Source organism: Thunnus thynnus, chromosome 13 (genome assembly GCF_963924715.1).
Source record: "Thunnus thynnus chromosome 13, fThuThy2.1, whole genome shotgun sequence".
Classification (NCBI taxonomy): Eukaryota; Metazoa; Chordata; class Actinopteri; order Scombriformes; family Scombridae; genus Thunnus; species Thunnus thynnus.
This window is the reverse complement of record NC_089529.1, coordinates 1,157,587-1,301,765: the sequence shown is the minus strand read 5'-3', so window position 1 is coordinate 1,301,765 and position 144,179 is coordinate 1,157,587. Positions and strand designations below refer to the sequence as shown.

Sequence of the window (144,179 nt, the reverse complement as noted above, 5' to 3'; positions counted from 1 at the left end):
TCAGTGGAGAGAGAGAACAACTCAGTCAGATGAAGGTTCGTATTGACATGGACAGAGAAATACTTGAGAAGGAGAAGGATAAAATGGAAGGACACCAGTCTGAGCTGAAAACGAGAGAAGATGAGCTCATGAGTAACTTATTAACAATTGAAACTTTGAGGGCTAAACTCAAAGAGGTGAATGAAAAGACATGTAAAGACATGAAAAACAAAATAGAGAGATTAGAAGAAAACAATGAAAATTTGCAAAGGTTATGCCTCGCAATGAAGCAAAATCTTGCACAGCTCGATCAAGAGAGAGACCAGATGACAGTTTACAATGAATTGATACGGAGAGGAAAGGATGGTCTCAAAGGTTTATTGTCAGATATGGTTATACAGAGAGACAACATGGAAAACCAAAAGAGAGAAGTTTTGTTGGAAAAAGAAGATCTCTCCAAACTGAAGGCAGAGCAGAAACTAGAGAGAGAGGATCTGGATAGAGCGAATGACATGATGGAGAAAGAGAAACTGGACTTGGAGCTGATGAGATCTGACATCCGCAAACAAACTGACATATTACAACGAGATAAACAAGATATAAAAGAAGAGAAAGACAAGTTGGAAATCACAAACACTGACCTGCAAAAGAAGAAAGAACATGCAGACAGTCTGTTTGATGAGATAAACAGAGAGAAAACCAACATTAAAGATCTGACCCTTCAGGTTCAGACAAGTAGAGAACAGCTGGAGAAAGTCATGAACATTATTGCCTTAAAACAAAAAGAACAAGAAGTCAAAGATGATGACATAAAAAGACAAGAAGAAGAACTGCAAACCGGTAAGAACAATGTACTGGCAGAAAGGGAAGAAGTAGAAGTTTTGAGGAAGGATCTCAACAAGAAGAAGGAAGAAGTTGAAGCTGCCATGAACAGCATCAGTGGAGAAAGAGAACAACTCAATCAGATGAAGATGGGCATTGAGAGAGAGAAAGAAATACTTTCCAATGAGAAAGAAGGAATTGAAGGAGAAAAGTCTGAGCTGAAAATGAAAGAAGATGAACTCATTACTAAAATGAAATCAGTAGAAACTTTGAGAGCCAAACTCAAACATCTCAATGAAAGAATGGGTGAAGATATGAAAACAAAAGTTAACAGACTAGAAGAAAACAATGAAGATGTATTGAAACTGGTCAGTGCTTTAGAACAGAAGCATGCAGCTCTGGATAAACAGAAAGAAAACATGACATGTTACACTGAGATATTAGACAAAGTAAAGGAAGGTCTGACAAGTTTACTCTCAAACATGGTCATCCAGAGAGAAGACATGGAAAATCAGTTGAAGGAAACGTTTGAGATGGAAAAACAAGATCTTGAAAACCTGAAGGATGATTTGAAACTAGAGAGAGAGGATCTGGATACAGCGAAGGACATGATGAAGAAAGAGAAAATGGACTTGGAGTTGATGAGGTCTGACATCCTCAAACGAACTGACATGTTACAACGAGATAAACAAGATATAAAGGAAGAGAAAGACAAGTTGGAAATCACAAACACTGACCTGCAAAAGAAGAAAGAACATGCAGACAGTCTGTTTGATGAGATAAACAGAGAGAAAACCAACATTAAAGATCTGACCCTTCAGGTTGAGACAAGTAGAGAACAGCTGAAGAAAGTCATGAACATTATTGCCTTAAAACAAAAAGAACAAGAACTCAAAGATGATGACATAAAAAGACAAGAAGAAGAACTGCAAACCGGTAAGAACAATGTACTGGCAGAAAGGGAAGAAGTAGAAGTTTTGAGGAAGGATCTCAACAAGAAGAAGGAAGAAGTTGAAGCTGCCATGAACAGCATCAGTGGAGAGAGAGAACAACTCAATCAGATGAAGATGGGCATTGAGAGAGAGAAAGAAATACTTTTCAATGAGAGAGAAGGAATTGAAGGAGAAAAGTCTGAGCTGAAAATGAAAGAAGATGAACTCATTACTAAAATGAAATCAGCAGAAACTCTGAGAGCCAAACTCAAACATCTCAATGAAAGGATGGGTGAAGATATGAAAACAAAAGTCAACAGACTAGAACAAAACAATGAAGATGTATTGAAACTGGTCAGTGCTTTAGAACAGAAGCATGCAGCTCTGGATGAACAGAAAGAAAATATGACATGTTACACTGAGATATTAGACAAAGTAAAGGAAGGTCTGACAGGTTTACTCTCAAACATGATCATCCAGAGAGAAGACATGGAAAATCAGTTGAAGGAAACGTTTGAGATGGAAAAACAAGATCTTGAAAACCTGAAGGATGATTTGAAACTAGAGAGAGAGGATCTGGATACAACGAAGGACATGATGAAGAAAGAGAAAATGGACTTGGAGTTGATGAGGTCTGACATCCTCAAACAAACTGACATGTTACAACGAGATAAACAAGATATAAAAGAAGAGAAAGACAAGTTGGACATCACAAATACTGAGCTGCAAAAGAAGAAAGAACATGCAGACAGTCTGTTTGATGAGATAAACAGAGAGAAAACCAACATTAAAGATCTGACCCTTCAGGTTCAGACAAGTAGAGAACAGCTGGAGAAAGTCATGAACATTATTGCCTTAAAACAAAAAGAACAAGAACTCAAAGACATCAACATAAAAAGACAAGAAGAAGAACTGCAAACCAGGAAGAACAACGTACTAGCAGAAAGAGAAGAAGTGGAACTTTTGAGGAAGGATCTCAATGAGAAGAAGGAAGAAGTTGAAGCTGCCATGAACAGCATCAGTGGAGAGAGAGAACAACTCAGTCAGATGAAGGTTCGTATTGACATGGACAGAGAAATACTTGAGAAGGAGAAGGATAAAATGGAAGGACACCAGTCTGAGCTGAAAACGAGAGAAGATGAGCTCATGAGTAACTTATTAACAATTGAAACTTTGAGGGCTAAACTCAAAGAGGTGAATGAAAAGACATGTAAAGACATGAAAAACAAAATAGAGAGATTAGAAGAAAACAATGAAAATTTGCAAAGGTTATGCCTCGCAATGAAGCAAAATCTTGCACAGCTCGATCAAGAGAGAGACCAGATGACAGTTTACAATGAATTGATACGGAGAGGAAAGGATGGTCTCAAAGGTTTATTGTCAGATATGGTTATACAGAGAGACAACATGGAAAACCAAAAGAGAGAAGTTTTGTTGGAAAAAGAAGATCTCTCCAAACTGAAGGCAGAGCAGAAACTAGAGAGAGAGGATCTGGATAGAGCGAATGACATGATGGAGAAAGAGAAACTGGACTTGGAGCTGATGAGATCTGACATCCGCAAACAAACTGACATATTACAACGAGATAAACAAGATATAAAAGAAGAGAAAGACAAGTTGGAAATCACAAACACTGACCTGCAAAAGAAGAAAGAACATGCAGACAGTCTGTTTGATGAGATAAACAGAGAGAAAACCAACATTAAAGATCTGACCCTTCAGGTTCAGACAAGTAGAGAACAGCTGGAGAAAGTCATGAACATTATTGCCTTAAAACAAAAAGAACAAGAAGTCAAAGATGATGACATAAAAAGACAAGAAGAAGAACTGCAAACCGGTAAGAACAATGTACTGGCAGAAAGGGAAGAAGTAGAAGTTTTGAGGAAGGATCTCAACAAGAAGAAGGAAGAAGTTGAAGCTGCCATGAACAGCATCAGTGGAGAAAGAGAACAACTCAATCAGATGAAGATGGGCATTGAGAGAGAGAAAGAAATACTTTCCAATGAGAAAGAAGGAATTGAAGGAGAAAAGTCTGAGCTGAAAATGAAAGAAGATGAACTCATTACTAAAATGAAATCAGTAGAAACTTTGAGAGCCAAACTCAAACATCTCAATGAAAGAATGGGTGAAGATATGAAAACAAAAGTTAACAGACTAGAAGAAAACAATGAAGATGTATTGAAACTGGTCAGTGCTTTAGAACAGAAGCATGCAGCTCTGGATAAACAGAAAGAAAACATGACATGTTACACTGAGATATTAGACAAAGTAAAGGAAGGTCTGACAAGTTTACTCTCAAACATGATCATCCAGAGAGAAGACATGGAAAATCAGTTGAAGGAAACGTTTGAGATGGAAAAACAAGATCTTGAAAACCTGAAGGATGATTTGAAACTAGAGAGAGAGGATCTGGATACAGCGAAGGACATGATGAAGAAAGAGAAAATGGACTTGGAGTTGATGAGGTCTGACATCCTCAAACGAACTGACATGTTACAACGAGATAAACAAGATATAAAGGAAGAGAAAGACAAGTTGGAAATCACAAACACTGACCTGCAAAAGAAGAAAGAACATGCAGACAGTCTGTTTGATGAGATAAACAGAGAGAAAACCAACATTAAAGATCTGACCCTTCAGGTCGAGACAAGTAGAGAACAGCTGAAGAAAGTCATGAACATTATTGCCTTAAAACAAAAAGAACAAGAACTCAAAGATGATGACATAAAAAGACAAGAAGAAGAACTGCAAACCGGTAAGAACAATGTACTGGCAGAAAGGGAAGAAGTAGAAGTTTTGAGGAAGGATCTCAACAAGAAGAAGGAAGAAGTTGAAGCTGCCATGAACAGCATCAGTGGAGAGAGAGAACAACTCAATCAGATGAAGATGGGCATTGAGAGAGAGAAAGAAATACTTTTCAATGAGAGAGAAGGAATTGAAGGAGAAAAGTCTGAGCTGAAAATGAAAGAAGATGAACTCATTACTAAAATGAAATCAGCAGAAACTCTGAGAGCCAAACTCAAACATCTCAATGAAAGGATGGGTGAAGATATGAAAACAAAAGTCAACAGACTAGAACAAAACAATGAAGATGTATTGAAACTGGTCAGTGCTTTAGAACAGAAGCATGCAGCTCTGGATGAACAGAAAGAAAATATGACATGTTACACTGAGATATTAGACAAAGTAAAGGAAGGTCTGACAGGTTTACTCTCAAACATGATCATCCAGAGAGAAGACATGGAAAATCAGTTGAAGGAAACGTTTGAGATGGAAAAACAAGATCTTGAAAACCTGAAGGATGATTTGAAACTAGAGAGAGAGGATCTGGATACAACGAAGGACATGATGAAGAAAGAGAAAATGGACTTGGAGTTGATGAGGTCTGACATCCTCAAACAAACTGACATGTTACAACGAGATAAACAAGATATAAAAGAAGAGAAAGACAAGTTGGACATCACAAATACTGAGCTGCAAAAGAAGAAAGAACATGCAGACAGTCTGTTTGATGAGATAAACAGAGAGAAAACCAACATTAAAGATCTGACCCTTCAGGTTCAGACAAGTAGAGAACAGCTGGAGAAAGTCATGAACATTATTGCCTTAAAACAAAAAGAACAAGAACTCAAAGACATCAACATAAAAAGACAAGAAGAAGAACTGCAAACCAGGAAGAACAACGTACTAGCAGAAAGAGAAGAAGTGGAACTTTTGAGGAAGGATCTCAATGAGAAGAAGGAAGAAGTTGAAGCTGCCATGAACAGCATCAGTGGAGAGAGAGAACAACTCAGTCAGATGAAGGTTCGTATTGACATGGACAGAGAAATACTTGAGAAGGAGAAGGATAAAATGGAAGGACACCAGTCTGAGCTGAAAACGAGAGAAGATGAGCTCATGAGTAACTTATTAACAATTGAAACTTTGAGGGCTAAACTCAAAGAGGTGAATGAAAAGACATGTAAAGACATGAAAAACAAAATAGAGAGATTAGAAGAAAACAATGAAAATTTGCAAAGGTTATGCCTCGCAATGAAGCAAAATCTTGCACAGCTCGATCAAGAGAGAGACCAGATGACAGTTTACAATGAATTGATACGGAGAGGAAAGGATGGTCTCAAAGGTTTATTGTCAGATATGGTTATACAGAGAGACAACATGGAAAACCAAAAGAGAGAAGTTTTGTTGGAAAAAGAAGATCTCTCCAAACTGAAGGCAGAGCAGAAACTAGAGAGAGAGGATCTGGATAGAGCGAATGACATGATGGAGAAAGAGAAACTGGACTTGGAGCTGATGAGATCTGACATCCGCAAACAAACTGACATATTACAACGAGATAAACAAGATATAAAAGAAGAGAAAGACAAGTTGGAAATCACAAACACTGACCTGCAAAAGAAGAAAGAACATGCAGACAGTCTGTTTGATGAGATAAACAGAGAGAAAACCAACATTAAAGATCTGACCCTTCAGGTCGAGACAAGTAGAGAACAGCTGAAGAACGTCATGAACATTATTGCCTTAAAACAAAAAGAACAAGAAGTCAAAGATGATAACATAAAAAGACAAGAAGAAGAACTGCAAACCGGTAAGAACAATGTACTGGCAGAAAGGGAAGAAGTAGAAGTTTTGAGGAAGGATCTCAACAAGAAGAAGGAAGAAGTTGAAGCTGCCATGAACAGCATCAGTGGAGAGAGAGAACAACTCAATCAGATGAAGATGGGCATTGAGAGAGAGAAAGAAATACTTTCCAATGAGAAAGAAGGAATTGAAGGAGAAAAGTCTGAGCTGAAAATGAAAGAAGATGAACTCATTACTAAAATGAAATCAGTAGAAACTTTGAGAGCCAAACTCAAACATCTCAATGAAAGAATGGGTGAAGATATGAAAACAAAAGTTAACAGACTAGAAGAAAACAATGAAGCTGTATTGAAACTGGTCAGTGCTTTAGAACAGAAGCATGCAGCTCTGGATGAACAGAAAGAAAACATGACATGTTACACTGAGATATTAGACAAAGTAAAGGAAGGTCTGACAGGTTTACTCTCAAACATGATCATCCAGAGAGAAGACATGGAAAATCAGTTGAAGCAAACGTTTGAGATGGAAAAAGAAGATCTTGAAAACCTGAAGGATGATTTGAAACTAGAGAGAGAGGATCTGGATACAGCGAAGGACATGATGAAGAAAGAGAAACTGGACTTGGAGCTGATGAGATCTGACATCCTCAAACAAACTGACATGTTACAACGAGATAAACAAGATATAAAAGAAGAGAAAGACAAGTTGGACATCACAAATACTGAGCTGCAAAAGAAGAAAGAACATGCAGACAGTCTGTTTGATGAGATAAACAGAGAGAAAACCAAAATTAAAGATCTGACCCTTCAGGTTCAGACAAGTAGAGAACTGCTGGAGAAAGTCATGAACATTATTGCCTCAAAACAACAAGAACAAGAACTCAAAGACATCAACATAAAAAGACAAGAAGAGGAACTGCAAACCAGTCAGCACAATGTACTAGCAGAAAGAGAAGAACTAGAAGTTTTGAGGAAGGATCTCAACAAGAAGAAGGAAGAAGTTGAAGCTGCCATGAACAGCATCAGTGAAGAGAGAGAACAACTTAGTCAGATGAAAGTTCGTATTGACATGGACAGAGAAATACTTGAGAAGGAGAAGGATAAAATGGAAGGACTCAAGTCTGAGCTGAAAACAAGAGAAGATGAGCTCATGAGTAACTTATTATCAATTGCAACTTTGCGGGCTAAGCTCAAAGAGGTGAATGAAAAGACATGTAAAGACATGAAAAACAAAATAGAGAGATTAGAAGAAAACAATGAAAATTTGCAAAGGTTATGCCTCGCAATGAAGCAAAATCTTGCACAGCTCGATCAAGAGAGAGACAAGATGACAGTTTACAATGAATTGATACAGAGAGGAAAGGATGGTCTGAAAGGTTTATTGTCAGATATGGTTATACAGAGAGACAACATGGAAAACCAAAAGAGAGAAATTTTGTTGGAAAAAGAAGATCTCTCCAAACTGAAGGCAGAGCAGAAACTAGAGAGAGAGGATCTGGATAGAGCAAATGACATGATGGAGAAAGAGAAACTGGACTTGGAGCTGATGAGATCTGACATCCTCAAACAAACTGACATATTACAACAAGATAAACAAGATATAAAAGAAGAGAAAGACAAGTTTGAAATCACAAACACCGACCTGCAAAAGAAGAAAGAACATGCAGACAGTCTGTTTGATGAGATAAACAGAGAGAAAACCAACATTAAAGATCTGACCCTTCAGGTTCAGACAAGCAGAGAACAGCTGGAAAAAGTCATGAACATTATTGCCTTAAAACAAAAAGAACAAGAAGTCAAAGATGATGACATAAAAAGACAAGAAGAAGAACTGCAAACCGGTAAGAACAATGTACTGGCAGAAAGGGAAGAAGTAGAAGTTTTGAGGAAGGATCTCAACAAGAAGAAGGAAGAAGTTGAAGCTGCCATGAACAGCATCAGTGGAGAGAGAGAACAACTCAGTCAGATGAAGATGGGCATTGAGAGAGAGAAAGAAATACTTTTCAATGAGAGAGAAGGAATTGAAGGAGAAAAGTCTGAGCTGAAAATGAAAGAAGATCAACTCATGACTAAAATGACATCAGCAGAAACTTTGAGAGCCAAACTCAAACATCTCAATGAAAGGATGGGTGAAGATATGAAAACAAAAGTCAACAGACTAGAAGAAAACAATGAAGCTGTATTGAAACTGGTCAGTGCTTTAGAACAGAAGCATGCAGCTCTGGATGAACAGAAAGAAAATATGACATGTTACACTGAGATATTAGACAAAGTAAAGGAAGGTCTGACAAGTTTACTCTCAACCATGATCATCCAAAAAGAAGATATGGAAAATCAGTTGAAGGAAACGTTTGAGATGGAAAAACAAGATCTTGAAAACCTGAAGGATGATTTGAAACTAGAGAGAGAGGATCTGGATACAACGAAGGACATGATGAAGAAAGAGAAACTGGACTTGGAGCTGATGAGATCTGACATCCTCAAACAAACTGACATAGTACAACGAGATAAACAAGATATAAAAGAAGAGAAAAACAAGTTGGAAATCACAAATACTGAGCTGCAAAAGAAGAAAGAACATGCAGACAGTCTGTTTGATGAGATAAACAGAGAGAAAACCAACATTAAAGATCTGACCCTTCAGGTTCAGACAAGTAGAGAACAGCTGGAAAAAGTCATGAACATTATTGCCTTAAAACAAAAAGAACAAGAAGTCAAAGATGATGACATAAAAAGACAAGAAGAAGAACTGCAAACCGGTAAGAACAATGTACTGGCAGAAAGGGAAGAAGTAGAAGTTTTGAGGAAGGATCTCAACAAGAAGAAGGAAGAAGTTGAAGCTGCCATGAACAGCATCAGTGGAGAGAGAGAACAACTCAATCAGATGAAGATGGGCATTGAGAGAGAGAAAGAAATACTTTTCAATGAGAGAGAAGGAATTGAAGGAGAAAAGTCTGAGCTGAAAATGAAAGAAGATCAACTCATGACTAAAATGACATCAGCAGAAACTTTGAGAGCCAAACTCAAACATCTCAATGAAAGGATGGGTGAAGATATGAAAACAAAAGTCAACAGACTAGAAGAAAACAATGAAGCTGTATTGAAACTGGTCAGTGCTTTAGAACAGAAGCATGCAGCTCTGGATGAACAGAAAGAAAATATGACATGTTACACTGAGATATTAGACAAAGTAAAGGAAGGTCTGACAAGTTTACTCTCAACCATGATCATCCAAAAAGAAGATATGGAAAATCAGTTGAAGGAAACGTTTGAGATGGAAAAACAAGATCTTGAAAACCTGAAGGATGATTTGAAACTAGAGAGAGAGGATCTGGATACAACGAAGGACATGATGAAGAAAGAGAAACTGGACTTGGAGCTGATGAGATCTGACATCCTCAAACAAACTGACATAGTACAACGAGATAAACAAGATATAAAAGAAGAGAAAGACAAGTTGGAAATCACAAATACTGAGCTGCAAAAGAAGAAAGAACATGCAGACAGTTTGTTTGATGAGATAAACAGAGAGAAAACCAACATTAAAGATCTGACCCTTCAGGTTCAGACAAGTAGAGAACAGCTGGAGAAAGTCATGAACATTATTGTCTCAAAACAAAAAGAACAAGAACTCAAAGATGATGACATAAAAAGACAAGAAGAAGAACTGCAAACCAGTCAGCACAATGTACTAGCAGAAAGAGAAGAAGTGGAAGTTTTGAGGAAGGATCTCAACAAGAAGAAGGAAGAAGTTGAAGCTGCCATGAACAGCATCAGTGAAGAGAGAGAACAACTTAGTCAGATGAAAGTTCGTATTGACATGGACAGAGAAATACTTGAGAAGGAGAAGGATAAAATAGAAGGACTCCAGTCTGAGCTGAAAACAAGAGAAGATGAGCTCATGAGTAACTTATTATCAATTGCAACTTTGCGGGCTAAGCTCAAAGAGGTGAATGAAAAGACATGTAAAGACATGAAAAACAAAATAGAGAGATTAGAAGAAAACAATGAAAATTTGCAAAGGTTATGCCTCGCAATGAAGCAAAACCTTGCACAGCTCGATCAAGAGAGAGACAAGATGACAGTTTACAATGAATTGATACAGAGAGGAAAGGATGGTCTGAAAGGTTTATTGTCAGATATGGTTATACAGAGAGACAACATGGAAAACCAAAAGAGAGAAGTTTTGTTGGAAAAAGAAGATCTCTCCAAACTGAAGGCAGAGCAGAAACTAGAGAGAGAGGATCTGGATAGAGCGAATGACATGATGGAGAAAGAGAAACTGGACTTGGAGCTGATGAGATCTGACATCCTCAAACAAACTGACATATTACAACAAGATAAACAAGATATAAAAGAAGAGAAAGACAAGTTTGAAATCACAAACACCGACCTGCAAAAGAAGAAAGAACATGCAGACAGTCTGTTTGATGAGATAAACAGAGAGAAAACCAACATTAAAGATCTGACCCTTCAGGTTCAGACAAGCAGAGAACAGCTGGAAAAAGTCATGAACATTATTGCCTTAAAACAAAAAGAACAAGAAGTCAAAGATGATGACATAAAAAGACAAGAAGAAGAACTGCAAACCGGTAAGAACAATGTACTGGCAGAAAGGGAAGAAGTAGAAGTTTTGAGGAAGGATCTCAACAAGAAGAAGGAAGAAGTTGAAGCTGCCATGAACAGCATCAGTGGAGAGAGAGAACAACTCAATCAGATGAAGATGGGCATTGAGAGAGAGAAAGAAATACTTTTCAATGAGAGAGAAGGAATTGAAGGAGAAAAGTCTGAGCTGAAAATGAAAGAAGATCAACTCATGACTAAAATGACATCAGCAGAAACTTTGAGAGCCAAACTCAAACATCTCAATGAAAGGATGGGTGAAGATATGAAAACAAAAGTCAACAGACTAGAAGAAAACAATGAAGCTGTATTGAAACTGGTCAGTGCTTTAGAACAGAAGCATGCAGCTCTGGATGAACAGAAAGAAAATATGACATGTTACACTGAGATATTAGACAAAGTAAAGGAAGGTCTGACAAGTTTACTCTCAACCATGATCATCCAAAAAGAAGATATGGAAAATCAGTTGAAGGAAACGTTTGAGATGGAAAAACAAGATCTTGAAAACCTGAAGGATGATTTGAAACTAGAGAGAGAGGATCTGGATACAACGAAGGACATGATGAAGAAAGAGAAACTGGACTTGGAGCTGATGAGATCTGACATCCTCAAACAAACTGACATAGTACAACGAGATAAACAAGATATAAAAGAAGAGAAAAACAAGTTGGAAATCACAAATACTGAGCTGCAAAAGAAGAAAGAACATGCAGACAGTCTGTTTGATGAGATAAACAGAGAGAAAACCAACATTAAAGATCTGACCCTTCAGGTTCAGACAAGTAGAGAACAGCTGGAGAAAGTCATGAACATTATTGCCTCAAAACAAAAAGAACAAGAACTCAAAGATGATGACATAAAAAGACAAGAAGAAGAACTGCAAACCAGTAAGAAGAATGTACTGGCAGAAAGGGAAGAAGTGGAAGTTTTGAGGAAGGATCTCAACAAGAAGAAGGAAGAAGTTGAAGCTGCCATGAACAGCATCAGTGGAGAGAGAGAACAACTCAGTCAGTTGAAGACTGAAGTTGACATGCAGAGAGAAGAGCTTTCAACTGAAAGGGAAAAACAGGGAGAGGATCAACTCATGAATGAAATGAAATCTATAGAAGCTCTGAGAGTAAAACTTCAGCAGCTGAATGAAAGGATGGAGAACGACATGAAGAAGAAATTACAGCAACTGCAGCAACACAATGAACACGTTCTTAAAGTGTGCTCTTTATTGAAACAAAAGTGTGGAGACATAGATGACGTGAAAGACAGAATGTCTGCATATACTGAAATGTTCCATAGAGAAAAAGAAGGTCTGATTAGTCTGATATCAAACATATTGATACACATACAAGGAATGGAAGATCAATGGAGGACAAGGTACACTGTTGAAGAACAAGACTTTGACAAACTGAAGGCAGAGTTGAAACAAGAGAGAGAGGATCTGGATAGAGTGAATGAGATGATGAAGAAAGAGAAACTGGACTTGGAGCTGATGAGGTCTGACATCCCCATACAAACTGACATGTTACAACGAGATGAACATGAAGAAGTAGAACTCAAGGACACCAAGATCACTAGACTAACACAAGACGTGCAAACCAGTGAGAACACTGTACTGGCAGAAAGAGAAGAATTGGAAATTTTGAGGAAGGATCTCAACAAGAAGAAGGAAGAAGTTGAAGCTGCCATGAGCAGCATCAGTGGAGAGAGAGAACAACTCAGTCAGATGAAGATGGGCATTGAGAGAGAGAAAGAAATACTTTTCAATGAGAGAGAAGGAATTGAAGGAGAAAAATCTGAGCTGAAAATGAGAGAAGATCAACTCCTGACTAAAATGAAATCAGTAGAAACTCTGAGAGCCAAACTGAGACATCTCAATGAAAGGATGGGTGAAGATATGAAAACAAAAATCAACAGACTAGAACAAAACAATGAAGATGTATTGAAACTGGTCAGTGCTTTTGAGCAGAAGTATGCAGCTCTGGATGAACAGAAAGAAAATATGACATATTACACTGAGACATTAGACAAAGTAAAGGAAGGTCTGACAGGTTTATTCTCAAACATCCAAAGAGAAGACATGGAAAATCAATGGAAGCAAACATTTGAGATGGAAAAAGAAGATTTTGAAAACCTGAAGGATGATTTGAAACTACAGGGAGATGATCTGGATAGAGTGAATGAGATGATGAAGAAAGAGAAACTGGACTTGGATTTCACGAGGTCTGATGTACTCAAACAAACTGATATATTACAACAAGATAAACATGAAGAAGTAAAACTCAAGGACACCAAGATCACAAGACTAACACAAGAAGTTCAAATCAGTGAGAAATCTGTTCTGGCAGAAAGAGAAGAATTGGAAGTTTTGAGGAAGGATCTCAACAAGAAGAAGGAAGAAGTTGAAGCTGCCATGAACAGCATCAGTGGAGAAAGAGAACAACTCAGTCAGATGAAGATGAGCATTGAAAGAGAGAAAGAAATAATTTTCAATGAGAGAGAAGGAATTGAGGGAGAAAAGTCTGAGCTGAAAATGAAAGAAGATGAACTCATTACTAAAATGAAATCAGCAGAAACTCTGAGAGCCAAACTCAAACATCTCAATGAAAGGATGGGTGAAGATATGAAAACAAAAATCAACAGACTAGAAGAAAACAATGAAGACGTATTGAAACTGGTCAGTGCCTTAGAGCAGAAGCATGCAGCTCTGGATGAACAGAAAGAAAACATGACATGTTACACTGAGACATTAGACAAAGTAAAGGAAGGTCTGAGAAGATTACTCTCAAATATCCAAAGAGAAGACATGGAAAATCAATGGAAGCAAACATTTGAGATGGAAAAAGAAGATCTTGAAAGCCTAAAAGAAGAGCTGAAACAAGAGAGCGAGGATCTAGATAGAGTCAATGAGCTGATGAAGCAAAAGCTTGTACAGCTCGATCAAGAGAGAGACCAGATGACAGTTTACAATGAAGTGATACAGACAGGAAAGGATGGTCTGAAAGGTGTACTGTCAGATATGGTTATACAGAGAGACAACATGGAAAACCAAAAGGAAGAGCTTTTGTTGGAAAAAGAAGATCTCTCCAAACTGAAGGCAGAGCTGAAACTAGAGAGAGAGGATCTGGATAGAGCGAATGACATGATGGAGAAAGAGAAACTGGACTTGGAGCTGATGAGATCTGACATCCGCAAACAAACTGACATATTACAACGAGATAAACAAGATATAAAAGAAGAGAAAGACAAGTTGGAAATCACAAACACCGACCTGCAAAGGAAGAAACAACATGCAGACACTCTGTTTGATGAGATAAACAGAGAGAAAAACAACATTAAAGATCTGACCCTTCAGGTTCAGACAAGTAGAGAACAGCTGGAGAAAGTCATGAACATTATTGCCTTAAAACAAAAAGAACAAGAAGTCAAAGACAATGACATAAAAAGACAAGAAGAAGAACTGCAAACCAATAAGAACAATGTACTGGCAGAAAGGGAAGAAGTAGAAGTTTTGAGGAAGGATCTCAACAAGAAGAAGGAAGAAGTTGAAGCTGCCATGAACAGCATCAGTGGAGAGAGAGAACAACTCAGTCAGATGAAGATGGGCATTGAGAGAGAGAAAGAAATACTTTCCAATGAGAAAGAAGGAACTGAAGGAGAAAAGTCTGAGCTGAAAATGAGAGAAGATGAACTCATGACTAAAATGAAATCAGTAGAAACTCTGAGAGCCAAACTCAAACATCTCAATGAAAGGATGGGTGAAGATGTGAAAACAAAAATCAAAAGACTAGAACAAAACAATGAAGATGCATTGAAGTTGGTCAGTGCTTTAGAACAGAAGCATGCAGCTCTGGATGAACAGAAAGAGAATTTGACATTTTACACTGAGATATTAGACAAAGTAAAGGAAGGTCTGACAGGTTTACTCTCAAACATGGTCATCCAGAGAGAAGACATGGAAAATCAGTTGAAGCAAATGTTTGAGATGGAAAAACAAGATCTTGAGAAACTGAAGGATGATTTGAAATTAGAGAGAGAGGATCTAGATAGAGTGAATGACTTGTTGAAGAAAGAGAAACTGGACTTGGAGCTGATGAGATCTGACATCCTCAAACAAACTGACATATTACAACAAGATAAACAAGATATAAAAGTAGAGAAAGACAAGTTGGAAATCACAAATACCGAGCTGCAAAAGAAGAAAGAACATGCAGACAGTCTGTTTGATGAGATAAACAGAGAGAAAACCAACATTAAAGATCTGACCCTTCAGGTTCAGACAAGTAGAGAACAGCTGGCGGAGATCTTGAACTCAATTGCCTCAAAACAAAAAGAACAAGAACTCAAAGATGATGACATAAAAAGACAAGAAGAAGAACTGCAAACCGGTAAGAACAATGTACTGGCAGAAAGGGAAGAAGTAGAAGTTTTGAGGAAGGATCTCAACAAGAAGAAGGAAGAAGTTGAAGCTGCCATGAACAGCATCAGTGGAGAGAGAGAACAACTCAATCAGATGAAGATGGGCATTGAGAGAGAGAAAGAAATACTTTCCAATGAGAAAGAAGGAATTGAAGGAGAAAAGTCTGAGCTGAAAATGAAAGAAGATCAACTCATTACTAAAATGAAATCAGTAGAAACTTTAAGAGCCAAACTGAGACATCTCAATGAAAGGATGGGTGAAGATATGAAAACAAAAATCAACAGACTAGAAGAAAACAATGAAGATGTATTGAAACTGGTCAGTGTTTTAGAACAGAAACATGCAGCTTTGGATGAACAGAAAGAAAATATGACATGTTACACTGAGACATTAGACAAAGTAAAGGAAGGTCTGACACGTTCACTCTCAAACATCCAAAGAGAAGACATGGAAAATAAATGGAAGCAAATGTTTGAGATGGAAAAAGAAGATTTCGAAAAATTGACAGCAGAGCTGAAACAAGAGAGAGAGGATCTGGATAGAGCGAATGACATGATGGAGAAAGAGAAACTGGACTTGGAGCTCATGAGGTCTGATATCCTCAAACAAACTGACATATTACAACAAGATAAACAAAATATAAAAGAAGAGAAAGTCAAGTTGGAAATCACAAATACTGAGCTGCAAAAGAAGAAAGAACATGCAGACAGTCTGTTTGATGAGATAAACAGAGAGAAAAACAACATTAAAGATCTGACCCTTCAGGTTCAGACAAGTAGAGAACAGCTGGAGAAAGTCATGAACATTATTGCCTTAAAACAAAAAGAACAAGAAGTCAAAGACAATGACATAAAAAGACAAGAAGAAGAACTGCAAACCAATAAGAACAATGTACTGGCAGAAAGGGAAGAAGTGGAACTTTTGAGGAAGGATCTCAATGAGAAGAAGGAAGAAGTTGAAGCTGCCATGAACAGCATCAGTGGAGAGAGAGAACAACTCAGTCAGATGAAAGTTCGTATTGACATGGACAGAGAAATACTTGAGAAGGAGAAGGATAAAATGGAAGGACACCAGTCTGAGCTGAAAACGAGAGAAGATGAGCTCATGAGTAACTTATTATCATTTGAAACTCTGAGGGCTAAACTCAAAGAGGTGAATGAAAAGACACATAAACACATGAAAAACAAAATAGAGAGATTAGAAGAAAACAATGAAAATTTGCAGAGGTTATGCCTTGCAATGAAGCAAAACCTTGCACAGCTCGATCAAGAGAGAGACAAGATGTCAGTTTACAATCAATTGATACAGACAGGAAAGGAAGGTCTGAAAGGTTTACTGTCAAATATGGTAATACAGAAAGACAACATGGAAAACAAAAAGAAAGAGCTTTTGTTGGAAAAAGAAGATCTCTCCAAACTGAAGGCAGAGCAGAAACTAGAGAGAGAGGATCTGGATAGAGTGAATGAGATGATGAAGAAAGAGAAACTGGACTTGGAGCTGATGAGATCTGACATCCTCAAACAAACTGACATATTACGAGATAAACAAGATATAAAGGAAGAGAAAGAGAAGCTGGAAATCACAAAGACTGACTTGCAGAAGAAGAAAGAACATGCAGACAGTCTGTTTGATGAGATAAACAGAGAGAAAACCAACATTAAAGATCTGACCCTTCAGGTTCAGACAAGTAGAGAACAGCTGGAGAAAGTCATGAACATTATTGCCTTAAAACAAAAAGAACAAGAAGTCAAAGATGATGACATAAAAAGACAAGAAGAAGAACTGCAAACCGGTAAGAACAATGTACTGGCAGAAAGGGAAGAAGTAGAAGTTTTGAGGAAGGATCTCAACAAGAAGAAGGAAGAAGTTGAAGCTGCCATGAACAGCATCAGTGGAGAGAGAGAACAACTCAGTCAGATGAAGATGGGCATTGAGAGAGAGAAAGAAATACTTTTCAATGAGAGAGAAGGAATTGAAGGAGAAAAGTCTGAGCTGAAAATGAAAGAAGATCAACTCATGACTAAAATGACATCAGCAGAAACTTTGAGAGCCAAACTCAAACATCTCAATGAAAGGATGGGTGAAGATATGAAAACAAAAGTCAACAGACTAGAAGAAAACAATGAAGCTGTATTGAAACTGGTCAGTGCTTTAGAACAGAAGCATGCAGCTCTGGATGAACAGAAAGAAAATATGACATGTTACACTGAGATATTAGACAAAGTAAAGGAAGGTCTGACAAGTTTACTCTCAACCATGATCATCCAAAAAGAAGATATGGAAAATCAGTTGAAGGAAACGTTTGAGATGGAAAAACAAGATCTTGAAAACCTGAAGGATGATTTGAAACTAGAGAGAGAGGATCTGGATACAACGAAGGACATGATGAAGAAAGAGAAACTGGACTTGGAGCTGATGAGATCTGACATCCTCAAACAAACTGACATAGTACAACGAGATAAACAAGATATAAAAGAAGAGAAAGACAAGTTGGAAATCACAAATACTGAGCTGCAAAAGAAGAAAGAACATGCAGACAGTCTGTTTGATGAGATAAACAGAGAGAAAACCAACATTAAAGATCTGACCCTTCAGGTTCAGACAAGTAGAGCACAGCTGGAGAAAGTCATGAACATTATTGCCTCAAAACAAAAAGAACAAGAACTCAAAGATGATGACATAAAAAGACAAGAAGAAGAACTGCAAACCAGTAAGAAGAATGTACTGGCAGAAAGGGAAGAAGTGGAAGTTTTGAGGAAGGATCTCAACAAGAAGAAGGAAGAAGTTGAAGCTGTCATGAACAGCATCAGTGGAGAGAGAGAACAACTCAGTCAGTTGAAGACTGAAGTTGACATGCAGAGAGAAGAGCTTTCAACTGAAAGGGAAAAACAGGGAGAGGATCAACTCATGAATGAAATGAAATCTATAGAAGCTCTGAGAGTAAAACTTCAGCAGCTGAATGAAAGGATGGAGAACGACATGAAGAAGAAATTACAGCAACTGCAGCAACACAATGAACACGTTCTTAAAGTGTGCTCTTTATTGAAACAAAAGTGTGGAGACATAGATGAAATGAAAGACAGAATGTCTGCATATACTGAAATGTTCCATAGAGAAAAAGAAGGTCTGATTAGTCTGATATCAAACATATTGGTACACATACAAGGAATGGAAGATCAATGGAGGACAAGGTACACTGTTGAAGAACAAGACTTTGACAAACTGAAGGCAGAGTTGAAACAAGAGAGAGAGGATCTGGATAGAGTGAATGAGATGATGAAGAAAGAGAAACTGGACTTGGAGCTGATGAGGTCTGACATCCCCATACAAACTGACATGTTACAACGAGATGAACATGAAGAAGTAGAACTCAAGGACACCAAGATCACTAGACTAACACAAGACGTGCAAACCAGTGAGAACACTGTACTGGCAGAAAGAGAAGAATTGGAAGTTTTGAGGAAGGATCTCAACAAGAAGAAGGAAGAAGTTGAAGCTGCCATGAACAGCATCAGTGGAGAGAGAGAACAACTCAGTCAGATGAAGATGGGCATTGAGAGAGAGAAAGAAATACTTTTCAATGAGAGAGAAGGAATTGAAGGAGAAAAGTCTGAGCTGAAAATGAAAGAAGATCAACTCATGACTAAAATGACATCAGCAGAAACTTTGAGAGCCAAACTCAAACATCTCAATGAAAGGATGGGTGAAGATATGAAAACAAAAATCAACAGACTAGAAGAAAACAATGAAGCTGTATTGAAACTGGTCAGTGCTTTAGAACAGAAGCATGCAGCTCTGGATGAACAGAAAGATAATATGACATGTTACACTGAGACATTAGACAAAGTAAAGGAAGGTCTGACAAGTTTACTCTCAAACATGATCATCCAGAGAGAAGACATGGAAAATCAGTTGAAGGAAACGTTTGAGATAGAAAAAGAAGATCTTGAAAAACTGACAGCAGAGCTGAAACAAGAGAGAGATGATCTGGATAGAGTTAATGATATGGTGAAGAAAGAGAAACTGGACTTGGAGCTGATGAGATCTGACATCCTCAAACAAACTGACATATTAGAACAAGATAAACAAGATATAAAAGAAGAGAAAGTCAAGCTGGAAATCACAAACACTGACCTGCAAAAGAAGAAAGAACATGCAGACAGCCTGTTTGATGAGATAAACAGAGAGAAAACCAGCATTAAAGATCTGACCCTTCAGGTTCAGACAAGTAGAGAACAGCTGGAGGAAGTCATGAACATCATTGCCTTTAAACAGAAAGAACAAGAAGTCAAAGATGATGACATAAAAAGACAAGAAGAAGAACTGCAAATCAGGAAGAACAACATACTGGCAGAAAGAGAAGAAATTGAACTTTTGAAAAAGGATCTCAATAAGAAGATGAAAGAAGGTGAAGCTGCCATGAAAAGCATCAGTGAAGAGAGAGAACAACTCAGTCAGTTGAAGACTGAAGTTGACATGGAGGGAGAAGAGCTTTCAACTGAAATGGAAAAACAGGAAGAGGATCAACTCATGACTAAAATGAAATCTATAGAAGCTCTGAGAGTAAAACTTCGGCAGCTGAATGAAAGTATGGAGAACGACATGAAGAAGAAATTACAGCAACTGGAACAACTCAATGAACAAGTTCTTAAAGTGTGCTCTTTATTGAAGCAAAGGTGTGGAGACATAGATGAAAAGAAAGACAGAATGTCTGCATATACTGAAATGTTCCATAGAGAGAAAGAAGGTCTGATTAGTCTGATATCAAACATGTTGATACACATACAAGGAATGGAAGATCAATGGAGGACAAAGAACACTGTTGAAGAACAAGACTTTGACAAACTGAAGGCAGAGTTGAAACAAGAGAGAGAGGATCTGGATAGAGTGAATGAGATGGTGAAGAAAGAGAAACTGGACTTGGAGCTGATGAGATCTGATGTCCTCAAACAAACTGACATATTACAGCAAGACAAACACGAAGAAGTAGAACTCAAGGAAACCAAGATCACAAGACTAACACAAGACATGCAAACCAGTGAGAACACTGTACTGACAGAAAGAGAAGAATTGGAAGTTTTGAGGAAGGATCTCAACAAGAAGAAGGAAGAAGTTGAAGCTGCCATGAACAGCATCAGTGGAGAGAGAGAACAACTCAGTCAGATGAAGATGGGCATTGAGAGAGAGAAAGAAATACTTTTCATTGAGAAAGAAGGAATTGAAGAAGAAAAGTCTGAGCTGAAAATGAAAGAAGATCAACTCATGACTAAAATGACATCAGTAGAAACTCTGAGAGCCAAACTCAAACATCTCAATGAAAGGATGGGTGAAGATATGAAAACAAAAATCAACAGACTAGAACAAAACAATGAAGACATACTGAAAGTGGTCAGTGCCTTAGAGCAGAAGCATGCAGCTCTGGATGAACAGAAAGAAAACATGACATGTTACACTGAGACATTAGACAAAGTAAAGGAAGGTCTGACAGGTTTACTCTCAAACATGGTCATCCAAAGAGAAGACATGGAAAATCAATGGAAGCAAACATTTGAGATGGAAAAACAAGATCTTGAAAATCTGAAGGATGATTTGAAACTACAGAGAGAGGATCTGGATAGAGTAAATGAGATGATGAAGAAAGAGAAACTGGACTTGGAACTGATGAGGTCTGACATCCTCAAACAAACTGACATATTACAAGGAGATAAACATGAAGAAGTAGAACTCAAGGACACCAAGATCACAAGACTAACACAAGAAGTTCAAACCAGTGAGAAAACTGTACTGGCAGAAATAGAAGAATTGGAAGTTTTGAGGAAGGATCTCAACAAGAAGAAGGAAGAAGTTGAAGCTGCCATGAACAACATCAGTGGAGAGAGAGAACAACTCAGTCAGATGAAGATGGGCATTGAGAGAGAGAAAGAAATACTTTCCAATGAGAAAGAAGGAATTGAAGGAGAAAAGTCTGAGCTGAAAATGAAAGAAGATGAACTCATGACTAAAATGAAATCAGTAGAGACTTTGACAGCCAAACTCAAACATCTCAATGAAAGGATGGGTGAAGATATGAGAACAAAAATCAACAGACTAGAACAAAAGAATGAAGATGTATTGAAGCTGGTCAGTGCTTTAGAGCAGAAGCATGCAGCTCTGGATGAACAGAAAGAAAATGTGACATCTTACTCTGAGATATTGGAGAAAGTAAAGGAAGGTCTGACAAGTTTATTACAACGAGATAAACAAGATATACAAGAAGAGAAAGACAAGTTGCTAAAAAAGAAGAAAGAAAGCACTGATCTTCTCCTTTATGAGATAAATCAAGAAAAGGAGAAACTACATAAACTGCAGACACATGTCGAAGAGAAAGAAAGGTTTTTAGTTGAACACAAGAAAATGGAAGAACTGCCTGAGCTGAAAATCAGAGAGGACCAGCTCACTAATCTAATGAACTCCATAGGAACTCTGAGAGACAAACTAAAACAGCTTAATCAAAGGACATATGAAGAGTTTAGAAAGAATATGGACAGATTAGAGCAGAAATATGGAGACATACTGCATTTCAACAAAATACTGGAACACAAGTGTTATGAACTTAATGAACAGAAAAATAAGATTATTGGATATTATGACCTGATACAAAAAGAGGAGAAACCTGTGCTGATAATGAAACATGATAAGGCTGTTCAAACTGTGTTTGTAGAAAAAGAAAAGCTGCAAGAGCATGATGTCAAAAAACAGGGACTGAAGAAAATTAAAGAGTTTGAAAGTGAGAAGGAGAAGCTAAAGGAAGATACATGTGATCTTGAGAGAAAAGATGAACACATGAAAACTGAAAGGGAAGATCTGTCAATGGCAGAGCGAGATGATCTTACAGATGAGAAAATGTCTAAAAGAGATTTTTTGCGAAAGATCTGGAAGGATACGAAAACAGAACGGAAGGAGATAGATCAGATGAAGCACAGGGGTCATGAGATGAGAAACAACCTGGAGAAAAGACTAAAGGTGATCAATCAGTTTGTTAAGAGAACTTGGATAAAGAGAGAAACGGAATCATTGGAGAAGACAAAGCTGGAACAGGGACTAACTAGAACAAGTCAAAGTGACTGGGAGAGAGACTGCAAGACACTCGATGAAAAACACACAGAGCTCCAACAGCTTAAGGTTCAGATGCTCAGTGAGATTGGGAAACTCCAGGTCAAAGACAAAGTGTCAAGGACACTGAAAACCAGTGACAAAGCTAATCAAACATTCCAGATGGAGGTAGAAGAAACTGAAACAGCTCCACACACATCCAGTGGATTCCTCCGTCAGCTCCGGCAATGCTGCTATCGCTGCTGCTGCCCTCCCTGTGCCTGCTGTGGGCAGCCGTGCCCAGAAGAGAGATGAGACAAAGGCCTATAAGTGTTAATGTCTTTTCTTAAAGAAGTATTTGACTCAATCCCTTGTATTACTCAAACCAAGATAAGATGAGCATTTTGAAATAGTTAATGTAGGTATGTATCACACTGACAGGAAGGTTCTGTTTGGATAGCCCATATTACAGGAAAACTAAACATTACCAGCCTCATGTCAAGTTTCCTGATTTATAGAAATGGCTTAACTGAAATCAAACTATTCTTTTGACACTTTTTAACTCATTCTGAGTATCTAACAATCAGTAGCACAATAACAAGTCGCAATGTCAAGTTATGTCTTCATTTCAGAGTGCAAAATGTGTGACATTTGTATATTTACCTTTGGAATTAGTATAGAAGCATAAGCAATAAGATTTAACAGTGTACTTTAAGTGTGAGTGCTTAATTTTCAGTTTGCAATTCTGATTAATACCTGTTGAATATTGCAATATTAAACACAATTTATTAAACTTATGAATTAATGGTAGACGGATGTCCCCTTTTACTTAATTACTAAGAATCTTAAATATGTAAGAAGTGACCATGTTTAATTACTTCATATGTGTTTGTTGCTTGTTTTTTTTTCTTTTTCTTTTTTTTTGTACAATTTTTACAATTGTCTAAGAAAACTACAAACAATATTCACAAATAAAACTAATATATGAGGATGTGCAGAGAGCCCACTATTTGTATTTGTATTCATATTTGTTGAGGTAGCAAAATTCTTTATATTTGTATACTTTATACAAATCCAGTTTTTATTATGCTTTTAATTTTAGGATATTAAAGTGTTAAAATAAGTGTTTATGAACAGTGTGTAATGTGTAGAGAAAAGGTGATTCTTGCTTTGCTCTTTTCATTTGTCTATTTTTTACAACCTAACTTTGTGGAAAGGAAAAGGGAACAACAGGTTATGGACAGTCTCCTGGGAGCATTTTGCATGTGTCAGTAGCTTCAGCTTTATTATTTTAAATTAATTGAATAGACAATTGCAGTGTTAATTTATTTCTTGAATAAAGCTTTCTATGTCAAATAAAATCCACATGACCACAGCATCTTTATGTAATTTCTTTTGTATCACAGCTAACTGTTAATATAACTTTTGACTGACTGTCCAGTTCCTATTGTTGTTTCATTATTAAATCATTAATTTGTTTACAGATCAAACAATGAAAAGAACTTTTCAAGCATATAGGAACATAAGACCTTAGCATGGACCCCAAATGAGGAACACATAAATCTTGATTTTATCTTCATATAAGTAATAACTGCTGTAGAATGACACTTTTAGTCAAACTTTCACAAGGTTTTTTTTCCCAGCTAGAGCATTGTTTCCTATGTAGAAAACAGCCTTTTATATATGTTTGTAATTATATTTTCCTTCCTTTCAAAGTCTGCTTGGAGATGCAGTTGAAACACTGGAGTTCACTGATCATAGCTTATATATGTACTGTTCTGCAGCCAACAATCAAGTCATGAATGTGTTGATACTATACCATAGTTTCTCCAGTAGCCCACTACCACAAAAAAGTCTCTACTTGTAAACATCTTTTATTTTGGGCTTGTTGGACTCACTATGTTCATTGAGTAACTGTTTCACTTACCTGAACCAGCTGGATGTCAGCAATAGTAAAGTGAAATGCTTCCAAATTTAGCAGCGCACCCTGAAATTATGCAGGTAAACTTTAAAGGTCAAAGATTGCAGAAACTCACATAAAAATACATTATCAACAAATACAACTCATGGCAAAAGGTTTTGTTTGTATCACCTGGTAAGTCTGTCCTCAGGTCTCCTCCAGTGATGGATTCCTTTCAGCTAACTGACTGCAAGTTGACCACCTGCCCAGGATTCTTCCAAAAGTGGTATAGATGCATACAGGAAAGCATTAAATGTTAGGAACAAGCTTTCAGGGAAAGTTGACATATTATTGGATTTACTTACATGGAGCACAATGGATCAGGTAAGCGGGCAGTACATCTCTTTCGCAAGATGTGAAGGGAAATATTGTGATCAGACACCAAGAAGCACTGGTCTACTGTATGTCCTTCCACCATACAATTTTCATACTTTGATAGCTCATCAAAGCCAGGCCCTAGATTAATTAGTACAGGCAACAGATCACAGGGAAGGTGAATAAATATTTAATACCCTTCGTATAACTGGATCAATTCATTGAATGCTGAGAATTGGGTCATAGATTTTCCTCATCTAAGAAAGTCTAATGATGCAAATTGACATTGGCCTTTTTGGAGACAAAAAAAGTGCAAATATTATTTACATGTTTTTAAGGTTTGCCAAAACAAACAGAATGACAATATCAAATTCAGTTGCAAAAGTGCATATCTGTTCTCACAACACCAGTTTTGTACTTGAGAGACCAAGCAATGTGATTTTCTGTAAAAAATATGAACAATGAGAATTTCGTTGGTTAAATATTCACATTAAGTGTACCTAATTTCTCACTTCAACCTCATTTACATTTTTAGTTGTGTAAATAATATATAGACTTTTCTTTCCATGCCGTGTGGATGTTTCGACTTCACAGTGAAAAAATTTATGAAAAATAAATGCACTATTATCTCTCCATATGACTACAGACTTTTTGGCCCCCTCCAATGAAAAACAAGGCAAAAAAAACTGTAAATAACATAGGCAACACACTCTTTTCTCTGGACTTGGACATCCAGTTCTGGAGACAAGACTCTGGAGAGAACACTTGGAGAGCTCAAAACTACGGGTGACCAGGCTTTTGCAGTAAGGTCTGGAGCTCTCTGCCTGGATATCTTTAAGGGATAAGTTTGGCATTATTCTATATTTTTGTTATTGTCAACAATTCTTATGAAAAGACCAAAATCAACAATGTGTTTGTCTCTCAATACTTTCTGACTTCACTACCCTGCCTGTATCTCTCAGCCCCAAGCCCACTGATTTCTACTGAAGATGTTAATCTTTAAAAATGGCTCACAAATATATAGTTTCATTTCCATAAAAGGCTCAGTAAAACAGCTGGTAACTGTAGTTTTTAGCAAATGTTACTTAAACAGACCCATCCTTCCAGTCTGTCTGTCTTGTAAATCACTCCTTATAACCTCCTTTTATAAATACTGGATAACAATGCCACCTGCTGGAGGAAGCTGGAACTGGCAGAAAGTGATCCATCATTAAATCTCTAGTAATGAGCTTGATTTTTATCTGTCCTGTGAGCTATAACAGTGTGCAATGACACATACCTAGTAAAACTACATGCAAATTAAGTTAGGCCTTCATGATCCACATGTTGCACAGACTGACCAGGACCCGAAGACCCAAACAGATCCTGATGAAGAGTGCGGTCTTCTCTTCCCTTCTCAGAAATCCCGTATTGACAGAGAAAGAAGAAGGCCATCTATTCCTGAAGACTGAGCATTGTAGTTCTGTTTCACCATATTCACGCTTACAAATGCAGTATTCAGTTTTGTTTTGGGAATATTGATTGATGGGTTTACGCACTCCTCCATACTGCTACTGCTGAGGAATAAAAAGCTGCAGTATAACAGGTTTGCTGAGGCTGATTAATACTTTACCAAACCTCTGTCTGTATTGTGATTTGCATGGAAGAGGAACACATATGCATTACTTGTACACATAAAATAATAATTTCATTTTTCAATATTAAAACATAAAATGCTAGGCCGTATGCTCCAGATTTTATCAATAACAGGCTGGATACAATGACAATGTATGCCTGAAATAAATACACCATGAGAGTATTCAGACAATGCTATGTGAATCCTTTAAGAGTTTGACAACAACGTTCATTGAATCAAAGTTTTTACAACAGAGGAACAAACTACAGTCTACAAATGCAGTTAAATAAAAGGCAGTCAATTCTTTCTATCAATTTTCCATCAGCTATCTTCCCATCAACAGCAAGAACTATCATTTTAAAATGTAGAAATGGCACATAGTGTTGTCTTTCTTGTCAAACATACTGTCATTTGTGAATTGTTTAACAACTTTATACTATCTATTATTTCTGTCAAACAGGTCAAACACACTGGTTTGTGTGAAATGCTGTTTCCCATCATTTATTACTGTGTATAGCATAAATTTGCCAATTTCAGTTTCAAAAACACAGAGACCTTATGTTTTGGGTTTTCAAAAGCCAAAATAAAGAAACACAACATTTTTAAAGGGCGTATTCTTACATGTGACCTCAAACATCCTCTTAAGAAAGCAGGTGGTTTCCTGTACTTTACAACATTCTGTAGCACTTGCTTTCAGGCATTTAATGGCAAAGGTTATCATTATCAGACAAAACACACAATCTCAATATATCTGTTCATGAGTCAGACTAGATTTATTTTTTAAGGTTGTATTTGAGAGCATGTGAAGACAGTCCATTTATTTTGCCATATACCGGATTATATTTGACAGTAATTAAGATCAGTGCCCCACATCTACAACCAATCTACAGTATACATAATTGATTAAATCTATAATGAAATCATGGTAAGCAAGTGCATGTTTACAAGCTATTGCATCACAGATCTGCACACACTCACTAACAAACACACTCACACATCTTCATGCACTCTTCAGACATTCAAACATGACTGAGGGAAAAAAAAATTAAAAAAGCAAATAATCCACAATAATGTACTGCCAAGCGAGATCATACACCTACTGGAATATGAGTATCAGTAGAAATTTCATTAAGTAATCCTTGGGGTAAAAGTAGACTTGTGCAATGTGAACATACACAGTCCTGACAGGCAAGATGTCCAAAACTAAGTGGTCATGACCAATTACAGATGAACAGTTTGACACATGCCTGTAGTAGATGATTATTGGATGCACCCACAATATTTATTTAGGTTTGACAGGAACCATGTTTGTTGGTAGAACAGGTTTTCCAACTCAGCCAAATCTCAAAAAGCAACATGTGGAGGTTCAATGGACAACTGTCTGTGTACGCAGACTGTGAACATTCACTATGTCTTTTGATCTGACTAATCATGTCAGTGGCAAATCATAAATTCCCAGTCAAAACAAGCATGAAGAACAATCACATTTTAGACTACCAATTTGTGAATTTAGAGTGCAATCAGCTGATCCCATCTAGTGTAGAAGAGCTGAGACTGCCAGAGGGTGTGTTATGTAATCTGTACCACTCCCTATCCATTAATCACAGTATTTTATTTAATTGCCTTTGGCTCACCTTTCAAGTTGAAAAACTCTTGTACAGAAAAAGCCATACCCCTCATTTTAGCCTCAAAATCTCATATAGTGCTCAAAAGGAAAACATATGTATGAAATTAGGTTATGCATCACACAGCAAGTTTATCTGAGCATACTGTAACTACAATTTGAATCATTGTTGATTTTAAAATAAGATTGTGATTATCAAATAATTCAAAAATGTAAAACATTTCAATTCATGCAGAAGTCAGTATTTGAAATGGTGCAGAGCAAAAATGAATTTAGAAAATGATGACTGTGACTGCAGCATTTAACATTAACCACAATTTACATAATAGTAATAGATACTTTATATATTGCAACATTTTTGACAGTAATTAAAAGGAAATAAATCATGGTCATGTTTTTAATTAGCAGTTATGTGGCCATATTGCTCACCTGGGTACTGTTGTTACTGTAAAACAAGGACAAATGCTTGCAAACACACATTGATGTTGCCTTGATTCAGTTATCTGTATGTTTAGTAACAGAATAGAAATTGCGGTCTGTATTCTGAGGACTGAACATGTGGTGCATTGCACTCTGGGCAGCTTTTTGTGTTTAAAGGGAAGAATCTAGAAGGTCGGTTTGGCTCAGAGTTTTCCTCATTAAAACTCTGTTGTGAAAACTGAGCCAAAGCAATCAGAAAATACTGTAATAAGCCACCCACTGAAAGCTTGTTGACCCCTGTGTGAAGTGATGTTTTTATCGGTCAAACTCTTAGAGGAAACAGATAAGAGCAAAAGCCAGTTATCAGCCTATGATGTTGGGAATCTGCACCACAGACCTGAGAGGTGGAAACAACATTATGTTCTGTCTGTCTGTAAACAGGTTTCAGTTGTCTCACTGCTTCTGCCACCTTTATCATTTGATGCATGTCACTAACTGGATATATTGGACATATTGGATGTCCATACACTGACTGTGTATGAGGCCACCTGAATGACAGGCTCATCCACAGAAGGCAACATATAGTTGAAAAATGGACACCTGGATTTAGGAAATCCCTGACTTAAAAGTAGGAAAATATATCAATCATATTGAACTGTGAATCATGTGTGTTAATCATTTCAACACCTTTCAACCACATGTGGACATGTTACCCTGTAAGTCATCACACATCCATGTCCTTTTCCCCAGGAAGCTAGAGGAGATAGTTATTGTGCGTAGAGCTCTCTGGCAACATGAGATCACCTAAGTCCTTATCCATGACTGCTTGTCTGTGTCCCTGCTCAGGGACAGACCTGGAAAAAGAAACAGAGAGAGAGGTGGACATGGAGTCCAGAGGACAGTCAGCATGCTCTGTCTCTTCTGTATCTGGCGAGGGGGCAAACAGTGGAGAGGGAGGTGATGTTCCATCATCTATGTTGTATAAAGACACCAGGTTCTGCAGCAGGTTGCTGTGTGTCTTACTGGTTCTCATGTCATTATCCTTCTCTTTGACTTCCTCACCTCTAGTCTTGCTCTGTTGGTGGATGCAGCTGAGCTCTTTCAGTTGATTTAAGTCTAGGTTTGGGTAGGAGCCCGACTCAGTCATTGCCTGGAGGAGTTTGTCGAGGCTGTCTGAATCTTTGTTGCACCTGTTCTGGCTGGCCTGGGCGGCCTGGCACAGGAGATGGGTGTGCTGACGGAGCTGGGCGATTTCTCTTTCAGTGGCTGCGTTCTGCTTCAACAGTTCCTTGGTGCGTAGCGTGATGGCCAGCAGGCCTGACTGGTTTAGGATCTCAGCTGTGTTGAGGAAACGGCGCTGGCGGGTAGACGAGCTGTCTGGGGCCAAGCGGTAGGGGCTGTGACTTGTGGAGGAGGGGGGAGAAGACGAGGGAGGAGAGGAGGATGAGGGGGAGTCAGAAGAAGAAGGTGGCGAGGGTGTCTGGGAGCTGGAGACGGACGGTGAGCCCACACTGTCAGAGCCTGAGCTTTGTTGGCAGTGGTGGGATTTGGGATGGGTGGTGGAGTTTGGCAATCGGCAGTGAGATGAGCTTGGAGAGGAGCTGTGGCCCCCCCTACCTTTACACTGGGAATGGGAATGGACCCTACCCTCTTTCTGGTGCTGCTGCTGGGGATTGAGGAGGTGGCTGGTGGTAGATACAGCCTCCCTCTTCTCTTCTTCAGTGCACACTCTCTTGCTCTGGCTCTGGCCTTCACTGCCACTCTCCTTAACCCCCTCCGCCCATTTGGCACCCTTGCCCTCATGGCTCTCCTTCCTGGGGTGGGGAGCGATGCGAGGGTAAGAATTCAGAATGGGCAGGTATGAATTCTTGCTGCTGTGGTTCTGGTTGCTGCGGCTGCCTCCTTTCTTAACTTGACCTTGTGGTCCTGATAGACTGGATGAAGAGGTTGGGGTAGAAGAGGAAGATGCAGGTATTGCTGGCTGTTGGATCAGTAAGAGCTGGGTGGGCGCTTTGGCAGTGGTAAGGCTGTGCCAACCCCCGCTCCATGCCAGGGGGCCATGCAGAAGCTGCTCTGGTCTAGACTGTACCACCAGGAGGTTGTGAGCGGGTTTTATGTGAACAGCAAATAGAGACCAGAGTAAAGGAAAGAGCAAAAGATGGGGAGGAGGTTAACGTCACAAAGAGATAAGCTGTAGGACACAAACATAACTGAGGCCTGAAGGAATATCATAACAAGCTGATGTATTTAAAGCAGCCAGTAAACAAAACTTGGATTAGTAATTATATAGAATATACAAACACAGTACTGTGCAAATGTTGTAGGCACTTTTGGGACCAATCAGACAACTCCTTGATAGTATTGTATTATGGAGAAGAACCTCAACATCTAATGTATTCTGCAGCATGACAATGAGCCCAAACATACAGCCAGAGTCATAAAGAACTATCTTCAGCAACAGGAAGAACAAGGAGTCCTGCAACAGATGGTTTGGCCCCCACAGAGCCCTGATCTCAACATCATGGAGTCAATCTGGGGTTACACAGAGAGACAGAGGCAGCTGAGATGCCTAAATCCACAGACGTGTGGCAACTTCTCCTAGATGCAGGAACAACTGACCTGCCAAGTTCCTTGAAAAAGAGTGTGCAGGTATACTGAGGAGATTTCATTTAGGTTTCTGCTGTTTACTCAACTTTGTATGAAGTTAACTGATAAATAAAAACTATTCATGACATTATTTTTGAAAGCATCCTTACCTAAAACCTTTGCACAATACTGTAGGCAGTGCTCCAACAACCTCTACCAAACTATTATCAAAGTTGAATCTTTCTGGGGTTATGGTTATGTGGTTGGAGTTTGGTTGTCTGTGTTGGTTTTTTCACAACCTGATGGGAGTCTCAACTCAGGGCAAAAAGGTCCTGTGACATTTGACAATCTTTCATTCATTCATTCTCCAGTACAGTCTCGAAAAATATTTAAAGCTGCTTTAGTAAAGAGCTTTTTTCTCAGTTGGTGGATATCAAACACAACTCCAAATGAATGCTTATGTTGCTCTGCATCTGCTGGATGTGCAGTTAAGACTAAAAGGTTGTAAAATCAATGATATTGTAGGCTTAACAATTTTCACAAAGCACATATTAGAGCTGAAACAAATAGCTGATTCATTGATTAGTCCAGAAATAGAAAATTAATCAGCAGCTATTTTGATAATCAATTAACTGTTTAAGTCATTTTTCAAGAAGTAGTAAGAATTTTCTGGTTGCACGTTCTTCAATGTGAGAATTTGCTGCTTTGCTCTGTTTCATATCAGATTATTTTGGGGGTTTTCGACTGTTGGTTGGACAAGACATCTGAAGACATAACATTGGATTCTCAGAAACTATGATGGACATTTTCTGCTTTTTTCAGATGTTTAATAGACAAAATAATGAATTCATGTCTTCAGATTAATCCACAAGGGAAATAATTGGTAGTTGCAGCCTTACAGTATATTCCAGTACTAATGTACTGAACTGCATTATATTGTACAGGTGTTTGTGCCCACCCCCAGTTGTCAGCTATATGTATGTATTAAGCATTCATTAACTATAAATACTACTAATACTAATGTTATTTGATCTGTTGTTAAACAGTAGTTGTATATAGTTAACATGGTGGCTTCAATATAATATTGCAAGGCCAATCAGTTAGTCAATTAGAAAATCAATTACTGTTGATTTGATGACAACTAATAAAGGAAACAATTAAGATACACTTAATAAATAAAAGATAATACGCTGACTGGTGACTGAATGTTCCTTTTTTCCTACCATTTCCTTACTTGAATCTGTTTATTATGTAACAAAGTGAAACGTCTGAAACAGCAAGTTGTTATCTGTAACTGGATAGCTCACCGGCTTGACCACCAGGTTTTTGATGACGTATATGGGGGTGAGCTCCTCATAAGGAGGCATGTTGCGGCCTGCAGCGTTCACACCGTTGTTGTTCGAACTTTCCCTGCTCTCCCTGTGAGGTTCGCTCACACTGCTGCGCTGGTCGTCTACATCAGTGTGGACAGAGTCGGAGCCAGCCTCTGAGGGAGAGGGAGAACCAGGACTTAGAGGAGGTGGAGCGGATATAAAACATATACAACATGTAGGAGAAACAAAGCATTAGCCAATCACCATCACTATCATCACTGAGGTGCCTCTGAGCAAGGCACTTTTCCAATGGAGCTGCTCAGTGACCATTGTGGTTGTACTGGGCAGCTTCCAGGTGTGACTGTGTGTAACTGTGTGAGTGTGAAGCAGGGTGTTGCACTATTCTCAGGGAAACTCCCCAGTTATGAAGATGAAAACAAATCAATAAATATATAAATAACTAGGTATCATAGAAGCCATTAAAATCAATATTAGTTGAACCGTAGTGCATGTTTATCAGCACTGACATCATGAAAGATAGAAAACCATTTCTAATTTTTCCATAAACATTTTTTAAGGGACTGAAATCTGTCAGGTATTCATGGAGTCTGCGTCCATAAATGGAAATGGACTTTTGCTCACCTGAGTACCCTGAGTCTTTTTCAGAGTCCTTCTCTGAGTCACAGCGCAGCATGCGGTTGCTCATGTCACCCATTCCAGATTGCTCTCTATGGGTGCCACCCTGGGACGCCCGCAGGGTGGCACTGTTACTCTTATCCTTAGCATTTTTTGAAGTGTTTCGGGCAGCCCGCTCCCCAAAATGCCCCAGTTCCTTTGGCATTCCAGACCTTTAAAATGAAAGCATACAAACAAATGTTAACTGTACTGGATATTACTACTGGTAATTGAGTTTACCAGGCTGTGGCAAAGCCTGAGAACCAATGTCTTATTGTACAAGTGTAAAATATCTGAATCCTGATTATAACACAACAATAATATCACACCTAATAACACAGGGAGCAATTATAATCTGTGTATAATATATATTGAGTGGGCCTGTGTCTTCAATTCTTTGAACCCTCAAGGTCTAGTGGTTTGGCTTTTACCTGAAAGCAAGTGGAGGTACTGGTATATATTTACACTGTATTCTGAATATTGGATATTAGGATCATATTGAGGCATATAGACCATGACGCTGAGTAAAAAGGACAATATCAATGTTTGAGAGCTTGTCCCACTGGTCACTTTATACATCATCTGACAACAGAATGGTGAAATTATCTGTGTGGCTCTAATGAGTAATTTGCAGGTGGCTAGCTTTACAGTATGAAGACAAAAATAGTCATTTTAGCTTTTACTGCCAGACAGTAGAAACAGACAAACCACATTGGCAGAGAAGGTGGATGACATGCAACAATCAACAATCATCCCTGGCCAGTATTGAACCAGGCACACTGCAATTATATACTAAGATACCCAGTGCAGCAATTCCTGCATTCTTATTATTTATTAATCCATTTATATAATTTCTGTTTTTGTGAGTAGCATTAAGGGACTACAAACTACATTTCGTTATACAATCTTGAATTAATTAGTATGTACTTCAAAAATTTCAATACTCACAGTCACACACTTTATATATAAATAATATTTATTTTATGTTCATTTTATGTTGATGATACCTTTTGTATGTCATCGGCTCTTCTGCAAACCAGGCCCTCTGTTACAGTCTTTTGACGACCTGCAGATCTCTTTTATTCATGTAATGATCTGTCTGCATTTCAGAGAAGCACAGAGCTTTGATGTTCCGACTTTGACCCCTGCTCTCAATTGATAGTGCATGCAGACAGTTGTCACACGCACCATTGTGAGTTCCATGAAAAGATCAACGGTCATCACTGACATCTAGAAGGCATCAGCAGTGTTGATAAAAACATGCTGTCTTAGTAGTTGAGATATTTAACATCATTAGCTGGATTCAAAGTAAAGAAACACGTAATTTCAAAAAAAAAATTTGCACACCATCATTACGTCTCAGTGATTAAAAACTCTTGACTTGAATATCACTTAAAATGAGTCCAAGTGATGGACAGTGTGTGGGATTCTTTTATTTTCTGAAGTGAAGAATCATACATCACTGAATGGTTAACTTTTCCCTCATACCAACTGTGATGACCCCTGCTGTTTCTAGTGCTTCTGTGACTCACCTGTCTTTCTGCTTTGTTCAACAGGTGGGTCATCAGTACAAACTGGAACACTTGGCACCAGTGTTCCCAGGTTATAAATCCTGGCTGCAGCTAACAGCTTCCTCTCTGCTGCTGCTCTCTCTGTTCCTCCCTACAGGCGCTCCTTTTAGTTTGAGTTATAGTGTATGTATATACTGTATGTACATGTTGCACCTTACAACAGTCCAAGTTACAGTTAATCAGAGAGGGTGAGCTTCCGGGGGGTTTAGTAGGGTCTAGAGGATTCTGCTTCTGTTGGGTCTGCACCTGGTGGTACTGATGTTGTGGCTAATTTACATTTGGTGCTGAAGTTTAATGAGCGAGACCCTGACACTTTTTTCACTCTCTTTGAACATGTTGCTGATGCAAAAAAAAAAGGCCAGGTTTGGACAGAGTACTGATGCTTCAGTATATCCTCACTGGGAGAGCCCAGCAGGCATACTCAGCTGTATGTGGAGAGCATGGCTTGGAATATGAGGCAGTGAAAGCGGATGTGTTAAAGGCATACCAGCTGGTCCCTGAAGCGTATCACCACAAGTTCAGAAATTGGATGAAGGGTGATAAACAAACAAATGTACTTTGTCTGTGATTTCAATTCCCATGTTTACCATCGGTGGTCTTTATGAGCTGATTGTGTTGGAACAGTTAAAAATGCTTTCCCTCAACGCATTGCTACGTATGTAAATGAGCATAAGCCCTACACCGTGCTTAAAGCAGCTGAATCAGCTGATTTTGTATTGATGCATAGGGGTGGTTTTTCAGAGACATGCTCTTGAGGTGACTGGAGAAGTGGAGAAGATAATTGTAACTCCTGTGGTGGTCCAAATTTTTCACATGGTTCCTCATGTAAGCCTGCATTTACCTGAGTGTGTAATTACTGGCATGGGGAGGGTCATTGGAAGGACAAGTGTCTGCTGTTGAAGCCAAAAGCATCATTCACTGTTGTCTTCATGTCATTCGCCTTCATCTTGTTCGCCATTGTATGCTCCAGCTATGCTATACTGGTTCTGGTTTTCAGCCGTTCATTGACAATGCTTTTGTGTCCTTGGTGAGTAGTGAGCATGTACCAATTAAGCTGTTGCATAACACAGGCGCTAAACATTAATTTATTGTGGAGTCAGTGCTGCCTTTTTCACCTGAGACAGAAAAGGAGGGTTTTGTACTGGTGAAGGGTATGATGGAGCTGGGTTTAATTCCTGTGACGCGCCATTATGCTGTGCTGGATTGTGAGCTGGTACAAGGAATTGTTCCTGTCGGGGTGCGCCACATGTTGCCACTTCATGATGTGGTTATAAGAGCCCGTTTGATATATTGCTCAGCCCATATTATCATATATAGATATATCAGTATTGGCATATATTTTGTCTGATATGCACATATATATGTTATACAGGCAGCATTTTATGTATATTTGAATCTTTTTATTAATTGAAGTTTAATATATACGTACATGTTTTTTTGATTTTTTAAATTTATAGTTATTTATAATTATTAAATTCTCAGTGAAGTTTACTCTTTCAGTGCACTGATTTCATTTTATACAATGAAGTTTATTGTCGAACTGTAAAATATCATGCCTCCATTACATATCTTTGTCACAAGTGTTTGATAACCACATTTGAGATATTATTGCAAAAATGTGCATTTATGTGTACATCCTATATAAATAAGATTATTGGCTGATATATCAATATCAGAATTTTTTACTCCCTAATATCAGCATCAGCCCAAAAAATCCACCCCTGCTCCCCCTACAGTTACCTGTTGGTTTGGGTTATGTTGCCTTAGTTTCTCTTTCTGCACATTACAACATGTACATACATCTTCCACCTGTACAAACCCTACACCACTGACTCTACTGACATCCACACCCCATGCTTTTTTAAAAATACGTGGTTAAGTTGTAAATTTGATTTAATATATTATCTTATTATCAACATAGTGTGTCTCCTATTTTTTGTGGCCAAATGACCAACTCTGAACTGGGACACACTGGTTTCCAGTAACATGCCCCTTATTACTGGAATGTAGCACAATACCCTAGAGTTAGTCGCATTCCTCTGAGACCTGACGGACTTTGAAGTTCAACTTAATGATAGCGTTAATTATACTTGTAACTGTTTTGATGAGCGTGTGTGTGATGACTGCTTCATGTGACTGACTCTTGTGATGTTTAGATGTAATTTGTTCTCAGGTTAAAATGAAATGTTGATCTGAATGAGATCTTCTGAATTAATTAAGATGAAATATCTAAACCAAACTAAATATCTCAATGGTGATATGGACAAATATGGTTGATGCTAACAGACTTGCTGTGCAATATAGTACTTTAAAAAATGTTTTCAGTAATATGCAAATAAAAAGCTAGATGCTCTAACATCTGATCCCTTATAATCAATTTGTGGATCCAGTAGTGTTAAAATGACATTTTCAGTCAAATGTGTTAGATTCAAATGCGCACAGAAAACAAGTTTAGTTTCTGAAAGCCCCAAAGTTTAAATGGCACACACATCATTCTTGCAGTCCCATATGACAGGTGAGCATAGGCCTACTTAACTGGCAGTGAGAGACTGCAGAGACTGTCTGTGTTCAGGGGAGAAACGTGTATTGTTTCCTGATTATAATAGTTGAAAAATGGGACTAGTTTATGATTTATAATCAGAATGGTGTTAGGGCCATTTCCAGAACAGCACTACTACTGAAAAATGACCCATTGTGTAAATGTAAAAAGAAATGTAACACGTGCAATGATCTAATCTAACAGAGCTGTGCTCTTTGATGCTTATGAAATATGACAAGTTTCTTGGTTTTTTTTTTTTTTTTTTGGAAGCGATCAAGAATCAGTTTATTTGTGGCCACACAAATAGTTAACAGGACACAAATCAAGTAAATATCTCAGGCTGAATGAAACTGAAAAACCGGACTTGTGAGTCAGCCAAGGAAGTATAATACACAATGGTTACATTGCTTTAAAAATACAATCAAACAAGCAGTCTATTTCATATCCTGTTGAAAGAAAATTATAAAAATCCTTGAACACAAAATAATAGGAACATAATCTATGTCATAGTAGTGATATTAGAGTGACATTCTGTAGATAAAACTTTCATTTAAGTCACTATAAACTCTAAGAAAGGAATATGAAGGTGTATTTTTGGTAAACAGTAAAGTGTTTTACATCACTTGAATAGGAAACATTTGATATAAGACACTACAACCCAGTTTATGATAAATTCGATATAAAGATAAGACAGCCAGCCCATTCATAACAGTGGTTGTGTGTGTCGTGTGTGTGGCCTCAGCCTCCTCAGTAAACATGACAGCATGCACATGCTGGTGAGGCTGCAGCAGGATGAACTTGATAAGATGGTCCCTGGCAGACTGTAGTACAGTCCCACCCCCAACACTGTTATGTAATACACTGCTGCCGCTGCTCCATGAAAAAAATAACAAACCTGCTGGAAATGCACATGGCAACTCCCCATTCACTGCCTGTGTGACATTCATGATACACATTATAAACGACACGTTTAAGCCTGCAGAACAGCTGACAGTGGCATGTTATTAAAGTGCAAGCAGAACAGGACATTAAGTCACTGGACAAAAGTTTAGACACTTTCAAACTCAAAGTAAAAGCAGTTCACTCACCTGTCAGTATTTTATCCACGGGATAGGAGGAAACAACTCACTTTTGACAGCAGGAAAACATCATATCCATCGAGGGAGGTAATATTTCCTCCAGTCCTGAGTTTAGACATTCATCCTGGGCAAAAAAAGAGAATATACATATATATATATAAAGATATATATATAGAACTATATATATTCTCTATCACTGACCGTGGAAGAGACTTTCTCACCAAGGAAATAAAACAAATACTAAGCCATGGTCACACTGATACAGGATGAAGCTGCAGTTGGTCGGGGTGTCCGGCTGTTGGAACCCCCGCTAGTCCGACCATGTACTGAAAGCATCCATGATGTTGATTTACGTAGCCCCGCCCTCGTCTGCTACATATTAATGAGCGCGTCAGTGCGCTGAGCAGATCGGTGGTGACGTAACCGCAGCGGTTTGGCCAATCCCGTGCCAAGACACGTGTTTAGGTGGTGACGTCTGACAGTCCACGTGAGTGGTGCATTCGCTGCTAGTATGGTGCATTTAGTTGTTATCGTAAATATTAAAACTAGACGTTGTGTTGCACATAGACTAAGATGAAGGAGTGTTTTATATTCAAGTACGACATGGTTATAAAGCTTGTCAGCTCAAATTTTCATTTACTCCATTTATCTATAAAGTACATTTAGTGACCTACACTACAGCTATGAAAAAAAATGTCACTGTATGTTTTAAAGTAATTTTAAAAAAGAAATCAGTGTCATTAAGATATTTGTTTCTCCGTTTTTCATTCCACATCTACGACATGAAAGGCTCTAAGCTCTTCTTTGTCCTACAAGACAAATCAGCAACGAGCAAATTGCTGGTTGTTCGGACCCCGTTTGGTTTACAGGAAGTTACGAGGAGCACATGAAGGCCACATTGATACCTGTGGGTGCGGGTTAATGTCAACTTACTACAGTTGCATGTGACTTGAGGTGAATGAGACAACAGTATTTTTAAATGGTGTTGCTGTGTTGAAGCCCAGTCTATTCCCTTCCCTTTAAAAACAAAATCACCACTCACATTCCCATTCGTGCAAAAGTTGAAGCAGTGGCTCCCAACTTTTTATTTGTGATGTTTTTCATGTGACGATTTGACATCCAGTTTCAGCCAATTCCAGTCAGAACTAACATTATTACTCGCGGACCGACTCTCGTTTAAAATAACTATTGATTTCAGTGCAGTGCTGTGGAAATGCAGATCAATATTTGGTGATTTATAGATGTCTGTAAATCAGGTATATGAGTTGTATGAAAGGTTTTTAGTGCTCTCTGGGAAAGACGGAAAAGGGTGATCAACTCCCACAAACCCACTACTGTAAACTAGCCTACATGATGGATGGGAAACCCTAGAACAAAAAATCAGAGATCACAAGTAGGCAAAACAGCCTATCACACAACAGCAGTTTACACTATTTTAGGACTATAATTAACGATTGTTTTTATTATTGATTATCTGCAGATTATTTCCTGGATTTATTGTTTTGTGTGTAAAATATTATAATTCCCCAGAGTCAAAGGTTACACCTTTAAATGTCTTGTTTTGTCCGACCAGCAGTTCCAAACTCAAAGATACACTCATGTAGACAAAGAGAAGCATACATCGTCAAATTTGAGCTAAAATACTAGATCATCAAAGTAATTACTGATTATTTTCTGTCAATCGACTAACTGATTACCGCTCTAACTTCCCTAAAGCACCGTAATAACAAGGAAATGGTCTAGTTGTTAATGAAGATGATTTGTCTTTCACTGTGAAACAGCTGATCAATGCGACGAAATGCGGCAGTATACGTCCCGAGACTCCCTTTGTTCTCTAGTGTTCCCGCAGGGCACACAGTGGGAGTCAGTGAATGTGTGCGGCAACATGTGAGGCAGGCCGGTGGAGGCGTGGTCGCTCCCCGGCAGCACATGTTCCCTGCTGGGGGAGTGTTGAAAAGCACCGTGAGGCTCCCGTGTGTCTGGGCCGGCGCACACAGCAGCTCCATCGTCTCTGAAAAACACAGAATAGACAGACAGACAGAGACAGTGCTACCTTCTTATGTAACACTGCAATTCTAGACTGAGGATATTTATTACTCAAGTGCCAGTGTGTGGTATTTACTGGATAGGAGATGTTGTGTTAAGTATGAATTTGAAAGCATATATGGCCTATGATTTACAAGAGGCTGGGCATAAAAAGTGATTTTCACTCTTATCTTGAATGTAGTCAGCATGTTTTAATTCATGAATCCAGCCCATATGAAGCAATATGAGGGCGGTACGCTTTTGTTATTTTTATTTCTGTTCATTTCCTGACATTGTGGTTTTGATATTTATTAGTACTCATTGTTTTTGATGTAATGTTAGAAACAAAAGCCCAATTCGGAAAAAAAAACACCCAGCAGGAAATGCTCTAAAAGGTTTTGTGTAACATTCTTAATACAATCAAAATCTACAGAGCCCAGGGGGCTGTCATGGAGAAATAGTGTGCACACAAGCAAATAATTCATGGTTTAATCATTTGTGTACACATTGAGAGCTTGATTTACTTCTGTACTTGTGTAAAATGTTCTGCAAACCATGTTTTCTATGTGGTAGTTGTATGGTAAGTAGAGAACAGAGTGAAAAGAAACAGAAACCATTCAAAGTTAAGTGAATGCATTTCAAGTTGTGATCGCTGCATTTGCAGTCTTTGAACATAGTTGGCATTAAATCAAGGGAGAGAAACTGTAAAGCGGCTTTTGGAAAACATCTGTGTTATTGTGTGTAGTCAGCCTGCTGTGCTTGTGGCTGTAGTTACACTAACAGTAGCGAAAAGCATCTGCAAGGCTAAAGGTTTGTAAGGCAACACCCAGCAGATCAACTTGTTTTTGTGATCTCCCTCACACTGTTCCAACACAGATGGGTGAAAAGTGTCACGGCAGAAACCTGCCCAACTGAGGGCGAGGAGGGCAGGACAAACAATACACTTACTGTCTCAAGGTTTGCCTACCACCACTTAAATATACTTACACTCTTAGATACATAAAGACCGAGTGTACAATCAGAGCTTCAGCACTCGATAGTGTAGAAGGATGAGAAGTATCAAGACACACAAACACTTGCATGTATTAAGACAGTTAAAAATGTGTATTGGATCATTGTCTTTCAGAATTACATTCATAGACAAATAGAAATGAATTGTTTGAATAGAATCATGTAACTGAAAAACACAAACATTTCTTTCAACCATTTCAATCCTTAATTTGAGACTCTCTGAAGGAGGTTCAGGGTACAGGAAGGATGAGGGAAATCAGCAAGACGAGAAGTAAAACCAGAGGAAAAACAAGACAAAAACAAAAATAACGGAAATTCTTTCAAAACAGCATGTGTGGTAGAAGGCTCTGTGAGCAACGGGAAGTTGAGCAGGTTGTCTGCACCGGCTCTTTATTACCAGTGACTCAACAGCGTAGCACCAATACAATGCTGGGTGCATTTTCATTTACAGTATATAACCCAGTATTGTAAATCTCACCGGTGCACCCCTCCTGGTTACCATTTAATGTTGTGCAGCCATTTATAACAGATGGGAACATTGAAAATAGTAAAAAGACATCCTTGCAAGTCACCATTGCACTCAAACACAAAATCTCACAATGGACCATGTTCATGATGTATGCAGCTCCCTGGATGTATTTTTCAGATATGTCCAATCAAATCTAATGGCACATTCAAGTGTGAGCAGCAGCAGTAGCAGTTTGGATGCACCGGTACATCAGAGGATTTACAAATAGATGACACATACAGAAAGGCCAAGGAGGAAATGAAAAGCTGTTAACTGTACAACTCTAAACAGGTTTCCATCAAGCAAAGTATATGATGATCTGTGGAAAGATTATTTTCCTAGTAAGGCTGAAGAGACACAATATAACAGATATCATTGAACTGAAAAATCTTATAAAAATGTGCATCAAATGCTATGAAAGGATGATGATCTTCTCTGAAAGTGCTATGTATTTTGGTGTAAGGGGGGAACTGGGTATCGTTAGAAATGTTTTAACACTATTATCAATACAATACCTGAGTTTCAGTCCTGATAGTAAAACAGTACTTTTTTAATACCCTACTTTGAGGGTTTCTCCTAATTTAACAAAAAAGTCAAAGTTCTTAAATGATAAATGTTGTCTAAACACACGCAGCGAAACAGCTGTGAACCAAATTGGGATTTAAATCAGGAACTGTCTCTTCAAAGAATAAGTGACGAGGACTATGACTCTGAGTAGACATTCCATGCCAACTTTCAGTATCTGACAGTTTTTGATACTCTGGGCTACTGACACCAATCCAGGAAGCTTTCAGTTACATCATGCACATAGTCCACCTGAGAAAAAATGAGGTCTGATTTAAATCACTAAGTGCTTATTGACCTTATTAAATCACATGGCCGGTGTGTATTTTGCTGATCAAGAAAGATCAAAATGTGTTAGAATTAAAAAAACCTTGTTTTAAAAAACAACATATACACCTCGTGCATTTAGGTATTCCCAATTCCCATTAATTGCTGTGTCACACTTGACAAATCTGTTAACAAAGATCACATTGTGAGATGAGCGCAAACTAATACACAAGTGATTTGTTTTCATTGCATACAGTTTAAAAAAAAAAAAGAAAAAAAAAAAAAGACACCTCCTGCTTCACTTTGTCAAAGCTTTTCACCACGGAGACACTTTGATCATGATGTGTTATCAATTCATCTGTTGTTCCTGATGCATAACCGGCAAGCGTTGTATAAAGACACAAAACCACATGCTCTCTCAGACTCATTCTGACTCAACTAATGACATTCAGTTTGGATTTGATGCCTCCATCTTCTCCCACCCCCTCCAAAAAAAAAAAAAAAATCTCTCACACTCACACACACAAACACACACACACACACACACAGACACGCAGACACACACACACACACATACACAGCCAGCCAACAAACTGCCACGCCTCTTCCTCCCTCATATATGAACCGGTCCATTACCAGTGGTAACAGCTGGTTCTGAAGAAGAGCACTTGGAAACATCATGAAGGAACTGTATGGCTTCTCACAAGACCGTATAAAGGAGAGCATTGGAAATAACCGGCGGTTTTACAGTCTGAAAAAGCAGCAACAGTTGTGTATAGGCCATCCGAAGGTGCTACAGACAGAGTCCTGATTGTGTTGTTGAGTTGTGCTGATGACTATGTGAGGTACTGAAGTCCAGTTTGATACAGTACAGCCAGTGTGGCCTGGCTTTGTCCGTAGTGTGGACGAGGGGGTTTCTATAGAACAACATGGCCGCCAGCCGAGGCACTTAGATCCTGCCGGGACATTCTGGTCGTTTTATAGCTGTTAAGGGATGTGGCCAAGGTGTTCATGCCTCGTGTGTTTTTCTGTATGTTTGTGTAAGTGTGTGTGTGTGGCGGAGATGCTATCACTCTCTTATGCTGGCAGAATAGGAGAACTGGGGGAAATGTGCTTGCTGTCCGGGGTCCTCACAGTCCAGACTGTTACCTGTAAGAGCAAAGAAGACAGGAGAAGAAGTCAGTCTGCACATTCCTGCCGAGAAATCAGAGCGTGATCATGGACAGCGGTGGATCCGGTCTGAAGGCTCCACCACAGTCAGAAAATACTTACACTTGTCTGGAGGAGTGAGCGTGATGGTCTGCGCTGTGAACTCCTCATCAAAGTACCGGGTGTCCGTCTCTGATGTGACTTGTGGTCTGAAGAGTGGGGTGAGCTGAGGTAGCAAGGAGAAAAGATTGGTATACTGGCCATTAAACTGGGAACATACTTAATTTGAACAACTCTTTGGTGTAGGTACGGGGCTGCATGCGCTTGCAGTGTTTACATACTGCCTGTGTGCTCTGTGTGTATCTGGAAGGTTAAAACTATATCCACAAGGGGACACATCAGGGCCGGATCATCCCTTGTCATCACTTTTTTTTTACGGTGTAAAAATTGCTACACTCAGGGTTAATTAAGTTCAACTGAATTTATATGAATATTTTTGTCTGCTACAGCTACACATCTGCTCTGTAAATCACTTGTCCTGTGTTATTCTTTGAGAAAAAAAAATTAAACCAAAAGAAAGAAATTGATATCTCATATCTTTTAGGTTTCATGATGGCGCCCCCTAGTTTTGCATTTATTTGATGGAATATCATTCCATTCTCTGTCTTTGTAGATAGAGATCTTGATACAGCCAATCAAATCTTTGGATAAAGCAGTAATGTCAGCGTTCTATCATCTGCAGATCAGACGGTCACACTGAGCCTGATAGCATCCTGCTACACAAACAAGAGCCACAGACTCTGAACAACAACCCACATTAGCTTTCCTGCTTGTCTCCTTATCTAACTTACAAACATGAACACACATCTTGTTCTGCAGTTTAGCTTGTTGAACAAGCCACCAAACAAACATTCAACAGGCTAACCACTAACATCAGTTAGCAGGCTAGATAGCTGATTAGCTGCAACACGTTTCAGCAAGTTTGTTTACTTTGTCTTCTGTTCCCTATGGTGTAACACTGACACTCTGGTAGTCTGCTAGCTGCTGTCAATCAAACAAGCTTTTATTTATTTTACTGCAAAAGAAGATGACTAAATGTGATGTCCGTTGGACTTTAATGTTGAGGTCTGTACAAGCTCTATTAAATTTGTCTTGAAAAATTCACCACTGCTGTTGTGTGTTCAGTCTGCTGGCTCCAAACAAGCTTCCTGAACATACGTAGTTAAAAGGAAGAAGTTTCCCTTGCTGCAGTAAGAAATCTGTTCAGAAGATTCTTTGTATAGGTTTTCATTAAATATGAAATAATGCCACAATCCGTTGACTCACAAAAAACCCCAATTACTACTTGCTTAATACTGATTGAGAATCAAGAAAACACCACAAACATGTCATATAATAGAGAGATGACTATGATCTGTTTTGTGCTTTTGTCTGAAATCACAGATGCAAAGGCCAACTAAGCAATAAGCCAGGACATCCTCTGTTTCTGTGACTAAAAAGCAAACCTCAGTTTCACTTCCTCTAACCTCCGAATGTCTCACCTTCTTCTGTACCACATCCTGCCAGTTGATGGTGATGAAAAATTTGTGACTCATTACTTCTTTGGCATCATTGGGACCGCCACCTAACCTGTCAGTCAGAACAGGACCGTGTAAGAATTAAGTTGATTTTGCATAAAACGAATGCACACATAGGATCCGTCGGTTCTAGTACCTTTGTTTGGGGTCCTTCTTGAGCAGGCCGGCCAGCAGGGACTTGGCCTCAGGCGACAGGTTCCTGGGAAAGCGGATCTCCTCCATGAGGATGAGCTCAAACAAACGCTCGTGGTCCTGGTTGTAGAAAGGCAGACGTCCGCACATCATCTCATACATGACTACGCCAAGACCCCACCAGTCCACCGCCCGACCATAGTCATTATCTTCTAGGACCTGAAGAAGAGCAGATGTTTGTCTCATGAACATTTTTCAACAATGGCAGAAAGAAGGGATTTCTATTTGGTACACTTCACTTAACTGCACACTTCTGACCTAAATTTATATTTCTTTCTTCAGTTTTGCATGATCCATGGTCTGCCTCAGGGCTGCTTGATTATGGCAAAAATCATAATCATGATTATTTTGGTCAATATTAAGGTCACGATTATTTAACACGATTACTCATTGACTCACGGAACAGAAATGCTTTCATTTTATTAAATCTATCAATCCACACACTACAAGACACGTGCAAGTGACGCGCATCTCACAGAGACCCCCTGTTATTAAAGCTCCCAGTCAATTTCTGTTGCATTTAGTGAAACGTAATTTGCACAGACAACTATTCAAAGCACACAAATATCCTGCTGTATATGTGTTTTGATCGGGCTCCCTGTCTTTCTGTGAGCTGCCTGTTTCACTACAGGCAGATTCCCCTCACTCGCTACGCTGGGCAGGGAAATAAAATGAATGGTAAATGGACAGTACTTGTATAGCGCCTTTCTAGTTTCTGACCATTCAAAGCGCTTTTACACTATGTGTCACATTCACCTACTCACACACACTCGTACACTGAATGCGTAAAGGGACTACCATGCAAGGTCCCAACCTACCCATCAGAGGGAACTAACCATTCACACACATTCAGCCATCAGGAGCAATTTGGGGTTCAGTATCTTGCCCAAGGACACTTTGACATGAAGACTGGAGGAGCCGGGAATCAAACCGCCAGTCTTCCGATTAGTGGACGACCCGCTCTACCTCCTGAGCAACAGCCGCCCCAATGAATCAATAAATGCAAACAGACGATTTTGTCCCCTGGAGAAAACTATTTTGGTTCAGTAAATTTCTGCTGTCAGTCAGCCTGATGAAGGCAGTTTGTCTGGCCGCTGTCCTCTCAGCTCCCGAGGAGCTGCAGCTGCCAGACAGCTGCTTCTGTGGACACAGACACTGAATGCAGGTTAGAGTTGGTGTGGATTAAACAGATTGTCTCGCTTACTATGTGCATTCTCATTGAGAGTGAGTTTGGGCTTTTAAAGAGGGGTGAAAGTGTATCGCTGTAAAGGAAAGGGGTGCGCTGGATTTATAACACAAGACAAAACAAGATCATCATTGCGAAACGGAATGCGGCACAATAATTGTTTTACCTTGATTATCTTGTTTTCATAATTGTTGGAAGCCAAAATTGTTATTGAAAATAAAAGTCAATTAATCACCCAGCCCTAGTCTGCCCCAATACCCACACTATGAAAATCACACGCTTCACAATGCTCACATTAGCCACATCTACATCAATCATTAACGTGCAATACAAGAGTGGGCTATGAAATAGTAATAGCTGGGCATTCCTAGTAAGTGCTAGGTAACCCTTACCTGAGTTCACCTCTTTACTGGACATTATCCTTCTAATTCTACATCGTGCATTCACACTCTACATATCATTTTTATCATTTCATGTAATATCCACCACTTTTTCTCCAGTGTTCATATTTATCAAGCATCTCAGAGAAAATTCTCAGTGTTGACACATATCTGGCCCTGCTTATAAGCCTAGTAATAAGTATTTTATCATATTATTGTAGAGAAGGCACACTCAGATTTTTTTGTAAATTGTAGTGCTAGATTTAAATAATCTGAGGTCATCTAAGATGAAATTTAATTTGTGTGTCATCTTTATTTCCAGCCTGTGCACAAATAGCTAGTGGCTCTCTTCTGATTTAATAGATGTATCTAGATCAGTCTTCTAAATGTGTTGACTATATTCTGGAAACAACTGATTTGGACTTGGAACTGCTACCCTACATCTGTCTGACCACTTCTTTATTCGATTCACGATCGCCTTACCAGGACATCCTCATGTTCTTCCATGAATGGTCTTCTGCCGCAACATCCGGTCCCTCACACTGACTCAACTTTCCAATGAGGTCTTGGCTAACACTCCTCCTCATAATGAATTTTCCTCACTCCCAGTCAATGAGGCTACAGACTCACTCTGTTCCTCACTAGCCACTTCTCTTAACAATCTCTGCCCTCTAACATCCAAACTTGCTCACATCACCTCCCCTACTCCATGGCTCATTGAAATCATCCGAGAGCAAAAGGTGGAACTCAGAGCCCACTGACTTCAGTGACTATCAGGGTCTCCTTGCATCATTCTCATTAAGACCACTTACTATCAGAACGAGATCTGTGGTGCCACAGACATGCAGAAAATGTTTTCTGCTTTTAACTCACTCCTCAATCCATCTCCTCCTCCGCCCTCCACTCTGCTCTCTGCAAACAAGTTCGCCTCATTTTTTACTGACAAGGTTTCTGCCATCGGTAACCAGTTCCCTGAGCCTGACCAAGTCAGTCTGCAGCTGCCAGCTAACAGGGCCACATTGTCCTCATTCTCCCCTGTGACTGAGGAAGTCTCCAAACTTCTGCTGGACCCTTGTCCCACTACCTGTCCACTGGACCCAATACCATCCAACCTTCTACAGACCATTTCCCCCGCACTTAACTGCACTAAGGTTCACATGGCCTCAATCGCTCGGTTGCCCTGTACTAGATCAGGAAGATCAGACCCTACCTGTCTGAGCATGCAGCACAACTCCTCGTACAGACTCTCGTAATATCACGCATTGACTACTGCAACTCCTCATTGGCAGGCGTCCTCGCATGTACGTTCAAACCTCTGCAGATGATCCAGAACGTGGAGGTGGAACAAAACAGCACATGTCACCTCGCTGTTGATATCCCTCCACTGGCTCCCAGTTGCTGCCCGCATCAAATTCAAAACCCTGACACTTGCTTACAAAACAGCAACTGAAACGGCTCCGGCCTACTTGAACTCCCTCATTCCCTCCCGCTCACTACGCTCTGCAAATGAAAGGCACCTGGTGAAACAAGTTACCAAACTCTGTTCAATCTGCAGAGTCCCTCTCAATCTTTAAGAAAGACTAAAGACTCAGCTCTTTCGCGAACACCTCTGCACTTGATGGACTGAAGGTAGAGAAAAAACAAAAATACAAAATACGCTCTCTATGTGTTGCCTTTGTGCGTAGCCTGTGGGCATCTACATACTACTGCATTCAAACTTAGCTTTAAGGCACTTACTGGTGTTGTTCTCTCCTGACTAGATCCCTGCTTGAGTTGTATCAGCTCTCAGATGTACATCGCTTTGGATAAAAGCGTCTGCTAAATGATATTGTAAATTCTAAACTGTAATCGTAAACGACAGAATCATATTTATCTCATTTTACTGTTGTGTAGTAAAACTGTGATGCTATTTACTTTCAAATGATAGTTTCTGCTTGCAGAAAGCAGAATTAGGAAGTTTCATACATAACCCTGAAGTCCTACTCTGAGGGAGTATCTTCAACTTAACTTGCAGTGTGATTCCTTGGAGTGATGCTGTTAACTATGCAATTAACCTTAGATGATGCATGTCAAATCTTACATATATAGTACATGTATGCATCAGTTCACATGTACCACTTTGTATCTCACACACACACAAAAATGTGAGAATACTAAGCTCAGCAATGACAACTGTCTAGAATGTGTTAGTAATGTATTCATATTTACAGCTTAACCGTGGCAGCAGCAGATGGTGGTAGTAAATATATGTAGTGGAGACATGAAGTGTGTGTGTGTGGAAATGTGTGACTGCTTGTGTACAGGTCATGTGCCAGGTTAGTGTCACTGCCTTACCTCAGGTGCCAGATATTCAGGAGTTCCACAGAAGGTTTTCATCGTAGCATCAGGAGTAATGCCCTCCTTACAAAGGCCAAAATCAGTGATTTTAATATGGCCATCTTTGTCCAGCATCAGATTCTCCAGCTGAAAAGGTCAAATAACATACACAACTGATCTGAGTTTGATGGATATAACGGCAGATGCTAAGATTAGCATTTAGTAGGTTTTCATCAAATGGTCATGATGGATCTGAAGACATTTGATTGGGTTGGTTTACTATTAAATCTATGGCTTACCATCCATTCTCTGTATTATATGTCAACATATCAGCCCAGAAAATACTGATTCAACTCACTTTTAGTCCGCCTGCCCCTTCACTGCTTACTTACAGTGGTCAAAGATGACTTTGTTCCCCTTACAAAACCTTTATGTGAATGGAAACAACTTCCGCTTGGTAATGTTTAAACACTGTACTTTCAACAGTTATTATAGGTTACTTCTTAAGAGTTATTATTCAACTATATATGAGGCAACAAAGGAGAATTATGCATTACGCTGCTGGCTATTGTGAAGGTTATATCAGGAAAAGGACCAAATCTGGCTATACAATGTGCAACTGACGTCCCCTTTCAGACTTAAAATTCAATGGAGCATTTCCCCTCAGCAGCACATGCTGATTCCAGCAGAAAGTAGAAATAAAAATGTTTCTGGAAGTTATTTCACGTATTTCCATTCTCCTTGCTTCTTTGTCCCCGGCTTAATTTTTATATGTTACTATCCTCATCCCCTGGATTAATACTGGGTACTTAACACTTAATTACATGTACAGTTCATGCCAAAGTTTGGGCACCCCTTGACAAATAATATATACTGTTGATTTTTTCTTAATTGAAAAGATGTCAACTCAGCCTCTCTAACAAGCTGATTAAGTTCTGAGACCTTTTCAAAATAATCTGAGACTCTTGAGGTGCCAAAACTTTTGCTTATGACACAATGATGTTTTTATTTATGTTCAATTAATGACATGAAAAGTAACTGTGCATTCATTTCCCCATATCCTAGAGAGGCTGTGTTTACATCTTTTCAAATAAAAAAATCGCCAAAATATGTTATTTGTCAAGGCAGGCCCAAACTTTTGCATACAACTGTAATTCACATGTGAAATAAGAATAGTTTTCATAAGGTTCACTAAGCTGTGCTATTTCATGCAACGAATATCATAATATTAAAAAAATATATAACCGGCCATTATCTGTGATGTTCATTGATTTTTAGGATTACTTTTCAACTACATTTCACTTAAATACAGGCCTCAAAAAAGGAAAATAAAATAAAATTTTCAGATAATTTCAAGAAATTTCACTTCAAAAAAGTGATAAAGAGCTGCTGCTATTAAATGCTTCTCAATGCTTAAATTCTCTTTAATTGAAAATGTCTTTAATAAACTGATAAAATCCAAATGCGCTCCTAATTACCCATGGAGTCATGATATAAAGCCTTTAAGGATATTGTATATTTCAAAACTGATAGATATTACAAGTATTCACCTTCAGATCACGGTACACAACGTCACGTGAATGGAGGTACTCGAGCGCTGACACAATCTCGGCGCCGTAGAAGCGCGCCCGGTCTTCTGTGAATACTCGTTCCCGTGACAGGTGGAAGAAGAGCTGAAAGAGGCAAGAGCAGATGGACTCAGACACTTACCCGTTGAAGAAGATCACAAGAGTGTTCACAGCAAGCTGTTGATACCAAGTGACATTAGTGTTTCTCCATGTGACTGTGACGCGTGTCTGTGAGGTCTCACCTCGCCTCCGTTGGCGTATTCCATTACAAAACACAGCCGATCGTGGGTTTGGAAGGCATATTTCAGTGTCTGCAGGAGGAGGATAGTCACATTAGAGAAGGAAAAAAAAATACGTTTCAGGGTGCGTGCAGGTGGTGAATCACTCCATGCATTACTGTAAATCCTTACCATCAGGTCAAATCATGTGTATCAGAAGAGGCACATGGTGAGGAGTGAGAGGTGTCCTTTTAAGGTCATCTAATCCAACTTATTCAACGGTTCTATTTCAATGGTCTGTCAATGTAATTTTAGTGCAACATAAAGAACTAACAGTGATTTCGACAGCTTTTCCAAACTGATGAATGATTTCCAGCTGTGAAACCTGCATTGTGTTACTTATTTCAGATATTTATTATCAGAACTGAATACTGGCAGCTTCCATTTAAGACTAACAACGAAAAGTTTAGTTTTAATTCCTTAATTCTTCCAAAATGTTCAATTGTGATTGTTTGTATTATTTCAGTTAACTGTTTCTGGATAAGGATGGGTCAAGTTCAGTAGGTCAGTTACTGAGGCACAGCAGATTTGAGCTAAAAGCTAACCTTAGCATGCTAACACACTCACAATGACAATACTAACATGCTGAAGTTTAGCAGGTGTGATCACCAACATTTGCTACTTAGCACTAAACAAAGTACAGTTGAGGCTGATGATCATTTTACACCTGATGATGGAGCTAAATGAAAAGTAAAGGATCATCAAAGCTATTACAATTCATCCTGAGGTGATCGTTAATGTATGTACAAAATTTCATGGCAATCCATCATTGAGTTGCTGAGATATGTCAGTCTGGACCAAAGTTGTGGAATGACAGACATTTTTATCCCTAGAGCCACAGTATCCTGATAGCCTGGCAAAGCAATACACTATTCATGCGGAGAAGTAGTGACAGTGGTTACACAAGTGAATGGTGAAATCATCCAATAGGAAATCAGCACTGACAGTTTTTAGACTGACCTGAGGACCACTTGACTCATGAAAAAGAAAAATCTCAAGAGAGCGCTGGCTGCTCTTCTCTGCCACAGCGCTGCTTTTACCAGCAGTGCTCCTGCAGAGCTCTACCATCAAGTGGGTCATTTGTAAATGTACTCACTGTGAGGAAGGGATGCTTTGTGTTTTGTAACACTCTGCTCTCTGTAACTGTGTGGGCCACCTCATCCTGCCGACAAACACATTATTGTCAGAAACACTGAAAACACAGTATGAAATGTAAAGCTTTACTGTATGGGGACAGATGCACAGCCAGAACAGTCAGAGCACAAGCATGTCGCTGATACATAGCTAAAACCAACTGTATACACACACAGACAGGGCACTTCTTACTTACCTTGGCTATGATGACCTCTTTACGCAGTATTTTCATGGCATAATGTACTCCAGTGGACTTCTCTTTGACTAGAATCACCTTCCCAAACGTCCCCTTGCCAAGCAGCTTGAGGTACTCAAAGTCACTCATTGTCTGTAAAGTACAAGGCCAAGGTGTGAGGATTCATCAGAGATAGGGATTTTAACTAATTTTGTAAAAACAACAAAAAATAAAAAGGATAAGTCTCAAAGAAGAAATCTTCAGACAGAGATGAGCTTTTCTTTCCAAGTCATGGTACCTTCACTGCCTTAAGAAAAATTCTGCTTGAGGTTCACTCAAGTTGTTAAAATATCTATTCAGCTTAATCGGTACAAACTGCTTTAAAAACTAATGCAAGATGTTAGCCCCTCTCAGACATGCACCCCTTACCCCTTTATCGTCACCTGTAATGGAATGTTTTCTTTAGTCCATCTGCACATGACTGTACATCCCATTTTAGTCATTAGCCACTTTGCATTACATTCCTTGGCATCAAATATCACGTCAAATATTTTTTGCAATGATCTGTCGAATATCAAACACTTGTGACAAAGATATGTAATGGCAGCAGGATATTTTACAGTTTAACAATAAACTTTATTGTCCAAAATGACATCACCGCACCGAAACAGTAAACTTCACTGGGAATTTAATAATTATAAGTAACTGTGAATTAAAAAAAAAAAAATACAAATGCAGTGCAACAGGTATTTCTATATTGCAATTTTAGGCCTTGGTTATGCTAATAATAATAAAGGTGCATCTACTCATTACAGGTGGTGTTCATCAAAAATGAGCAGTTTATGATAAGTTTCTGCAGTTAAGAGAATCTGACTTGGCACACTCAAGCAAAGCTCACAGACAGGTTTAGGAGAAGAAAAGAAATAGTTTTTGCATGAGGCTCATTGCCTGGCCGACGCTAGACTGGACAAGTGGACAATGAAGGGCCCATTAAAACCAAAACATTTCAATTCAGTTTTTTTTAATATAATGTAAAACCGTCTGCATGAGGACGGCATCTCTGGGTCTGCAGGCAGAGTGTACTCATGATCTACTCTAAAGGAACAAATGTAAACAGAATATATAATGGCAAGAATGTCACTGTGCCCTTGATAGTGCCCCTCAAAAATCAATACTGCCTCCTTGTTTGTGTTTTCAAACGCTCTCACAAGGGAAAAGAAAGATTCCTTTGGATCAGATCAGACTAGGGCCCTGTACCATCTATGTCCATAACAACCGATCCTCTTACCACTTTGCTGCCACTCTTGGACATTGCCACCTCCATCTCCTCAAGACTGCTCTCGCTGGGTGAGCCGAACACATCCATCGGTTCCTCCTCCTCCTGTTCCCGCATCTTAAGACTATTTGCCACAGATTGGATCGCCCGCATCCACTCCTCTCTGAGAGACAAAAAAAATCCCAGAAATTGTCAGGGGTCACATCATCTTTTAGGCCTCAAACAAATGCACTAAGTTTAAGAGACCCTGTTACACGCAAAAGCCACTGAATGTCATTTGGGCACCATAGTTTGACACAAGCCTTGTGAAAAAATATAAGGTTACTCGATATAATATTTTACAATATTCTAACCTCTCCTCATTGCTGTCTACGTGAAAGGTGCGTTCAATGACAGTGGTCCACTGTAGGCAACGAATGACAAATGTGTTGGGCCGGGGTCTTTCAGTCTTCATTAACTGGCATTCTGTGGAAAACACAAATGAGATTAATGTTTACAGGAAGCTGCTGAAGAATGAACCACTGTGTGACCTGTATGAAACTCAAAACATCCAACTGATGGTTTTGGAGAGTAGAAAGGAATGGTTTGGAGTTATTTCTCTCCATCTGGCGGACTGACCTGCCACTGAGAAGTTGTTGAGTGGTGGTGAAGTCTGGTCATTTAAATCAGGCTTCTCCTTGTAGCCGATGAAAGAACCGTCACTCTTCAGGATGAAATACCTGGGCCTCCATGTCTTGATATATTCACCTGGGTCAGACAAAGAGATTCCATTTGAGTACATGCTGTCAACAAGAACATCACTGACATTCTAAAAAATTGAGCCAAAATAAAACATGTTATGAAACCTTTAACACCTTACTGATCTTCCATACCTCTTTTGTGGAGCCAGCCCTCTCTGACTACGTTAACTTCATTCATTGTGAGTGATGTGTTTCAGAGAGGGTGAGGAACAGGAGCTCGGGGAAGGGAACAGTGGATTTCTCTCTTGACCCGATCAAGTCTCAGACACAGTTATCAAATCTGAACAGCACCTGCTGAATGAAACAAGAAGTACAAAGGACATAGGACTATATTCAAATAGTTTCAACAAAGAAACAGAAAGAAACAATCCTTTATTTCCACACCTATGATCAATAGTTGGAAAATTAAAGTTCAATTTAACAGTTAAGAATCCTTTAAATTGAAATACAGGACGAAATTTATAACTGATGTAAAAATATTGCAAAAACACAATATCAGGATGGCTGGTCTGATTTCAAAGAAGCACTATATCTGTAAGACCTCTAAAAACCAGCAGTACTCTGCACCTATTAAAGCCTTAAGTTTTACATTATGTAATTCAGTAGGCTACTTCTGAAGACTTTCATAATCTACACACAACCCTACGAAGTGAAGTCACAGGAGAAAGCTAATGATGTTAAAACAGTATAACAGTACGTAGGGCTACAACTAAGTATAGTTTTCATGATCATATCAATTACTAAATTAATTAATTTGTCTATTACATGTCCAAAAAATTGTGAAAAATGTCCATCACAAGTTCTGAAAGCCCAACGTGACGTCTTGAAAATGTTTTGCCCAAGCAACTGTGCACACCCCTAGATATGTAATAATTTAATTCATAATATAGAAAATAGAAGCAGTAAATCTTTACATTTGACGGGCTGGAACCAGAGAGTATTTACTTATTTCTTGTGTGATTAAACAACTGTAACGACTTATCGTGCCAGTTAATTTACTGTCAGACTTTTGATATGTATTAACTGTGTGATTCTGTTAATGTGCCTGTAGGTGACAAGCTGCTAACTTTCTCCAAGAAATAAGTATGCCATGTTTTAGCACTTCATGAGCCTAAATGTTACAGAGATCACACCTGGACTAGAAGTCTTACAGGTTCAATTACCAAATTCTTCATAGAGATGTAAAGATCTGAAATGATAAAAATGAACACGGCAGGAATACAAAACACCCAAATTAAATATTTATTAATTTACCCAATATTTTCAAAAACTGGTTTTAGTTGGTTATGGTGAAATATCTAATGGGGTGGCAATTAGTGTTAGAAGTCTGAAGTAGGTGTCTACAGACGAAACATTTCACCCTCCTCTACTCATGAAATATTCACAATTATAAAAATGAGATACTGGGCACATTTATTATTTATTTTGCCGCACATTTAGTTTCGGTATGTAGAAAACACATTGTAACGTCAAAGTAAGTTAGTTCAGAATTCAACATTTGGCATCGGCTAATAATCCTATCAAGTTCCATTTGGTATATTACCTGTATGTGGAACTGAGGAGAAAAAACTCTCCAAAAACTATAGAACATTACCACATTTGATATGATTCCGTTACTTTTACATAGTTTGAAGTTTGTGTGGCCGGCTACAGGGGCAGAGGTGCTACAATTAAAACTAACGTTAATAAGTGTGTGCTTCTCAAGTAAGTTAGCGTTAAAGAAAGAAAAAGACTGATTTTCAGATATTAGCAGTATTAGTTGGACATTCAGACTTACCAGTCAAATCACAGTGTAACAGCTATTCTTATCTCGTTGTTGTTGTTGGCTGTTAGCTCGGCTGCCATTTAACGTTAGCTCACCTAAACGCTGACAGAGGCTAGCTATATGCTAGCTAAATGCTAACAGAGACACATTTGCTTTCAACAAAACCATTTGCTAAAAAAATTCAAGAATCTTGTATCTGGTTAATAACCAAGCCAACATTTGACAATGAACATATATTTACTGTGCACCTGAACCTCAAATACACACACTAATTTCAGATACATGTCATCCCAGTTACAAGTAACAGCTCTACTGGTTAAAGCTTGCTGACAGTAAACTAGTTAGTTGGATGAAGATCTATCATCACAATATCGTGTATTAAGGTTTTAGAGCCAAAAACATACTTAAACTTTCCCTACGCTATTTTTATTAGTTAAATGCTGCACTATAATGTCACCAGCTGATGCTTGAGCTCCCCTAAACTGGAAATGTTAGTTTATTGTTAGTAAACAGTTACATTAGCGATCATATGCCTTGTAGTGAGCCTTGCTAATAGCGAGGTAATCAAACAACTCTTAATTCATCTAGCTATGAGTTACAGATTCCTTAACGAATCTCGTAATCCGATATATTTTACATTATATGATATAACAACAAAATTTAACGCACATTACTACTTTCTCCCACGTTGCTCTCGTTTCAGTGCAGTTATGACAGGCTGGATCCAGAGCAGGCCATCCACCCAGGAAAACACCATGGACTCTCTTCTTCTTGGAATTAGATAGAAGGTCGCTGCTCTCTGGATACACAGCGCCAACCGCAGGCGGGACGGCGCCACCTCATCTCAAATGAGTGTGATGGCTGTGCAGCAGCGAGGCACATTGCTGTTCATCCTGGGGTGCTTTTCATTACACTAACGTGTCACCTCGCCTCCCTTACTCGCGTCTCTTCCTCGTGTCTCAGCTCCTCCAAGCGAGGATGTGAAGAGAGATGCGGGGATGGAGGAATTTAATCCACCAAACAGGACGTCCTCGCTAACTCCAGCGTCATTTTGAGGAGACGGCAACTACTCATGACGCACAGCACCTCAACTGTCAAATATGTAGAAGTCAGCTTTCAGTATGTAGGCTAGAACTTACTAAGTAACAGTTTAAACTCTAAAGTTTAAACTTGAAATTCATTCATACAATTAATTAACACTTTACACTCTTACTTAATTTCTACACAGTTATAGCTGGAAGGAAAACACCTGATAACTGCTCAAATTTTTATCATTTGATTATAGATCTGGCTGTGACAGAGTAAGACGCAAATAGACAATTTAAAGCCATTAATTACTGAAAGAACAGAGCCGACATAAAGGAGCAATATAAACAGCTGTAGCCTGTAGAATATGTCCAAATAAAATGTTGCTTATTTAATTTGTGAAAGTCTGACAACTTTGTCATGCTCAGGATGATTTTATAAGAGAGCGTCATATTTTCCTGAAGGAGCTGAGACACACTGAGACGGAGAAGAAGAAAGTAGAAGACTTTTGGCTTATGAGGAAAACAATAAACTTACAAGAGTATTTTCGATTGATTCATGATTCAGTAATTTTCATTTTATTAATAAGTATGATAAGCTGCGGTTGGTGCTTTCATTCCTGTTCCACAGGTAGTTTAACTATCATCTGTATTACAACAACAGCCTGACTGTTTACTGTCCCGTCAGATCAGCTGACCAATCAGTAAACACATTGGATCAAAGGGGCGTGTTGCCGCCCGTTAAAAAAAACAAAACAAAACAAAACAAAAAAACTTCCGCGTAGGATTCACCTGTGGCTCCTCACCCTCAACTCCTCCAGGAGCCTCCTCTCTCCTCGCTCCGCGTCTCCTCTAGGTGCATTTCAGGGATTGGAGTATTTTCCATGATGGCAGAGGGAGATCGGTTTCCGAGGAGAGGGGACGCGAGGAGGCGTAATGTAAAGCACCGCTGGTGTAATGCACTGCAGCTGAACGTGTAAGCCTCTTTGATACAGCTTTGCTTTTCAACAAAATGTTGTACACAAAGAGCTGTATCGACCTGTAGTTCTCTAACTTTGATTTATTTGATTAGTTTATTTTCTACTTACCTGTATCCTGTTCCTACTTAACTCAGTGGACTCTGTTTATGGGTTTATGAGATACTATAACACTTACATTTCCTCCCTGGAGATCAGTAAAGTTTGACCATATCATGCTTAACAGCTCTTCCTTTCTCCACTACCATAATGTATTTGAAAGAGGCTACCAATATTTTTTACAAGAAGCAGGTGTATTTTGCAAAAGGCAGGGTGTTATTTGCAGATTTTCTTACTCCATTAGTGTTTTCACACCGTTTCAAAGGCAAACGCACTAGAATATTCCACTAAATTTCACTCCATAAAAAATTGTTCTATCTACTTCTCATAGCCTACGTCACCTGGCTGTTACAAATCTGAAATATTCTTTATTTTTTACATAAATGTTACAACCCAGCTTGTTAGGGGAAACATACAACATAAAAACAGGTGTTTTTGGCAAGATAGAGGTATTTATTAACAAGAAATTAGATAGTTTCAATAATACACAAACACAAGAGGCAAACTACCAAAGAAGGGCCTGTGGATGCTGTTCAAACCAAAAAACAAATATCCAAAAGAGGGCGCCTAAACTTGAGCTAAAACTAACTAACACAAGGAAACAAAATTGAAAATAAAACTTCATTGTCTAGACCTAATCTTTAGTGGACTGAAAAAACATATGCACAATAAGAATAGCAGCCCTGCTACTAATGAAACTAACAAAGGAAGACTGAATGTGTCTGTGCAATCAGTTGTCAGCAGAACTACACCCGCAGCCGCAGTTTCGGAAAGTGGGCTGAGTGAAAACTCTGAGTTTGTTCACCCTGAGATGAAGGAAACTTTGGGTTTCCAGTTCCAGAAAGAGAGCTGACTTAAACAGAACTCAGTTTAAATGTAAGAAAATTAGTATGAAGCTTTAGTGGGATCAATGAATAATTATCTCTATTAGTCATGACGTGATTGGTCGCACTGATGCAACATTGTTCCTATAATACTGTAGATTATATGTTAATATGCTGAGTGAGTGCAGCTGTAGAATGTAGTTTGAAAGTGAGATTTTAAAATAGGGAGCATAGTCTTAACGTGTTTTAACAGCATTTCAGTGACAATGTTTGAATTTACTACATTTGTTGAAGCAGCTGAAATAAAGTCACTGAATGCTGTTGAGCCAAGATACAAATAGATCTAAAAATCTAAAATATTCTGTATTTTAACCTTGACACCTTTTAAAGTGCAAATCACCAAACACATTATTACTGGACCAGACTGTGAGCTTACAGTCATGTCTCTATGTTTTTGAACTATATATGTTTTAAATCTTTAACTATATTTTTCATCTTCAGTTGCTGCTTCCTGTGTTTTGTCCGTCAGATTAAAGCTAAACAAATATATTTCAAATGTAATGTAGCTGCAGCCTGATACACAGTCAGATTCCACTTTATCATCATTAAGGAAATGTAAGTCCGGTAAATGATGGATTAATGGACAACACTGAATAAAACTTTATTGTGTAAACTTATTGACACTTTTCCCACTCTGACACAGGCTCTTTTTTTAATGATAAATGTGCACCATCCACACACACATACATTCATATCTCTACATCCACAAGATTAAAATGGAGGCTCTGCCTTTTAATGACCTGTTGCCATGGTGACTCGTAGTATCAGAGCTCCATTAATGATGGCTTTTTTCATTCATCCCGAACACGCTTAACTCATAGTGAATATACTAAGAGTTGATTGAACTGACTCTGATCAGCTGTTCTGGAACCAAAAACTCTGAGTTTCCCATCTCAGGGTTAATCAACTCAGGCTTAGACTCAGAGTTTTGAAACAGGCCCCTGGCCCGGTCCCCAGGTAGTAAATGAGTGCCTCATACTAACTTCACAGCAATAGATATGAACACACTTAACTGACAGCAATGAGAAGCACAGTCAATGATTGAATACTTCTTTCTAGTTTCTTCACAAAAGATATCTACACTCTTAACACAACAACGAGAGGCACCATTGCAAGCTGTTCACAATATCCCAGCTACCCCAGCTGACAGGCTGGCCAGACATTTATTGGTTCAGTAATAAACAACAAAATAGTTATTACATAGTTCTCTTATTACTTCAAATGCACCAGCTTGGCAAAAGACCTTTGGAATTTTGGACCAAATAAATGCTTAAAATAAAAGTGTATTATGTGGTTTGTGAAAATGATTCATCTGGACCAGCCCCAAGGCAATCTCAGACATACCAGTCTGAGGTACTAGTACTTTGAGTATTTCTATTTTATACTCATTTTACTTACATCTCACTACTGTTCAAAGGAGGATGTTACTCCACTACATTTTTCTGACAGCTGTGTTACTTTGTGAATTCAAATTTTACATATAAAACATATGATCAACAAATAAAATATGATGCATTGTTATAAATTAAACTACCCAGTTGAATACCTCAACTACACTAAGAATGCTGCTTACACATTAATGCATCAATAATCATATCCAATCATATAACACTCTGAAAGGTGCCATTATGCATTACTTTTATTTTGCTGACAATACTTCTGCACTATATTTAAGTGAAGTTTTTAATGCAAGACTTTTACTTTTAATGGCTTATTTTTAGGGGAAGGGGGAAAAGCCGGAGCTGTTGGTCTTTCTGGTGTGTAACCTCACCTGAACTATAACTGGTATGCCTGTTAGCCTCGCTTTCATAACATTTCAATAGTTGTAGACATTTATCTCGATAGTTTAATTTCAGCCTTTTTTCAAGAATATGTGTCTTGCGGTATGATCATGGAAATCTGAGAAACTATATTCATGTTTCACATACAAGTATTTTAATTTTTTTTTCCGTTTTTGTGTCAGAGTGTTAATTAATTTCTTACATTTTGAAGCCTTAGTTTGTGGTGATGTATTCGTCCACTGTGTTGCAGTTATTTTGAGTTAAATAGCGCATTAAAAGCTTCACATGTATTTATTGTGGGGTATTATATGTTATTGCAGTTTTTTGTGTTGTATATTTTTGTTATCATGTCTACCACCCTTGTAGGTGCCAAAAAGGAAAAAGGACAGTAGGGAGACAGTAGGATGTTGCACTCAACCTGAAGATGATTACAGTTTAAGGCATGCTTATGGAAATATTTGCATATTTTCTTTGTTCATGAAAAAAAAAAGAATGATGATATTGTTACCAGATTTGGGTAACTCAAGTATCAATATTGGTGCCTTCAAAATCAAGTACCGCAGGAATATTTAAAGAAGACACAATGATAAATACATACAAATGTATTAAGCTATATTTTGCATTTTGTTAAAATATCAAATAATTTCTGTTGGCTAAAAAATATGTAAATTGCCTGAGCATTGTATCATAAAACGTTCATATTCTCTCGATCCATTCTTCAGTCTTTCAGGATGTTTCACACTTGAGCTGAGCATTTTGTAGCTCCTGGACCAGTGCTGGTAGAGAAAAGCAGGATAATATACAGATATAACACAAAATAATTATTTCATATATTTCATATATGCACAATCTATTTTCATTACTTAATCTAATGACAACACATTGTGTACAAGTTGAATTTACCTGCAATTATCTCCTCCTTCACTTTGTGAAGCTCGTTTTTCACTTCTTCAAGAATTTCCTTCAAACACACACACACACAGTAAGTGAGAGAGAGAGAGAGAGAGAGAGAGAAAGGGAAACATGCAATGTAAGACTTTGGAATTAAAAAGTTCAAATCTTACATCATATTTAAAGCCGATTATTACTGTATTTCAGTGGTCATCCTTACAACTCTGCAGCTCTATATAACTTGGACAGAAGGTCAGACTTTGCAACTGCATTTTAACTCAGTGGTGCTTGCAGATGGTGGATTGAGAAAGACAAGCAGAACCTTACAACATAACATTGGTTTTATGATTTCTAAACAAAAGCTACATCATTTCCTGTGTGGCACAGGATATGATGTGGTTTCTGACGAATTATAACGTTTTGCTTTGAAAACATCACACCACAGAGCTTTACTTTACTTTAGATGAGTTGCAGAATATTGTTATATGTTCAACTAGAGATGGAGGAACCAACCTGTTTGATTCGTTCCATATCAACTACATCACTTCCTGCACCATCTGAGTTCTTTTTCACCACCTTCATCCTAAAATAGAAAGATCAATGTTTAACCTCAGCCAACACAGACTCCTTGAGATCAAGTGGGAAGGGAGAGGTGGCCAAGAAAAGCAGCATAGCTACCTAGTTTCAGCAGGTATTTGAGTGAGACAAAGAGGTAGACTACACAGCAGCACTGTCTCATGCTATAATTATAGCCTCAGAGAGAAACCACCAAATGTCAAGTGCTCCATTTGCTATAGTGAGTCGTTTACAAGCAGCATTCCAGTGCCGAAAACAGCAGTGATACCGGTGCAGTGCTCACCTCACTGGTCATACTGTAGGTAGCATAAAAAGCAGAGTGCACTGCAGTGCAGAAGTAGCATCCTGGGGAGAAAATACAACAGCAGCTGCAGAGCAGCAGGATGGATGGACGGGGACAGAGGTGGACTGGTACCTGGACACTGGGGTAGTGGCCGTGTTAGAGGAGGGAGAGGAGCAGGAGCTGAGACTTGAGCTGGAGTCCCTTTGACTGTTGGTTAGGGTTGGTTTGGGCCTATTGCAAAAACATGCAGATCCTTTAAGGCAAGATGCTGATTGGGTTTGTGAATTTGTATGGACGGCTCAGTGAGATTGTTAATTACACCAAATACATGTCTGTGGAACATAATTTAATGTTCATGGATAGAGAAAGCTTGATGGATCAGGCTCTTACCTTGGTATGGTGGCAGATTTTTCCCAGGGCTTTTCATTGATTTCTGGTGAAATATGATTCTATGTATTATTACAGTACGTGGCCATAAGATAAAATAAATGTGTTTGTAGTGTCTGTCTGTTTTAGCCTTCATACAGTACAATGCTATGTTGTGCTGAACAGAAAGAAGATATGGTGGTATATGAGGTATATATTGTTCTGAAATTAAGTCAACTTTGTGATTCTTGATGAATAAATGTACACTGTATACTATACACTACCCTCGCTGCCATAACAAAGTAGTACATTTTATTTTCCTGTGACAATGAAATGTATTTTTCACAGTATTATGTAGAGCGACAATGAGAAGGTACAGCGAAATCAGTTTATTTGACTCTATTATAGTCCTTTAGGAGGAGTGAAAACGACATTACTCACCACTTGGTCCTGAGGATTTTGTTACTGGGGAGTCAGAATCTTCCTGTAGTCAAGTACAGACATACCAGAGTTATCATCTGCCCATATCTTAAATTGTACTGCTCATTCTACAAACACTACAAATCCCAAAATCATTAAACAGGAGACTTACACTGCGAGGTTCTTCGTTTTTTGCAGCAGGCTTATCAGCAGCTTTCCTCCTATTTAAAATTGTTGTATTACAGTTGTTCAGAAGTCCCCAATATCAGATCATCACAGACATATCTGTCTTATATGTCTCTTAAGTAATAACTTACCTCCTTGCAAGGATGGCACTCATTTCTCCCATTAAACCGCCGCCTCCTCCACCTCCACCAGATGAGGATGCTGGTTTGGGGGCTGGGGCTGCTGCTCCTCCCTCATCCTGGATACACAAAAACACAGTTAGCTCCAGTCACTATGTTCAAGAGAATTTTGGTCTACTGATCAGCTTATTCAGTCTGTCACTGATGAGAACATGGACACCAAAATCAACTATCATTTGTGTCCCAAGCTACTGTTTATCTTTTTATACAGTCTTATACAGCAGAGCATATGTGCATCAGGGTAATAATGTTAGTCAAGTACACAAAGGAGAAAAAGCATATATCAATCTTACCTTAGGTGTTTTACGCAGTTTGGCTCCTGCTAGAGCTGCAGCCAGGTCATTTGCCCCTCCACCACCTCCTCCTCCCCCAGCAGAGGGCGGGGGTGGTGCAGGTGGGGCCATGCCCCCAGGAGGAGGTGGTGGAGGTGCCGGTGGGCATGATCCTGAGGAAGGGGGTGGACCGGGAGGTGGTGGGGGTGCTGGTGGAGCGGGTGGGGCTGGTGGAGCGGCTGGTGGGGCAGGAGGAGCAGGAGGGGCAGATGCAGCAGCTGAGGCCTGCCTCTCTCTCTCTAGACGCTCTCTCTCCTGCTGTTCCTGCCTCTGACGCTCCAGCCTGGACGGACATCAACAGATAATTTAGAATTTAGATGTATAGGGGTATGTGATGTGTGGAAGCTGCTGGTGGTGAAGACCTAGCAGCTTTTGAAAGCTGGTTTCTATTTATGTTTGAATTTTTCCACAGCTGAGTTAGATGTGTAACAGTATTATTATGTGCTGGAAGGATTAGTCAATTAATTGATGGTGATGAATTTATGACTCACTGTTGTTGGTGATGAATAAAGGCCAAGTACACACTGGTTTCAGCTTCTTAAATGTGAGCATTAGTTGCTATTGTCAGTATTATAACACTGTTGAATTAATATTTTTGAATTTTGGACTGTTGGACAGACAAAACAAGCGATTTGAAGACGTCAGTGTATTTGTGAAACTGTTTTTATTTTTCTCTATTCTCTAATATTTTATGGACTAAATAATTAATTGACAAATAGTTGGCAGATTAATCAATAATGAAAATAGTCATTAGTTGCAGCTTTAGTATCATTTATATAATTAACGGTACCTTTTCTGCTCTTCCAGTTCCTGTGCTGAGGGTCCATTCTGAGCCGAGCCTGAGCAAAAAAAAAAAAAAAAAAAAAAAAAATCAAATGATGTGTAATGTCATGTGTAATTGACAACTGTGTTCCTCTGCATCCAGCATATTTAAAGAATAAGAAAACAGTAGATGCAAGCAGGGTTGTAGTAGAGAGAAAACCCAACTTAACTTCTCACATTCATTTTAACAGCATACATTCATAGTATACTATGTAATAGATGTTTTCTAAATAAATAAGTACTTTTGATGCAAACAATTTTAGAATGATGATCTACAATGATTGTTGAAATATGTAACTTTGTCACCAACTGGAGATAGTAGTTAAAATGCTTTTTTATTGAGCACCACATCACTCTACATGCTACTGTATACTGAATTCATCTTTAAAACATATGTCATTGCCATCTATATTATAACAATCAAATTCATGAATGTAAAGGGACCATAGTTACAAGTAAAGCAACTGCAAAATCCTCTGATGACACTGTGACACTTTACAAAGATTATAGCATAAAAAGAACAGACATGCTTCACACGTTACTGGACTTGGATCTAATGTGTTCTCCTGCATTACTGTGTTTACCTGTGCCCGGCCCTGCATTGAGAGTCTCTAAAGCATGCATCATGGTGTTGGCAAAAAGTGCAGCGTCCTCCTTACTGCCAAAGTTCAGCCCCCACACCTGTCTGGGGTCCCGCCACTGGTGGAAGTTTGCTGTGGCTTGGTTATACTTCATCCCTTTGATAATGGGACAGTTGATCACCACCTGGCATTAACAGGAAGTGCATGATAATGATTGGATTGAGAATTTGAGACTCAAATAGCTTACAGTGTCGTAATACCATTCAATGCAAAAGTCAGACAGGCCAGAGGTGAGCTGTTTGATGCTGCTGTACATAAGGTGTATATAATATGTCTGTATGTGTTTGAAAAGAATACAGTGCAACAGAAATACACTAGATGGTGATGATCCTGTATTGTTCAAAAGGAGCACAGAGAATCATCTTTCCCCTCTTTGAAGAAGTATACTGTATGCATGTGATTATAAAAAGCAAATCACCATCAAAAGCACAAGTGAGATGAAGAAGCAAGAAGCCAAGATGGTCTCACTCAGCAATAATAAACAGGACATTTTCAAAGAGTTGGAACAAGCTGTGATTTTTCTCACTTATTTCTGTGGAATAGCTGCTACATTGTAAACTAATAGCTGGAAATGATCAGCTCATAGCAAAAGTTACGTGTGACAAAATTTCTTCAATTGTCCAACAGTTTAAGAGATTACTATGCTTAAAGTTTATAATCTTACAGAAGGTAATGCACCAAAAATGGGTCCCTCTTGGTCAGAACTCAACAAACTTGAAATCTGACTGATGAATTTGCAGAAACAATAGCTATACTGCCAAAGTGCATTGTTGAGTTCATCATTCAGATGTTTTAGGGAAGTGAATTACAGGTGAACTGAATATTTACAGAGGTTGGTGTTATGTGACCTTTAACCAGAGAGATTGCACTATATGTACACAACCAGGACACATGAGGGTGATTATCTATTGGGCTGTATTCGTGTGTGCGTGCATGTGTGTATGCATGTTGTTCTGTACCTGCTGGTCAGCCTGCAGTTTGCGGCCCACCACTCTGAAGCTGTTGGCCCCAGGGTTGTGATAGATCTGGACACGGCTGATGGAAGGACTGTCAGATCCCGCTGGCACCCAGCGCTTCGTGGCGTCATCATACAGCATGACTGTCGCCCTCACCTGGCAGATACTGGACTCACTGTTGGAGGGAGAGGGTATAGGGTCGGATAGAGAAAAGGATGGTGGAAGAAAAGATAAGATACGGGGTACGCAAAAAATGAGAGCAATAAAAGAAGTGTGTAACTTGATATGTCATGCTGCATACACCTGGCTCTAAAGTGGTTATCATGAGTATTCATGTTTTGTTCCTAGTTTTGGTGCAGTGTTTACTGCTGCTGTGTTTCTGCACTGTATTTCCCATAGAGTTCAGGTTTTTGTATGGAATAAAATAGGGTAATAAGTATTGTTGCTGTCTATCACCATATCTGAAACATTTTGTACGAATACATTCAAATGTGTGAATGTGTAAAAAATATCAGAACAAATAGAATTCATTTTTGAATGTGTAAGGAGATCTGTGGCAGATGAAAAGGATTTACACAAATAATTTCCAATGTGTGAGTGTGCATAAAGAAGATTTGCACAAAGGTTTGCAGTTACAAAAAAGGTTTGCCATTACATATCAGGTTTGCAGTTACACATCTATCTGTTTGTGAATGAAAAAAGTTCACGTAGAACTCAATTGTACGTGTGAATCCCAAGTTTATAGCTAAGAATCAAATCTGAGAGTACAAATAAAACCTACGAGTACAAATAATTTTGTCCCACATTTGATGCTTTCACCTGAATAGCCGCTGAAGGCGCTGAAAGCACGCCCCAAATGAACAGTCTCTGAACTTAACAACACTCATGTCCAACCCCCATATAAAAACACACAATTTAAAATGGACCTTGTCCTGTTTGTAGGTGTAGGACAAGCAACATGGATATTTTAAAAAACAGTAATGTTAGGAGCCACTGTTTAATTCTGCACATATTTGTAGGTAAATGTGGACTTATTTTAGTAAAAAGTAACTTAAATGACTAGTTATCAAGCAATCTATCACCAGTCATCGTTATGTTAAATTGTTGTTTTTTTTAGTCACAAACAAATAGAAGTGCAACTGCAAACCTGATGTATAATTGCAAACCTTTGTGCAAATCTTCTTAATGTGTTCACACATTGGAAATTAATTTGTTCACAAAATGTCATGCACAGCTCCAGATCTCCTTATGGATTCAAAAATTAAATCTGTTTGTTCAGATATTTTTTTAACACATTCAAACATTTGAATTCATTTGATCAAATGTTTTTACACGTCTGAACGTATTCATAAAAAATATTGTCACACATTCAGATATGGTGATATACAGTTACAATACATATGGCCCTAATTTTATTCCATAGTTTTTACAGCTGCAAAGTATGGTACTTCTTTATTGCATGGACGGTGCAACTTTACAGTATATATCAACAGAAATGAATCCGAAAAATTCTTCAATAGGCTTTTTTTTGTTTGCAATTTTTGCATTGAGTAATTTCAAGTGCACAAAATGAAACTAGAGTAACTCTAGTAATGCAATACAAAACTATACATATTCAATATATATACATGTGTGTTTACAATGCTATATATGTAAAGGATAGCTGCAAATATAGAAATGCAACAGTGCTAGTCAACCCTGTCTTCTGTATTTGGCCACAAGTTCTCATTGACATCACAACTGCAATACACCTGGGAAAGAATCTTATTGCAGATAAGTTCAGACATCCTCCATGAGGAGAAGAATTCTTCTGTGGGGTTATGGAATGGAGAGTGAAGTGGAAGGAAAAGTGACAGCATGCTTGAACGGGCTGTAAACCACTCTGTGACTGGAAGAGAATGTTGAAATCCAACATTTTCCCACACAATTACAAAATGTTCTGGATTCACCTCACCTGCCCTCTTTCCTCACCTGCACAAGTCTTTCATAGAGGTCATCAAGGAATGACATTAGACGCTCAGTGTTGTATGTCCCAGTTAGAAGTTTAGGCATCATTTTTTCTATGTCTTTTTAGATGTAAATATAGCAGAATGCAGTAAATTGCAGTCTAATTTACAGTGATTTAGTGTTATATTAGGTTTTTCACCTATAAAAGCTCACCTTTTCAGAACTGCTTTTAATTTGTGATTAATGATATGTGTTATATGATTTTAGTGTGTTTTCTACGATATATATTTTTAGTTTTTAGTCTATGATATATGATTTTAGTGTGTTGTTTCTCTTTGATTATTCTAACTTGTAAAGTGTCTTTGAGTACCCTGAAAAGCACTCAATAAATAAAATGTATATTATTATTATGTTATTATTATTAATAATAATAGAGATCCATAGTTTAGACAACATTGTCTTCTGCTGTGCTAACCGTGTGAAGAGAAAAAGAGAACTCAGTATTGAGAAACATGTGTTAGCAATTGTAAAAAACTGCAACTACCTGGTTCTTCTGTTTACATCAAAACCTACGCAATACCACGGTGGTACAAAAGTTAGGTTTCAAATGGCAGAAATATTGTCTATTGATAATTCTTGATTTTATAATATTTGTGTACTGCAATTAGAGGCTGCTTGTGTTTCAACAACAGTTAACATTTTCTAACATTGGCTTTTTTTGTTTGGCATTGAAAAAACTGCTGTGGGTACCAACACATATTGACACTCGAATTTCAATAGCGCTACTCAACACTGAGTGTTTGTTTTAAAAAAAATCTCAGTCTCATCTATCACAATCAGATAGATTAATGGGAGTCTTGATAGCACTGTACTTGTCGTGGTCTGGACATAGAATAGCTGTACAGGAAGAGGTTTTCAGATGCTTAACTTCAGTAATAACACAATGTAAAAATGCTCCATCACAAGCAAAATCTTGCATTTCAAATAGAAGTCAGGAAGTGTTATCAGTAAAATGTAAATCACTCATAGAGGGGTCCTGTCAGTGTTAAATTATTATATATCATATTATTTGATGATTAGCATTGATGCATTAATATATAAACAGGAGATTTCTAGCTCATTTTACTTAATATACCAAAGTAACATAATCTGTAACAATGCAGGATCTTTTTAAAAAATTGTCATATGTTTTTAATGTAAAATCTGAATATGCAAAGTAACTAAACTTGCAAAATAAATATAAGTACAATACACATTTCTCTCTAAAATGTAGTGAAGTAGAAGTATAAAGTAGCATGAAATTGAAGTACTCAAGTAAAATTCAAATGCCTCAAAATTGTACTCAAGTACAGAGCTTGAGTAAATGTATCTCTGAGGATGTAAATACATGGTTGGCAAAAGATATTTCATATGCAACCAGACTTAGTCTTCGTATCATATTAATCTGCATAATTTTATAAGAAAAGGTGAGAAAATAGGAAACAAAGGTACATTTGCAGCAGTACTGCATATACTTATTTCCATACTCTATGAGCCATTGTGACAGAGTTGTTTTCAGTCTACTTGTTGTTGCGAAGTCTTGTAGCCTGTGGGAAATCTTTACTTCCTGCCAAAAAGGTTCATGTTTTGACCACTTCCTGTGTTCAGTACAATGCTGCCTAATATGGACTACTTTATTCCACCTGTCAGTGAGATACAGTAACTCCTCTCATGAGCTCTAAAAAAGCTTTTTAAGGATTCAACATTACATTTTTTTTCACAGCAAACACAGACCACCAAGCAGTAATATTTCCATTTTATGTGTGAGAACTGTAAAAACTGAACACTTACAGTGAACTCCGGACGCTTGCAGACAGCAGGAAATGTATTCAGAACTAAAGAGCATGCTTGGCAAAGTCAAGTGTGGAGTTGACAGAAAGCAGTACTGTGCTACATAGTTTCATTTATTCATTCATGAGATGTTTAACATGCTTTGGAATATTAGAAAAAAAAACAAAACAGTTTTATATGGGTTAAAGTTGTTATCTATGTCATTAGAAAATTACTCACCCCATATTTTAGCAGTAGTTAGTATCCAAAGTTTGCTTTTGAACAATCTGCTTCTTCTGATAAACTTGAATCACTCCTTCCACCCTCTCACAGGTATATTTGTAGCCTATTGAATCAAGCCTGCTGTCATATTCTCCTGCACACCTCCATCGCTCTCTATCATGACATTGTTTGACGCGAACCACTTGCACTTCTGCCTTTGTATTTTCATTTCCTAGACAGTTTTTTTCATTCTTCCTGTTCTCACCTCCTTCACTCGCTCTTTTTTAATTCACATCTTCACACCCCCCCTTTTTCCGTTACCCTGTGGCACAGCTCTGATTTCTGCCTCAGCTTTCTTTTTTCCGTCATATAAGTCTGTTTATTTGGGGAGGGGGATAGTTTTTATTACGGTTGGTGCCAGGCTGAATGTGTGTGTGTGTGTGTGTGCCTAAGTGTGTGCATGTGTGTGTGTGTTGGGGGTTGAAGGACGACAAGATTCCCTCCACTTGCACACTAGCCACAATTCTTCATATAATTATTTAGACTACTTCAGATAAAGAGTTGGAAGTGTTGCTGCATCACATGCAGTGGTTCTGTGCAAGTTCTCTGCTGCATGCAAGACAATCAGCAGGTGTTATTGTATTTCATGGCTCAAAGCAAAGACTTACTGTTTTGTATTGACTAATGTGATAGCTGTATAATCCAACAACAGTGGTATTTAACTCTGAAAGTGTTAAAACTGGTTTAGTAACAGTGGTAGCAGTAGGACTGGGTGTAGTAGTAGTAATAGCAGTGGTAATAACAGGTGCAGCAGCACTGCAGTTAAAGTAGTAGTATGTGTCGTTGAAGGTTAGTGAAAGCCACATCAAATGTTCTGCGTCATCCTAAAAAGAGGGAACTGCAAAATTTGCCTCTGTGATACTGTTGAGGACACTGTTGAAAGTATCAAACATATTCAGTCATTGTTTTTTAGTTTATTCAAAGATGAATTTTGTGTATGTGCTACAAAATGTAGGGCTGGGCACAGTGTGCTCTCCTGTCACAGCAGTGCTAACTCCTAACTTCCTTGTAGAAAGAGCAGCGTTACCATGCTAACCATGAAAGAAGAACTGTGAACTTCATTATTTTTGATACAACAAGAGTGAATATATATTAGTTTAGAGGAACAAGGAACATATCTTGGTAAAATATGCAAATTACCATCTTGTCTCATGTGATCTCCATTGATTATGCATGACAGATTTTCAGCTGGCATAGATTTGCAAGAGGCCAGTGCATTTGAGAAGCTAAGTAAAGAACTTAACAATGACAATGTTATTTTACATTTCATGGCATATATCATAAGACAAGATATGCTGTGTGTTTTATTGTTCATTCAAATATATTAGAAACATAAAATGGCCTACATATGTTGCATAGAAAAGAAAAGTTCCATTTGCATTTTAAAACAATTTAAAACACCATTGAATTCTCATATGCAAAAATATCTTGTACAAACTGTCTGAGATGTCAGAAATATATCTATGCTTTGGGGTATGTATTTGTACACTATATTAAGCATGTGTACGTGTCAACGTGTAACCTTGAGTTACATCTTGTCAGTAAATAGCTATGTCCCTTTAATAGTCATCCAGCCACATCTAAGTGTTGTTCATTTCCTCTTACCTCTCACAATCACTCTGCAGTTCCCCATTCTACTAACGTCTTGATACCAGGCGGAACAAAGTCTGCAGCAGCACATAATATTGTGAGATCAGCTACATACATTATGCCATATGTGACCATGCAAATGAACACATTTGTCAGCATATCTTGCCAAAATCAATCCCTTTTTCACAAGGAGAATCTGTTAGCAGATTGTTAGCATGTGCATACTTCTGTGTCTGCAAGCATCTGTGTTCTCTTTTCACAATCCCTGCAGCTGATCAGTAATACTTACTTGTTAAATCCTGTGCACAGTTTCACCTCTATACACTGGAGACATCCAATATTATGAGGTTTTTCTCTAACATAAAGCATCTAGCATATTGTATGTAGTGTCTGGAGTATTTTGATGGCAACAGCAGGAATTTCAAGAATGCTAACATTGAGGTTTCTAACCCATACTACATGCTTTGGACACTCACTCACTCACTACCTGCAAGTCTGCAGTTATTAGTGCTATAAGTGACTATTTCTCTTTGGTTAGTTAGCTAGAGCTCACATGCCTGTCAATGTGGGGTATGTAGAAAAAAAGTGCATGCTGTAGCCTACTGTATGCACAGAGATGAAACTGATATGAGTCCTCCCATTCTTCCTGGTCCTGATGATGTAATCATCACTGGAATGGAACCTGACTCCACTCCAGAGGGCCATTTGGATAATATGACTGATGATGGAACCAATAATGTAAGACAGTGTCTGCTGCTCTGTCAGAAGGAGAGTGTCTTTAGCAGCTTGGTACACTGATTGCAGAAATCTCTGCCTAACCCAAGTGTATCATTGTATATGAAACCTAAGATAAAAACTACTGTTGGTGCTAAAGACAACAGAATCACAAACTACAATTGTAGCCATAATTTCACTGCACATATGTGACAAATAAATCTTTGAATCTTGAATCTCTGTGTGTTCAAAGAAGGAATAATTTTGTGAGGTGAGCTTAGCTTAGCACAATTACATTGTCTACAAATCTAGTAACACATTCACCTGGCAGCAGTACACTTATGATCAGTGAAACTGAGCCAAAACTCACAGCAATATGAAATTAGTGTATCTGATATGATTTGAAAAAAAAAACAAAAAAACATACCAAATGTAGGTTACAGAACTAGTGCTGTGGTGCACTCACACTTCCCTTCGCTAGTTACCTCTAGTAGCCTTTAATCAACCGAAAGAGTGATGAGTAAATATAACAGTGAATTGTTTTCCATAAAAGTATGACATTTAGTGGAATTGAAACTCCACTGTAGGTTGCTTTAAAACAGAATAAACACAATCCTGCAGCTCTTACCTCATGGCTAGGGAATCCAAAACTCTTTTCCTACAGGCAAGATATCTAGTGGCATGATCCACACTTAGCCAATCAAATCTGGCAACCTATCAGGCTGTGTGCAATTACTCAGAGGGGCACTGAGTGCACTGGCTCTGCTGTGTATGGGGAGTGGATCTGAACAATAAGGGTGTGGCTTCTACAGTAATTGCTCTCTTACTTTACATATTGAATACAAATTCTGTATCAAGGTTGCTTTGGCATCACAACATCACTAAACAAACCAAACCTCAGATCACTTTAAATGAGTCAAAACCAGGAATCAAGCTCAGTGCTCTTTGCCTCTGCAATGTGTTCTGTCTTTTAAGAAGACTCTGACACACCATGCTTTCACACTGGAAACAGATTGCTGCTTTTGGAGGTCTGGGATTGAATTGTTTCTGGGCAGATCAGGATGCATTACATGAGAAATAGCATCCTTATCCTGAAAGTGTTTCACACATAACAAACCCAAGGGATAGTCAGGAGGTATATTTGGGGCTTCAATTAATTCTTTTGTCATTTATTCAAACTCTCAATCTGTTGTATACCATTCTTTTCATTCACGGGTGACTGTGTTGAACAAAAAGGTTGTTTTTTGTTTTACTGTGTTGAGGCAGGAATTTTTGTGTTCCAGTATTTTCTATTTAGACTCCTATATGAGAGTTTGAGAGTAGAAGATACTAGGGGTGTGTCCGAATGCAAATACGTTATTCAGCAAAGCACAAATAGTGGGTTTTTTATGAATATTTGTTTCATATAAATATTTTAAAAATTATTTGCCTTTGGTAAGTGTTATTAAAATTATGATTACACTGTGTATCAGTGTTACTATTTAATCTAGATCATGATGAATTGTTCCTGTCTTGTACTGCAACGTCAGCAGAATCATCAGCTAAGGTTACAGGAAGTTCAGCATTATATTTGTAAAGAGGAAGATGTAGAAATTAAAATTCATCGGAAAAAGGGTGAGCCATGTCATCTGTCATCATAATCTATAAGTCTGTATTTGATAGATTAAGAAACTTAAGGTGTATAAAACCCTGTTGTAGGTGCTCCTCTGGGAGCCTTTTTCTTTGTAACCTCATCCTGTGTGTTGCATTGTGAAACGCTCCTTCTTGTACAAGAAAATAAATTCTGTTAAATTTTGATACTTCGCCCCCGGTCTCTATTGTTTAATGGTGTACCAGTGTGCAGGTTGATTACATCACCATCACTATCTCAGTCACTCTCCTCTGCTCCGCTTTTACCTCTAACAGCAGGTCTCAACGAGGGGAGTCACATCCACCTATTACATGATTTCCTAATTTGGACATCACTCCCGGAGTTAGGGGTGTTCCCCAGAGATAAAGCTGAGCTACTGAAACACGCAAAGTGCTCCCACAAGTTGTTCCCCTTCTCCTTTCCACAAAGTTAGGTTATAAAAAATAGGCAGTAAATGAAAAGTGCAAAGCAATAATCGCTTTTGAAGTTCTTCCCTACACATTACATGGTGTGCTGTCTCTGTGTTATGAATGTATAAATAGGTAGAGGTCTGTCTGCAATGAGGTGATGAGTAAAGTTTTAGCTCAGTAGTCAGTGCAGTCATCTATGATCTGGGATACTCCAGTTTGAGACCCGGTATGGGGACCTCCTTCATAAGGGAGTTTATTCATGAACACTTATTGTAACACTTTAATTTACTAAAATTAAAAGCGTAATAAAAAAAACAACAACAGGATTTTAAAGCCTCTTTCCACTTTTATTTGAATACAAATAATTTTGCTGCCTCAACAAATACAGATACAAATACAAATACTGGGTCTCAAAAGCCTCAAGGACCAAAGTTTTTGAAGTCCTGAGTGCCGGGTTGCTGCTGGAGCACCATTCTGATAGTTTACGGACCTCCTCTCTGTACGCAGTATCATCCCCATCTTTCATCAGCCCCACCACTGTAGTGTCATCCACAAACTTGATTATAGTGTTTGTGTTGTGGATTGGAACACTGTCGTGGGTGTAGAGAGCATAGAGCCTCCTCTACGTGATTGACTGTGAGACTCCTGCAACTGACGCTTTTCACATGCTCTCATGCCACATGTCCATTTCATAACTGATAACGTCACGGCATGAAAAAAGGACACTGACAGCACATGGACAGAGAAAACAGAGCAGCATAGCGCAACAGCAGCAAGTTATTCAGTGAGAAATATACACAAATCTATTATATTGTAATTTATTCCCACACACGCTGCTCAGAGTAATTTCAGTCAGCGGCTCTTTTCAAGCAGCAGCATAGTGTCTCTCCTTCTCCTCTTGTGCCATGTGTACACAGGCAGGAGTGAGAGTGAATTACTATGGTTATGATACTCTGTGTCTCTGTCACACTGAAACTTTCTTGTAATTCCCAATAATAGGTTTTTAGCGAGTGGAAAAAAGGAAGCCAACATGAAGTGCCGAAAAATGCAGTTCCTCAAATGGCCACTTGAGGCTGGCTCCAAATGTGAGTCAATCCCCATAGACTCCTATGTTAAAATGCCCAACTTTACAACAGAAATAAACACGTTTACAGCCAGATACAAAAAAACAGTATTGTTCTCTATAGCTAATTTCCCTGTTCATGACAACTGTACAAGGGGTGAATTTTTATATAACTCACCTGTTTAAATTTTATTAAGGCTTAAAGTTAGGCATAATCAAGGGCTTGGCTGCTGTGAGTGATAGGTGGGTCCTGTCACAAGCAAGTCGCTACCATGGTGACAACATTAGTTAGGTAATGTAACCATGGTGTAATCCCAGATTCACAAAGTATAGGTGTAGCCGTAGCAGTTGCGTTTTCAGTTCATGAAGGTTAATTTTAACATTTTGGTCACCTAAAAAAGTCTTGTTCAGTGTTTGGATGTACTAAAAGACCCTCTGAGGAGTAAGATGTTCATTTTTTTCCAGTTAGCACATTTTGTTTTCATGGTTTTAAGCCTGTTTTTTGCCAGCAGCACTTTTGGCTCCAAAAATCCAAGATGGCGATGGTCAAAATGCCAAACTCAAGGAGTCAAAACAGGAGTCCACAAACCTATGAGTGATGACATGGTGGCCACGTCCATTATTTTTTACAGCGTATGGTTTTTAGGTTAGTTGTTGCAATTGATAGACTTTGAAGATGGCTTGTGAATATTGAGAATAGCAACCCTCAGGTTCAAAATTGTTTAACCACGTTTAATTATGCAATTCATATTGTGATGTGTGGTAAGGCTATTTCATTTATATATATTGTTTGTCCTTGTTTGACCTTGAAGATGGGCTAGAGGCCTGCAATCTAGTACCATTTTAGGCTACATAATGTTTTTATAAATATAACTTCTAAAATAAAATCATTCTTCTAATAATCATTTTCTCCTGATCCACCCATGTATATACTGTTCTGTTGATGCATTCTTGGTTTTCACTAGACTAGTGCAGGTGGCTGTTTCTTAGCTTAATCCAAGAGGTGGTGTAAAAATGCAGGGAAGTTTTTTTCTGGGGGAGGACCCCCAGACTCCTCTACCAATTATGTATCTTTCCAAGTTTGCTCGCCCATTTTAAAATATTACCAGGCACCCATGGTGAAGAGCACAGATATTTCTTATCCTATGCTTTGAAGAAAAATATGTACAATATCTAAAGTGTATACCAAAAATGCTATCCAATGAACACAAAAAAACAAAAAAAGTCTTATGGAAAAGGTATTGGTTCATAAGGACAGAGAGAGGTCGAGTGGGACCACTCCCAGCCAGGAGCCTTGGTCTATAGTACATAGGAATAACAGGGAAAAGAAGTCACCCCCCCGTCCCTCTCCTCCCTGTGAACTTCGGCTAACTAACCGGTACACCATCCTGGATGAGCAGGACTTCCCCCCGCTGACAGGAGACTTTCATCCCAATTCGTCCTCACAGCCACTGGTGCACTGCATGCTCCTACATGTCTGATCATTGGGGATTCCATCATCATATAAAATCAAAATTGCAGGGACCCATTGCCTACGATGCTGTGGGATCAATACTTTGATACTCACAAGCTGTTCATTTGGTATCGATTCCTTTAAAAAAATATTGATAATACAATTATATAAATACAAAAAGTGGCTGGTTGCATCACTTCCAAATGTTTTCAGTACTTGTGTATAATGTTTGTGCCAATAAACAACCCTGACATTTATAGCTGGCTCATGTCACATGACTGTGGAAACCTTTGTAACATGACAACCGAGTGCAGACAAGTTTGCACACACTTCCGCCTCAAACTTGTGAGAGAATGTCAGAAAGGAAACAACATGGTGTGGTGCTACTTTTCATCTGTAGATAAAAATACAACAAGATGCACTATTTGTGACAAGAAAGTGCCACACAGCAGACACAACACAACAAGCAACAAGTAACCTCTTCAAACATTCAAGAAAAACACACCCTGAAAGTTAAATTAGGAGGCTGAACAAAAACAAGAAGATGCCCATACATCTAAGTCTCCTGCACCACCCTCTGTCTGACAAAAGACAGGTTTAAGTACATTAGGAAATCTTTATGAACAATCAAAATGGAATAGATAAAATGCCAAGATCTTTCTATTTAGATTTCTGAAGAAATGTCAGACAGCAAGAAAATTAATAAGGTGTTTTTTATTTGTTTTTTTTTTCTGAATATTGCTGTCAGGAAGCCTAAATAGCTGAATATGGAGAAAGTGGTTGCTCTGGAAAAATCATGGCCTGTTTAAGAAATCTTTAAGAAAGTACAAGTGTGCACATGGTTTATGTTGTTAGTATTTTCATTTATTTAATAATAAATGTATGTAGTATGTTATATTTATTTATTTATTTTATTATTATTTTATCATAGTATTTCTGAAGCATGTATTCATATTTGCTTTTGTAATAAATTTGTTATTAATGGCTAGTATGTGTCATGTGATTTGCCTTTATGTGTGATGATCTTTTTTTTCTAAAAATTACCATTATTTTGAAAAACCACATACCTAATTGTAACAATAAATTGTAACAAAAAGTATCAGTATCATATCAAATTAAAAGAGTTTGGTATAGCCCATCCCTACCTGGTGCTAAAATTGTGGATGTTATGCGGCAGATCATATCTCTGCTTAGCAAACACCCATAAATCCACAGTGTTATTATTCATGTCGGTACAAGCAACATCACCAAGCAGCAGTCTGAAGCTTTAAAACAGAAGTTTTAACCATCTTTTTAACAAACTCAAAAAGTCTGGAAAGTCCGTCTTTGTCTCAGGCCCTCTCCCCTCTATGGGCTGAGGTATTGCATGTTTTAGCTGGCTGCTCTTTCTGCACACGTGGCCACAATCAGTATGGCCATCACACAATTTTTTTTTCTTTTATTGACAATTTTAATTTTTTTGGGAACGTTCCTTTTTCAGCGAGATGGTATCCATCCCAGCTTCCATGGCACACATGCACTTTCAGCAAACATTTTCCATGCAGTTACTACAGCCTCATGTCACTGACTAACTGCTATCTGCCCCACAACAGCTCTGGGGTCTCATTTATAACTGTTGCGTACACACAAAAGGGACTCTGACCCATGCGTACAACCATTTTGGAGACAGGGGAAATTGGTAATGCAGATGGTGAGGTGGTGAATTGAAGCCAGATTGTATAATGATTTCTCTCGGACATTTAATCTCATACAATATCAAATGTTAATTATAGATTCACTTTATCATAAACATTCAAACCAGCAGTGTTATCCGTATTTGCACTTGTAGTGAGCCATAACTATTCCATGAGCACCTTTCAATTTGAAAAGATGTAAGCCGACTCAAATCTTAAATCAAAGTCCATTCAACATGTCATCAGCGTTGTCTCACAGAGGAGAGGGTCAGTTGTGGAGTGCGCAGCAGCTGCTGAAATGAATGATGTCAGGATATAGCAGGTGGCAGGATTCCGGAAAGTCTGGCTTGCCTTTCCTCCATATTAAGTGTGATTATACTGATTCCTTTTCACCTCAACCATGTTAACTAACCGATGAAATTATCATCATCGGTTGTAGAAATCCAAGATGACATCAAATAACTTAACTTAAATGTAGCTTAAAAATAATTGCAGAATAGAGTGCTAACAGATTTTTAATAATATTTTCTAATACTGTGCCTATATCACCAGGTATGATTTTAGTTTCCATATCATGTAAAATCACTGCAGGGAACACTGTGCTGTCAAGCGCACAGAGCGCACTTGAGACACCGCAGCATCTGCCGCACACACTCTGCCCTCTTCAGTCACCTCACTGGCACATCTTCACCACCTGCACTCATATATGGACTGTTGTAAGCTGCCCAAGCGCAAGTGATGAGTGAGAGGGTCGCATACGCTGATTCTCAACACTGATTGGTCAGCTGTCTCGAGAGGGAGACTGATTCACCCGGTGAAAGAAACGCAAATCAATATTCATGAATACTTTTGCATTGACCATTTATGGTTGAATGTGGGTGTGTAGAGGGCTGGATATGAGGCTGATCCATGCGCTCACATTTCCAGGTGGACTGTGATTTATAAAGGGAAAAACGTGTGCATTTGTGCGTACGCACGGTTTTTATAAATTTGACTAGTTTTTGGTGCACACCATTTTCAGCTTTTGTGCACATGTACACTTTTAGTATGGATCCTACGCGATGTTTTATGAATGAGACCCCTGGACTACAAATCAGTCACTGATTACTGTTTTTCACCCCCCAGTGACCTCTTTGCTTCCTGTTTGTACCACTAGCTCTCTTCTTTTTATTCCGACCCATTTTTATGACACTGCCCTTGGTTTTGATGGTCCAGTAGTAATTAGTGATAGTTGGCTTGACTATCACCGGACTAATCACAGGAGTGTTGATTTTAATAATTTGTCCATGATTTGGCCTGTTTGCTTGCAACAGAAGGGAGCAAATCAAAGGGTCTTGAACCTGGATTCAAAACGAAACCTATCACCATGTTCTCTGCTCATAAACAGCGCCACTTGTGGTTTTGGAAGTTATGACTCAAATTCACAGGAAACTCAAAATGTTGATTTTAGCATGTAAAACTTCTTGCATCACATGGGGATTCAAAATATTCATATGAACATATGTAGTATTATATCCAAAATGGACCATATTAAAAGTCTTGGCGCAACAATCTGACCCTGAAATTTTTGTGTTTTCTTAAACATGGTTGTCAAACAAAGTTAAAGATGCTGATATCTGTCTTGATAACTACAATGTTTTTCAATGCTAATGAAAAGTTGTTTATCTGTCTCTGTCGTTACCTCTGTATCTAAACTGAAATATGTTGAACTCTTTGCTCTAATGTTTGTCTGGGGAAAAATAATACTTTAAAGCACTAGTTATTGGGTTTTATTGTTCACCCTCTACACCTGCGGTTGCAATCATAGATCTTTTATTTGATTTGATATCCAGCTATGAAAATTCAGAACATTTTATCCTGGTTGATATGAACATTAACTGGTTAACTAACACTTCTGATAATCTAAAAATTCTCTGCAATGAATTCAATCTCACACAGCTAATTTCTTCCCCAACACAGCCACATCGAAAAAATGCAGAAAAGGCCACACTTCAAGATATTTTTAACCAATAGACCTCAACAAAACAAATCTAGTGGTGTTTTTCTCAACTACACTGACCACTGCCCAACAGCATGCATCCGTGACACAAAATTACGAAGATCCAAACCATGTATCACTTTCAAAAGGAATTTTAAACACTTTTCTGAACAAGTTTGTTTAATGTATACTATAATGATGTTGGGTTTGCCATGGCAATTCCTGATCCATACTTGGCCTTAGATTTAGTTATAAAGACATTTAATTCCATTGCAGACAAGTTCAGAGTCAAGATCAGGAACAACCCTCGGTTTTGTTCGGAAATTACTGTAATGTTACATGAAAGGGACATTGCCTGGCACAAAGCACAAATAACTAAATCATCCTCATATTGGCATTATTTTTGTCAACAATGTAATAGGTGTCTCACTGTTGTTTGAAATGCCAAATCATCATTTTATGTCTCTGCACTATCTGAAAGTTCAGGAAACCCAGCATTTTTTTGGAAAATGGTTAATTCATTATCACATAATCCTATGTCATTCTTATCCAATGAAATTGTTCAAGGTTCTAACACTATCTCAGTTGGAAAGAAAATATGTGATGTACTAAATGAACACTTTATTTCTTCAGGTTATTTATTTGAAAATGCAGGATTTCCTCCCGCTATCTCTGATCATAGTGCACCTTGCTTGGCAAACAAATTAGGCACTCAGACCTTTTCACTGAACTGAAACAATTTTATCACAACACTCCATTTTAAAATAGTGATCAGGATTTAGACCTGGGCATAGTATGTAGGGTTTGTGATGACAGCATCGAAAGTCTTGAATGATGTTACCAGTACATTACATAAGGACTGTGTCGCCATTTTTATTGATTTATCTCTTTTTGATACTGATGATCATCAAATTTTTCTGAAATGCCTGGAATCCATTGAATTTGATGAAAAATCATGTCATTGGTTTGCAAATTATCTCAGTGGTAGAACACAAGCTGTTGTGGCTGATGGCTATCAGTCCGGCTTTATGAGTGTTAACAAAGGTGTGCAACAGGGTTCTATTCTTCCACTTTTATTCACAACTTTTAAAAATTACTCAGGAGAAAATGTTACAAACAGTACAATTCATCTATACGCAGGCGATAGTATTCTCTATACAACATTATCCTCTGTTGCCCAGGTGGTTCAAAAAACTTGTGTTTTGATTTCTGTACTGAACAGCAAATTATAATTGATCTTTAATTACTTTAATCTCTGATAAAACAAAATGTATGTGTAAGCGTAAGTGTTGCTTCAATTTAGCTGTGGTGCAAGAGGCCAAGGCTGGAGCTCTGTTTGTGGAATAAAAACAAAAGGTTTTTCAGGTGAATTCAATAGCTGTCAGGAAGAACAACAATCATAACAATAACAACAACAGCAGCAACAGCAAAAGCAACAGCAACAGCCAGGGAAGGATGCCAACAGTACTGTGAAGGACTGTGAAGGCTCGGCCCGCAACCAAGGGTTTCCTGTGAGATGATAAAGCACAAAAAACTGCGGGGAAGAAGCAAAGTTAGTGACATGCATTGATGTTACATGAATGGATACAGATGGAGAGGAGGAGGAGGAGAGAGGAGCTCAGTGCATCATGGGAAGTCCCCCTGCAGTCTAGGCCTATAGCAGCATAACTAAGGGCTGATCCAAGGCGAGCCTGGTCGGCCCTAACTATAAGCTTTATCAAAAAGGAAAGTTTTAAGCCTTCTCTTAAACATAGAGAGGGTGTCTACACCCCGGACCGAATCTGGAAGATGGTTCCACAAGAGAGGAGCCTGATAGCTGAAGGCTCTGCCTCCCATTCTACTTTTAAAGACTGTAGGAACCACCAGTAAGCTGCATTCTGGGAGCGCAGTGTTCTGGTGGGATAATACGGTATTATGAGCTCTTCAAGATAAGATGGTGCCTGACAATTAAGGGCTTTGTAAGTTCGGAGAAGGATTTTAAATTCTATTCTAGATTTTACAAGAAGCCAATGTAGCGAAGTTAAAATGGGAGAAGTGTGATCTCTTTTTCTAGTTGTAGTCAGAACACGTGCAGCTGCATTCTGGACCAGCTGGAGAGTCTTTAGAGACTTGTTAGGGCAGCCTGATAATAAGGAATTGCTTGGAACTATGGGACTGCTGGTTCTTGCTGGACTGGTTTGGTGCTCTGCAGAAACAGAAAAAGACAACAGTTTTTTTAATTTTAAAAATAGTTTTTGCAGGGTTTTGGTTTTCTAAACTGCAGATTTGGCTGATGTGCTGTAGAGCTATCTCATCTTAGCCAAGGGTGATTTGGAAGACTCTCCAAGGTAGGCCGGTCCTGTGGGCGCTTGGCCAGACACCTCTGCAAAAAGTCCTTGCAGTCTGGACATAAGCATATGGATCAAGGTTTAAGTCATGAACTATGCATGCTTCTGTGTTTGCATGTATGTGTGCATGTCTTACCATCAGAAAGGTCAACTCGAATTGGGGGATTGCAACAGATAATCTCATGGGGAGAGGTGAAGGGGAGTCGTTTATGCAGTAAACCATATAGCACCACCCCCAGCTGCCACACTGTTGTGGGACCGGCCGTGTAGCGGTGATGCTCAAACCATTCCGGGGAACTGTACACTTCAGTCCCTAGTGTACACAGAGACACATAAAGGGAAAGTTCATTGGTGAAGGACTGAGGTGAAGGCCAGGGACAGAGACAGAAAAGGAGAGACAGAAAGACATTCCTCACAGTCTAAGGTAAAAAAAGAAAAAAAAGCCTACCTTGTTCCACAGTGTGCTCTTCTTCTATCTGCATTGTGCCATAGCCAAAGTCAATGAATCTGACCCTCGGGACATCAGAACCTGTTTCAATAAGAATGTTGTCCAGTTTTATGTCCCGATGGAAAACTCCTTTTGAATGCATCTCCAAGGCTGCATTCACCAGCTGTCTCTGTAGGGCCTGCGGGACATAAATTCTCCATGAAACTTAAACTGATGATAGACAACAGGCAGGTTGACCCATGATGGGTATGGACACACACACACACATACATACACACACACACACACACACACACACACACACACTCATACATCCAGCTAAAAGGCCCTTACTTGAGCCTCTTGCTCCTCCATGTAGGAATCCCTTTGTTCAAAGTAATCAATTAAGTCCATGCAGGGGACGGGTCTCTCCAGAACCATAATTAATTCCTCGTCCAAGTCGAACCAGTCCAGCAGGACTGGGGTTATAGTGCTGGCTGTTGAGTCTGGTCCAGCTCCTACTGCTATTAGCAATGCCACCTCCAGAGGAACGTTGCTCATCTTCTCTTTCAGACGCTTTAGATAAATGTGTGAAATTAGGTTAAAGATGGAAAATCAATTTCTGGGTTTTATAAGTAACTCTAAACACCATGCGGTGCTTCAAATAAAAACTGCCACAGGTTTTACAGGTAGTGTATGCATGTGCTCGCCTCATGTAAAAAGAGAAATATCAAAGAAATTAAACATTTAAATGAAGTGAAAGACTTGGTATTAGAACAGAGAACACATCACTTACCAATGGAATGCGCACAACATCCTCCTGTGGAATATGTTTTATAGCTACCTACAAGACACAAACAGATATTTGGTTTAGCTTTCACTACATTCAGCTTTCACTACATAAAGAATTAATGGATGAATTATGAATGTGTTTGTGTGTGTGTGTCTGTGTGTGCATGTGTTTGCAGTGTGTGTACATGTAAGAAGCCTTACAGGCAGATTGTTGTTTCTGTGAAATCCTGCAAAGACCAAAGCATAGCCTCCTTCACCTAGCAGTTCCTTTTCCTCATACTTGGCCTTAAAGTCAGCTACAGACACAGAATACAAATACATATATTGGGGATCAGTAACATTACAGGGGAAAGGTCTTTTTCATTGTTTTCTTAAAACAATGAAACAATTTGGTCCCCTCCAAAAGAGGGGAACAGGCAAAATAGTTAAATTGAGAGCACAAATGAATGTATTGAGGGCAAAAATTATTGAATTGAGAGAACAAATTTGCTATTTTTTCTCCATGGCCCCTCCTGGGCTCCGTACATTCTTAACCTAAAGCCAAACCCTAATGTGGAAGAGTGATTTCATTGTGTAAATAGACATGGCAGTATCATCACAGTCAGTATACACTCATTACACAGACAGTACACAGGATGGTTAATTATTAAAGAATAAAGGAAAGGTTAGTGCTCATGATATTTTGATTATTTGCTTGTGATGTTTGATTAAAGGTCAACAGGCCCTATTTTTATTTTTAAATTTAGGGAAGTTTGAGACACCATTGTTTCCAGACTGAAAGAGTTTGGGATGGAGACAAACATAGGCTCCACACTAAGAGGAGTTATGAAAAGTATATAAGGTGATGTTTTGTGGTTTTGCATCAGGTTTTTCATCCTGAGATTGAAGCCTAAGTTTGCTCTGTATTACACTTGCTGCACAGTAAACCTATTCACATTGAACTCTGCCTATTTGTGTTTTTCTTTGGGTTTTTTGAGTTTTAAATGTTGTGGGAGACCTGAAGATTTATTGGCCCATCTGAAGATTTTCCACCACACTAAACTAGCCACAGAAATGAGGTTTGACAAGATGTCATTTAGCTTAAGATTTACATCTGAAACAAAGAGAAAATGAATCTCTCTGCTGTGTATGTCTTACCTCTGTTGTCAGTGTGGCAAGTGCTTTTTGATGTGTGGCTGGGGCCCTCTTGCAGACTTGGAGTTTTTCTACTTCTCTTCTTTGGCTGCTCCTCAGCCTTTTCACAGGTCACTTTACACTTACTGCTCTTCTTTGACATGTCAGCAGCATCCAACACTGGGAGATCATTGGATTCAGTTATACTTGTATTTCCTACAGGTAAGACTAGACAAAGTGTGAAATGTAAAAAAACAATGACACCATTAGCATTTTTGAATTATTGCTTGGATTCAGAGTTGGGAGAAGCAGTGAGGGATTAAACCACTGCTGTACACATTGGGATTCAGACTTCAGATTTATCTGTGGATTTTCTGGTTTACAGAGTTAAAACAGACAGTTTTGCCCTTGAATTGGATATTCTCTTCTGTGACATGTGCTCAGAAAGGAAAATACATTTTAAATCTCAGATAGATGTTGTATTGTTTAAGGTTAATTCTGTTAATTCTGATTTGACAAGCAATTAAGCCATACTTGATTTCCAGTATATGCGTAGCAGCCACTATTTCACAGTGTGTTATAGTTCATGAAAGTTAATTGTAACATTTTGGTTGTCAAAAGTCTTGTTCTGGGTTTGGTTGTACTAAAAAACTCTCTAAAGAGTCGGCTATTCAGTTTTTCTGGTAAGTACATTTAGTTTTAATGGTTTTAAGCCTATTTTCCGCTAGCAGAAATTAGCATTAGCATTAGCATTATCACAGTTAGCTCCACCCTTTCGTCCAAATATGGTCACTTCTGACTCTAAAAGTCCAAGATGGTAACGTTCAAATCCAACAAGGCGATGGTCAAATCAACTCGAGGCTTCAAAACAGCAGTCCATAAACCAATGGGTGACCTCACAGTGACTATGTCCATATGTTTTTTTACAGTTTATGGTGGCAAGCAAGACACCATAACTTGACTTGTTCTTGAGGAGTTGGAGCATTTATTGACTGACAAATGGTCTAAACTGTACACACCCTGCACTACTACGTTCGCAGCTGCTAACTTCATACTCTATCACACACACACTCTCTTTTTACCGTCACGCCACCTAATATTGCTCCCAAATGGGGCAAACATGCACAGAAAGAATATATTCATTTCAATAAGAGAAAAATGATCAGATTGAGCATTTACATGGTTATGAGGTGCTAATATTTTCCTGCTGAATGGATTATCAAAGGTTTACACCACCCCTCTCACCCTGATTGAAAATTCCTTCTGTTCTGCCAGATCGGGCCAGTCTCTTCTGATTGAGGTGGTTACGTGGTTATTTTTATTCTGACTGAGCTATTGTTCTGATTATTAGTGGAATATTAGTTTCCATGTAAACGCAGCTACTTAGAGACAGAACACAATTGAGTCCTACATACCCTGGAGGGGAAAACAACAATGACTTTTTCACACACTTCTTCACACTTTTTATTGTGTGAAGGTGTACCCTTGTCACTTCTTTCTGCAAGCAAACAGAAAAATGCCTAAAAGCTGCTGTGTGGTGGGACTACCAACAGGGCAAAGAACCCAAAAAACCAAGCCTTTAAGAAGACAAAAGTGGATAACATTACAGGGCTGTGTGCCATGTGGTGGCCTGACCTGACCAGCTGTTTAATTGAAAGGTATGCAGTGTTCGGAATAGATGTGGTTTTCAGAGTATGACACGTTGCACTCTGTCTATCTATGTAGTCAGAGAAATGAGCTTTAACTGATTATTATTTTTTAGCTTAGCTAAAAATTTTTTAGCTTAGCTCAGAATACAGAAAAAATGAATTGTCTGCATGTCCAAGTTCATCTAACCTTTTCTAATGGTTGGGTCAGTGGTTGCTGCAGCAGAGGTGCTGGGTTTGTCACTGGTTGAGGAGAGGTGGGGGGACTGTCTGCGCTCCTGGGATGGACTTTGGCTTGTCCTGCTTCTCTTACTTGCTCTTTGCAGCCTCTCCTTAGACCCATGCTTCCTTTTTATGCTCTCTGTCCGCTCATCTAATGTGCTACCTTCCAGCCTGAAGATGCTGGAGTCAGTGTGGCGGCCTGCAAAAAAATACAGCTGAATGTGGTGAATACAGGGCCAGCCCTGACTATGTTGGTGCCCTCGACGAGATTTTAGATTGAAACACTTGTTTTCTAACATATTGTTTACGTTTTATAATCAGTCTGTTCAGGCACATAGACACATGATGCATGCTCTCACACACTAAATGCACTGCCAAATATAATACCTAACGCTATTGTAAAGTTAGCGATTGGTGGGCACTTCATTTTTACAGCTTGCAGAAGCTCTGTCCCATAATGTGTTTACGTCACTTGTTTCATTTTATCAGACTGTCAGGAGATAAAAGCTAAAAACTGTAAACTCTTACACATATTACTCGTGATAAGCGAAAAAAAACCCAAAAAACTACAGGACAGGCTGTCCAGTCCATCAGCATGCATTGGTTCCTATGCAGCTGTGATTTGGGTTTAGTAGCAAAAATGCCACACATGATGGACAGTAAGTTAATGCTGAAAACATTCAGGGCTTAAGCTCTACTAGCCCACCCCGGTGCCACCTTATACTGTTTAAAAAATAAAAACATCCCAGTCTCTTTTTTATCATAAATTCCTCAAGTATCAACACACAATAAGTCACCAGTGCCCAATCCTACATGGTGAATTATGCTGATTAACATGTAAGACAGACTGCATTTTACCTCACTACTTACCTAGATGTCTGCTCGAGTCTAGGAAGCATGGACTAGTAAATCTTGGCCAAGATTTAGACGCCATGCGGTTGATTTGATTTTGACGGGAATATTTTACTGTTAGTTCTAGTGAGTTGAAAAATAAACTGTGTTGGTCTAAGAAGTGTTCACAGAATGTGATGAGCTAATATGACATCTCATTGTTTTAAAAGATTCTTCAGCTCTAATTTATAACAGTTCTGGAATTAGAATTCTAAAAAAAACAAAAAACATTCACCTCATTTGTTTATTTTTTTATTTGTTAGGATCCCCATTAGCTGTGCTCTAAAGCACAGCTAGTCTTCCTGGGGTCCACATTTAAAAACATACATTACACATTACAGTCAACACAAATGACATACAAAAGACATGTATTAGAGAATAATGTTAATATATATGAGTAGAACTTACACAGTAAAAGCTACAAATCAGCATATGCATAGCTTCCATGTCATGTTTTCGTTGCTCTATATACTACTGCGTGTTTAAGGAAATTAGTGTTTGCCTTGAGAAGTGAAAACTGGCCTTCTGTTGCCTGTTTTCATGTTGAGAGAAGAAACTCGAGGATCAGCCTGTCTTCAACTTTAGCCAGTTGAGACGGGAGTGCATGCTATTGATATTAGTGTTGTACGGACACTGGAGAGCAAGACATGCCGCCTTGTTCTGTACTGGCTGAAGTTTGCTTTTATCTTTTTTTGTGGCATTCACCCATATTATCTGGCAGTAATCAAGCTGCGAAAGAATAAGAGTACTTAACACAAGTTTAGTTAAATCAGGTGTAAGATATTTTCTGCATCGCCTTACAAAAAGCCAATGCATTTCCATCATTGTAGGGTACTGGAGAAATACAATTTACTGAGCTTTGAGGATTTTAGATTATTCTCAAATTTGTGCGTAGTTTATAAAATTTTAAATGGTTTGGCCCCTCCTCCACTATGTGACTTTGTGTACACTCGCTTAGTAAGCTCTATTAGATCCTCCAGAATATCCTCTATAAAAGATTTTACCATACCATTTCGTTGCACTGCATTTGGGCAGTCAGCTTTCTCTGTGAAAGCCACAACTCAGTGGAATGCCCTACCTGATGATATGAAGAATTGTAGCTCTATCAATGCATTCAAGACCAGACTGAAACATGTACTAAAGACCAATCAGCTGTGTGACCATTGAATCACACAGCTGAGTTCATTTTACATTATTTCTAATTGACATTGTGGGTTAACTTGAACTTGAAGTTAACTTGAGGCCATAATACCTCAATTTCATTACACATGATATCTTCCCTAACTTTCACAGGAATATGATTTTGAACATAAAAAGCTGCACCACCCCCATGTTCCTGTTCTTTCTGTACAGATTATACCCTTGTATGCACACAGCTTCATCATTAAATGTTTCATCCAAATGTGTCTCAGATATTGCAAAGATGTTAACTGTGTTTGAAAACAACAGATCAGTAATTTCATACACTTTGTTCCTTAAATTACAAATATTCAAGGCAAAGGTGATTTAACACTGAATTTATTACTGTACATGTACTTCTATCTGCAATAGGATGGAAAAACACAACTGGCTTGCACTCACTGCATACACATTAGATGAAAAGCATGTACAGTACAGTGAATCTCAAATCACTCCTGAAGCATAATATACTTCTCCATGTCCATCTGTTTGCTCAGTATCTATGAGCTAAAAACACTGCCTCCATTTGACATCAGCATGATGAGCAAACTACTCAGTATGGAAAGTGGAGAAGAGGATTATGCTGCAGGGGGGGGGGGTTTGAGAAGTATCAGTGGATGATTTGAAACTTTTTCCTCTGCAGTGAAACTGTATCACTGTAACGATGCTGTAGTACTCTTCACATAGAAGCAAGTTACAAACTGTGTAAAGCCCGCTGTCAGGTCTATAGGGGATGGGTGTTTGCAGATGGATTCTAGGGTGGAGTATAACTGTAACAAGAGGCCTGATGTAAATACAACATGCAATAGTTGCAAAAAATTCTGCAAAGCATACTTTATGTCTTACCTAAGGAGAGATGTCACACAAATAGCACAACTTGTACATACTGACAGTGAAAACTGATATAAAGACTGGATCAGTATTAATCATTGTTGACTGCAGCTGTAATAAAACTCAGATTTAAAGTGTTAAAATCATACACACACACACACACAAACACACAAACACACACACACACACACACACACACACACACACACACACACACACACAGTTTACCTGTCTGACTGAAAGAAGATACAAGGGTGTGGCCAACCATGAGCACATCAACAGTTAAACATGGCCTCTTTTATGTGCATGTTCAGACTTGAAGCAAAAAAAAGGCAGGCACTTTATCACTTCATCATCACTGTCAGGTGGCTTGAGTCAATGGCCTGACTCAGGTCACTGAAGACACCTCGGGTAAACAAATTTCTAAATTAAGTTCAATCAGTATTTGCAGAGACTAACAATAGATACAGAGTGAAATGGGAGTCAAATTTCTGCATTTTTGGTTCTCCAGTGGTAAACGATCTTGAAGAGCTCAAAATCAGAATGTCAGTGTCACTTGAAGGGCCACATTTTTTGTGTCTTGTACAAAGTAAAGTGGAGCTGTGTTTTTACCATTTTATTTCCATGCTGCAGCACACAGGCTGGTGCTTTGCATACAGTTAGAGCGCAGCTCCGGAGGGAGCACACACAGTACAGTCAACAGTCTCCTGCAGGAACTTTAGGAAATACTAATACTGCAAATCTGATCATCACACAGTATTAATAATAAATCAAGAGATTTAATATTAAAAGGAGTATTTAATCACTCTGAAGACATTCTCTCTTAGACAAATTAATATCATAAATATTATAAATCCCATCTTCCCCCATTAAATGAACAAATACAGTATACTTTACACTTCTTGTACATGCTTATCCAAAATATGTGCTTATCCAAAATCAATTACATATGTATGCAGCACGGAATAGATACAAAAGAGCTCTTTCCGCCTTAATCTCTTCCTTTGGGATAACTTATACAAAGTAACATAACATTTAAAAAGAATAAATGCTAAAGGTTTGTGAACCATATGTGTGAAAAATGAAATTATGTCTGAAAAATCAAATGCAGTGAACTGCAAAGAGAGGCTCTCCAGTGAGCCATGAGCAGCACTTTAATTACAATTTGAATATTGTGGCAACACATTGTTTCCATTGTTACCATCCCATTGACAATCACTGACAGACAAACTGGAAGAGTTAAGTATTAACCTGTTTAATTGTAACTTGTATGAAAGGGTTTGAGAACCACTTACTGTACTTTCTTCTTCATACACCCCATCATGGCTAAATGCAGCAGTAAGGCAGCGCTGACGTATGTTTATACTACTGCACAGTTTGTACTACATGATCCTCCTGGTGTTCTTGAAGTGACCTCTACTGGTATTTGCATGATGTGGTTTAGTCTTGGGCTGCGTTTGTATTTGCCATGCAGAATCCAGTGAAATAAGATGCACGCAGTTCATTTTCCTCTTAAGCACACACTGGCTGTGCAGACTTAAACAAGGTCATTCTTTATTGGCAGAATTATTAAATAACACGTCTTTAAACATGCTGGAGACTTGGACATTTTGGACATCCTGCTTTTCCTGTTCAGGGTTGCAGAGACTGCTGCCTTTCCCAGCATGCACTGGGCAAGAGGCAGGGTACAGCACAACAGGACAGAGAGTGCCATCATGTATGTGCAATTATGTAAACCACACAGTCAACGGACAGCAAGTGCTTGACATCTTTTCAGAGATGTTCAATGGCCTTTGTATGCATTTTTAAAGGCTCTGTAATCCCAACAAACAATTGCAACAGAAAGAGGCTAAAAAAAGAGAAAGGGCTGATTTACCTAGCAGTTAAGGCTGTGGCTCCTCTGTGCTTGCTCCTGTTACTCAGACCGTGCCCTTTGTCTGGGGCCAGGGCTTTGTCCGGGGCCAAAATTTGCATGCCAAGGGCCACTTGAATGCGAAGCTCCCCGGATTCTCACTGCCTGACATGCAAAACCAGTGGGGGACCAGTTAAAATGGCGCACGCGCACAGTCAACACAGGTGTACTCCAGTCAAAACAATGAGCTGCCTACCCCCTCCCCAGAGCTCTAAACCTTCACCACTCTTCCCAGAGAGTGTTATGGAAATGAGTGAAGTGATTTTCCTGGGATACTGTACCTACAGGTTGTCAAAGGATGAGGGTTGGATGTTAAGGTAAGGTGATATGTAGGTCGGTCCATAACAGATCACAAACTAAAAGCAGTGTGACACTCGAGAGTGGGGACTGGAGGTTGAGGGTCATAAAAGAGGCAGATCATCAGAGGTAGAAACAGAAGAGGAATAAAATTGGTAGGATTCAAAGCATGCCGAGGTCTTTCCTTGTGAAAAAGAAACATGGGGCATGTAGAACATGGCAATGGAAAGAGTCAGAGCAGGTCGAGTGGAAAGAGGATAATACGGCAGGTAAGATTTGCATCTTTACATTTATGAGTTTTTGTGAGTTGTCAAAATTAAGCAGTGATATACAAGTTGGTCTGACCCAAAAACAGGCTGTTAAGCCATACTCCAGTATGTTTAATTTATTGTAATTAAAGTTAACCTTCTTAGTTTACTTATAAATTAATTAATTATTTCCTTTTGTCCCTGTCGATGAGCAAAGATGCTAAAGAGCTGGTGTCCTGCAGTGCTGACGCCCAACAGTCTGCTACTGTGCCTCAGCCAGTAACTACCTTAGGATGTGGGACAGCAGCAGAAATTAGAGTGCCTGTACCTTTGGCAGGATCAGGAGGACCAGGGGCTGACACCAGGCAGGACTGGTCCACACTGATGCTCCAGGGTTCCTTCTACCATCCCAGCACACTGGCACTGGTCAGCAGAGTGAAGGTGAGGTCAGACTTTTCATGTGAAGTTAAACTCCTATAATATGACCATGTTCAGACTACACTTTGTTCCCTATATGCCTAAGACAGAAGAGAAAACTCATGAGGATGATATTACAATATTTTCATTATTATTATCTCTCTCATTCTATCAGCCCTGTCAACGTACTTCCCTCGCCTCAGGTGACTTTGTGTGCTCAGTGTGCCAAAAGATATTCCCCCTGCAGCGCATGTTGACCCGCCATCTGAAGTGTCACAGCCTGGTGAAGAGACATCCTTGTCGATTCTGTGGCAAAGGATTCAACGATACCTTCGACCTCAAGAGGCATATGCGAACACACACAGGTCAGAAATATGTACATTTGCTCACACACACAAACAAACACACACACACACACACACACACACACACACACACACCGATTGGAAAACAACTGTCTACAGATTACTATATGATTACTATATTTTGGTGACTGACAGCATCACTCAGTACCAGAGATCAGTCACCAAAAAGTACAGAGAGAATGTTTAAGTTGAATATTTTGACTCTCAAATACTATAGATTTCTGGGAATATTTTGCTTGGTCTAAGGTCCAAGCAAAATATTCCTCTTTTCCAACGTTCTTTTCAGCAAAAGTAGCATCTCATATTTTATTCTTGAGACACATTGCAGTGTAAACGCTGTTGAGTAACATTAATTACAAAACTATGTGACCATTTACGAGGTGAGATAGGCTACATTAGAGTTATGGCTGAAACAGAGTCGGGCCAGCGGTAAATCACCAAAAACCTGCACCAGGGCTGGCAACTTTTGACTTCAACTTGAAGTGAGATTTGTTCCATGATCCTGGTGTTGTTTTCAGCCGATTTAATGAAGGTAAACGCAATGAACCAACGTGCATAATGGCACTGCGCTCTGGCGCAGCACCTCAGGGGCTTCAGATTTATCAACATATCAGTCATCATATCATATCAGTCCTGCTGCCTAAATGAAGGAGATTCTGAAGGTTTCATTTTCATTGCCCCTCTCATGGGTGGACAAAACATAGTGGAGCCTTTAGCAGCTAAAGAGAGCAGAAACAGAGCTAAAAGAGAGTGAATATTGGACTTACATTCATCAGGTGGACAGAAACATGACTCCAAATGAATGATAATGTTGCTCCATAACTACTGGGTGTGGAAATAATAACACTAAAAGGGTGATGATATGTCACTGTTATGTTCACAACCTGTGTCCGCTGCCCACAAATGGTGAAAACAATCAGGTAATGCAGGTTCAAGTAAAGGTGATAGTACAAGAGTGGTCATGATGATGATGAATATTGGATAATTATTACTGATGCATTAACATGTTAGCATTTCAATGTTGTAGCTGTTTGAGGTGGGGGTGATTTAAACTTATTTAATAATTATAATTTAATAATAATAATAATAATAATAATAATAATAATAATAATAATAATAATAATAATAATACATTTCATTTATAGAGCCCTTTTGAATATACTCCACAACACACTGGTACTTTAATTTACTGTATTTACACATTGTACTTTTTATTTTTAGTACAGATTTATAAAGTTGGAATCCTCAAATTAACTTAGTAACTAGCTTTAAAATAAATGTGGTGGAGTAAAAGTATTAAACTAAATACATTGTCCCCTGAAATGTAGTGGGATGAAAGTAGTAGCATAAAATTTAAATGATTATGTATACCTCAAAATTGTACTTGCGTATAGTACTTTAGTAAAGACACTTGGTTACTTTCAAACAGTGCATGTATATAGCGAATAAAGCCTAAAATCAAAAGTGCAAGTGCAAAAGACAACACTTAAAAAAACCCCTGTCCCTCCCCCTCCAAACATGTAGGAAAACCTATGATGGCTGCGCAACTTGCGAAAAATGCGAAAATTGCGGAAGGCCTTCTCTAGAGCCACACACACACACACACACATTGCATTGACTACCATTCATTGTGGACAGCCTAACCCAAACGTAAACCCTAACCTTAACCTAACCTCAATTCACACCTTCCCTATAACCTTAACCAGGACCTCAGAAATGAGGTTTTGCCTCATTGAGATTGGGCTTTGGTCTCCATGTGGACTACTGGTCCTGACAAAGTCTGTGTTTATACTGGAAACTGTCCCCAAGAGGTAATCTTCACATGAAACTTGAAGATATTGAGAACGCCATTAATCAAAATCAGTTCTGGGATATGTGGAACAACTTCAACACAAATCAACCACAAGTATCAGCCATCCAAAATGGTGACATCTGGAGAGCACATTTTGAAAATCTGTTCAAAGGAATATCAGTAAATCTAATTAATTCAGATCAATGTATTATAAAAGAAACACTCCAAACATTAGAAGAAACAATTAAAAACAACCCAAACCCCCTTGATTTCCCAATTACTTGGGAAGAATTCATCACACAGACAAAATCTCTGTGTGATCAATTCCAGACAGCCTTACAAAATCAAATGCTCAAAATGCAGCGCCTCAGAGATGCAGGGTGCAGTGTTGAAGTTGTTCAATGTTGTATGACAGTCAGGATGTTTTCCTGATATCTGGTACAAAGGGCTCATTTCCCCCATTCATAAGAGTACAAATCAGACCCTAGTAACTACCGTGGCATCTGTGTCAGCAGTTGTCTACGTAAATTATTTTGTAGTATTCTAAATAAAAGAATATTGGATTTCCTTGATGAACACTCCATCTTGGCTCAAAATCAAATTGGCTCCCTCCCAAAACACTGCACTACCGACCATGTAGATACGGTTCACACTTTAATCAACAAACATTACACCAAACAAAAATGGTAAGATATTCACTTGTTTTACTGATTTCAAGAAAGCTTTCATATTTGACATGAAGGCATGAAGGGCTCTTTTACAGACTTCTACATTATTAGTAATATTTTATTTTTATTTTCAGGCTACCTGTCAACAATTATACAGAACACAAAACATCAAATAAACCCCAATTCCTACACTTCCTGTATAAACCCAGTTAGGAAAAGTGTACAGACAGTGCTAGAGTAAAACACAAAGACACACTCCACCTTTTCTAAGACTATACATAATATTTTCAAGAGGAATACAGCTGTTCATTTTGGAAGACCATCTATGAATGAGGGGAGGGAAGTCAGATTTCCATGTCACTATTATGCATTTCCTGGCCACACATAAAGCAATTTTCAGAAATTTTATTTGGGAATTGGTTGAAGATTTACAGATACTTGTGAAATTCCCTAGTAGGTAAAGCTCAGGATCTAGTGGGAAGGTAACTCCTGTGATTTTGGTCAAGGTGTTACAGAGGTCGTACCAAAAGGGCCTCACCTTTGGATTTATGAAATTTCTGTGGGGTGAGGTACAGTTGATGGAGGAAATTATAGTGCACCAGGCATTAATGGCAGCTGACAAACTGCTTTGACATAAATCTGATTCTGATAAATCTGAGGTGTTCATCAATTGTTATTATGTCAGGTCTGACTCCCATCTTGCTTTAGATTTGTGTAAACCTGGCTTCAGGCCTTCATTCAGCAGCAAGGAATATATTTTAGAAATAAATTTGTTTACATTTCCCTCATGAAGCAGTTTCTCCACATCAGTAGATACAAGTAAAGTCATTCTGGGTCCCAAGTTCTTTCTAAGAAAAGATCTTAACTGAAGATAGAAGAAGAAGGTCTTGCTGGACAAGTCATATTTCCTCTTCAATTGTTCAAAGGACATGAGAAGTCCTTTTTTGTAACAATCTTCCAAATGTTGGATCCCTTTATGATGCCAAGTCTCCAGAATCAACATGGGTATGAGTTTATTTTGTCTCAGAGGTGTTTGCATGTATCGCATTTAAGCTGCCAAGTAATACTTTTTAAAACTGGGTAATCGAACGTCTCCTAATCAATAATCCCCTGTTAATTTTTCCATAGATACCCTGGACACTTTACAGTTCCATATAAATTGTCTAACATATTTGTTGAGGGTTTTAAAAAAGTTTCAGGTAGTGGAATTGGCAAGGACTGGAAGAGATATTGTAACCTCAGTAATATATTCATTTTGACACAGTTCATTTTGCCAATTAGAGTAATGATCAAACTCATCCACTTACGTAGATCATCTTCAATTCTACAGAACAATGGGGGGTAATTATGTTTGTACAAATTATTAAGATCATTATCTACAGCTATTCCAAGATATTTTATACCATTCGGAAGCCCCTTAAATGAGCTTGTTTGCTGGTACTCAGTGTAATCAAAACTCGTTATTGGAATGATTTCACTTTTTTCCCAGCTCACCTTTTATCCTGAAATAACACCATAAACATTTAATAGAATCTGTAATTTGGTGAGGGAGTTACCAGGGTCTATTAAGCACAAAATGACATCATCTGCCAGGAAATTAATTTTATGATTTGTCTGATCTACTTTGAAACCTTTTATATCAGGATCCTATCTAATTGCTTCAGCTAGGGGCTCAATAGCCATGACAAAGAGTCCTGGAGACAAAGGGCAGTCCTATCTCCCCTCGATCTATTCAAGGGAAATGCTGTTGAGATCTGTAATTTTGGCCCGAGGTTCATAATAAAGGGTTTTTATCCAATTAATAAACAACTGGCCAAACCCAAACTTGGCCAAGACTTTGAATAAATACGGCCACTCCAGCCTATCAAAGGCTTTTTCAGCATCTAAAGCTATAGCTACACTAGTCTCAGTCTTAGATTTTATTAGGTGGATAACATTAAAGAGCCTACATATATTGTTAGCTGACGAGTGTTTTGAAATAAAGCCACTCTGGTCTGGATTTATTTATTGTGGCAGGTATTGGCCAAGTCTGTTAGCCAGGGCCATAGAGATCAGTTTATAGTCTCAATTTAATAATGAAATAGGCTGAAATGAAGAGCACTTTAATTGGTCTCTATTTTTTTGTGAACCACAGTGATTATGGCAGCAGAGAATGATTTGGGGAGAGTTTGAGTTCTAGATGCTAAGTTAATGACATCCATGATAAGGGGGATGAGTAAATTCTCTGTAAAAGGGGAAAACCATGCTCCCCTGGTGATTAATTAGATTGTAATGAACCCAAGGACTTTTAAATTTCTTTTTCAGTGAAGGGAAGGTCAAGATTCTCTTGGTCTTCTTGGCCAAGTTTGGACAGTTCAATAGTGGACAGAAATTCATCAATCTTAGTCAGATCTTCTGGCAATTTTGATGAATATATATTTGTATAAAGCTGTTGTATTGTTAATTTCTATTGGATTATATGAGACTGAACCTGTTTCAGTTTCAATTGTGTTAACTGTCCTTGAACTTTCCTCTGTTCTCATGTGCCAGGAAAAGATTTTGTGTGCCTTCTCTCCCAATTCATTATATGATCTCTTTTGATGGTTTTTGTTAGTACACGTGCAGTTGCATTCTGGACCAGCTGGAGAGTCTTTAGAGACTTGTTAGGGCAGCCTGATAATAATGAATTGCAATAATCCAGCCTGAAGTAACAAAAGCATGGACTATTTTTTCTGCATCTTTTTGAGAGAGGATGTGCTTAATTTTTGCAATATCACGTAAGTGAAAAAAGGCTGTCCTTGAGATTTGTTTTATGTGGGATTTAAAGGACATATCTTGATTCAGTATAACTCCCAGATTCCTTACAGTGGTGCTGGAGGCCAGGGTAATGCCATCTAGAGTAGCTATATCATTAGATAATGTGTTTCTCAAGTGTTTGGGGCCGAGCACAATGACTTCAGTTTTGTCTGAGTTTAGTAGCAGAAAATAGCAGGTCATCCAGGTCTTTATGTCCTTAAGGCATGCTTGGGGTTTAGCTAACTGATTGGTATCATCTGGCTTCATAGATAAATATATTTGGGTATCATCTGCATAGCAATGAAAACTAATGAAGTGTTTCCGAATAATATTACCTAAAGGAAGCATATACATGGTGAATAGTATTGGTCCAAGTACAGAACCCTGTGGAACTCCGTGTCTAACTTTTGCCTTCATGGAGGATTCATTGTTAACATGTACAAACTGAAATTGATCTGATAAATAGGACTTAAACCAGCTTAATGCAATTCCTAGAATTTGATGATCAATTGTGTTGAATGAGGTGCTAAGATCTAACAAGACAAGCACAGAGAGAAGTCCCCTGTCCGATGCAGCTAGGAGGTCATTTGTAACTTTCACCAGTGCTGACTCTGTGCTATGATGCGCTCTAAATCCTGACTGAAAGTCATTAAATAAACTATGGTTATGTAGGAAGTCACATAACTGACTAGCAACTGCTTTCTCAAGGATCTTAGAAATAAATGGAAGGTTAGATATAGGTCTATAGTTGGCTAAGACGCCTGGATCAAGAGTAGGCTTCTTAAGAAGAGGTTTAGTTACAGCTACTTTAAAGGACTGTGGTACGTAGCCTGTTACTAAAGACAGATTGATCATATCTAGTAAAGAAGTTACTTCCTTAAGCAGCCTAGTTGGGATGAGGTCAAAGAGACAGGTTGATCGTTTGGATGAAGAAATCGTTGAAGTTAATTCAGAAAGGTCAATTGGAGAAAAGCAGTCTAAATATATATCAGGTTTCACAGCTGCTTCTAAGGTTCCTGTGTTTGAGGATAAATTGGTGCCTGTTGAGGGCAGAAGGTGATGAATGTTGTCTGTAATAGTTACACTTTTATCATTAAAGATGGTCATGAAGTCATTAATACTGAGAGCCACTGGGATAAACGGATCAATAGAGTTATGACCCTTTGTCAGCCTGGCCAAAGTGCTGAAAAGAAACCTAGGGCTGTTTTTATTCTCCTCTATTAATGATGAATAATAGGTGGCTCTGGAATGACAGAGGGCCTTCCTATGTGTTTTAAGACTATCCTGCCAGACTAAACCAGATTCTTCTAGTTTGGTAGAACGCCAGATCCTTTTCAGTTTTCGTGATATTTGCTTTAATTTGCAGGTTTGGGAGTTAAACCATGGAGCTAACCTCTTATGTTTTATTAATTTCCTTTTTAAAGGGACGATGGAGTCAAGTGTTGTTTGCAGTGAGCCTGCAGCACTATCAACAAGATTATCAATTTGGGAGGGACTCAAATTAACATAGGAGTCCTCTGTAGTATTGAGACATAGTACTGAGTTCAATACTGATGGAATTGCTTCCTTAAATTCAGCTACAGCACTATCAGATAGACATCTTTTGAAGACATTTTTGTCTAGTAGTGTGTAATCCAATAATAGAAATTCAAAAGTTGTCAAGTAGTGGTCTGATAAAATAGGATTTTGTGGAAAAACAAATGTTCAATTTCAATGCCGTAAGTCAGCACAAGTTATGACAGCAAGTGGGTTTATTTACACACTGAGAGAAGCCAATTGAGTCTAATAATGAGATAAACACAGTGCTAAGACTCATTATCGACGTCCACATGAATATTGAAATCACCTACTATAATTACTTTATCTGTACTAAGGACTAAGTTTGATAAAAACTCTGAGAATTCAGATAATTCAGAGTATGGACCAGGAGGATGGTACACTATTACAAATAGAATTGGCTGTAACGTTTTCCAGGTTGGGTGAAAGATATTAAGAACAAGGCTTTCAAATGACTTATAATTAAATTTAGGTCTAGGGTTGATAATTAGGCTTAAGTTGATGATGGCTGTGACACCACCTCCTCAGCCTGTGTCTCGAGGAATGTGAGTATTAATATGACTGGGAGGAGTGGATTCATTTAGGCTGACATATTCTTCATGACACAGCCAGGTTTCAGTACGGCAAAATAAATCAATATGAAGATCTGAGATTAGATCATTAACTAATACAGTTTTAGATGATAGTGATCTAATGTTTAAGAGTCCACATTTAATTCTCCTATTTTGTTGCACAATTGCAGATGTGATATTAATTAGTTTTAGATTTTTATGAATGACTCCTCTTTTATTTATTTTAGATTTAATTGATTTAAGTGGTCGGGGGACAGACACAGTCTCTATGTGGTTTTGGTTTTGGGTGGGTAACTGATCTAATGGAAGCGCAGAGAAGCTAGATCAAGATGTTTTGGCTTCACCTTTGGAGAGCTGTCATGACATCCATATTTATATACAGTCAATGAGACGAAGGAAAAGAAGCTGATGCACCGTGGCCATATGTTGATCCTATAGACGAAAACTGTTAGTGTCAGTCTCTTGACCATAATTTATAGTCTGAGATATCTGGATTTCTGACAACTATTTTGTCTCCTACTTGATGAGGAGCCATAAGAATCAAACAGATGGCCACACAGCCACAAAGTCATCATTGCTAATTTGAATAAATACATTATTAATGGGCTACAGGAAATATACCTAACTAAAATCACTGTCTTGTTTCTAGTTTGTCAACAAACCATGACAAATATGTAGCACCATAATAATGGAAAAGTTGAGGCTAATTTCCAATTATCTGGTAGGACAAGATTGCAACAAATAAGGCATGAAGTCAGAAGCATGGCCGATTTTTCCTTTTATTTGATTTTACTGACAAAACCTAAATGCAGCAGAACATGTTTGATATGTTGCCAATTACCAGTAATCACAAGTTGATACCAGTGGCAATGATATGATGGATATGGTGAAAGTTTATCCAGTGCAGTAGCAGATTAACTTAGTGTAGGTTGCTATATGAATAAAATCACCTACACATTCTTCAGGTTCTGTAAGACACAAACCCACAAGCATTATACTTTTACATTGAATGTAATGACACAGTATTGTAAATTCTATTAGAGCAATAGCTTGTAAACACTGCAGGGTAAAGCTTTGCTCTTTCAGCTGGGCGCACAGCAGTAGTGAGCATATGAACATTCAGTAGCTACCAAAAGATTAAGATGACAATCTTGTATTAGTGGTGAGGTTGCAGATTGCAACCAACTCAATACCCCCACCCCACTTCCAAGCATGTAGGAGAACTTACGGTGGCCACGAAACTCATGAACAATGCGAAAGGCCTTCTTAAGAGCCAGTGTTCGGTTTATCGATTCTGGGCTACTGTAGAAACATGGCGGTGCAACATGGCGGGCTCTGTTGAAGAAGACCCACCCCCTGTGTAGATATAAAGGGCTCATTCTAAGATAACGAAAACACAATTCTCATTTTCAGGTGATTATACACTAACTAAAACATAGTTATGAATATTATATTCCATTACTGCCAAGTCTGTTCTGCTAGATGCCACTAAATTCTACACACTGCACCTTTAAATGACAGCAGCAGCCTTAATTGCAAGATTTGTCACACAGCTGCAAGGCAACTGTAGCCAGTCTGAACGTGCAAGTATATCCACACAGACATGCACAGGAAAATAACCTCTTTTGTCTCCCCTTGCTGCAGGTATCCGTCCCTACAAGTGTGAGCTGTGTGAGAAAGCCTTCACACAGCGCTGCTCTCTGGAGTCCCATATGAGGAAGATTCACAGCGTTCACCAACAGTATGCCTACCGCCAGAGACGTTCCAAGATCTTTGTGTGTGAGGACTGTGGTTACACCTCAAGCCGCCCAGATGAGTACTTCCTCCATGTGAGACAGTGCCACCCTGGCAGTCCTGCACTCCGCAGGTACTACCGCCGCCAGGCCCATGAGAACAGCAGCTTTGCACCAGCGGAGCGTAAACTCAACCCCTATTTGCTGTACTCAACCCCTGCTTACTACATGTAGGAAGTCAAAACCTCCCAAGACATAACATACTGCAGCATATATAATCAGAAAAGTGTGTTCATTGTAGCTAAATCAATAGAACTTCTTTCCTTTGTTACTCACTGGCATTATCTAATTATGAAAACCCCAGTTATTAAACCATATGTTTCTGTATTGTTTAATATCAAGTTATTCACTTCACACACGACATATTCCTTACATTGGGAAGCATTATTAAATGACAGGTAGCATTATGGAAAACCAGGCAAAGCACTAAGTTCTGCATTTATGTAAACATAAATTGAACAATAAAAATACTTAAAGTAAATGCTAATACAATTGATATAAAACTGTGTAGACTAAAGTAAATGATGGACAAAAAAAATAACTCATTTGTCTTTCTTGTCTGATATAATTCCAGATTTGCCATTTAGTTTTATACATGACAACATTTATGTATGTTAAAAAGAACAATACGAAATCCTACAGTTTGCGGGTGTCGTTAATGCAGCAAGTCAAATCGGACATTGACAAGCTTCCGAAATTACCACTTGTCCTGAATGAAGCATAGTTGATGTACTGGATGTCGGCAGGGCTGGACATCCAACCCAGCATTCCTGCAGGCTGCAGCTGCTACTATTTGATTTATTGTGAAATATTAGGGTTAAATTTTGTGAAATCCTGGAAATAATTTAGTGTAGACTCGTTAATCTATGATAATTTCTAAGAGCGTCTTCAGTCACAATACTTTTGAGAAACACCTCTTAAGCTTATGAAGGTTCATAAAATGGATTTTATGATCATCTTAGCTTTAGATGCTTTTGGGAAACAATGCCCTAGTTTGTCATATTGTACTTGTAAAGTATATACAACATCATGTCTCAAAGGAGTTTCTGCATCATAACTCATTTGATTTCTGACTGTGATGGTTTTGTAATTTCCTATTAAAAACAGAAAAACTTTTGGTGTTTTCCTGTGAACAGTGGAGTCTTTCGCTGATTTGCATAGGGCTTCACTCTTATTAGAATATTTTAGGTTTATTTTTGTAAACAACAAAGGGACAGTCAGTTCTCCTCTGTCCTCCCTATACACGATGTGCTTAAAAGTGATTTAGCAACAGACTCTCGTTAAACTGACTTAAACATAATTTTCAGTGGGTATCAGCTAGCATTTGATTTAAAATGCATGTAATTGCACGAGTCTCACACTGTTTTTTGCTTTGAATGGGTACTCAGATGTTCACAAAATCACATCTTTTTTCTTTGCTTCTTCCTTTTGAGTCTTTGTGCAACCTCATTGTTGATATAATTTGGGAACAAATTTTACTTGCACATTCTCAATTGTTTCTGCAATAATTCTTTTATACATGTTCACAAACCTGAATCATTCGTGCAGTTTTTTACAAGCTCAAAATATGTTAGACCCTGTATTGATCACATAGATTTGTTCTGTGTACTACAAGTGTACTGTTAATAATACCAACAACAAAGTAACAACAAATATGTATTCATTCTTATGTTCTTTGTTGGTTTAAAATGTTAAGATCCTGTTTGTGTAAGTTGTGTGACAATATTCCAAATGCATGTCCTTGGTCCAGAAGTCTACTTATTCAATCTATTGGAAACAACCCAATCCTTAAATCTCGAAGCACAGACAAGGAGAGATAAATGTCTGATTTGGTGGCCTCAGTAGTGCGTGTCTCTGCTCTTAAGTGATATGATGCAATTCTGCTGGCTGATGAGGTTGAAAGCTGCCACGTGCACAGGGGAGCTTTGCAGAGTGTGAAACTGTTGGAGCAAGGGTCATTATATTCAAATCTGAGACTGCTCCCTCTCACTTTGGAGTGAGCTGGTGCCCCAAGTCTTTAACTACTGTATTTTCTCTAGTAGTGGCTGAGGCCTTTATTTACCTCAACTGCAGAGGGTACCAGGCCTTTATTGGAAGCCGGCTTATAGTAGAGAGAGGCCTTTATTCCTAATTCCCTCTGTTTGATAAGTATATTTGCTCATATTTTAGTACGAAGCCTCCCTGTTTTCTGATCTGCTTCCGTTGGCTCTGTTAAATTTTAGTTACTGCATTATGCTATTAATACAATTAAAAGCCCATGGACATAATGCCTTCATTTCCTGTCTTTTATTGTGAAACATTACACAAGCATTTCAATTTAACTTGTGTGAAGTATGACCTGTCATGTACCGGAGGGCAAATATGGCCAGTGTCAGTTAAAAACTAAACAAATCTGAGGTAACGTTACGCTGGATATAAACATTAATAGCCAGTTAAAAACACAGCCAAATATCAAATATTAATCAGCTGTCTCTTTAGCTCCAAGCTAACTTTCTTCCTACCACCTCCAGCTAGCCGTGCTTTCCTCGTCAGCTAACAGCAGCTCACGCTTCTGTTTTTTCCAGTATCTCATACTTTTCGAGTCAGTGTCAAAATGTTTTGCTTTCTCCCCTTAATTTTCCTCCACATATTGCAAAACTCTCTTTGAATTCGACATCAAACTTCCGTCTAGTGGGTGCCATGTTTGCTCTCTACAGTGTTGTGGCATTGGCTAGTCACTGACACTTGCACAGGTCCTATATGGTACTTCAAATATAGCTACCGCCATCTTGTGGCACTTGTACATTACTACAAACCACAGTTACGTTATAACAGGCACCAAGAGGAGGGGGCGGACATTTCTTTTCATTTGATAACGTTAAAAGTAAAGTTAGGCTTTGCTGTCGGTTTCCCAAGTCATTTTAAAAAAAGATGAGAGAAAGAGGGAGAGGGGGCTAGAGAGTGAATGAAGAGATGGAGCTGGTAAGAAAGCAGTGAATCAGATCAATAAAAAAAATATCTAATTGTTTCGCAGCGGTTACTTTCTAGAGCACAAATAAACACACACACACCCCCGCACACAGCTGTACAACCCTGCAGTGGTGCGCAGCAACACCTGATTTGGTCTGAATATGGCCTTAATCCATCCTTGTTTTTTCCCTCCCCGGCCTGTATTTGGGGCTGGCCTTTATTTGTTTGTGTTGACCACACCCCCGGCCATTATTGGAGACCCGGCTTTTCTTTTTTATTTTGTCGATCGAAATATATGTCACCTGCTGGACCGTTGCCGGGCAACAGGCAAGTGCATTTTTTGAGCGGTCTACCAGTCTCTAACGATGGAAAAATCCACAAAAAGAAAGATTTCTGATGAAAATAGAACTTTTAATGCTTCATGGACAGATTTACTTGCTTTTATTGTTGACGAGAATGGTTCACCTGTTTGCTTAATATGTGGGGAGAAATTGGCGAACAACAAAAAATCAAACCTTGAAAGACATTTCCCAAACAAACACTCAGCTTTCTCTGAAAAATACCCGGCTGGAGATGATCGAAAAAGAGCAGTTTTGGAACTGCTGTGGAAAATGACCAGAGCAAAAACACTTTGAAGAGGTGGATGAAGGTTACAAATTCATGCACTTTGGCTAGTTTTGTGGCAGCTCAGAAGATCACCAGGCACGGGAAGCCGTTCACTGATGGAGAATTTCTAAAAGAATCGTCCATAAAAAATATCAGAACATCTATTTTCGGACTTCAAGAACAAGAGTGAAATTGTTCAGAAAATTAAAGATATGAAAAAAGTTGTTAATGCTGAATGAATGAATATTTTAACTTAAACAACTGATTGTTTTATTGAGAAAACACAATACATATGTACGTTTTTGTTTATGCAAGATATTCACTCATAAGTGTAATGTAACTATAAGTGGTGTAATCATCATTTTAGGGATCAAACAGATTTTGCAGCTCCAGGTGGGTTTTATTTGGTGCGAAATGGACTCAAATGGCTCTTTGTATGCTGAAGGTTGCTGACCCCTGATCTAGATTATTTTTAAGTATCCCAACTAATACCACCTTTAATATAACTTATACCTTTATATGAATATTCCTCCTAATGGTGTCTGTGATGGATAGGTGACATAGGGTGTGGATGTCATTCTTTACATTGAGACTCGGCTGTCCTCCTGCTGATGTCAGTGAATCCAACAGTCTTCATTTCGACCAGTAAGACCAGTAAGTCCAAAATGAAAAAACATTTATTAAGCACTTGTTGCAGTCTCCATTAGATTCCACTAGATCAGCCATTATTTTTCCCTTTATTTCCTTCCTTACAGTCTGTCTTTCCTTCTGTGCTTGTTTATATGAAATGTGCAAAGCACTTTGTGACCAGTTTCTTGAAGCATTTTACAAATATATTCACTTGATTTCACTTAAATATGTTGAGCACTCACCATAAAATATTACCAAAGTAATAACCCACATTTGCTATTCTCTGTCACTGACTGAAACCATATAGCAACTGAACTGGCTCAGTCCATGAAAGCTTTTGGGGTTCCTCTGAGAAAATCCTCCTCTGTAGTGGAAGTGTTGTTTTACATTTCTGACAACGCCAATAGAGTTTTATTGAGAGTCTAACAATAAATAGAGCAAGAGGGGCTGATTAATTATGTAGCAGAAAACACAAATGGTGGTGTTTGTGTTCAGAATGGGTTGATTTCAGGATTGTTTAGTCTACTTTGAGTGCAACACATCAGTGCAATTCCTGCTTTACACAAAATGTTTCATCTAAATCAATAAGCCAAAATCTTATGGATTGTCATTTAACAAAAATAATTGCTGACACCTCACCCAGTTCAATCTACAGGAATTTCAGTCAGAGACTAACAAGGAAGTGAATTTTTTGGACAGAAAACTTAAGGACAGAGCTGTGGCAGCTAACAGCTGTGGCATGAAAGTATCATCAGAGAGATTGTGAGAAGTACAGGTTATAATCAGGGCCTTAGCTCCCAGTGATAACACCAAGGTCATATCCATAGTATTGTTTTGAGAATTTGAGAGTTTTAAACAACCAGATAAAGTTTACATTCCACAATTACAAATAAATTACACACAAATTAAGTTTTAATCCCCCAATTGTTTAATTTGACTGTTAGGCCAAAACATGATAAGAATAAAGAAAATTTATATTTCTCACACCACAATTAGATTCTTGTGGGGAAAGCTTTGAAATAGCATTTAGACAATCACGTAGGGAGATATAACTTTCAGAGAATAGATTTCAACAGTTTAATTAGTGGAAAAGAGTGGGACATTTTTGGCGACATGTCAAAAAATTTCATGAGGGGGTGGAAGTGCACTGGGGAACCTTGGTGACTGGCTTTAGTATTTAGAAAGTCCTGGCTATGACACTGTTTATAATGGCTATGTTGACCAACTGAATAAATATGACTGGACATACTGGTATAGCCACACAGCTGTGAATGAGCCTATCATTGCAAAGCATAAATGAAACAGCTGATCAACTAATACAAGTGCGACTCAGTGCTCGACCTTATTTATGCTTCATATCTGACCTTAACCATGCTACATATCTTCCACCCCACAGTAACTCTCCAATATGTTTGCCTTTATTTATGCTGCACACCTTTCACACTGTAAGAACTTGTGGTGCTATGGCCTACGTTAATATGCATAAACCATTATAATACCAAAACCCAGATATCATGGTTATTATTAGTAACCTTTTCAATACTAAAAAAGGCACAGCAAAAACATGCCTATAGTGCAACACAAGTACAAACCACCCCTAGTGCAGATACATGAGATCATATTTACTGTAAAAACTAAATGCACCAATATGGTCCAAAATGCCTGAAGATAGTATGCTCATGGAGTGATTTTTTTTCTGGCCCCTTTCGCTGTCACTCAAACATCATTGTCATTGTCACACATTAAAGAGTCTTTTTCTCAGTGTGCTCTCAACTCAGTGCATCTCTATCACAGCTGTCAGTCTGGTAAGCAGGCAAGGGAGGTCAGAAGATGTCCCTCATCATTTCTTCCTCATTACTTCCCAGTGTCTGACCTGCCTGTCTCATCATATCAACTGGAAAACTTTATTTTGGAACATCTCCTATACTATAGGAGATGTTCTCCTATACTATAGGAGATGTTCCAAAATAAAACGCTTCTCATGAGGGCTGCGGGTGTCATTACTATAGGACCTATAGTAATGACATCCGCAGCTTGTCTTCTTGGGAAGCTTAGGCTAAGTCCTTTAGTCCTGCGCTAGTGGGAGAAGTCAGCATGTGCCACCTCAAGGTGCATTCAGGAGAGCTCAGTATGACATTGTCTCTCCCAGGCTTGGAGCTCCCCCCCTTCTGCACACACCAGCAGGTATGACTCACTCCTCACCTGTGGCAGGCGAACCTGGAAGACAAATGACTGATTATACTATTGTTTCATGGGTTATCAAAAAGTTATATAAATTCAATTACTGTGGCTGATTAGACCTCTGCTCAGTTAGTAATTGGGTGGAGCTTTGCTTGGAATTGCCTGGTCACCAAACTCCATAATAAATTTGTAAGGCATAAGCCCACACACTCCTGATCAGGCAAAGTGAAAACACCTGTGCGGGTGTGACATAGCTGTGGTGGTTTTACTATGAAAATGTCTTCCACTCATTTTCAGATATCTATGTTATGGTAGACGTGTTGGATTATTATTATTAACTCTCATAAATAAGTACTGTGCATAATTACAATTCTGAGGTAGTTTTACTTCACTTAAGTAAAGTAAGTTTAGTTAAGTAAAATAACTTGCTTCTTAACTTAACTAAACAAACATTGCACTTTATAATCAAATAATAATAGTCAAGATTAGCTCCACCCTGACCAGCTACAACAAAATGCTGCTTACACATTAATGCATCAATAACAATAGCCCTGACAGGAGGTGTTGTGCTGCATAATGAGTACTTTTTCTTTTGATATATTCTGCTGAAGACATCAGTACTTTTATTTAAGTAAAATATTGAATGCAGCACTTTAACTTGTAATGTATTAACATACTGTACTGTATATCTGAGTATTTCTATATTGTGGTATTGTCACTTTTACTTAAGTAAAAGAACTGCATATCTTCTTCTACCACTGATGATGATAATCTCCCACATACAACTACAAAAGATATCAATATAATAAAAAAATATCAGTATTACATTCAAAACCCCGTCAGTTGAACTCTAAATGATAGATTACTGTCTGAGTGTTTTGTCCATACCCTGTGGAACAGGAGCAGGTGGCGGTGGAGGGGAATCACCAGTGGGTAATGGCAGGCTGGGGGCGCTCTCTTCCTCTGTAACACATGCAGGTCAGACCAGTGAACAGACAGCAGCTTTGCAGAGACATAAATAGAGGCTGGCCTCTTGACTAAGAGCTTGGCCAGCTGCACAGCTCTATTTATATAACATAGAAACTCTGTGTTTGCCCATTATCAAGCCTGGTCTTTGTTACTTACACAACAACTGTAAAGCATTTGCAAATGAATCAAGAATCATGCTGTTTTAAAAGTGTTTTTGTTTTCCATGTCAAGCAGAGAAAGAGAATATGAAAGTGGATTTAAGATAGGCTTACATCCCCTGGTGCATCCACACAGTGGGCAGGCAGAGCAAGATATGCTGGGCAGATACTCAGCTCTGTGATTGGAGGAGAGAGAGGAACATCAGAGCCCATGATGTGTGGCAGCACTGTTGCAGGCATTCAGCCTTGGGGTGCACTGCTGACCAGCCAGATTTGTAATAAGACAAAGAAACAGACGGAACCAAAAATTGTACACATTTGCGGTGTTGAAAGGGATGATGGTGTGAGTGTGAGAGAAGGCAGACAAAGAGTGATGGAAAAAGCAGTGATTGAAGTGAAGTGAACTGACTGTTATTTTTTTTAATCTTCACACATGGTGCAAGGTGAGGTACGTGCTTTTTGTCCACATGCTTTTACAAAAACAGCAGTTGTGGTTATTATTCATAACACTTTCATCCATCAGTCCAGCAGCAGGAAGACCCTCATCACTGCATCTTTAAAAAGCTCATGACACTGTATTGATTTATGGAAACGGGCATCCAAGTTCCTGCATACCAAGGCTATTCTTAGAGTGGGTATTTATCACCATGTTCTGACTGAGGCCTCCAGTATAAGCAGATGCTGCTGGGACTGTGCAGCACTGTGTTTATTCAGAGTGGCTCATATTGTCTGGAACTCATTCCACCTCACATTTATGTTGTTCTTAAGAGACTCGGACTGTAAAGTAGTGCTTGGGTTGTGTGGATGTCTGTGAGATTAGGTAATGGTACTGAAATACCTGGCATTCTGAAAACAGCCTTAGAAGATTTTTTAACCGACTAGGTCAAATTTGACAAAATGAAAGGAAAGCCACATCCCTACCTCTACATGGCCTTGAGTTTTAAGGACTTTTTTGTGTTCTGTGGATTTCATTGCTTGTCATGAACACTTGCAGGGACACTGGTAGTTGTTAGGGTTAACAAAGACCTTTGTTTACCTATACTAGAATATTATAATAAACTATTGTCATGATTTTGGTCTTCAGAGTGTCAAAATTACGTTGGTTTCTATGGTGTCATGGCATAATTCGTATACTATAAAGAGTGAAACAGAGAGGAACAGTCCAGACTTCATAACATGATGATTATGATGATGATAATGATGATGAAGGATGAGGATGGTGTGATTAGGAAGCAGGGGTGTTGATCCCTTGCCTGTCTCCTTGGGGGCTTTCCCATCCTGCATCTCCCCCTTCAGTCTCTCCATTTCTTTCTCCAGCTCACAGTATCTCCTCTCTGCTTCATGTAAGCGTCTGGTGGACACAGAAGTAAAGAAATGTGAGTTTCATCATATATTTTTGTTGTTTGCCCTTCAACTGATGTCAGTGAAACTGGGATGATGAAATGTGACTGCAATGGAAGCTGATCTTTATTTGAAGAGTGAATCTACTCCAAAATGTACCTACACATGTACTTTCTTCAGCTGAGGAATGTTTCAGACATAAGGTCATTCCTCTTGTACAAAGATCCAGTCACTGTGATAAATATCTTTCTATCTTTGTTTTCAGCATGATACTTCTCCACAACTCCTAATCATGTTAGTGCTTTTAACTGGATCCAGGAAATATGATCATATCACTTTCACTTTTACTGTTTGTAACATGTTATTGTCAACTCATCAGCCCCTGCAGCAACCTATGTTGGTGACCTTTTAAACCCATATGTACCTGCATGTAACTTAAGATTGCTGAATTCAACTTTGATGCCCAAACCTAAGTTAAAGATAGACACCAGGGGTGAGATTGAGCCCTTGCAGTCAAGTGCCTCAAACCTTTCCAAGTTTAAAGTAAGTAGAGTATTTTGAAAATGATAATTGTGCCAATAGGGCTGATTTGAATTCTTACTCAACATCAGCAAATTAAGTTGTCTGTGTAAGATATCTGGGCAGATACAGTTCTTAAACTAACATGTGCTTTGGAATATGTCTGTTGTGAAGATTCTTTAGACTCAATGAGGGAAATGTCAAAAATGCAGACACCAGCTTGTGCAACATTCTAGTATCTCCTTGGAGGTCCTATCAGTAACAATGTTGTATGAACCCTGAGGCTGCATTTAAACCAAATCCAGCAATGCATGAAAAACAGCAGCCCTCCCATTCATTTGAATGGGGGCAGTGCATTTACGCTGCAGGAGTGGGGACTGCATAATGCTCAGCAAAAAACCGCAGTGGCCGTCCGGCAAGAAGTTGAGCAACCAATGTCATACTGCGTTGGCCAATCACATACACACAAGCAAACATTCCTAATGTGTTTCTTTTCAATGTGAATGCCATATTTGACTGTTAAAGCCTACCTTGTGATCATCACAATGACAGACAAAACTGTTGCTGTCGGGGAAACTTTCTAGAGTTGTAAAATCCTGTCTGCGAGTGTTACAAACTGCTCCGCGTTGTTTTGGCTTCTGATAAGTCCCCAAATGCATTAATAGGGTGGCTGTGGCTCAGGAGGTTGAGTGGGTCGTTTTGGATAAAACACTATGTCGCTCTTGATGAGCTGGTTGGCACCTTGCATGGCAGCCTCTACCATCAGTGCATGAATGTGTGTGAATGTTGGCATGTGTTGTAAAACATTTTGAGTGGTTGATAGACTAGAAAAGCGCTATATAAATGCAGTCCATTTACCATTAATCTGTAACTTCAGCTCGACTTCCTGGATCGTATTTCATTGTCTTACTGGAACCTCAAACAACACACACCTCCACCACCAGAGCCCCCTGCGTCATAGTGCCAGATTGCCAGATTTGGTCTGAATGCAGCCTAACTGAACACCTTAAGGCTTGTCTTCCAAACAAATAATAAAGAATAAAGCCTGATAAACAATGAGAGCATGCCAGCCAGGCAAAGCTGCTGACATTACAACAATCTCTGAACAGGTGGGAGCAGCTATCAAACAGTAGTAAAGCCAGTGGAGATTAGTGTATGAATTTCAGTCACTGATAAACACTTGTATTTAATTATTTAATTTCATAGTTAACTACTGACAGTAGAATGAATAACAAAGTTAAAAAATCATTTACTGATTTCAAATAATCAGTACTCAGAACGTGCAATGGATTGCTTATATAAAGATGGTATCAGTGTCGATTGATACCTCTGCAAGTCTTCATCAAGTCCTGATATTTGGTCAGTCTCCTCTCCGGTTGTGGTGTGGGTGGATGCAGTAGGACCTTGCTCCAGAGTGAGTGGGAGCTCCAGCAGTGCAGGCAGGTCCTCTGATAGCGTGTCTCTGGGCTGCCACAGGCAGAACAGACATAGCATAACAAGGAAAACACACTCAGTGGTATTTGTAATCATCTCATGAAAATACATTAGAAATGGTACATAAGGGGTTATGAAGTACCTGATACAACCCGACAAATGGAAGGTCTGACATGTGTTCAGTCTATAGGATGAACTTTCTTACCAGTTTCTCTGGGGAATAAAGACTCCCACACTCTCTAAGCCTCCTGTGGTCAATCTGCATCATGATGTCTGTGCTGCGGTCGATGGCACCTGTCTGACTGTAAAAGAAAGTCCAATTCAACAATACCCAGGATGACATATAAAGGTCAGTTAGAGTGGTTTGAATCACATAAATGTAAATTATGTATTTAAGGTCACCTGGTAGCAGTGTAAGAATATCCAACAAAAGCCAAGTGTACTCCTATTGGAGCTCTGTCCATTACATCTGACAGCGTCTCCTGCAGAACACAACAAATGCCAATTTTCAACAACCACCAGTTAGTGTTATTTTGTTTAAAGGTGCATACATTTTGCATGCAGCCATACTATGAGCTAACTTGGTGGTGTGAACTGTAAGGCAGATTTTTTAAAAATTAAGTTAACTAAAGGGAATACAAAATGCATAATTTGCATCAATACTAATTTTACTTGACACTTTGCATCTGCAGGGTACATAAAAGGATTTGGGGTTTCTTGCATCACCCACATGAAAATGTGAACCAATGACAATAAGTTGCTTTCCGGGTGCACAGATGGTGTGGGACCAGGCCTTTCCCTTTAAAGACAACCTCTAACTGCATGACACAGAGTAATACTCTAAAGACAATACCATTTCACTGAGACAGTCGTCCAGAATATCAAAGTTGGAGGTGTCAGTTGGATTAGATACTTCAGGCAGGAAGGGGGCAGGGAGTTTATGCAGGGAACCCCAGTCTAGTCCACAGAAGAAAGGATGGCTCCTGAAGTCACTTAAGCCTTTCCTTCCCAGACGGACTTCCCTCTCACAGATGAGTCCAGTGATGAAGGAGCGAGCCTTGTCTGAAACCTCAGGGCCAGATGGAGGGAACTCAAAATACTCCTGGGATTAAAAAAAGATTCTTTAAATTTAAGTCCACTTTGAGTATTCACACTGCTAAGACCACCACGAAACAAACATAGAAGTGGATCAAATTGGGATATTACTGTTGGGTATCTCTTGGTATTACATCTACATTGGACAATTCTGCACCTCATGATTAAGGTCCAATGCTAGTTTTCAGTGTTAGAGATCTAGAAAGTCATGTTGATGGATGGGTGTGTAATACACGACTTTCATGCCAGCCCATCCAAGAAAAAAATGACACTATACATCTAAAATTCAGCTAGCAAAAATGATCTATAGTTACATTTATGCCATCTAGCTGTTCTCATAATTATGACCCGGGGAAGTGAGGCATTTCAGATGACGTCAGTATAAGGTGACAAATTTCCCTATTAGGAGGAGACAGGTTGGGTGGATGACTAGATAACTACATGGCAAAAAGTGGACTTAGCTGCAGGAGACCACTGTTGACGTGGTGTTTACTGTTGCCATGACAACAAAGGTTGCATAACTTTCAGGAAGTAGTAACCACATGTCGAGTGATCATTTTAACCCAAACCATGATCTTTCCGTAACCATAGCACTGTCACACCATAAAACACAATTATTTTTAATTACTACCCCACCTGTGAAAATAGTTGTATAATGTGTTCTGTGGCTCTGGTGGGAGCTTTGCAAAATAAAAAGAAAAAAAAAACTGATGATATCATCATTATTTGACTATTTCAGCTTAGGCTTGAGACTTAAACTTTTTAACAGAAAGTCTATGTTACAAACTGGGCGTGTGGGGTGTGGAAGAAGTGGGCCTTTAGGAGGAAAGGCACATTATGGGAAACATAGGATCCAATGTTTTTTTTAGACTGACCAGGGACTAAAAGTCAGGATATATCCTGACTTTTTAAAGTAGTAGAGGCCTCTGCTACTTTGATTCTGACTATTCTTTTTTAATGTAAAGTCCATCAACTTTACTGTACTCCTTTAACCAAGTACTTTAGCTGCCTAACCCTACCCACACCTTAATCATATTTAATTTGCCATAACCACTTTTAACCATCACCTTTAAATTTAACCATTCTACAGTTGTCATGTTTAGATGTAGCAGAAGGCAGGATTTTTTGAAAATGTTGGCATTGGATTGAAAAAAAAAATGTTGTTACTGAATGTTATCTTGGGTTTCACAGAACCATTCAATAATGATTTTCTTGTCTTGCCATAGTTTAGGATATTTATAATTAAAAATTTTGGGAAACATGCTTACTTGCTTTCTTGTACCACTCTCATGTCTATACAGTAAATATGAGGCTACAGCCAGCAATAGGTCAGCTGGCATAAAGCTTAGCTTAGCATAAAGACTGGAAAGAGAGAGAACCAGCTAGCCTCACTCTGTCAAATTGTAACAAAAATCGGCAGACCAGCACATCTAAAGCTCACTAATTAACACGTCATATCTGTATTTAATTCATCCAAAAATGAAATGTAAAAATGACTTGTTGTGGTTTTACAGGAGGTTATGTGCCAGACTATTTCTTGGCACAGTGACTTCCTAAAGTCTCTGCTGGTTGAGGGAATAAGCATATTTGCCAAATCCTTTTTTTACCCAGTCATCTGCAGACATTGTCAGTGTGAGCATATACCTGAAAGTGGATGATCTTTGCATATGTTTCAGAGATGGACTCTGCATAGAACGGTGTGGTCCCCAGCAGCATCTCATAGGCACAGATACCCAGAGCCCACCAGTCACATTCAGGACCATAACCTCCACCTCCCTCTACTGCCCTCAAAATCTCTGGAGACAAATAGTCAGGGGTCCCGACTGCAAGGGATGAGTGAACCTGCAATGAAATCAAATGACTGATGGATTTTCAAGCATGTCTTAAGGCCATGACCTGTATTTCTAGCATTTGCTCTGTTCTGTTCTGTGTGAACGTGAAACTGTAACTGGAAGGACGTAACATTTTTCAATCGTCTTTTACTGAATGTTTGGCAGTTTTTTTTCTATGAAGAGTATCTTTTCCTTTTTCATGAAACTTAGTGAAGTGAAGCCCGTGAGCTAGTGTAGGCAGTCAAGTTGAGTCTCTTACTATACTCACATAACATACTCTTCTCACTACAACATATATCCAATGCACCCTTCTCATAATGCATACCTGTGAGGTTTTTTACCCCAATTTGTGCAATGGAGCAATGCTTTTGTGAGTGGGTCCCCGATTTTTTTGTTGTGTATGCACATGAGCATGTACACAAAATGACACAATACATATTTCTACCAATGGTTTCACACTATTCCACTGATCTACAGGTGCTAGTAACACACCAAGAAATGCAGCAATGTGCCAGCCAAGTGCAGTGAAGAAGACTGCCAGAAAGTAAACATGGATATAAACAATGCATGTTTCATCACGCCCCACTCCCTGTTGTGCCAAGTTTAGCCTTTAGACACCAAATATCAACACATGTTTTACATTCACATAATAATCCATTCCACTTGAGTTTACTGACTGAACTAAGTATGAGCCAACTCTCACCATCCCGTCGTCTAGGAGCCTCAGACAGGAGCCAAAGTCCCCGAGTCTGATGTGTCCCTCAGCTGTCAGCAGGATATTGTCAGGTTTGATGTCTCTGTGTAAGAAACAGGGTGGAGGGGACAGGTCAGATTTCATTCATATAAAACAGCATGTTATAGGATGGTTGCAGTGTTATTATCCAGTTCATGTTACAGTACCGAGAGAGCGCATACATGTTGGGCCTGTTTCTCAGGAATGTTTGAGTCATGTGAAAAAACAATATTAATAGCTACGTTATACTTCCTCTGGGAACTAATAAGTAAGTGGCTGCAGTCTGAAACAAACTTTATGAGCACAATAGAATAATCTACCTGTGTACGTAACCCAGCCTGTGGACAGAGTCAATGGCCATGACCATCTCAGCCAGGTAGAATTGAGCCATGTCCTCAGTGAGCCGGTCTCCAAACTTGCTGAGCAGAGTCAGCAGGTCCCCCCCAACATAGTAATCCATCACCAGATACTGAAGGAGGAGGGGGTGGATAGGTGAGGAAAATGGCAGTGGGATTTGCTAAATACTGGTTGTGCTATAGACTTGCAGGACATCTTTCAAAAATACATTTACTTAATGACTGGTTGTATTCCCACATACCAGATAGTTGTCATCCTGAAAGGCATAGTGCAACTCAGTGATCCAGTGTCTGTCACCCCTCAGCAAAACTTCCCTTTCCTCTTGGTAGCATGCTGTCTGCATAAGACATAACAAAAAAGACAAGTGGATATAAATGACAAGTAGAAAGACACAGCTCAGCATGTAACATAAGAAAACTAGCCATATGTTTTGTCCTGTGAATGTAGGTGCAGCTTTGTGTGTTTGTGCGTTTACCTCTCCTCGCCTCAGCATGTCCCACTTATTCATAATCTTTAGAGCATACACTTGATGTGTGCTTCGCATCCTTGCCACAGCAACCTGCAAGAAGAGCAGCAAACACACAACGTGTAAACACAGTGACAAGATAAAACAACCACATGAAGCATGCATGCACAAAATGGATGAATGCATCACATTTGGACCATGTAGGATTAAAAGTCAGTAATAATCAGTAAGTCTTCTAAAACCACTTGACACAGTGAGGCAGTGGTGCTTACACACTCATAAAAATGCTTTTTTGTACTTTGTATAAAAAATCTTAAGTGGGGACCATGTAATGCCTGGAGCAGAATATGAGAAACACCTCTTGATATAATAATTCACATCTAGTCTCAGAAATACCAGAGTTGAAACAACATGTCTTTGACTGTGTGTCAACAAAAACTGAATATGATAAGCTTAAGAAAAGTAAGATTTATTACAGGGCCATTCTATTGGATTGTATTAAGTTGTACAGGTGTACCTCATAAACTGGCAACTCATTGTAGACTAGACTCGTAGAAAAGTTTTAAATCACATCTGCAAAATCTGGGCCTAGAAAATCTTGAATATAAAAAGCTTTACAGGATCTCAATTCTGGAAAAATGGAGTCTGGTGATATGCTGGATGATAATAGTTATTTTAAGAGGACACAGTGATTGATCCAAATGTAAATAAATGGGTACCACAAGAACCCAAAACAACACAAACAACTTTTCATTGTCTCATTGTTTAATTGTTTAAATTGTGAGACAGAGTTGGTGGTCAGGATGATGTAGAAGATGATTTTAAGATATAGAATCAGGTGCAATCACAGATTATTAAAAAAAACAACAACACAACAACATTGCTTTTAAGACGGAAAAGAATTTTTTCTGCCTTATAGTTGTAGTTGCCTTCTCCAGACCTGCTCACCTCACTGAATGTGCCTCGGCCAATCACCTTCAGGATGTGAAAGTCCTCTCTTTTGATACGAGTCTTCCTCACCTGCCTCACCAGGGGCTCCGCTGTGATTGGAAAAGAGTATTATTTGCAGGTATAATGTAGCCTTTGACTGCAGATCATAAAGAGCATATGAATCATTGATTTCATTTACTGATCAAGATGATGGTGGATTGGTAATGCAGTGATGTTTTATTGATGTTGAGGTGCTATACGTTTCTATGGAAGCAAAGAAAAGGCTGAAAGATATGAATCTCATAAATAACTGAAAACCTAATTGTGAAATTTAACCACAACTTGAACTTTATAGTATTGAAATATTTTACTTTTTTAAACTAGAAGAGTGCACTCTGTAGAGAGCAGATCTCCACCAGGTGTGTCTGGGGACATGTACAGTCTCAGTTTTCTTTAGGGATTGTCGCCTAACTGTATAGACTTAATTAGGAAACACTACATGGGACATTAAGTCCAAACTTATCAATTTAAACATTGTTATTTATTTAGAACATTTTGTTGTAACACACCACACAAATTAACATCTCTCCCTACCTCCCTCTCCCCTCCCAAACAAAGAAGAGTTGAATCTCACTTAATTGTTCCTTCTGGCTTCCTTGCAGTCAAGATGGTGGCAAAACTAACAAAAACAAGAATTTATTCATTTCGTATTGTGCCTAACTTTAGTGGATCATAACATATCAGGTATGGAACCAAACTTTTCTATGGATGTCAGTTTTTGAGCCAAAACAAAAATGTGCCACATTTTAGCTTGAGCTACATGCCTACATGCAACAGACTTGTTTTTAGTCAAGCCGACTGCCAGGAATGCCTTTTGCTGCAGTTGCTGATCACTTGCGGCCCCTACTGGCCGGTTAAGAGGAGTGAGGAGTCAGCAGTAAATGGCGGTATAAATTGCATTATAAAATAAGTTCTTCAATCACTGCCACCATGAGAGGTACTTGAACATACAGTCATAAGTGTGCAAAAAAAGTGGTGCAGCCGCTTCGAATGTTATCATTTGATTGAATGGGCGTCATCAGTGGTTATCTGCCTCATAGATATTGGTTAGAAGGGCCTGCTCACTGCTAGTAGGTTCAGAAGGCTGTTATTATCTATTCACATGATTGATCATTGATCATCTATTGGTAAGCTGGATCACTGCAGGGACAACCCCTATGTTGGCCTGCGTCCATGTCACGTGACTGTCATGTTTCCTTCGGTGAAAACAAACAAAATGGCTGCCATTCCTTTTATTCTCAGTGGACTGTTTCAGCATTAAAATGTGTTTTGATAACATTTCTAGTGAGAAATGTGCAATTTATTTTCATAATCTTGATTCAGTGAATTTGTTTAGTCTGTTAGTTATTATTAGAAGATTTTTTCAGGTCTTGCCCGGTTGCTATGGTGGATGCTATGGACACAACCCAGTATCACAGCAGTTCATGAAATTTAATCTAGAGATTCGTTCACGTGGACATAAATTTTCCATTTTTTCATGATGATGATGATTTATGACTTTCAAACTAATGTATTTCAATTGGAATATTTTTTGTGCCTGCACCACGATTTTTGTGTCAGTCGGGACTCAGGAGCACAGAAGCTTTATTGTTTTTTTTCTCATTTGATGGACACACACACACACACACACACACACACACACACACACAGACACACACACACATAACCAAACGCATGATCTCCTTGCAGGGTTATGCCTGAAGGAGATAAAAACATCAAACAATTAATGTGGTTTCAATTCCCCCTTTTGAAATTTTCAGGGGGTATTTTCAAGTAATACAAATTCAAGTTGCTCAAATTCAAACTTCTGACAAGATGAAATATTCAAACTTTAATATCCGGGGCTACAAATTATTGACCTTGAATGGAATTGATCAGACGTCAGTCCAAGAAAAAGAAGTTCAAACGAGCTACTGAAAAATCCTGCACCCTTCAATTTTCTGTCTGAATTTGTGAACCTGAAATAACAAAAATTTAAATAATTAGACAAAATTAGGTTTTCAAAATTGCAAAACATCTGGAAATTCCAAAGAGAGAAATTCAAACCAGATATAATCAGGCAGATTTGCAAAGTAAAATATTTTAATGAAGTCAGTGGAGTTCACATCTCAACAATAAAGACAGAAGTTTGATAATTTTGGCAAATAGGATTTTCTTCCTTGCCAAGAGTTAGATGAGAAGACTGTTACTCTCATTTCTGTACCCTAAATATAAAGCTGGAGCCAGCATGCAATTAGTTTAGCCTAGCATAAAGACTGGAAGCAGGGGGAAACAGCTAGCCCAGAGAGAAATAGCTTGATTACATAACTCCCCATAAACTACCTAGTCTCACATGAAAACGTGTAATAGCTACGTTGGTCCACAGCACAAAATGTATTAGTTTCACAATAACGGCTCTAAAATTGTGAGATGCCTACGTTTTTTTGGTCTATTCTATTAGCCTGCGTCCACGTCATGTGACTGTTTGCGAAAACAAAACCAAAAAAAGGCTGACATTTCTTTTATTCTCAGTGGAAAATGCAATATTTTAAAATAGTTTTGGCATCAAAATGTATTTTGATAACATTTCTAGTGAGAAATGTGCATTTTATTTTCATAACCTGCATTCAGTGAATGTATATGATGTTTAGTTTGTCAATTATTATGAAGCTTTTTGCAGGCTTTCTATTGTTGCTATGGATGCTGCTATTGCTGAAACCATGTAGTTGCATGTTGTTTGAATCATTGTCTTTGTGTTCAGTGATTCAAACAACATGCAACTACCTGGTTTCAGCGATAGCAGCGTCCATAGCAACCACCATAGCAATGATAGAAAGCTTGCAAAAATCTTCGTAATAACTGACAAACTAAACATCAAATATATTCACTAAACAAAGATTATGAAAATAGAATGCACATTTCTCATTAGAAATGCTATCAAAATGCATTTTAATATCTTAAAATAGTGCATTTTCCACTGAGAATAAAAGGAATGGCCCCAATTTGACCAAAAAAACATGGGCATCTCACAATGTCAGAGCCACTATCGTGAAACTAATATGTTTTGTGCTGTGGACCAAATTAGCTATTACACATTTTGATGTGATACTGGGTTGCCATAAAACCGCAACTTTTCATTGAAGGACCAGTGTGTAGGATTTAGTGACATTTAGAGGTGAGGTTGCAGATTGCAACTAACTGAATAATGCTCTCCCTTCACATCCCCTTCCAAGCGTGTTGGAGAATCTACGGTTACTTAGGCGCAAAAAGTACATATGTGTACATTAGGACCATTTTCAAATATGGCTCCTCTATGGGCAGTAATTGGCAGGACAACATAATTTGACTGTGCTTTCCAAAACCGTTACAAGTCACTGTTAAAAAATAATGATGTTTTATGGTTTGGAAATGCTGTGGTTAAGGTCTGGTTATGTTTAGGCACAAAAACCACTTGGTTAGGGTTAGGGAAAATCATGGTTTGTTCCTTAAAGCTACGCAACCTTTGTCGTCATGGCAACAGTAAACACCACAACAATTGTAGTTACGGTTTTTAAAAAAACTGACACTCGCGGTTGGAAGTGGGAAGCTAACAGTAGTGTCCTGCAACTAAGCCCTCTTTTTGCTATCTATCTATCTATCCAGCCATCCACCAAACCCACCTCCTCCTAATAAGGATATGTGTCACCTTATATAGACGTCATCTGAACTGCGTCACTTCTCTGGTTCATAATGTTGGTATTGAGTATACACGCATGTACTTTTCACGCCTATGCCAGGCAAAATGTGACACTGACAAGGTATCCTCTAGTGGACGGGCAAGTATATCGCATGCTTTGGCGTGAAGGCTCAATGATCAGGTCAGATGTGCACATGATATGACCTATTGGAAGTCTTAAACAGTTAAATGTCTCGCTGCACTTCCTTTTTCAGATGTGGTCATTTTGGCTTTCAAATAACACCGCATCACATAAACTGTGAACATGAATACAGAATGCTGCTCTGTGTGTCCTTCCAGCTGAATCCAAGATCCTATTTGCCATAAAGGGAGTTCCTCTTTCACAGAACAACTGTCTGAATAGGAGTCGCTCTGCACAGCTAAAAATAGCAGCTATCATTTATGAATTGAGGCAAATTTTCCAGTCCTTTATTTTTATTTCATTCCCCACCTCCTCACACACTGAGAGGAATGCAAGTGAAACAGAAGCACAGTGTAAACTGTTTTTACATGAGGAGCGAGAGCAACTTCAGACACACACATATACTGTCGCCTTCGACTTGAAAGTTTCTTGAAGCAACAGGGCAATCTTGTGAGAGGCCCTGGGTCAGTAGACTGGGTCTGCCATGTGACTTGTGCTGTGTCACAGTCTTGTGATTTCGTGATGCTGCATTTTGCATTCAAGCAGATTGTGAAGAATAGATGGCATTCATTCTGAAGTTATACAGATCACTGACCTTTGTATAGTTACAGTACGAACCGTATAAATCATCTTAGTCTCACAGGGAGGCTGTGAAAATAATATATCCTGCTAACAGGAGAGACATGAGATACTAATTACAATCCTCTTTTATACAGCTTCACAGAAGAGGATCCAAGAATCCAGAATCTCAACACAATCACAAATTATTGCTGTGCATTGGGAATGAGGAAAATAATCTCAAAACATTTCCATCGCCATTATCAATTTGGGGAAAAAGGAGTTTGGTGTGCTTGGTTACAGAGTAAACTTGCAATCAAATGAATACAAAGCATCTAATTTTAGGTGTATTATGTTTACTGTATCTATCAAACAGATTATTCTGACCCTTGTGTCAGTTCCTCTCTGTGTGTCAGTCTGGTGGCTGACTTCACAATGTTCAGTCATGGAAAACATATCCATCACTTTGTGTCCACAACCTTGATAATTTCCACTTTTGGTCAGAGTGTGAACGTGTCTTCAGCCTGCTGATTTCTCAGTAACATGATTATTAGTAGCCCTTTTGTAAAAATCCCAACATTGGGAAAAAAAAAAATCATTCTGTTTGTTTCTATGCAGGAAATAGACTCCACTGTCTGTTCCTTGTGCTTCCTGCAGCTGTATCCTCACAAAAAAGCCAACTCTGTGGAACAGTCTGTGCATGTGTGTGTGTGTGTGTGTATGTGTGTGTATACAGTATGTGTGTATATTCCGTGCCTCTGCCTGTGCCTGCTTGTGTTTATTCAAGACTAACACCATAAGTGCTCTGCCAACCCCTCTGCCAGCTTCCTGTCCATGAACGGAAATTACTCCCCTCCATGAAAAATGACTGAGCAAAGATGGAGAACAGGGCTTTACTGAATGAATCAATAACAAATCAATCAAACGTGTTGGTGAACACTTAGCCAAAAAGATGAAATGTCCCTGCACAGGGTTGTTGTTGGTATTTCTTCTTTCATTTGCATAATTCACTTCTAGCTAGTGAAAGTCAGGGGTAGAATCACATGTAGGACCACACATGTAGTCTACCTATTAAAATGTCCTAATGTCCTTGTGGGTTTTGCTATGTGGGCAAGACAAAAAAGAGAATTCGATTTCCAAAAATAAGAGTATATCAGAAATAGGGATGAAAGGTCTCCTGTAGCGAGACACTTTAATTCTGCAGGCCATGGGCTTTGTAGTCTACGCTTCATGGGTATCAAGATGATAGAGAGAGGAAACTTCTCCAAAGAGAAATATATTGGATACGCTACTACCGAATATCCTAGGGGTTTGAATGAAGAATTGCTGTTGTCTTGTTTTTTATGAATATATGTATTATTGGTCTACATATTTACACACATTCATTTTTTATTGTTAGTGTGTAGACTTATTGGCCTCTTATCTGGCTGTTGCAATTGCAGTATGTGATATTTGCCCTCCTATTACTTATAGATATATATTTTTCTCTTGTTACCAATTTTCTTATTATTTCTTATTTTTGCTGGTAAATTCACATGTGATATATTGAGTAGATCTATCAGTCACTTATCTGGCTGTTGTAATCACACAATGCGATATAAATCCTCCTATCTGATTACTATTTTTCTTACTAATTTGTATACTATACTATATTTGTATACTACTATTTGTATCTTGAGGATGGTTGTTCATATTTATGTACATACATTTGCTATTTTTCATGGAGATGCTGCACATGATGAGGTTACATACCCACATACATGCTATTTTTATCGTTAATGTGTAAATCAATTATTCATTATTTGGTTGTTGCAATCAAATAATGTGTTACATCTCCTCGGGTGGTTTAAATTGTCTTAAATTTTCTTATTATTTTTCTTATTAGTGCTAGTTTTCTGATGATGCCTGTTTGGATGATTTGTATCAGTTGATTTTAATCACTAGCAGGTTCCTGGCAGCTGTTTGATAGGGTTCAAACTCACAATTGTCTCAGTAATGCTGCGGAGAGCCTAGAGCTGAAACGCTGCTCCTGTGCATCATTATAGAATGATATACATTTATCTGTGCATGCTGACGACTCCATTTGTTATTTTTGTGATTTTTTTAGGGGTCGGCACCCATTACTTTCTTAAGACCGTGAGTTGAACACACCAGTTCACTGTGAAGTAAAACAGCAGGACACAGTTCTGAATTGGATATACAAGAGAGAGAAACAGATATGAATCGCTGTGTCTTGTGATCATATCTCATGACTGCACATGTTGATGACTAAAGCCCATTCATGAATCTATCTTGTCAACAAATGTGAAGTTATGTATCAGTCAAAAAAGGTACCTGCACAGACTGCTGCTTTGCTACAATAATTCTGCCATATTTGTGAATGAATCCTACATATACTGAACTACATGCTCTCTTTAACTATGCATTGATGCTATAGTGATACATCAGTGAGTTGTGCAGGACACATATCTACATATTACTCGTATAAAACAAAGAATGCAGCTAGAGTGTGTGAATTATTAGCAAAAACAGAGAAAAAAAAATAATTTACATCCTCCTATGTTTCTCAAATCCATGCACACTTTATGATTTTTTATGTTGCCGTTTCTTTTTGGAGTCAATTAATCTTTCTGGCTCTTTTCCCAATCTTACTCACTTGTTTACTGTTTACTCACTCTTTGCACATGTTGTTAACATTTTAACAATTGTTTGTCCTAACAATTTAAGAATCACCGGAATCATATTTGACTGTAGGCATTATTTTACCATTATCTAAGCAGATTGACCGCTACTTCAGTGACAGTTAAGGCATTTGTTGCATATGGATTTCATATGATCACAGTCAGACAGACAAGTTATCACTCTGTCGGCATTAGCAATTACTTATGATATTTTTGAGGCCATAGCATAGAAAAGAAGAGAAACAGTGATGGAGTCATTGCTTGCTCCTGTAAATGTTGACTCTGGCTCTGCACCCATCACTGACCTGTCCTGTTAAAGCCATGTAGGGAGTGACCGGAGCAAACGCTAACCAAACACAGAGAGGGGTAGAGGGAAAGCTACATGAAACAGGGCTGTGAGATAGTGAATTGTTAAAAATTAAATATTGAGGTATTCTACCCAAATTACAAATTAAACACTTTTTTGTCACTTTTTGACTCTTGTGATATCTATCTTTCGTAGGGACTATATCTTAAAGTAGCTCTGAGAAAAACTACTGACAGCTCTGTCTTTGCATGAGAGTGTAATGGGAATACTGACTCTGGACAGACATGTCGCTTTTGAATTTTTAAATGCTGTGAAACCAATGCTGTGGTTGTTTCTGTTACAAAGCAGGTAAGAGTAAGAAGGCAAAAGTCCCATATAACTCCCAGGCATTTATTCCTCCTGCCTGTGATGCCTCTATCATCCTTGCCAGCTGTGTGAAGCAGATTTAGTCTAAAGCTCAGACCTCTGGTCCAGCTAAACCCAGAAATCTGCTTCATCACCATTCAGCCAGCCAACTCTGACACTTGATCCTCTTCCTGGACACATGCTGTGGTTAAATTTGGAAAGTCCCCTTAATGTGGACACATGATAACCCTCCAATGACTATAGGACAATACAGTAGGTACACACACAGTCACAGTCACATGGAAAGATTCTGTCAATAACAGAGGAAGAAGGAAGAAGGAAGGTGAAAGTTGAGGGGCACCTACGTCTAGCAGTAATGCCACACACGACAGCACTTATGAGTCTTCTGCTGTGTTTCTGTGTGCGTGTGTGTGTGTGTATTATTATTATCCACACACGTATCTCCTACATACAGTATATTTATCATTGAATCACAGTGGTCTTGGTGATATGACACCAGTTAAAAAGCTCCAGGGGGCTCATGGGGGATGGCAGAAAGTCAGTAGAAGAGTATTGGCTTTCATGTCCTTGTGTTGGTCTCCTGTCGCTTTTAAGCACAATGTATTCTGGGTCATAACACAGAAGTTGCGGAGGCAGGTCTGTGTGGTTGCTTTTCACATCTTGCACCCAAAACTTTGAGGCTCATTTTAGAGCTGTGGTGCCCGACACTTTAATGGCTGTAATCCCTGGAAAATGTTGACCTAGCCTGTCAGTCAGTCTTCACAGTAAATAGAAACCAATGTGGACTTAAATGAAAATAAACTGACTCATGAGGTCAATGCAATTTAATAGGAGTTGTATTGCTATTGTGGTTTATTTGAAAATGATAATGCAACAATAATATGAACAAATACCATATTACAATGAAATGTAATACTGTATAGCTAATAACCCCATACATGGATTGTGTGTCGTAATTGGCTCTGTAGAATAAATTCAAATAACAGTGTACAGAAGGTTATATGCCTTTTGAGGATACAAACATCAGATCTCTATCAGATGTCTGCCACTAACTCGCCATCTCTTAAGTTTCAAAGATAAATTGTCAATAATAGATAAATAACTGAGAAAACTGTGTTTATCTCAGTTTGATGCCACTCTGTGTCCAAGTGCTTTGATACAGCTCACTAACAAAGGAGCTAATTTTGCAAGGACTGGAAATATAGAATGATCTTAAAATAGAGGGTCATCTAAAAAAAATAGTTGCACCTGCCAGCAATCTTTCAACTGGAAAGATTCATGATGAGCCAACACACATTCTGAATTAGCTTCTATGCAGCTAATTTGTACAGTAACTGACACTGCTGTCTCTGCACAGAAGCCAAAAAACACTGGTTCACTAAGGGGATCGATAAAGTATTACATCATCACAGATTGTTGCACATGTTGCCCCTAAAGCCATGCTAGCCTTGTGTTTTAATTTACAATGGACCCAAATTTCTCAGTCATTTAGGAAAATATCTGGTTCCAGATCCAATACACATGCCAGAAGAAATAAACTGTATATATTATTATTACAGTATTATGCACAATATAAATATACTTAACTGAAGATGATAAGATGCTTTTTGATGCGTTTCCTATAATCACTTTGAAACCTGTGTATTATTGCTTTGCTGTAAATGTTTTCTACTTTGATGTGATTAATTTAAGACCTCAACCTTTGATGAACAGTTCCAAACCTTCAATCAAACATCACTGTTGATGATAAATGCAAATGTTTGTGTACAGCATAATTGTGTCTGGAAAATTTCACTTTAACATATAAATCAAGACAGAAATGTCAGCAAGTAAATGCGCTGAGAATCGTAAAACTTAAAGCTTTGGTGACCATTTATAGTTAAATGAAACAGCAGACTGCCAGAAAGAATCAATCAACAGTAAACAGCCATAATATTTAATCCTGACAACATTTTAAATAAATCTTGGCTTTGTTTGGTAAACTGTGATTAGAGGCCTGTTTCAGCTGAGACATCTGAAAGTCACTATTGTATTAAGATCTGCTTTCATGGTCGTTGGTGTAAACCTTGATGGTTATAAGCAGTAAGCAGCTTGAGGTTGTATTTTATAGTGATTTCAGAGCAGCAGCCTTTGCTTTTTACTCAATAGGAATAATGATCCTTGTCTGTCAGGTGAAAAAGGATTTAACACGGGGCACCTACCTTTCTTTCTTGTTTCCTACCAAGAGTCAAAATTGCTTTCCTTTAGCCATGACCATGATCTTTCTCCAACTTTAACCACACATCTATTTTAACCCAATCCATGACCTTTCCCTAACCCTAACCAATTTGTTTTTGTGCCCAAACCTAACCAGACCTTAACAGATGGAAACCAGCTTTATTTATGCAACAGCTATTTGTAATAGTTTTGGAAGCCAGTGACAAATGTTTTACTGCCAAAAATGGCATCAGATCAGACACAGACAAGACACACTACCTCCCGCACTGGCACTGGATGTAAATCATGAGGTGCAAACCCATCTAATATGAATGTAATTCCTACAGTGGGCTGTTCAAATCAACAGCCTGCAGCAGTTGCTTATACTATGAACCAGAGTCGACATGATTTCTGCGTAGGAATTTAGTTCTTGAACACCTAAACAAAGTGGATGCTACTGGACTTTTTGTGTTAATGTTGAGATAAAGTAAGTTAATGGTTGATAAAGTTAATAATAAATTAACAACTGTTTTTTCCTGTTCAGGAATGGGGCTCTTGAACAGCAGAAACACAAAGTGGTTGCTTGGTCACACATAGTGGCATGTGTGGTGAGTTTTGGGTAATGCGTCAGTTGATTGTTCTTGATCAGGAGCCAAACAAAGTGGCTGCTGAGCAACGTGTGCTGTCAGTAGCAGGATGAGAAAATTAGGTCAGCATGGTAATATTTCAATGAGATGATAAAGGTGTGTGTGTCAGGAGTTCCCCAGGGGCAACACGTCAGTCGAGCAGAAGTAGAAGTACTTCATATTTAACTTAAAACACGCACACAAATACTCAGAAGTAAGAAAAAAAACACTCACCCCATTGCAGGAAACCAGAGACATACTTCTCCCTTGCAAAGGGCGAAGAGCAGAACTCCTGGTAGACGCCCACCAGTAGGTCCAACAGGGTCTGGAGGCCAACCGGTCCTGTAGTCTGAGGGCCCTCAGCCAGGTCCAGTGCACCAAGGCCAGGGCCCGTCGACATGACGCCCGGTGAGTGAGAGGTTTGTTGGGTTTAGAGTTTTAATGAAAACCTGTTGTCCATGTTGTGTTGGACTTACAGTCAAGCAAGCTGGATCTTCCTCTTCCTCTGGGTTTACAGTTGCTCTGGTTGCTCTTTTGAATCTATCACATTTACAGTAACAGCCCACCCTCCCTGTCTTTTCTGGACTGCACCCTCCCCACCTACACGCACACACACATACACACACTCTGGATATCTTTCTGGATCACCACCCAACCCCACCCCCCCGCCTCTCCTGACCTGCCTTTTCTCTGTACCTACTCTGCTTGATCATCAGGAGTGTGTGTTTTCTATGCAGACATCCTCTTTTAACAGTTATCTTCCCTTTTCTGCCCTTTGCTACTAGTTTGTCACTTACTTTTATTCTCTCTCCTGTTTGTCTTTGTATGTCTGTCCCGTCCTCTGTCTGTCTGTCTGTCTGTCTGTGTCTCCTTATTCTCCTCTCCCCGTGGCTGTGCAGCATCTGTCAAGCCTGCGATCTCTCCAGCTCTGACTCCAGACCTTTTTTGGTGTTTTAGTCTCCCTCTCCCTCTCTCCCTGCTCCCTCTATTCAAAGTACTCCAAACTTTCTACTACAACAGTGAAACCTAATAGAGAAGCATGTACAGTACATGCTCTGAAATGATTCCTCTTTTCCTTTCCCACTGAAAGCAAACCACTGACCTGAATCAGTGGTAGCTGTTGCTGTTACACTCAGTCGTGTTTGAAGGGTGCAAATCTCTTATTTTGTCAACCATCCAAGAATCTTTTTTAGTTCCCTTAATTTTTTTGTAGCCCCCCTGTCTCACATCTTCCCTTCTGCCACCCCTCTCATGCCATGCCTTCCTCACTCACTCTTTTTCAAGGATGCAGCAGTGATTGTCTCCTCTCATCCAGCTCACTGGTTTTCAAAATCCTTCATTCTCCGTCTGTCTGTTCATCCGTTTATTCTCTCTGTTCCTCTCTCCTCCACTCCTGCAGTGTCCGTTGCTCTCCATGTGTCTGTACTCTCTTTCACTCTCTTCTCTTCCTCCTCCCCAACGTGTCTGTTTTGACTTTTCAAGTGAACTGCCTCCTTCCTCTTCTCTATGTATAAATACACCACAGCTGCCACACAGGACTGCCTTAAATGTTTAATCTCTCCATTTCATAGCCATTTAAACTGCATTTCCTGCATCAAATGAATGCTCCATGCTTCCACATGAGTGTGACTGTGTACTTCTCAAACTAGTAGAGAATAAGCGTGGGTTGTTTATTTTCTGAATGAGTTTTTAGAAGTATTAGAAACAACTGAAATGGAAGAAAAAACTTATCTAGACACAATCATCACTTTACATGACTTAAAGTAATACATTTTTGTATGGTTTGGAAAAACTATACTGCTTGAACCACTTGCACATACACTCAAAATTAATGGATTTCAAACAGGTATGTACACACTTATAATATATTGTGTTTTCCCACCTTGTATGGACTGTATGTAAGACCACCATGGATAAATACTATACATGCTCCATTACTTTCATGAATATTGATACACATACAGAGGTTGTGTGGTCCAGACATTGTTATGCGAAATGATTTGCTATGAAAGCACTGCTGGCCAAACTAAAGCATTCAACACTTCCACCCTGCCAAGAAAAGAAGAGATAAATAATGGAAGAATGCTTGTCTTTTTTTTTCTTTTGCATGTTTTGTCATTCTGTTTGGCCTGGGCCCTACAGCAGTGAAATTACATTTTGAATGTGTGATCCGACAACAGTATTTAATTTTGCCAGTATTTTTCATCTAGGTGCCATGTCTAAACAAATAGTGCAGCAGACACCTGCAGTGAACCTGCAGAGAGTCATGAAATAGGAGGGAGACTCATCAGAAGAACCATAGAACTAGATTTACAGCACATAACTATCCAAAGACATGATGACTGCACTGCCTGTCTTGACACAGACACGACTTCATAACATTCACATGTTCACAGCTTCACTTCAAATCATAAAGTTTAATTATCATCACTATTCATCACTAATTTTTTTAAAGTTGCTTCTGTATCAGACACCCCCAAACAACTGAGCTTTTTTCAATCTGCCAATACGAAGCTCATTAGAGATTCTGCATTTAGGCAGGGGTTAACCAACAACCCCATCTGTATAACAGACAACACACCTGAGACCAGGAATGGTTTGACCTGCTGAGGGGGATTCTCCCAGGACAAATTCTATAGGTTCTGTGTCTCCTTCAACTGAAGCAGATTGGAAATGAACACTGAACATCGCTGGAGGTGAACAATGCTCATGTAGACTACTGCCGTAGAGTGGACACTCCTTATAAGCACTTAAAGTCTTGGCTGTCTTGCCTCCGGCTGTGTCTAAAATCACTCCCTCATTCACTCAATCTCTACTTCCTATATAAAAGATACTCAATAGTTTCCTCAATAGTGAGCAGTAAATTGAGATTTCTGACACTTATTAATCAGATAATCTATAACACGTAGCACATTGCATTATATAAATACCGATACAATAGACAACTTTTTTTGTCCTGTTGTGGAATTTTTGAGGGCTCTATATAATGCTACACACTCAGCATTTGGACACTCAAATAAATATAGTGCACTATATTGTAGAGAGTGATTTTGGAGCCTTAATTTTTTGTTATTCTTCTGCAGGGAGGATGCATGGAAATCCCTTTAGTGGATGACAGACAAGGCCACCAAGGATTCATTTTGTCATTTTTTATACAATTTGTACATTCCTCTGCATGATTTTTATCTACTTCGACCCAGCATTTCTTTACAATTGTTACAATAGTATGGCTAATATTCCACACTGAACCCAGAATTTGAACAATGTGAACATGACATTTTTAAGGAAATTGAAGGACACATTAAGCGAAGTAATGAGCTGTAGAGAACATTCAGTGATGGCTCAAACAACACACATGTTACATGCATGATTAATACACTCTTCCTGCCTGTTGCCATGTCATCCATACAGCAGTGAATAGCCACTTGTAGTACAGACAACAGCACTGCCCCAATTGTGCTAGCACCTCCCACTGGTTAGACTAGAAAATGACTCCTTGAGCTGCAGTAACAACAGGGAAGCACCCCAATTATTAGAGAGACTAAACAATTTAATTGAAGTGTCACTATAAGTATACAGTATATTAAAACAACACTCATGCGCTTGATTGAATTCCCAGTTAGTGCTGAAGAGTCTGCCTTCAGAAAATGAATCTAAACTCTGATACCAGAATATCACAGAAAGATATGTTTACTCTAAAGTCTTGTTGATTGGAAATGTAATACCCACAGTCCTCTTTGATTCTCTATTATGCAGCCTTATCAGGGAGCATAATCTAACATAGCATCAGCAGTTCTAGTGAATGATAGACAGTTATTTGGCATTAGTCAAGATGTAAAATAATCTCCAAAATCTGGTGAATGTGTGCAGCCAGGACACCTGCTCACCTGCTAATCTGTATGTATGAGGCCCCATGTTGATGCACACTCACATGTTACATTGAGGCTTTGTTTGTAATTGAAGGTGACACTAAGCCTGTCAGGCTGGAAAGCGGGTTTGCACGTCAGTCTGAATGTGCAGTGTTATGTGCGTCACTGAACGGGACACTGTGGGAGAATCGGGGGGGGGAGGGGGTGGAGAATAGGAGGAGGAGGGGAGGGGGTGGTGGAGGGAAGGAAGCTGAACCTGTGGAGGAAGAAGGAAAGAAGATTGACTGCCCGACTTTCACAAGGAATAGTCCAGTGTGTTAACCATTTTTCTGAAAGAAGACGTTCTTCCACCTTCTTTTTTCATCCTCAGGGTCTTTAGATCCTTTACATCCCAGTAAAGATGAGCTGTATTCCTGCCTCACACAGGTAAGAAACATGACTAAATATTCTCCTAACATTTCTGAGATTTCTATTACAGTCTTAATACAGTGTAACTACCCTCTCAAATGTTGATGACTGTTAGAAATTAAGTGTGTCATACCATATTGTCAGAGCACAATGGTAAAAATGAGGCCACAGTCGATTTAACAAGATAACTAATGCAAGAGGTTTCTTATACCTGAAACTAAATTTATCGAAACCTTGAAGTAGAAATGGGATTACACACCAACAGCCTGGGATAAACATGTCAGTCATTGCCCCAAGTTCAACAGCTCACTATAGGTCCACTCAGTATTTGAACTGTGTGATTATTTGGTGTTAAAGTACCCACTGACTCTCTTTATGCCAATATAAATGAAATAAACACAGTATTGGTGAGTGGAGAATGGCCATCATAGACATAAAGGTTACCAATGTGTCCCATCCCTGTAGAATATATTCAAATGTTCCATGCTAACATGCGCATACAGTATAAACACATACTGCACAATCATTCATATGCATAAATGTCAAATTGAAAGTTATAAAAGTGTAGGCCTAACAGGTAAAATGGTCAACTGGAAATTCCCTTAAACTCTTATTCATTAAAACTACGGAAACCCAATATTCTTTTCCTTCTTCATAGTTAGTACCCTATCTCACCTTTGTTTTCCACCTTCTCTCACCCTCCCCCATGCTTGGAGTTGAGGAGTCATTTGTTGTTCAAGCCTGTTATATCATTAAGTGCTTACTTGCAGATTACACAGCAGGAACAAGTCTTTCCCTGCCCAATCCCTTCTGATCCCTACACTTGTTGTCAATACTGCCCACTTTTTTGTATTGGAACATGTCTTATTGAACGATATGATAACACACTCGTCCGTCCGTTGATGGAGCTAAGATGTAAATCCCAGAAGTAAACCTATTTGATCTTAGGGTCAGGGTTAGACCTTCACATCTGTACAGTTCCAAAGGTTTTTGAAAGTGTGAGCATAATACTTGGCTGGCTGGGTTCATGATCAGGTAGAAGCTGTAGATTTAGACTTTGATAGGACTGCAAAGACTGTGAGATGCAGGGTGATTAATGATACAGAACATGCAGATTTTGTTGTCTCCCTCTGTAATCCAATTCTGAACGGTAGATATAACTCAAGTCACACCACAGAGCTCCATTTGGTCAAACAATGCCCCAGTGACCCAAAAACAAAATGCTGTTTCATTCAGAGAGCAGGAGGAAAAACTGGTTAGAAGCAAACCCAATTTTTAGGCTCAGATAAACCGTTCATATTATTATTAAGCCTCACATTATCACTGAAGTACACATTCTATGTATTCTATTTTTACATTATTTTTTTTATTATTATTAACAAGTGGGTTTTGTTTTTTATTTTGTTTTCTGTCCTACGTACATTTACATGTGTTTATGGTCATTTTATGTCTTTTTTGATGTGAAGCACTTGGTCCATGTAATTTCTTTTGTTGTAAAGCACTTTGAGCTGCATTTTTTTGTATGAAAGGTGCTATACAAATAAAGTTATTATTATTATTATTATTATTATTATTATTATTATTATTATTATTATTATTATTATTATTATTATTATTATTATTATTATTATTATTCTCTTACAACTTCAGTTCATTTCTGAAAACTTAAATTTAATTTAATGTAGTCTTCAGGCAAAGAATGTATCTTTGGATTCTGTGTTGCTGAAATTTAGTGACCCAATCAGTTGTGATGAGGTTGGATAACATACATTACAGTGCTGCTTACAAGTCACATGTCACAGCAGTACATGTCACAAACAATATAAACCAAAATTAACCCAAAATGTGTGTGTATGTGTGTGTGTGTGTGTGCGTGTGTGTGTGTATGCAGTATGACCACCATTCTCAGTCAAGTAGAATCTCAGATGGAGGAGAGTCCAGTTCAGAGAAGAGGAAGCAGAGCTTACCAGGTACAACTGATGTATTTACTTAAGTGTATTTTACTTGATTCCAGTGCAGTGACCTGCCTCATCATCTGTCTTCAAATCAAGTTTAGGTTTTGTTTTAATGATAACATCAGTCCAGTGGCGGAATTTTTGTTTTGCTAATTTGTAAAAAAAAAAAAAAAAAAAAAAAACTTTGACAGCTTGAGTGGCTTGTTAAGAATATTTGTTGCAGTGAACATTATTCTACAGGCTTACATACATATCTTTATATCTTACTTGTAGTTTTCCATTTTAATCATTATATTTGAAAGCAAAGGTCAGGCAAACTACCAGAAATGTGGGAAGCTTACAGTAACATGAGATCAAAGCCTATATTTATCAAACTGATAAAAGTGAAAATTTGGACTTAGGTAAAAGATAAAAGTAAAACTCCTTTTCTTTTTCTCCTACTCACAAACTCAAGAATAAAAGCTATTCATCAAATATTTTTTTATTCAAAAGTGCTCTTAAATTTAAGAGAGCTCCGAAGGTCTCTTAAGTTGGTTAAGACTAAATCCTAGATGACAGCTGTACAGAAACAGAAGTGAGCGCACACATTGTGACACATGTTTTGGAGAATGAAGCTGACATGGATTTAGTTTGTAATCACCTTTCATACATCTCCACTCTCTGCAGTTGACACTATAGCACCAAATGTCCCTTATTGCACATTTGATCTACTGTATCTCATTTACCAGCAGAAATAAGCAGCAGAAAATGTTGTTTTTTGCAGAAAAATATATTGAGTAAAATGTAAAGATTTCTTAAAATAACTGACAATATGCCAGATGTTGGGTAAATCCTGGTTTCTGATTAGCTATTCCTGCTCTGAGCATACAAGTGATTAATCATGTGATCACATGACAGTTGCTCTTAAATATTCCTCTTACACTTCGCTGTGAGTAGCAGCAGTAAACCACATGTAGAATATATCTTATAACTCATATTCACACTAACTTGGCTCTTTAGAGCATTCTGAAGAGGAATTCTTAGAAATGTGGTGAATATGGGCCCAGGTGAGCATTTAGTATTATGTTCCCTTCAGACCTACTGATAGCTCTGTTCAGTTTGTACAGAGTTATAAATTAAAATCGTTATGAATCTCCTCCCTGGTCCAGATCTTCCCTGAAGCAAACATGAATGAAGAGTCAGACTCCAGCTCCTATCCTGAAGACTTCCTGTACAGGAGGGAGCGTCTGCCCTCTATTGTTGTGGAGCCCACAGAGCACAATGAGCGAGAGAGCGGGGAGCTGCGCTGGCCTCCACGATACTTGAGCAACAATGTGGAGGTAGAGGAAGAGGAAGAGGAGGACAGCAGTGCTGATCACACAGAGGGCTCCGTGGATGGAGAACAGCAGGAGGACATGAGGATGGAAGAAGGGTAAAAACCACAGGGTTGTTATCTTTCCCCACACTTCAACCACTGTCTGTCAGGGTTGGAATGTTGAGTTTTTTGAGGACTGATATTGATCACTCCTGATTGATGCTAACATTGGGACCAGTTACCTCTTCATGTCACTGTCTTTCTATCAGGGAAATTTAAGGCATCAAGGCAGTAAAACCTAGATATTTGCATTGAATTATAAATGGAATTAGAATTTAAAGGGGTTTGCAGATTTCGATGGACCACCTGACTTTATCTTTGCTTTTTCACTGTTGTAGTTCTGTTGCCAGAAAGCCTTCTATTGGACCATCCCAGAGTCAACTGTCCTTCTCCCGGCTGACCCCCCCTGCCTCCCCCACCCCCCCTGAGGCTGCCCCGCCCTGCCTGAGGAGCTGAACCAGTACAATCAGTATGGACTGACACCACTGCAGTTCAACTGAACTGTGTGTAACCTTTAACGTGTAACCTCTTCATGTCTATCCCAATAATATCCTTTTGGGAGGGTTGAGATGCTCTAGTTTGAAATGTGGTTAAGTGCTGCACTACCTACTACTGTATCTGACACTGTGCATGGAAGGTAACCAGAGACTGTAATAACAACCTCCAAGACTTCAGGATCAGGGTGATTTTTTTTTCCTTTGTCGGGCAAATCTCATCCCACAATAATAAATACATACATATATATATATATATATATATACACACACACACACATATATACATATATATGTGTGTGTATAGGTTATATATACACTGGATAATATTAGAGATAAGAATAATGCTGAACCATCCATGTTTGAACTAAGCTCTGAGCAGTATGGTTTATGAATTGTTGATAAACCACAGTCTGTGGTGGCATTAAATATTATATAATTTTTGATTCAGTTTTTGTGGGAGCAAAATCCTCTGTAATGGAATTTAGACCATGCTGGGACACTGCAGCTGTGAATTCAAATCCTCATCAATGAAAAGATTGAGCGCAACAGTAATAATAACCTTATTCCTGCTATATGTGCACACTCCCTTCAAAATGTCTCTTATATTCAGGACATTCACATTATTATTAACCAGTGCAATACTGATCAACTTGTTTCATGTAAGCAATTACACAATTATTATTTGATATCCTTTTTTTTTTTTTTTCTTACCTAAATGCTTATTTCTGCTGGATATATCAACTTGATATACATAGGCCCACTCTTATTTAAAAAAAAGTGAAAGGGTAATAATAGCTGTATAACTGCAAACATCGGTCTTGATTATTTTCATAACCAAAGCTGACTGGTGTGCTGCTTTTGTCTGCATCTTGAAGGAGAAAAGTTCTTAAATAATTACAAAACATTTTCGTTTTTCACCAATGCATTCATTTCACCTGTACCATGTTCTCATCATGATGAGATAGCATGTGCTGCTACAGTCCCAGGTGGACAAAGCTGAATGAGATTTGAATCATGAAGCCCTTTGCTGCTGACATGAGAAACGTGAAGATACTGTAAGAGAAGAAACCAGTGTAGAAGTTTTGTATAATGTGTCTGTGTCATTCTAATCGACTCGTATATGCACCTTTCCTTTATGCACTGCCAGTCTGGGTGGCTACAGTACAACAATAAAATTGTGTTTATTTCTACACGGCTCTCATGTAAATGTTCATGAAATGAAACCTATGCTGATGGTAGAGGTCTGACTTGGTCTGGAAAGTCCTGTACCAGTGAGCTCAAACCATTGCAGAACCTGCACACAACAAAATTATTCATATGCATATTCATCAGACCATGCATATTCACATATTTCACATAGTTTGACTCTGTTTGACTGCCATCAGACTGTCAGTTTTTAAAAAGATGGGTATATTTAGTATTTTCTCTTTCTCTGCAAATTCAGTTTTAAATTAATTTTGAAAAAGGTAATCCAAAAAGACACCTGCTGTTACAGTAGCAGACAGACAACTAAATCCTGAGGGACTAAACAGCAAGTGCACATGGTTTCACTAGATGCCAATAAAAACTCTCACAGACACACATACTTACAGTATGCATCCAGACATCAAAAATAAATACAGCACCATTTTCACCATGGGAAATCAAAGCATAAAGTCAAGTCCAGCTAATTTTTTTTAAACTGTTGGGATACTGGTGTCAAATTTAATTGTTTCTTATTTAAAGATTTACTTAAAGACCTCCAGATAAGGAACACTGCAACAACACACCAGAAATAAAAAACTTCTTACTTCCTGTTATGACTCACTTGTGTTGTTTTCAGTGATTGATGACTTTAAACGTTAAACAGGACTGTACCAACTAATTCCACCAGCACTGACTAGAGGAGCCATAAACCCCCCAAATAGGAAACCCTATCAAGTTACATCAATGTGACTACACCGCCTGACCTCTAGAAGGCAGCAGAGCAACACATACCACTGGTATGAATGCTGAATATAGTATAACAACAGGGATCTGTAGACTTCCCACCACACATTAACCACAGATCACCTTTTCCACACTTACCTACTAAATGTATAAGGAAAATATTTTATTCAATTCAATTTGGTGATATAAGCCAGATATAAGCCAACTCAAATCTTAACCAATTAGATCTGTGATTTATTACTGAACTATTAATGAAATATCGAGTGTTTCTCACCATCATATGCCCAACCCCCAGACCATAGAGGGACTCTCTCATGGTCAGTTGTGGTGCAGCACAGTTGCTGAAATGCCAGGATGATGCCAAAATGTGGCAGGTGGCAGGATAAAGGAAAGTCTGGCTTGCCTTTCCCTGATACTGATTCATCTCAACCATGTTAACTAAGTGACGAAATTATCATCATCAGTTGTAAAAATCCAAGATGATATTTAAAGAATTGCAGAACAGAGCACTAATAGATTTTAATTAATTAATATAATTGTTATTCATTATTATATGAATTAATATAATTAATTAATTAACTAATATAATTAATAATATCGTCTAACACTGCATATACCACCAAGTACAATTTTAGTTTTCATATAGTTTTTGTGTGTAAAATTGCTGCAGAGAACACATGACAACACACAACTGTCACTGGAGACACCACAGTGGCTGCCACACACACTCTGCCTTCTCCAGTCAACTCACTGGTACATCTTCACCACCTGCACTCATATATGGACTGTGTAAATTAGAGAAACACCTGTATGCTGGATTTTGGAGTAAACATAAATGAATACAATGTTTATTGTATTTTAGATATTGAGTGTGTGGTCTGATAAGTCATATGTGTCTATATACAGTAGATGCTTAACAAACACCATGCACTGAACTTCAGTGACCTGTGCCTCCACTAGTGCATACCCTGAAAGTGTGCAGTAATGCGCTTTTTGACATCTACCTCCATGTCTTACCACTTTGTTTAATTTTGGGAATTGTTTCGTTTGTGTCACTGACTGCATTAACAGCTGCTGCAGCCATCAGCCTCTCAAACATTCTAATTAGTTCATGAATATCTTTGAATCATCATACTGACCACTTTCATTGGTTCTTCCTGATTAACTCCGAACCAGCTGCTGAGCAGCTCAAAACTGGTAATGACTCATTCATTACTAATTACTTAAAAATTAGTTACTCTCTTTGTGCCCCCCAAGTAAAGTGGCACATCATAATGAGTAGTTACTAAGTAGTCCCTCATTCCTTGAAGCCTTTACTTACCCATAATGTAAAGCAACGCATCAAAACTAACAAGTAGCTACTGGGTTATTACTGGGGATTCACAATTAGTTTAATAACAGACTGGAGACAGCAGGATTCTCATAAAAATATTTTAATCATCATATTTAGGGTACATAGCCTACGTTAATATCCACATCCACATGTAGGCCTATACCATTGGTTACACTTGGTGCTTATGTATCCAAAAGTAGTTACATCAACAATAAAAAATAAATGTCTGTATTAATATTCAGAAAATCATACAATGCCAATAAAAATAAATAAACTATTAAATAGTACATATCTACTGTATGTTTGAAATAGTTTGATGGATAGAAAGAAAATGTTTTTGTTGCTAAGCTAGGCTAATAACCAGTAAATTCAACATTACGTTCACCTTAGCCAATCAAAATCCCACCTCCCGACCGTCACGCTAGTGCCAGTCTTAGCTGAATCCTTGATGAGGGAAAGCGTTGTTATTGAAGTGGTAAGAAACCTAGTTAAACAATGAGGGAACTCATTTTAAGATCTATCTCACACAGGCTCTGCCCTCCACTGGACTCCATGGGTACTACTGTCCTCCAATGATACATGCGTATTCGCCCACTGAACTTTGCATGAACGTAGCCAGCCAATCAAGACAGCATCCTCCTTTTCTCTTCAGCGAACAGTGAGTTTGCCCACTGATCAGCTTTCTCCATGGATGGAGTCGCTGCTTATAATGCTCACTTGTCATCTCCCGGCTTCATAGCCGACAAACACCATCATAAATTCTGTTTTGAGTGCCTTGCGCAAGACCTCACAGAGAGAGGTGTTCAGCAGTCACCATCCTGTGCGGACTGCTGACAGTTGCCTGACTTTAGATGCTGGCAGTGGTGGGATCACTTTGAGTGTTTCGATGTATTTCCACTGCGAGGACAGCGAGTTGGAGCTTGTGAACGATGACACAGAGCTCCCCGCTCAGCCTTTCTCCTGGTCATCCCAACTGATATGACAGCTTCGTTGCAGATGATGAAGATATATCATCAGTGTCCCATGAAGCCCAGCTGCTGGTGTCTGTCTGCTGTCTGACTTCCCACGAGTGATGACCATCATGGCTGGCCATGTTGGGCGAACACTGCCCCCCAGCTTCCACCCGTGCTGATGAGCCGTCTCCGTGAGGGTTCTACTCACCTCCCTGCTGGATGCAACAGCCAACAGTTTGGGTGTGTGGGGTGTTTCGCTGGTGTCTTCACAGCAAAATGCCCCCCCTCCTGAGAACAAGGTTCGCGGGTGCCAAGCACGGATAGGGCTCTATGACAGCAAGCCGACAGCGCAGATATGATATGGGAGAGAGCGTCCCGACAGTGAGGGCTGTGTTCTCCAGCCCCCCTGCAATCTTCCCACCATGCTGTTCATGATCTTTGTGAATGTTTGCCTGTTATAATGTTTTAATTAAAATAAAATACACTTCTAACAGAACAAGTTCTCATACCCTCCCTAATTCTTGATGCCACTATGGTGAAGTCGGCTCAATCCACTCCACACAGTGTATCATGTCTGTCCAGTGTTGCACAAACACACACACACAGATGTTGCTCCTGCCGCCTATATGTGCACATTACAGTTGGTGTGATGCTGTAAAAAAAATTCACCTCACCGATGTAATGGCACTGAATAAACACGCTTGCCTCTCGTGATCATCTTGTGTGCATGCATTGGCATTGTAGTTGTCTGCCACGATGGCGTCTACCAAAGAATATACATGTACAAGATAATACCTAAGCATATTATTTGGTGTTTCTGGCAGTTATCTGCCAGAAATCATAAATTGACTTTTATTCACTTTTAAGCCACATTTTTATGATAAACTTTTTAGATCTTGGTCATTTTTATGTATATCTTTTAACCAGATGAAGAATTTTAGTAATTGTCTGGATCTTATCAGAGAAACAGTGTTTTTACCGGTTTTAATCCCCATGTATGTTTGTTTTGGAGAGGAGGAGACTTCTGTGGATAATTTGGCTCCCAGTAAAAATCTCCTGAACGTCTGGATCTTAAGTTGTCAGAGAAACAAGTTGAGCAAATGTTAGCAGCAGGTCAGCTCACAGCCTATCTGGACATCCTGTGTATGCTGAACATAGACAAAGAAACACTTTTTACCATGAAACTGCTTTATTCAGTGTTTTTATGGATTTTAATCCCCATGTAGGAGGAGTCCTCTGCAGATAAATCAGCTCCCGGTAAAAACCCCCTGAATGATGAACACTGAAGGAATCCTAACTAGGAGAGACTGACTGGTGGTTGTTTAACAATGAAGACAACAACTCCCATGATCCCACGGTACTTCACAACGTCATCACATTCCATCTTTTGTTATTGTTTTGATTGACAGACTTCTAGCAGCAGAAATTACATATTGTGCATTTAAAAAAAATGCACCACAAGTAGTGCTTCAGAAAACATTTTCACTGCATGGTGAGAGGAAAGACCTGAAATGACAATGGCGTTTAAGAAATTTAGATTTAAAAGAAATGTAAAGCAGAAAATGGTCAGAGATTGTGTTCCAGGTTTGCGTTTAGGGTTCAAACACAGTCAGCATGTTTTATACTTTGCTTGACGTTTCATTCTTTACTTTTCCCTGCAGAACTGTAGACCTACGTGCTGATATCTTCATAGTAGGCAGAAATTACAAACACTCCCTACACACAGAAAGGCTATGTGGTACTGAAATGAGAAATGTTAAGAAATAAAGATTTTTTTTCCTCACAGACAGATAACACTATCTGACAGCTGGCTATGTGAAGCAATAATACTGTAGATAGTGCAGCTGACTTGTGCCCATTTTTCATAAATGGTGAGCAGTTGTAATATGTGATATACATGAACTGCTCTTGCTCTGTCTCACATTTATCAGACTGAGTTGAATTTAAAACTTGGGGTGGGGTTTGGGGGCCCTAGGGAGGAGCTGTCAGTAGTTTCTTGACATTTCCCAGGGATTGGAGAAACTACACTGACAC

General features: G+C 38.7%; 8 protein-coding genes across 15 annotated transcripts in view; 3 read left to right on the top strand and 5 right to left on the bottom strand.

Annotated features, from left to right (window-relative positions):
* The window catches only part of si:ch211-250g4.3 (nuclear anchorage protein 1), a 43,814-nt gene extending 20,018 nt beyond the window's left edge, over positions 1-23,796 (top strand). The window contains exon 5 of the mRNA XM_067607201.1: positions 1-23,796. This exon is cut by the window's left edge and continues 14,377 nt beyond it. Coding sequence (XP_067463302.1) covers positions 1-22,733 — 22,733 coding nt within the window. The 3' untranslated portion in view covers positions 22,734-23,796.
* Positions 23,797-27,058: 3,262 nt separating this feature from the next.
* On the bottom strand, positions 27,059-38,482 carry LOC137195120 (CLOCK-interacting pacemaker-like). 2 transcript variants are annotated; one of them, XM_067607203.1, is made up of 5 exons: positions 38,337-38,482; positions 38,125-38,239; positions 32,894-33,099; positions 32,246-32,424; positions 27,059-30,435 (listed from the first exon to the last, which is right to left on the bottom strand). In XM_067607203.1, the coding sequence occupies exons 3-5, from the start codon at positions 33,090-33,092 to the stop codon at positions 29,107-29,109; spliced, it is 1,707 nt and encodes a 568-aa protein (XP_067463304.1). In that variant the 5' UTR covers positions 33,093-33,099; positions 38,125-38,239; positions 38,337-38,482; the 3' UTR covers positions 27,059-29,106. The 2 variants fall into 2 exon arrangements, with proteins under 2 accessions (XP_067463304.1, XP_067463303.1); XM_067607202.1 differs by having other exon boundaries at positions 38,317-38,471.
* Positions 38,483-41,221: 2,739 nt separating this feature from the next.
* Positions 41,222-57,224, bottom strand: LOC137195121 (RAC-beta serine/threonine-protein kinase-like). 3 transcript variants are annotated; one of them, XM_067607204.1, is made up of 14 exons: positions 56,896-57,224; positions 54,594-54,755; positions 54,340-54,468; positions 54,075-54,186; positions 53,734-53,884; positions 52,467-52,598; positions 52,233-52,298; positions 51,101-51,169; positions 50,841-50,963; positions 49,309-49,437; positions 45,353-45,567; positions 45,181-45,268; positions 43,763-43,865; positions 41,222-43,639 (listed from the first exon to the last, which is right to left on the bottom strand). In XM_067607204.1, the coding sequence occupies exons 2-14, from the start codon at positions 54,637-54,639 to the stop codon at positions 43,560-43,562; spliced, it is 1,443 nt and encodes a 480-aa protein (XP_067463305.1). In that variant the 5' UTR covers positions 54,640-54,755; positions 56,896-57,224; the 3' UTR covers positions 41,222-43,559. The 3 variants fall into 3 exon arrangements, with proteins under 3 accessions (XP_067463305.1, XP_067463306.1, XP_067463307.1); XM_067607205.1 differs by having other exon boundaries at positions 54,594-54,752; XM_067607206.1 differs by lacking the exon at positions 56,896-57,224 and adding an exon at positions 56,239-56,382.
* A 2,790-nt stretch (positions 57,225-60,014) lies between these two features.
* Positions 60,015-70,859, bottom strand: LOC137195118 (vasodilator-stimulated phosphoprotein-like). The gene is made up of 13 exons (XM_067607199.1): positions 70,641-70,859; positions 66,648-66,819; positions 65,632-65,812; positions 65,016-65,064; positions 64,187-64,508; positions 63,846-63,952; positions 63,701-63,749; positions 63,550-63,592; positions 63,133-63,175; positions 62,875-62,973; positions 62,397-62,466; positions 61,896-61,953; positions 60,015-61,768 (listed from the first exon to the last, which is right to left on the bottom strand). The coding sequence occupies exons 1-13, from the start codon at positions 70,643-70,645 to the stop codon at positions 61,719-61,721; spliced, it is 1,248 nt and encodes a 415-aa protein (XP_067463300.1). The 5' UTR covers positions 70,646-70,859; the 3' UTR covers positions 60,015-61,718.
* Positions 70,860-83,113: 12,254 nt separating this feature from the next.
* LOC137194986 (serine/threonine-protein kinase pim-1-like) lies at positions 83,114-88,713 on the bottom strand. 2 transcript variants are annotated; one of them, XM_067607071.1, is made up of 9 exons: positions 88,591-88,713; positions 87,689-87,919; positions 85,877-86,080; positions 84,941-85,035; positions 84,744-84,791; positions 84,302-84,523; positions 83,969-84,146; positions 83,657-83,833; positions 83,114-83,575 (listed from the first exon to the last, which is right to left on the bottom strand). In XM_067607071.1, exons 1-9 carry the CDS (start codon positions 88,652-88,654, stop codon positions 83,484-83,486), a joined length of 1,311 nt encoding a protein of 436 aa, XP_067463172.1. In that variant the 5' UTR covers positions 88,655-88,713; the 3' UTR covers positions 83,114-83,483. The 2 variants fall into 2 exon arrangements, with proteins under 2 accessions (XP_067463172.1, XP_067463173.1); XM_067607072.1 differs by having other exon boundaries at positions 85,877-86,032.
* Positions 88,714-92,999: 4,286 nt separating this feature from the next.
* zgc:171929 (uncharacterized protein LOC100124596 homolog) lies at positions 93,000-103,996 on the top strand. The gene is made up of 4 exons (XM_067609140.1): positions 93,000-93,099; positions 93,296-93,519; positions 93,671-93,860; positions 102,869-103,996. The coding sequence occupies exons 1-4, from the start codon at positions 93,000-93,002 to the stop codon at positions 103,189-103,191; spliced, it is 837 nt and encodes a 278-aa protein (XP_067465241.1). The 3' UTR covers positions 103,192-103,996.
* A 3,235-nt stretch (positions 103,997-107,231) lies between these two features.
* Positions 107,232-131,321, bottom strand: LOC137195117 (myotonin-protein kinase). 4 transcript variants are annotated; one of them, XM_067607198.1, is made up of 16 exons: positions 130,082-130,220; positions 119,852-119,896; positions 119,236-119,327; positions 118,297-118,380; positions 118,063-118,158; positions 117,785-117,933; positions 117,435-117,528; positions 116,544-116,741; positions 114,658-114,906; positions 114,207-114,286; positions 114,010-114,106; positions 113,698-113,837; positions 111,764-111,861; positions 110,625-110,686; positions 110,272-110,346; positions 107,232-109,419 (listed from the first exon to the last, which is right to left on the bottom strand). In XM_067607198.1, the coding sequence occupies exons 4-16, from the start codon at positions 118,363-118,365 to the stop codon at positions 109,318-109,320; spliced, it is 1,509 nt and encodes a 502-aa protein (XP_067463299.1). In that variant the 5' UTR covers positions 118,366-118,380; positions 119,236-119,327; positions 119,852-119,896; positions 130,082-130,220; the 3' UTR covers positions 107,232-109,317. The 4 variants fall into 4 exon arrangements, with proteins under 4 accessions (XP_067463299.1, XP_067463295.1, XP_067463298.1 ...); XM_067607194.1 differs by lacking the exon at positions 119,852-119,896 and having other exon boundaries at positions 130,082-131,321; XM_067607197.1 differs by lacking the exons at positions 119,852-119,896; positions 130,082-130,220 and adding an exon at positions 119,812-119,832.
* A 2,641-nt stretch (positions 131,322-133,962) lies between these two features.
* Positions 133,963-139,732, top strand: si:ch1073-303d10.1 (protein LBH-like). The gene is made up of 4 exons (XM_067607070.1): positions 133,963-134,142; positions 136,016-136,094; positions 137,228-137,490; positions 137,772-139,732. Exons 1-4 carry the CDS (start codon positions 134,117-134,119, stop codon positions 137,887-137,889), a joined length of 486 nt encoding a protein of 161 aa, XP_067463171.1. The 5' UTR covers positions 133,963-134,116; the 3' UTR covers positions 137,890-139,732.
* Positions 139,733-144,179: the final 4,447 nt, after the last annotated feature.

Excerpts from the sequence above, each read along its gene's own strand:
- LOC137195120 (XM_067607203.1), bottom strand. The coding sequence starts at position 33,092 with ATGCCAAAGGAACTGGGGCATTTTGGGGAGCGGGCTGCCCGAAACACT. Across the intron at positions 32,425-32,893 it reads AAAAGACTCAGGGTACTCAG|AGGCTGGCTCCGACTCTGTC; the intron begins GTGAGCAAAAGT and ends CCTCTCCCTCAG. Across the intron at positions 30,436-32,245 it reads AAAACCTGGTGGTCAAGCCG|TCTAGACCAGAGCAGCTTCT; the intron begins GTGAGCTATCCA and ends CTGGTGGTACAG.
- LOC137195121 (XM_067607204.1), bottom strand. The coding sequence starts at position 54,639 with ATGAATGAAGTTAACGTAGTCAGAGAGGGCTGGCTCCACAAAAGAG. Across the intron at positions 52,599-53,733 it reads CCAAGAGTGGCAGCAAAGTG|ACAATGAGTGACTTTGAGTA; the intron begins GTAAGAGGATCG and ends TGTACTTTACAG. Across the intron at positions 45,269-45,352 it reads AAGAAGGACCCCAAACAAAG|GTTAGGTGGCGGTCCCAATG; the intron begins GTACTAGAACCG and ends TCTGACTGACAG.
- LOC137195118 (XM_067607199.1), bottom strand. Across the intron at positions 61,954-62,396 it reads ATATGGAACGAATCAAACAG|GAAATTCTTGAAGAAGTGAA; the intron begins GTTGGTTCCTCC and ends GTGTGTTTGAAG. Across the intron at positions 61,769-61,895 it reads GAAGGAGGAGATAATTGCAG|CACTGGTCCAGGAGCTACAA; the intron begins GTAAATTCAACT and ends TTTCTCTACCAG.
- LOC137194986 (XM_067607071.1), bottom strand. The coding sequence starts at position 88,654 with ATGGCGTCTAAATCTTGGCCAAGATTTACTAGTCCATGCTTCCTAGAC. Across the intron at positions 84,792-84,940 it reads ACAGAAACAACAATCTGCCT|GTAGCTATAAAACATATTCC; the intron begins GTAAGGCTTCTT and ends TGTGTCTTGTAG. Across the intron at positions 83,834-83,968 it reads AGAGCACACTGTGGAACAAG|GGACTGAAGTGTACAGTTCC; the intron begins GTAGGCTTTTTT and ends TGTGTACACTAG.
- zgc:171929 (XM_067609140.1), top strand. The coding sequence starts at position 93,000 with ATGCCGAGGTCTTTCCTTGTGAAAAAGAAACATGGGGCATGTAGAACA. Across the intron at positions 93,100-93,295 it reads GAAAGAGGATAATACGGCAG|ATGCTAAAGAGCTGGTGTCC; the intron begins GTAAGATTTGCA and ends CGATGAGCAAAG. Across the intron at positions 93,520-93,670 it reads CACTGGTCAGCAGAGTGAAG|CCCTGTCAACGTACTTCCCT; the intron begins GTGAGGTCAGAC and ends TCATTCTATCAG.
- LOC137195117 (XM_067607194.1), bottom strand. The coding sequence starts at position 130,247 with ATGTCGACGGGCCCTGGCCTTGGTGCACTGGACCTGGCTGAGGGCCCT. Across the intron at positions 116,742-117,434 it reads GGCTCCTAGACGACGGGATG|GTTCACTCATCCCTTGCAGT; the intron begins GTGAGAGTTGGC and ends ATTTCATTGCAG. Across the intron at positions 113,838-114,009 it reads TTTATTCCCCAGAGAAACTG|CCCAGAGACACGCTATCAGA; the intron begins GTAAGAAAGTTC and ends TGCCTGTGGCAG.
- si:ch1073-303d10.1 (XM_067607070.1), top strand. The coding sequence starts at position 134,117 with ATGAGCTGTATTCCTGCCTCACACAG. Across the intron at positions 136,095-137,227 it reads GAGGAAGCAGAGCTTACCAG|ATCTTCCCTGAAGCAAACAT; the intron begins GTACAACTGATG and ends TCCCTGGTCCAG. Across the intron at positions 137,491-137,771 it reads GACATGAGGATGGAAGAAGG|TTCTGTTGCCAGAAAGCCTT; the intron begins GTAAAAACCACA and ends TCACTGTTGTAG.